This window comes from Ictalurus punctatus, chromosome 1 (genome assembly GCF_001660625.3).
Source record: "Ictalurus punctatus breed USDA103 chromosome 1, Coco_2.0, whole genome shotgun sequence".
Lineage (NCBI taxonomy): Eukaryota > Metazoa > Chordata > Actinopteri > Siluriformes > Ictaluridae > Ictalurus > Ictalurus punctatus.
In genome coordinates this window covers 8,088,700-8,231,775 of record NC_030416.2, presented here as the reverse complement: position 1 = coordinate 8,231,775, position 143,076 = coordinate 8,088,700, and the positions used below count along the sequence as shown (strand labels likewise).

Below are 143,076 nucleotides of genomic sequence, written 5' to 3'. Positions count from 1 at the left end.
GAATGCTTCAAGTGGTTTCTCCAAATTCAACTGAAAATGCAACTTATAATGATTTCTCCAGTTTCAAAATGATTCAACGCCTTCATGGCACGCATTTTTAGTACTTAGTAGAGCACCCTTTTGCTGTTATGACCTGCTGCAAACGAGATGCACAGCTACTGGCAGCGTTCCTGAGGAATCTTAGCCCATTCCTCATGAGCAATGGCCTCCAGGGTGTCCGAAAAGTCTGGAACTAATGAAAGTACCAAGAAGCACTATGTCTACTTTTTCCTCCAATGTTAATGCCATTTTTCACCTGTAATGAGAAATACGTCAGAATCAGAATCGGGCTTTAATGGCCAAGTATACTTACACATTCAAGGAATTTATCTTTTGTTTCACAGTAGCTCACAGTATGTAAAAGTGACAGTGAACACTACACACTAGTACAATAACACTCATTCCTACCTGATTTTAACTACACACACATTCATACCTGTAAACCCTGCACATGCATATGGTGGTGAGAATTCGTTAAGGTGCTAATTGCAGCATCTAAAAATAAGTAAATAAATAATGAATACAAAATCATGTATATATTTAGTTTAAATCCCATTGGTTCCTGACTCTTCAGACACCCTGTATATTAAAATATCTATTGTTTATGCTATGAAATTCAAATACTGTAGAATTGATCAAAGTAAGTAGTTGAAATACAATAGCAACTCTCATTCATTTGAGACCGTGCTTAGTCATTTTTAACCCATCAAGCTGTTCTATAAAATACCGACTTCTTGGGCAAGAGTAGCACGAGGTTTTCCGATAGTACAGGAAAGATTCAAACGTATGCAATATAGCTAGAGAACCAGATAAGGTCAGAGAACTCAATACCTGGAGGTTAATAAGCATGATTTAACCAGGTAGATCACGCTTCCAATGTTTGTCACAGTAGCCTATCATCCATTGTCTGTAGGTGGTGCCATTAGACAGACCGAGCATACATTAGTCAAAATAATTTTCTGTTTTGTTTTATTTTTTAGTGCCACTCTCCAAGGTTATTATAGTTTTGCATTTTTTTATATTAGTTTTTATTTTTATTTTGTTTTGACTTTGTTTTCAAATTCAGTTTAGTTTTAATTAGTCTTTAAAGCGGGTTTGCTCGTTTAGTTTCGTTTCTATTTTTTGAAAATGCTTAGTTTTAGTTTAGTTTTTATTCGTTTTAGCCTTTTGTCATATGGGTTATTTGTCAAGGCCAGAAAAAGTATTGTGTAATAAAAACTCAACAAAAACATCATACAATTTTAGGAAATATGGATTCAACAATAACACCAGTACATAAAATGTACATATGGGCACAAATATGTAAACAGTTTACACAAGACGCCGCCGTAAGTGCAAAATGTGTAAGTGACGTGTGCCAGGAAAAAACCTAAATAGGCAATAGACTAAAGAAGACATACATGAACAGCATGTATTCAACTCATTCGTGAGCCATACATGACATTACTTAAGAGCCAGGAGTGTCAGAGAGCTCAATCTGAGAAAAGAACATGAAACAAATAATAATAATAAAAAACAAAACAATAAACTCTAGAGGGTCAACTCATTTAGACCATCTCAACATGAACTAGTCTACTCAATGAATTGGACTGCCCAGCATTAGATGGATGTGCTGCAGCACTATGGCAAATCATAGCAGTTGCGGATGATAAAAACAAGCCGACACCCATGAAAAATGCTGTTAATCCTCTCTTGCTCCAACCATCTACACATATTGTCAGCTTCCTCGCATCCTTAATGATCTCTTTTAATTCCTGCTTTACCGTATCCATCTTAGCCCCAATAAGGCTGTTGACTCTTGCAGCTCCAGGTGTTTTGAACTTTGGTTCGAGTAAAGTGGTGAACTTTTTGAAGGCAATCGACTCACACAGTTGTGTAGACATCCCAGTATCAATAAACATATGAACCAGCGCTTCTTCCTGCTTGTGATGTTCCTGTGTATTTATTAACCAGCAGCTATCGGTTCTCCGGTGAAAGCCCTGCTGTAGTGTTCTCTGCCCTGCGGTTGTCTCCATCACGCTGCCTAGCCCTGTACCGGGGTTAGCTTCTGTTTCGGGGGAGGGGGGCGTGGCGTTCTCCTTTACCTTATTAAGCTAAGCTAGGTTAGCCTCCTTGTGCGCGCTTTTCAAATGTACTTTCAAATTCGTGGGATTTTTCCCTTTAATAAATTGTCCACATATTTCACCACCTTCCACTGCAAGGCACTTGCTTTTATCTGACACACAGTCATATTCAGAGTAATCCCAAATAGGACTCTGCCGCTTTCTTCTGACTTTCGGTACCGCCATGATGCCAGGTGAGGCGCATGGACTGTGCTGTGTTCAATTTGAAATGGAATGTCGTAATTTCCGGGTTCCCAGTCGGAAAAGTCAACTCTGAAAGATATTTGCTTTATGAAACACATTGACAAAGACGGAAACTAAGGACAATTACTCTATTATTGTATTTTATTTTAGTTCTTAGTTTTTAGTTTTTTAGTTTTTAGCTAGTTATCGTGTTTTTTTTGTAATGCCTCATTTTTATTTCGATTTCAGTTAACGACCGTTTTTTTTTCACACTTAGTTTTCGTTATTTCGTTCGTTTTCATTTATGATTATAACCGTGACACTCTCACAGCTCCCAGATTAAGATCCTCAGGTTAAGGCGAGACACGGCAGGCAAAACAGCCATTTTTGTTCATACTACTGTATATTAGATTAAACAAGCGCATATTTAATGAGATTCTTATTTGTATGTCAACGTTTTTTTTCAGCAATGCAAAAAATAGTTGTAATAATGTTTATCATTTATTGGTAAAGCTTCATGATATTATCTTCTCAGTAAAAATGTTCACCTATTCACCCTCTGTCTCTCACCGTAAGGACCCGTGGTTAAGAAATATTTCATTTGTGCAGTGTTTCTCCATGCATCTTTTTTTTATTTTTTATTTTTTTGTGAACGTTAAGCCCCAGCAGCAGTTCTTGTCTCTGGTGTAGAACCAATTCACTTATTCTTTTCCACTAATTTATTGGAAGAATTACAATAACTATGTCTTACTATAGAACATTTTGCTTATTAATTCCTGACATGTGCATGTGTTCAGCTTCAGGCCGGAAATAGATGAGCTGAGTCTCAATAAAGACAAGGTGGACCTTGGACCCCGTCACGAGAGAAAGACCCTGTTTGCGGGCAAAACCTTTGTCTTCCTCAACACCAAACAGGCAAGATATGCATGTGCATCTGTAAGCTTATTTGCTTAGCTAATTAAAAAAAATAAATAAATAAATAAATAAATATATATATATATATATATATATATATATATATATATATATATATATATATATATATATATATATTAAGATTAATAAATGATACATGAGAAAAGACAATAGGTATTAATTATTGCAGTATAACGTTAATAACAGCACTATAGTAGAAATATTGGGTGTAAACTATTAACAGTTGCAAATTTGTTACAAATTAAAAAAAAAAATCCGTATCCTTTCTTGAACTGAGCACGCTTTTTTGCCATTTCATTTATATTCAAATTTACATGGCTATTGGCGTTCATAAAAAAATATATATATCAGGCTTTGAAATGTGTGTCCTCTCATGTTTATCCTGATGGCAGTGTTTTCCATTTGTCAGTGAGTCAGTGGGGAAAGTGCTTGTGAGCACTGTATTTACTGAGCACTGAGCACAGAGTAGCAAGGAGGAATAATGCTGATTATGTGGAAAGGATGTAATGACATGTAGGAAAGGATGTAAATACCCTCAATCAATTACCCCCTCACATGCTTACAGCCTAATAGATGAAGGTTTGCACTAATCATAGAGTGGATGTTCATGTTTGCGGTATTCCTGTAAGTCAAATGAGTTGTCTTTCCTTCCAGTGACTAACTCAGCAGCGTAAATTTATTTTCCAATCAACGTCAAGTCTGTGGTCGTGTACTTATGGAATCAATGGCCAGTTAAATTTTATGAATCACTCCATTTTGGTCTGTTTAATGGGGATATTTAAGTCTGATTTGTTTTAACAGGCTTGAGGGTAATACTGAAGGTGACTGTAGTGTCAGTCCTGCCCTTTACTGAAAGAGAACATTCACATAATCTGCATGAGCATGTCTTTAAAACACACCACTTTATCTTACTGAAATAATGAATGTACCCTATTAAGTGCTCCCCCCGCTAAAATTTGGCCCTTAGTCTCGGTCTTTCTGCCAGTTATAAGTCCTTGAAAAGGATTATTGTCATGAAAAGTAAATGATTACACAGAGAACATCTCTAATGCAGGAAATGGATAGGTGTAGTCTTGCTCATCCTCAGAAATATTTGTGAGATGCATGATATCTGACATAAAGTGTTAGACATCAAGCTCTTACACAACATTCTTGAATGTGACTGGTCAGAAGGTGGTGATTCATTTTCTATAACAGCACGGCTCTTTCTATAGTAACGGCTAACACAGAGACTTGTATGGAAGACGCTCCACATAAAAGGAGTAAACAAAACATGTAATTGTTGATACAGTAATGTTTTCCATAAGGAGACATTTATTTAGCATTTTTGGAAGAAGTCTCCAGTGACAGAGCTTTGTAATATACTATAAATGGATGAATAAAAATGCATATTGTTCTTTTAAGAGGAACGAAACATATTAGAAAATAATCAACCTTGGGGAAGTAGCAGTCACTCCACGTTGTGTCTTGTCATATCGTCATTTGTTATGTACCTGCACACCTTGTTGTGTTTTATTCTTTACTTAAATATTCACTCCACACTGTTTTGGACTGGCACCGATGCATCGTTGAACATTTACTGAAACCACTTGTAGAAGATTCTAGAACAGTGGTCACTCTTCCTTCCTAACCTTCCTGCAGGTTTCATCTCCAACCAAAATCTAAGACCAAGAACTTCTTAAGGCAGTGATTAGATGGTCAGGTGGGCACCATTATGGTTGGAGCTAAAGTCTTCAGGAAGGTAGATCTTCAGGAACAGGGTTGGTGACCACTGCTCTAGAAGCTTCTGTTCAGTTTTCGGTTGAGCAACCGCTGCCGGTTCAGCTGCATCTATCTGTTATTGTGAATGTGTATATCAGCCATAATTGTTTTGGGTTAATAGACAATGTTCATACAACAGTGATACATAATTCTTCTTTTTATTTAAAGTGGTTTTCCCTCCCCCCAGATGAAACGCTTAAGTCAGGCCATCGGTTTTGGAGGTGGAAGGAGCCAGCTTTTGGAGGAGGGCTCTCTGCCTGCATCACTCCTAGAGTCCAGAGGAACTTGTGTTGTTGACGTGACAACGGGATCCTCCCAACCACTCATACCTCCTACCACCAAGAAGTGGGCAGAGTCTGTCGGCTTGATTCTACATAGGTAGCTTGGGGTGACTTTTTTTGTGGAACTTTTTATGGAATTTAAGTTATTATTTATGAAATTATTGCAGTATTGCATGAAAGCATGCGAACCATGTCCGACAGGGTTTTTAGACTGATGGTTGTAGAACCCTGTGTGTATCATGCAGAGGAATTTTAGCAGAGCTCCAGGCTCACATTTATGTGCACCACACTTTTTCAGTGCACTTTGAAAATCTCAACAAAAAAAAAAGAAACCCACAGAAAAGAGGACATCACTACAGATTTTGCCCCGTTCAAGTTCACGCTTCATGGCGTGTGTGTCTGTATGTGTCTATTGCATGCTCCTATACCACTCTCTCTTTCTGGTTAGGGCAGTTGCTGAAAGCACAGAGAACCACACATAAATAGACTGGTGTTAATAAGACACAGGTGAAAATCATCACGTTTAATTTTGGTTCAACCCACCTCCTTTCCTTCTGTAGCTGATGCTTGACCATGCCCCGCTGCCACAGTGGTACTCTGACCTAGTAAACTAGCATGAGAATGCGTTTTTTGATAGACACTTCAACACACTTCTATAAGTCGCTCTGGATAAGAGCATCGGCCAAATGCCATAAATGTAGATGTACAAATTATGTTTACCTTTACCTGAACCGATCTTAACCTTAACCTGAACTGATCTTAACCTTTACCTGGCCTGATGTCTACCTTGACCTGACCTTATGTTTACAGTTTTACGTTTTACGGTGAACAATAGAGTTTGGCTGTGTCCCAATCCGCATACTTGCCTACTATAGGCCTGTAGTGGGGAAAATACACGTATCTTGGCTACTATATAGACAGTATGTATGCGGTTTGGGACGCAGCCCACGGCTTCAAGCAGTTGTCTATTTGCACGTACAGCATGACAAATAATTAACTGCACTTAAAGCATTCGTAAAAAAAAAAATGAAGTAAAAACACCCAAAACCGTATACGGTACCATAACAAAGACGAACTGTATGTTGATGCGTGAAATTCTGGATGGACGGCGTGGCGCGGTGATGTAATGACGCGGGCTGTTAATTTAATTATGTTCTAAAACATGTAAAACGGGTACATGGAAGGAGTATTCTAAAAGCGACTCATGTAAACACCTTAATCACAATATTATCTTAATCAGAGTAAGGTCAATAATTAGATTACTGCTGTCCATGTAAACGTAGTCAGTGTTTACTTCGAGTATGACCTTAATCAGATTAAGGTAATTACAAATTGCTGTTTACATGGTAGTTTCTTATCTTAATCACAGTATTGTCTTAATCGGGTTAATAGTGGATTATTGTTGTCCATGTAAACGCACTGAATGAAATGCAATTAGCATTCAACCAGTAGTGCAAATAGCAAATAAGTTAAATTAAGTAAATAAGGTTATGGTGCAATAACTTAAGACAACAGTGTACAGGTAAAGGTAAACAGTATGATGCATACCAGTAATGCAAATGGAAATTAAGTTAAATGAAATAAATAAGAATTATGGTGCAATAAGTTGAGATAAACAGTATACAGGTAGAGTTAAACAGCATGATGCATGCAATACGATACAGTAGATACATACAGTGGATTACAATAAATGTGGATGTCAAATAGTAATATGTGCAAATAATAGTCTGATATAAATAATTGTAGTAATGTTGGGTAAGTTACTCTAATAAAGTAGTCATTTAAAATTATAATCTGATTACATTACTGATTACTGCATGTAAAAAGTAATCAGATTACTAATTACTTTACTTTCATGTTACTTTAAAAACCTATCAAACCTACAAAAACTACAAAGTGAAACTCATAGTTCTTTCAGTAATTTTAGCGCACATCAGTGTATGACGTGATCAGAAAAAGTTGGATTTATAATAAAACTTGCCTTGAGTGTTGTCACTGTTTGTAGAACTACTAGCTTGATAAAATATAAAACTTTTCTAACCAAGCTAGTTTGGTGTCGCTAGCCAAGGGGAGGCACAACTAAGCGATCATTGTATGGGTTTAGCTGCTACAGTGCCATGCAAAGTACTTTATCTTTCCTTATGCTCTGCTCATATCATGTTCACATAAACTGGAATTCATATAGACATTTACACGCCTTGTTTTCCTGCTCAGCATCAGAGGATGTTGGTGTTTCAGTTTCAATCTCTTTACTGGTTTAAAAAAAAATAAAAAATCGGCGTATATCCATGTACCCTCACACTGACTGTGTGAGCTAGCGTTTGGCAGAATTGAGAGACTGCCAGCCAATAAGACATGAGTGTTTGCATGTATTTTCCTGTAAACCCTGTCTGATTGGTCTCGCCTCCGTTCACTGAAGATATAAAATTTCAACCCTGCCGTCTTCTTTTACTGACGTTCAGTTACGTAGTGACAAACAGCTCCAAGTGGAGAATTATTTGGGGCTAAAGAAAAAATCTTTGGGGCAAAACGTGATTTATTTTAAAATCAAATGGCATAAATTTAAAATGTAGTTACATTTCTGTAATTAGATTACGGTAACGTGTTACACTCAATTCTGTTAATGACAGATAATTGCAGTAAAGTGCAAGTACTTGCAAAATAATTGCAGATAATAGCAATAATGTACAATACAGTATAGTCTGGTGTGTATTGCTAAGGTTTAGTTATCAGGTGGAGGCTGGCTGGAGTTCAGCATTAGTACAGCTGAAGGGGAAAAGCTGTCCATGAGACTTTTTATGCGACAGCGCAGACTTCGGATGGGAGGTGTCCTTTATGTTATATATATATATATATATATATATATATATATATATATATATATATATATATATATATAAATCCTCTCCCTCTCTGCAGGCAATTCTTTTGATCTTGGGCAACTGTGTCTCAGTGATGTCTTGTAGTGCCTTCTGGTCACACACTGTTCAGTTGCTAATGTGATGCAGTCTGTAAAAAGGCTTTCAATGGTACAACGATAGAAGTTCGCCGTGATCTGAGGAGCAAGGTGATCCTTCTTCAGTCTCCTCAGAAAGTTTTCAGTTTCCAGGAAAGGTCAGCAGAGATGTACACACCCAGAAACTTGAAACTAGAAACTGCTCTAGTTCCATTAATAAAGATAGGGTGGTATTTGTGACTTCTCAAGGATTTTCATAGTACACAATCAGATCTTTGGTTTTCTGAGTGTTGAGGTCAAGGTTGTTATTGGCACACCATGTTACCAGATGCTGAATCTCTTCCCAGTTGGCTGTCTCGTCATCATCTCTGAGCAGGCTTACCAACGTAGTGCCATCTGCGAGCTTACAGTAAACATTATTCCAGTGAGACAGCCGGTTCGCTGTGTCCTTTGTGACCGTCATATTTGTCCAAGTTATGTAACTGCAGAAAACCCCTGTGCTTTTACTGCCTTCTGAATGGCAGGCTTTACTTTGGGTGTGTGCTGCACAAATATTCAACCTAACTATGCAGGTTTTTTCCTGAGTGGAATAATATTCTGAAGAGATAATAGTAGCAATATGGTGCTTGCTGAATACCGTATAACCAATTACCTGAGCTTTTCCAGCACGGACTTGACAGAATACAATACTGAATGTCTTATTAATAGCAATTAATACTACTACTATCATCTTAAATAGAAAGAATGTCATCAATCTTGTAAATATCTCATATTCTGCATGGCAGATTTGCACTGCTGAATATGTATTGTGTCAATATTATTCATATCAGCTTTGTGTAGGTGTCTTACACAGTGCTGATGTTTGATGTCAGTGAGTACTGTGGTGTTCTTTTGCCAGAGCAATTCTGCAACCCATCTAAATCAGCAAATCTATTCCCTCTCTTTCAATCTCTCTTGCTGGCACAGAAATGGTTTACGGTTCATTGCTGAGTCAGAGATTGGATTGGCTGCCATTTATGTAAATAATCAGACATACTGCAATCCCTGCACCTCTTTGGATTCAGGTACGCCGTGCACACACATACACACACACACACACAGATTATGATTACATGAGGATATTATGATGCTGTTTTAGTATGGACAACTGGCCATGATGAACCAACATGAGCACATTTAATGCTAACCTTATTTTTGGTCTTTTAGTATCTGTTAAAATGGGGCCAGCAATTCTTGAAGCAACGCTTTCCCAGAATGCAGCAGTGGATGAGACTGTACTTCATGGAGCCTCCGTAAACATCACTGCCTATGTGGTTAATACAGAGCCATCTCAGAATGTCGGCAGGTATGATATTTCACTTAACATTCTGTATAACCTCTGAACATTTTGAATAATTTCAGATCTACACTATATTAATAACAGAGCTGCTACATGTATGAAGCATGTATTAAACAATGTTTGTTTCTTTCCTACTGTTTTTTCATGCCAGTTCAATTTGAATTGTATAATGCTTTTAACAATATAGTATTGTTATAAACAGCTTTACAGGTTTAAAAAGCCAAGTTGTTGGATGAGAGTAAACATGAGTCTTAGGGAGCATAGGACAGACGTTATAATATAATGTATATTTTATATATAAGTTGCATAGTCACTACAGCAGTTATTTAGAGTGAAACTCTCTAGGGCAGGGTTGTCCAATCTTATATGCAAAGAGCCGGTGTGGGCGAGGTTTACATTTCAGTCAAGCAGGAGCCACACCTGATTTTACCTGTTTAATCAGTCGATCTTGGCTTTCGATAGACGATTGGTTGAAATCTGATCGTTTGGAATGAAAACCTGCACACACACTGGCACTTTCCGAATAAGATTGGACACCCCTCCTATTGGGTATCCATGTGACATTATTGACCACAACAGGAAGGTGAATCATAAGTTCGAAGAACTCCAAGACAAAAGCAAAGGAAGCTCAGCAGCAGAAGTACATCATTATTATTATATGAACTAGCTTTATGTAGACATTTTAAAAATTTAATCTGTCTGGGTTCAAATCTCTGTTTGAGTACACGTGGTTCTTTTATTTTCAGACAACTGAGCTCAAATACTGAGTGTATAAGATATCTGAAGTAGTTAAACTTTTACTTCTGTAGGAAGGACGTGTGCAGTGCCACAGCTGTGGGTGAGACCCCAGAAAAACGTGCTGCAAATCTACTGCGTCCAACAACATCTGAGAAGCCACCAAAGGCCACAGAGCCATCAGCTGCCTGCTCTGAGCCTGTGTCATCACTCAGCAGAGTACAAGAAGAAAAGAAGGCAAAATCAGAGAGCCAGAAAAGTGATGAGTGTGCTAAATTCACAGGCTATTTGAGCAACGGTGCCAAACTAAAAAAATCCCCTCAGAAACAAACGTCACTCACTTCCTTCTTCAAACCTTCCAACAAAAAGAGGCAAGGCGCTAATATCACAGCAAACTACTCTCAGCCTCATGTTCTAGAAATGTGTTTATATGTCATGTCTTTTTAATGGTTTAATTTAACGAATAAGACTATTTATGATGTTCTTCTGCAGGCTGCGTGAGGGAAGTACCGAGTCCGAACTTTCAGAGGCCAAACTCTCCAGACAAGAGGATGAGGGAAGCAAGGAGACGAAGAATTCTAATCCAGCTCCTTCGCTGCAAAAATCTGCCACCAGATTAGGCTCGCAAACAGCCCACAACCAGCATGGCACAACCACACGCTACGGTTTCAGTGCCAGTCTCGGTTTGGGTTCGGGTCTTGCTACAGAGTCCAGATCAGGTGGAGCGCGACCAAATCTGAGCCTGAATTTAGATTCAAATTACAGTTCTAAGAAGAGGAAAGAGCCAGAACAGGACCCTGTAGCATCTGCTGATTTAGACGTTTCTCTGGAGGAGCTTGAGTCCATCATGTCTGAGGACATGGATGAACCTGTGCAGCCCACAGCTAATAAAAAGCAGCGTTTGGATCAAGGGGAAAGAAGCACAGCCGTTGCAGGGGATGTTTGTAACGCTACATTCAGCAAGCAGCAGAGAGTAGAGAAAAAGCAAAGCATAGTCAGTACAAGCCGGAACTCGGAACAGGACAGGCAGAGTTCAGCCACTCGGGACCCGGAGAGAAAGTCACAAATCGCATCCAATAAAACGCAGGATGTGGAACAGGAACAGCACAGTTTAACACACGGAAATGATAGATGTAAAACTTTAGATGCCAAAGAAGAGGAAGTTTCTTTTCTTTTGGTGAGCGGAGCCTTCTGTTTACTATTATTACTATTTTTGTTTGACTTTTATTGAAATTTTATGTCTGTTTTAGTTTTATTACCAGGACAAAGCTCGTTTGACTATTTTAATCATTGTTCCTGTATTGTCCTATACTGTCTCTTAGAAAGGTTCATTTTAGCAGAGGTGCCAACGTCTTCCACTTAGCTGTAGCATTTATGACATTTGATCCCTTGTTAAGGCAATACAGGTGACATTCGCACTAAGGCAATACAGGTGTCATTCGCACTAAGGCAATACAGGTGACATTCACACTAAGGCAATACAGGTGACATTCGCACTAAGGCAATACAGGTGACAGTAGGCGAAAAGCAGTACGCCAGAGGAGTAGTATGTCCGAATTCTTAGTAGGTGAGAAACAGTAGGCGAGAAATTCCCAGATGGCGTACTGCTTCTGGCGAGATTTTGCAGTGTGTAACCGATGGACACTACGCGAGTCAAAATTCCCATAATGCAACGGGACTGGTGCGGACGAGCTCAGAAACAAAAATGGCGGTAGACAGAACGTCGGCTCTTTTTAAGTATTAAACCCTGGTTAAACAGGACTTGTTTAACAACACCCGAATAGATTGATGACTTATTGAAGGTTTAAGCAAGAAAACAGTTGTCACAGCATTTGAAACCTTTTTTGTGATCTCCATCATGCCTTAGCTGGGCAAGCTAACGGCAACGAATTTACCTCAGCCTGTTAACACCGCCCACATTAAATTACTAATTCAGTTAACTTTCCTGATGTGTAGTTTGCTGTTAGTTCGGTTGCTTTAATCTCGGGTGCTCCCTTTAAGATTTTTGTATTTATGGTGACTTCAAAGGACACATGACAATGCCAACATGGCAGATGTAGTATGTTCGGGATTGCAGTCATAGTACACAATACATACTGATTAGTACGTACTGTTTCAACGGCTGTGCAGTAGGGACTGCATCGAATGGAGCATGTACTGTCACAGTACACAATTTCGGACGCAGCATTTCGGCTATCTCGGGTAAACCAGTGGTCAGAAAAATATTCAGTTAGCAGAAAAGGCATTTCACCGAAGGGGAAAGGATGGGAGACATAAGAAGCATTTGCTTTTCACCTTAGTTGAACTAGATAAACTTTGAACTCGTGAATTTATGCACCACAGTCTTATGAACCAATAGAAAAGAAGAAGGCGGGACTGTGGTTTCTTTAGAGGGTAAAAACAACAACAGAGAAGCCACTAATTATTACATAGCAGCCACCCCACACTTGCCTCGCTGTTTTCTTACTGTTGCTTGACACAAACCTTTGACTATTTAAATTAAGTGAAATAAGCTTGGGATATTTGTGGTATAATTCTGTTTTTTTCCCCTCTCTTTTCTTTAAGCTTACTAGGATTATCGTTGTTAAGATTTTGTATGGATTTTATTGTTGTATGTCTTTTAATTTATAGGAAAATAAAGGCCACCATGGTTTCACCAAACACAGTGAGGAGGTTGCAGTGAAGGATGAACTGATGGTAGTTTTATTTTCTTTTAAATACACAAAGACAGTCATTTATATACTTAACCAGAGAAAAGGGACATTAAGGTGATTGCAATAAATTATCATTGCTGTGTTTAAAATCATGCACTAATGCCGCAGTGGGTTTTATAGGACTCAAGCTCAGGCTCTGGTCCTGGGAGAGATCCTGAGATTCCTAGGAAGCTTTTGCAAGTCCAATTCAAATCCCTGACTGTGAGTGCCCCCAGCAAGACTAGGACCGAGCCACTACAGAGCCACAATCCCAGTGGAAAGAATTTCAAATGCTTCCATAAGGTCAGTTGTAGAACAACAGGTCAGGTTGCGTTGATAAATACATGCTTCTGTCTATTTAAGGCTCATTGTGTTATACCATTTGTTTTAGGTCCCGGTCCCTGGGCTTCAGGGGTTACCCAAAATCATCGGTGGCTCTGATCTGGTGGCGCATAACCGCAGCAAAACCTCAGAATTTGAGGAGTGGCTGAGGGATGCAGCTGAGGTAGGAGAGAGCTCTGGCTGGCTTAAAAATGAGCAAATGGAAAAATAAATAAGAGGAGGAAATAATATCCAGAGCTACGTGTATAAATAGTTCAGTTGAATAAAAAGATTAATGAGATCCATATAACTTTTTTTCAGCAAGAGAAACAGCAAGAACGAGAGGAGACTCTGGGTGATGATCTGTTCAGGTATGACATGTCTCCCTTTTGATTGTTATCATGGTTGCTGTGGTACTAGAATTGAGGAGACTGTGCTATATTTATTTAGACTTTTTTTTTCTTGCATGCATGATGCAGTATGAAAACAAAACAACGAAAAAAAAATTCATACACATAGGCTCAGCAGTATGCTGTCAAGAAAAAGGCTCAGCACTGCCTCTCTCTTGTTTGGGCTTTTCAGCACCTAACTGAAAGACACACAGCACATAAATAGTGCTGCTTGAAAGTTTGTGAACCTTAGAATTTTCTATACATCTGCACATATGTGTGTGTGTGTGTGTGTGTGTGTGTGTGTGTGTGTGTGTATATATATATATATATATATACACTTTCTCTTGGGATTCAGTTCACAGACAGATGTCCTGACATTTTCCTTTAGAATTCGCTAGAATATTTCAGAATTAATTGTTCTATCATTGATAGCAGTTATCCTGGCCCAGATGCAGCAAAACAGGCCCAAACCATGACACTACCACCAGCATGTTTCACAGATGGGATAAGGTTCTTATGCTGGAATGCAGTTTTTCCTTTCTCCAAACATAACGCTTCTCATTTGATCCAAAAATTCTATTTTGGTCTCATTCATCCACAAAACATTTTTCCAGTAGCCTTCTGGCTTGTCCATGTGATTGTTAGCAAACTGCAGAAGTGCAGCAATGTTCTTTTTGGAGATGAGTGGCTTGCAACCCTTCCTTGCAACTGTTCCTTGCAACCCTGCCATGCACACCATTGTTGTTCATTGTTCTCCTGATGGTGGACTCATGAACATCATGAACATTAGCCAATGTGAGAGAGGCCTTTAGTTGCTTAGAAGCTTACCCTGGGTTCCTTTGTGACCTCATGGACTATTACACATCTTGTTCTTGGATATATAGAAAATTCTACAGGGTTCACAAACTTTCAGGCACCACTGTAAAGTATTGGTAAACACCCACAGGCATACACTGATTCGTTAAATTACCCATTGCTTACCGAAGGCTTCTCTCCATTCACAAGCAGTGCTTTTGCCATGCCCCCACTGCCACAGTGGCATACAGGATTATCTTGTTTTGGAAGCAAGCATTATGCAACACACATACACAGATAGGCATGCATACCAGCCTGAGCATACTTACATAACACACTTAATTCACTCACTGCCCTTTGACCCTGCCAAATCAAGGTGGATTTGCCCAGTGGCACTAAGCTGTCATAGCATGCCGAGGTCCAAAGCCTGCTTTTGTGACAGTAAAGCCAGGCTCAGACAGTAAGTTGCTATAGTGCTCTGAAACAACGAGACAGTGAAAAGCAAAAGTTCATCTGTCTATTTAGTGCTTGTCTGTTATGGTCAACACTCACACACACCAGCTTTGTCAATAGTAACTTTATATAACACGTTTTCTAATACACCCTTATGCATTTCTTGTTCATTTTAAATGCATTTGAGTGCTTTTATGTAAGGACTAAAATACTGTTATAGGAAAGTAATTAGTGATGCACCGAAAGGAAAATTCAGGACACGCTTGACTGAATGCCAAAACCGAAAAAAAAATTTAAAAACCCATTTTAAAATAGATTTTTATAGGCTATAATTGTCTTAATATTTGACTTTAAAAAAAAAAATACGGTGGTTCTCAACCCGGGGGATGCGGAGAGGTCAGAAGTGGGGTGCAAATTGTTTTCAAGAAGAAAAACTCAGACAGGGCATCAATTGTGTACTCGGGGTATTTTATTGCTTTTCAAATAGAATGTACATAAATGAAAAACCCCACATTCCCTCTCCCTCTGTATTTTCTTTTTACTGGGGAGAGGTGGAGCTTAGCCTGCCTTTTATTTACCCGTCAGTGCAGACCAGTGTTGCCAACTTAGCGACTTTTCAGACCCCTTTAGCAACTTTTTTTTTTTTTTGCAAAAAAAGCGTGAGGTCTTGCTTTCCCGCTGCTCTCACACCTCCCACTGCATCTGCTCTGTTCAGTGAGAGGCTGAGAGCCAAAGCAGCACATCTCTCGTTTTTTCTCTCTCACTCTCTCTTAAGATTAATAAGACAAACACAACTTGTCCTGTTGCTGGAGAAACTAGAAAGTGCAAGGTACTCATCCTGAAGACCATTACAAAATGTTTTTAGTCCATGTATTATTAGGCTTAATATATGTTGAGTGTCGCACACATCCCTGTGGAAGATGTTGCTGTAGCAACGATAAAATACGAGACATCACATAAACCTGTGATTTCCAGTACAGACAGTACTACTGTCGGAGCTGCTGTTATAGGTAAATAATCAACATATACCCTACTTTACTGTAGTGTAGTATATGTTTAAAAAAAAAAGCTCAAAGGAAGCACAACTAAAATGAGGAAAGAAAGTGTGAATAGATGTAACATGAATGAAAGACTGTATGAAGCACAACATTTAATAAAATCAAAGCCAGTGCTTTGCATAAACAGCAGTATGGTTAATATGTGTAGCCTACACTAAACAGTAGGATGGGAGGATAGGATTTGTGAGAATTTTAATTTTTTTTTATTTTATTTTTTTTAAATACTGGTAATAGACACGACCTGACATTGTTTAAGATCTTTTAGGCATAAACAAAAGTTTGCTTTTGTTTTTATGAACAGTGAACAGTGTTCATAAATTGTGTGAATTGTACTTTTTAAGGGAGAGATTATTATACTGTTTATGATATTAAAAATATACACATAAGGTCTCATGAGAGAGAGAGAGAGAGAGAGAGAGAGATAGTTAAACAAGCCAAGAGAAGGGAAAGGCTGATGGTTGTTTCCTAGAGACAGAATGCAGCTGAAGTGGAAGTCTTGTTAAAGTGGTGCCATTTCTCCTGAACACACACACGCACACACCAGGCTTGCCTTCAGCCACCTATAACTGTTTGAACTCTGAATCATAATGCTTAGCCAATTGAGCATAGAGAGGGAACATCACATTAGGAGAGATACAAAAGTACAGTCAACGTGGCTGTCCAGTCTCTTCTTTCTCTTGTACTGCTGCTTCATTTTTCTCTCTGATCCCACCTTGTGCAAGGAGTTTGATGGCCCAGATGTATTTAATTAAAAGGTAGCTAGGCTTAATTGGTTAATTAATGTCACAGTAAAGCTTAAATGTTTCATTAATGTCACAGTAAAGCTTAAATGTTTCATTAATGTCACAGTAAAGCTTAAATGTTTACAGATTAATCATTGAGCTTGGTTTTAGCTGAAAGGATTTCTTTTCTTTTCTTTTTGTTATAGGTACAATCCAAGGACTACTAAAAGAAGATGAAGATTGCTCATTTTCAGCTTTACTGATTTGAATGTTCCCACAAGCAGATCCCACAGTTTTAAAATGTTTTGGTGGTTTACAATTACAATATTTTGAGCAATTTATTAAACTACCATTTTGCACGTATATTTAGACCATCATGAAAGACATGGTGTGTGATGTTTCTACACAACTCGCATTTGGTTATTTTTCATAAGCCTTCATGTTTCACTTACAGCCAGCTTTTTCCTCAGCGCTCACCGTTATCCATAACAAGTAGCACCTATTAAAAATCAGGTATGGCCCAAGTCCAAAAATTGTAATATGAGAAATGGCCAGTTTTTGCAGATACTTCCTTGAACACTACAAATACAGCATGTGGAATCCATGCTGTCGAATACCTGCCCAACTAAATGAATGTTTTGCATTTGTATTGTGGATTATATTAGCATTTTTGTGAAATATGTCCATTAACAAAAAAAAACATGAAGGCTTCCTGAAATGCAGTAACTAAACAACACCTTAACATATTGCCACACAACCAGCTATCCATGTTGTCAAATGATTAAGTTGACGCTTATAATTAATAATTCCCTGAATTTAAATCTAACAAACAACAAAGTATTTGAAAAGATTTATTTGTTACTAATAAAGTAATGTTTACAAAACATGTATCAAAACTTTTTTTTATTGTACAAGTTTGAGCAGTCACACAAATGTAATTCAGAATTCATTCAAGTTTGGAACACATTTGATTTCCTTATTTTGATTTTGGCAACTTGACTGTATTTACATATTCTTCAGGCGACTATGCTACATACCTTACTTGTTGTAAGGCATGGGAAGATTAATGTAGTCAGCAGGGCTCATCAGTCTTATATAAAAGGACAGGTGTGCTATCAAATATGAGTCATCAAGAGACCAAAATCAAATGATTAAATAGCTGGAATCAGATGACGTTCCTGCTTGGCTGGAACCAGCCCTTTGGTGATAGGCACACAACCTGGCATAGAGTATAGGACAAAAGTTGGTTAAAAAATCTGTAAGATCAAATATAATTTTATATTATTATATACAGTGGGGAAAATAAGTATTGAACGCGTCAACATTTGTTTCAGTAAATATATTTCCTATGAGGCAATTCACATGAAATTTTCACCAGACATCAGTATTAACTCAAGAAATCTGGAAATATAAAGAATTCATTGAAAAACATTGAAGTCCAAGTTATGTGTAATGAAGTGGAATGACACAGGAAAAAGGTATTGAACACGCTAACTGAAATTTATTTAATACTTAGTGGACAGAAATATTGCGAGGAGCTCCTGTTCGTGGCCGGTTGATCACGGAGTGATGTTGCTTCCACTTGTGGATAATGTCCCCAATGGTGCTTACTGGAGGATTCAGAAGTTTTTAAATACGTTTGTATCCGATTCCATCAATATGCTTTGCAACAATAAGGTTGTGAAGGTCTTGGAAGCGCGCTTTGCTTTTACCCATCCTGAGATGTTTCTTGTGTGACACCTTGGTAACGAAAAGCCTTTTTATAGACCATCAGTTTACTAACCCAGCTGATATTAATTTGCACAGATAGGAGGTATAATTACTTACAGATTTCAGCTGGTTCCTTGCCTTATCTTGCCTTATCTTGCCTTGGAGAACTGCTTTTTCTTAGCATGTTCAATACTTTTTTCCTGTGTCATTCCACTTTATTACACATAACTTTATTTATGGACTTCAATGCAGTGAATTCTTTATATTTCCAGATTTCTTGACTTAATACTGATGTCTGGTGAAAATTTCATGTGAATAACCTCACTCAAAAAAGTAATCCACAACAGTTTACTAATTACTACTTTAAAATTGTAATTTGATTACATTACTGCATGTAAAAAGTAATCATATTACTAATTATTTTTCAAGTTAATCAAAACCTATCAAACCTACAAAAATACACTAAAAATGGAAACTCAGTAATTTTAGTCTGCCAATGTACGATCAGAAAAAGTAGGATTTATCATAAAAACTTGCCTCATGTTGTCACTGTTTGTAGGACAACCATACCGATAAAATATAAAACTTTTCTAACTAGGCTAGTGTGGTGTTGCTAGCCAAGGGGAGGCACAAGTAAGCTATCATTGTATGGGTTTAGCTGCTACAGTGTCATGCAGAGTACATTATCTTTGCTTATGATCTGCTCATATCATGTTCACAAAAACAGGAATTCATATAGACATTTACACGCCTTGTTTTCCTGCTCAGCATCAGAGGATGTTAGTGTTTCAGTTTAAACCCCTTTACTGGTTAAAAAAAAAAAAAAAAAAAAAAAAAATATATATATATATATATATATATATATATATATATATATATATATATATATATATATATATATATATATATATATATTTTACCTCACATTGACTTTGTGAGTTAGTGTTTGGCAGAATTGAGAGCGATTTTATTTTAAAAATGCAATTTACTTAATATTTTTTTCTTAACAATAAATTTGTAACGCAAGTATCATAATTCTATTGACATCAGTAACTGTAATCAAATTACATACATTTAAAATGTAATGCATTACATTACTGTGTTATCAGAAAAAGTCATTAGAATACAGTAATATGTTACTTTGTAACACGTTATACCCAACTCTGATTATTCCATAATTCACAGGTTTGTTAAATTCTAAATTCCCTCTCTCATAGAAAGTTTGAACAATTCTGATCATTGTTTTTGTTTGTGCACCTGCTTGTGATATTTTTGAATGGACTTAATTGGTTCTGTTTCCCAAAATACTGTATAAACAAATGAGTCATTTAAAACACAGCAACACTAACCAGTGTAAAGCAGTTAAAAATGATGAGTGAATGAATGCTGTAAACATGTAGTGCAGCTTGTTAATGGCCTTTCTTTGTCCCATGAGCTTCATATCTGACTGCCTGCTCATGATTGCATGAGACTAAAAACCATTTGTGTTTTGTTGCAGTTAGGGGATCTTTAACTGTGAATGGTGTCTTAAAGCATGTAATAACAAGTAAACAAAACATAATTTATAGTATGTGCAACATCATGACAACCTGTAACATTAGCCTGAGTAACTTAAAAATTTGGCACATTATTCCAAATACCTGTGTTACCCTTTTTGTTAGACAGCTGTCATGGGTCCTTTTTTTATATTCTCCTATAGCTTACAGTCATATGCATAATTTACTTACTTTAAAAATGTTAAGAAAGCTGTATAATTAAAATATATGTACTCACTCCAGTAACTATTAAAAATAATTTGGCACTTCCTTTATACAAATTATTCCATAGACTTCAGACAAATCCCCCTCCTCCTCTACTATCATCCTCATCAGCAATCAGTTTCCCTTTCTTCTCCATCTGCTTCAGTCTCTTGGCCAGGCAGCTTGCAATGCCCAGAGCACCCCCCTTCAGGAAACGCACAAAATTGTCTCCAACCAGGGGACCCATGGCAAAAAGGCCTGGCTCAGCACTGCATTCAAATGTGTATGGGTTTATATCCACTGGGTTGTGCCTACAGGAGATGGGCTTGCTGGGGTCCAAACCCAGGTACCGACCATGCTCCTTCAAAAAGGACAGACTAGGATAGGTTCCAATAAGAACCAGCACCATTGACACTTTGAAGGCTCTCAGAATGCCATTCGATCCCTTTAATATGCAGTGCATGTCAGGCTGAAAAGAATGCACGCAGTGCTCAGGGAAGCTGGTATAGTCTTGGTGCAGTTTTGTGGAAGCATTATGAACTGCAGGGTTGGCACCAGGGGTGGCAATGGGGCTTGCCAGGTAGGTCTGAGAACACATCATGTGATAGACTTTATGATACTCAGGGTATATCGTTTTCGGTAGTTGTTTGAAGATTAGACTGGGATCATCAGTTTGCTTACGGAATGTATGCAGCACAGGAATGCTGTTGTTGTAGGCACACAGCACAGCATCAGCTGCAGTAAGGCCTGCTCCAACCACCAGGACTGGGTCAGAAGCAGGGCCCAGGTTCTCATGGTGGTTGATAGCTATGCCAAGATCACGCACGCTGTGGAACACGTAAGGAAAATCTTCCCCTTCCACACCTAAGCGAGCTGGCAAGTCAGATGCCCCAGTTGCTAAGACAACGTTCTCAGCAAAAAGGCTAAAAGGAATATGGGTGTCACCCTGAAGCTGCTGGTAACCCCTGACCTCCCATAGTCCCTGTGAAAACCCCTGAGGAATCCTGCTGTCTCTAATGTCCTCCATGTCCTTCTTTTTCCTGCTATCCTCCTCTCCTGTTTTACCTCTTTCATTCTCTGTTGCATTTTTAAAACCCTTCAATTCCTTGTCCCTTCCACTGTTACTGTTTTCTGTTCTGTTTTGACTACAGGGGTCAAACCGATTTTCTATTCTGTTCCTCTGACCGTTTTTGGTGTCATTTTCAATCCTATCTTCTTTTTCAAAGCTAACATGACCACGGTGGAGTTTTTGAATCGAGGTGACATAGGCGTTGTCTACAAAGTTCTTCTGGAGGCCCATGATCTTTACATAATTCTTATAGTAGGAGGAGAGCTCGTCTGGAGTGGCCCGGTCATTGGTCACATTCCTACAGGAAAGACCAAAGCTTGCATCAAGAATCACCACAACAATTGGTACTAGTATACAGTACATTTTGTCAGATAAGGTTCACACAGTAATAAAAGGCTAAATGCAGGTTCCATACCAAAAACACACAATGATTAATGAACTTATTATTAATATTATTTAGTATTAGGGATAAAATCCTTAAGGGTACATTTCCAAATGCTGCAGGGAGTGACATAAGATGACATAAGTGTAACAGCACATCATGGTTGGACACTCAGGTTGCACACTCAAATACAGTACACATTTTAAAAAATAATAATAATTTAAGGTATTTAATTAGTACCTCCTTTTTTCAGGGGTAATGTCCCTGTAGTTGACCCCTGGCAGCTCCATCCAAATACCCAGACTAATGGTGAGAATAGATCCTTCCATTGCCTAGGAGACAAATAAGGACAAGAAAATCAAAAAGGGAGAAAAGCTCTACATCTTGCTAAGTGCTTTCATTATCAGATACTACAGCCTATCCTAGCTCTTGATGGGACAATGTTTTCCATGCTTTTCAAAGACTACAACCAACCTGATTCAAAACCCAGGCACTGCGTACTGGCCTGGTATGCCCAGCAATATGTAATAAATAATTTTTGCTATGGATTAGAACAACAACAAAAACACAGTAAACCTTTTAAATCTAAGTTCACGCAACAATCATAGTGTTAGATTCCCTACTTTGCATTCCCTAGTATATGTTAGATAATTCCTGCCTATATGAAGTATTTTTATACCAACTTAAATACAGTGCCCTCCACTAATATTGGCAACCTTGGATAAAATATGAACAAAGAAGGCTGTGAAAAACTGTCTTTACTGTTTAACCTTTTGATCTTTTGTTCAAAAGATTTTCACAAAAATACACTGCTCTCATTGATATCAAACAATTGCAAACACAACACGTTTATAAAAAAATGTCTGGCAAATATTGGCAACTCTATGAATATATATAGACCAAGGAATATATCTGTGATGTGCGGAAAAAAGGATGTTGAGCTTCACAAAATGGGAAGTGGCTATAAGAATATAGCAAAAGTATTGAAAATGCCCATTTCCACCTTCAGGGCAATAATGAAGAAGTTCCAGTCAACTGGAAATGTTATCAATCAACCTGGAAGAGGACGTGTGTCTATATTGTCTCAACACACTGTGAAGGTTAAGAGATGGTTTGGGTGGCCAAATAATCTCCAAGAATCACAGCTGGAGAATTGCAGAAGTTACTTGTGTCTTAGGGTCAGAAATTCTCCAAAACTACAATCCGAAGTCACCTACATCACCACAAGTTGTATGGAAGGGTTTCAAGAAAAAAGCCTCTACTCTCATCCAAAAACAAACTCAAGCATCTTCAGTTTGCCAGACACTACTGGAACTTCAAATAGAATCTGGTTCTATGGTCAGATGAAACCAAAATAGAGCTTTTTGGCAATAAATACCAGAGCTGGTTTTGGCGCACACAGAGAGGTAGCCATATGGAAAAGTACCTCATGCCCATGGTTAAATATGGTGGTGGCTTTTTAAAGTTTTTCTGCCACAGGACCTGGACATTTTGTTAGGATACATGGCATCATGGACTCTATCAAATATCAAAAGATATTAAATGAAAACCTGACTGCCTCTGCCAGAAAACTTCAAATGGGTTGTGGCTGGATGTTCCAGCAGGACAGTGATCCAAAACATACATCAAAATCAACATAAAAATGGTTTACTGACCACAAAATCAAGGTCCTGTCATGACCATCCCAGTCCCCTGACTTAATAAAGACCCATAGAAAACCTGTGGGGTGAACTGGAGGAGAGTCCACCAGCATGGACCTAAAATGTGAAGGATCTGGAGAGATTCTGTATGGAGGAATGGTCTCAGACAGCACTGTTATCTTGGCAAAGGGAGGTAGCACAAAGTATTGACTAAAAGGGTGCCAATAATTGTTGCACACCTATACTTATTTTTTTTCATAAACCTGTGTTTTGTTTGCAATTGTTTGATATCCATGAGAACATTTTTGTGATTTTTTTAAACAAAAGATTAAAAGGTTAAACAATAAATAAATTTTTTCATAGCCTTCTTTGCTCATATTTACCAAGGTGCCAATATTAGTGGAGGGCACTATATGTATACATGTACATTCAGTGGCCAAGAGCAATGAATCTCTTGGAACTCAAGCTGAACTCACTATATTCCCAGACAAGGCTAAGCCACTTAGCCTTATCAAGCAGTTCTTGTTGAGCAACGCAGCCAGGATTGAGTCCCAAGTCTCATGTGTACTCCAGGCTACATCTTTGCAACAAAAGCAGGCTTATTTCAATGGATAAGGTTGTTTTTTTTGTTTTTTTAACAAATATGCATGGAAGTGTGTGCATTTACATGAGCACACATTACATGTGTGTAATGATATGCAATGTGGCAGAAATATAAAATATATTCATAATCAGAAAATAACTCCAGAAAAAACTCATAGTTCATAAAGCTTACACACAAAGCTTTGGCATGTATGAATGCTGTTTTTAAGGTTGATTTTAACAAGGTTTATGTTCAGTAAGTTAAAACTATTTTGTCAGTATTGGAACAGCAAGGCCAATTATTTTGTTTTTGGTATACACTGAAGACGTTGGGGTTTGAGATAAAAAGAGAAATATGAGATGTGTCTAGATGTGTTAAATAACTTAGAACATGGCAGCTTTGGTGGCAGACCTCCCGATTTTTAGATGAGCAAAATAGTCTTAAAGTAATTAACACCTTAATATTTGGTTGCATATCTGTTGCTTGCAATAATGGCATCAAGGCAAGGCACTTATAATTCTAAAGCACATTTAAAACAGCCACTTCTGACCAAAGTGCTGTACAATCTAACAAAAATTAGAAAATAAAATACGTAAACTGACGAGAAAAAAACATTTGGATCATGTGCAGATCCTTTCCATAACTTTTGTGTCTCATCTCTGTCACGTATTCCTCGTAATGAAGGTAGGACGGATGTAAATGCAGGTAAGAGTTTAATGAGAGATAGACAGGCAGACAAATCTAAAACACGAGACAATAACGAGGTCAAGAAACAGCCAAAGGGTCAGGTGATTGGCAAACAGGCATAAACAGGACAAGGCTAGAATCGAGAACGAGAATAAGATCACGAACCATGAAACAAAACGAGGAACAGGGTAATATCGCTTGGTACAGTGGTAACACTAATACTTCACAAAGACATTGTAGAAAACAGTCTCTTTATACTGTGGAGTGAGTGTGTGAAATTGTATGAGATTGAATGAGTGTTCTGGGCACTGCAGTCCATGGTGGCCATGTTTGTAGTCCGCAGTGCAGGATGGGAAATGTAGCCACTGGTTTGCTGTGATATGACAATCTCTGTATTTCTTTGCGAATTCCAATCAGACTTTACCATTCTTACTGCTGATGAGTGGTTTGCATCTTGTAGTATGGCCTATTCTATATTTCTTTTCTCTAAGTCTTGTTAAAACGGTAGATTTTACCTTCACCCCGCCCTACGGAGGTTCTTGGTGGTCACTCACTGCTGTTTTTGGGTTTTTCTTCATAGTTGTCACAATTTTTGTGTCATTAACTGCTGTAGTTTTCTTTGGATGACCTGTTTGTTGACTGGTTGTTAGTACACCACTGTACACCTTCTGTCTTTTTCAGGACATTCCAAATTGTTGTATTAGCTATGCCCAATGCTTATGCAATGACTCTGATAGACTTTCCCTCTATACTTTTCCCTAATAATTTCCCTCTACTACTATTATATTATAGCACAAACAAAAGAATTGGCCTTGCATTCCCATATGTTTGAGATACTGTATGTATCTGTACAGTCAAGTCCATACATATTCGGACATCATTATTTTAGCTGTCTTCAACAGTATATTTGGAGTTGAAATTAAGTAATAAACATGAGCTCAAAGTGCAGACTTTCAATTTTGTTTAAAGACAAATGCATTATTTTGGAGTTGTTTGATGAGTAATAGGGTGTTGCATTTGGCAATTTTCCAGTAGGCTGATGAACAGCTAGAAATGACAGTCTAGCCTCATGAATGTGCATAAACTTTCCGACATTCACCTGAGCTCTTATCGGAACTATAGCACAGTAAACTTCATCTGACATCTTTCAAACATTGTACCCAATATTAAATGTTGACAATTAGCGAATCCATTGTTCAGCTGTAAACTGTTTGAACAGAACCTCAGCTGAGATTTCTTTGCAATTTTTTAAGAATTAGGCTCATTTTAATGCCTAAACTAGCTTCTGGAGATGTGATACAGGCCACCTCTTCTGATGAGCAACCTTTTAAAAAGCCTTGTGAAAGATTCTGCCCATTCTGAGGTGGATCAGGTCCAGTCAGAGATGTTGAAAATGTGCAAGGCACCATTTACAAAATGGTGATAACTCACCTGACACTTAGTCTCTGTTAAATGACAGATCAGAGCATACCATCTTGCTCTACGAGGCAGCTCAGCAGCTTGGGCTTGAAGGTATTCCTGAAGATCTAACTTTGTGTACAAGTCTGAGAAGATGTGCTGCATGTTATCCCTACTGCCACAGTGTTATTCTCAGTTTCACATGCTAACCAACCTAATAAGATCTTCAACATCCATAGAGCATTCACTCCAAGAGCTTGGACTTGGTTCACACACTTACCCAGTTGCAGCCCTCAAGAATTTGTGTCATAATATCAAGAGCCTGTCTCTACAGCCCTATCAACTGTGCACAACTGTCTACACAGCATTTTCTCTACTGAAGAGGCATATAACCTATGCAACCTTCTCAGTGAGGATAGAATTGATCTTCATCAGTGAGCTAGCAACTGCCCAAACCTTATTAGTCATCTACTGCAAGAGTCCATTGGAAAGTGCCGATCTCTGGTTTAACCAAGACACTGCCCAGAAGAATGCACTCTTTGATTGATATGGCACTGCCAGTCTGATACGCTTGGTTACAAGTGTACAGTGAAAAACTGCTCATTGGATATGACCATCCACATCTAATATCTCCAACTGATCCAGTTCATTTGGGCCCCCTGGAGGACCAGATGCAATCAATACTCAGCTGGGTTGGTCATGTCAAGGCCCCTCCAAGCATCTGAAGCACAGTTTTACATCTCATCAATGTCTCCTGACATCAGGCATACCCCCCGCCTCTGAGCGATTCAGTCAGGAACAGAAACTTTGGTAGCTAGACACTTTGCATTACAGAAGCAAAAACTAACTCGCTTCAGACAGACAGGATTCAGAGGCTATTCAAATACTGGAGTATAAGACAGCTGGGGTTGATGAAGACAGAGTCTTATGGTATGCCACTCCAATGTTGTGGAAAAGGGACCTACTCCATTGGTTACCCCATTGGTTACCCCACTGGTTACTACCTACCCCAAAAAAGCACTATTAAGCTATCTGTGCACCAGGAGCCAGGCTACATGAGGAAAATTCCTCCAGAGGAATTACCTGGCAGACCAGAACAGAATTGCTACTCTTTCTCTTATAGGGAGAACTATAAGGGCACTATATTGAACAATTATCTGTTACGTGGACTTGTGATGGGTGCCATGCTGCTCTGAGTCCTCTGTTTCTGGGAACATCCCTTTGCAATAAGCAGTGATATCAAAGGTAAGTTCCATCAGCTTATTCTCCTGTCACATGATTAGCCTCTCCTGAGATTCCTATGGAGTCCTCCCATTTGGAACAACCTCACGCCCCAGCTGTGCCATGTTTGCCATGCAGAAACATGTGATAGACCACACTGAGCCTGGATAAGATATGTGCACATCAGTGGAATGGTGTTTCTATGTAGACAACTATTTACAAAGCCTTTACTCTGGTGAAGAGGCAAAGCATCTGGTGGATAAGCTATGCAACCTTCTCACTGAGGATTAGTGTGACCAGATGCAAACAGACCAATTGTGGGACATAACACAAGTAGTAAGTCTGTGTAGGACAATGTTGGACATATTTCCGACACCGAAAGGCCTACCATTTTGATGTCTATCTAAATTAATAAGACATGTTCACTCGGCCCATTTTTTATTTATGTCTTTGGTATCAAACAATGCAATAAAGACAAACATTACTGCATAAAAAAAATTAATAAAAAAAAGGATTTCTATGGCTTGACCTCACTTGTGTCCAGTTTGAGTGAAAGGTGACAACCCTTTGATGACAGGCTTTAATACTTTCTTCAGAGCCATTAGATGAATGCTAGATTTGGTCAACGCACCCTGGTTTATAACTTACTGAGATATTATAGTAGAAACATGAGAAAAAAATAACTAAAACCTTAGTGTAACACTTTCCTAGATTCAGGAAGGGAATGAGGAAGCTGGAGGCAGGCTTGGAACAACTCAAATGTTAATCAAATATGTTCTTTATCTTTTGCTTTTCAAGTGGTTTTATTTTATAGACACACATGCACACACACTCTGTTGGTTGGCTCTCTTTGTCTTTCGAGGCAGCCGTCTCTCTCGTTTTTATTCTCGCCTTGGCTTACTGCAACACAGAACGATCATTACTATAATTCCCCGCAGGTGTGCAATACTTACCACTCACCATCTCTGGCTCCGCCCTCCATTAACAAACAGGCGCTCTAGCATGCCCACGTTTCCACACTTAGACTGTTCAAAATTGAGTTAACGCTTTATTTCCAAGCAAAATGCAGACATCATCTCAAGTTGTGGGATGTGGGACAAATGACTAAAATGCTGTCCAGCTCATGCATGTCAGAGGCCATTTCTGGAAATGTGAGCATCTAAGCCAGAATGCCAAACACCCAATTGTGCTGGACCCGGCACATCAAATCACCCAATTTCTCATTAAACACTATGACAACCAGCTTCATCACTCTGACCCAGAGAGGGTATTTCCAGAGAACAGAAAGCACTTCTGGATCCTAGAGACTTAGAGAGGCAGAGGGTCAATCCTGCCCCTTGTAGCTGGAGGCTCTTTTGCCCACCTTGTATTCTACAAGTATAGACTGCTTTGGCCCCTTCCTGATCAGAGTAAGCATGTGAAATGAGAAACATTGGGGTATAAGTGCCTTACCCACAAAATGGTCCATATTGACCTCATTTCAAGTATGGATTCAGACGCTTTCCTGATGCCACTTTGCTGGGTTGGTTCTATGTTATTATGGAACTAATTTCAAGGGTGCTGACACCAAACTGCAGCAGCCCACCACAGTCGAATTTGTCACGCCCCATTTTCATAATGAACCGAAAATATTTTCACACTTCTCAAAATAACATAAAAGATCTCTTTTTTGTGCCATTGCTTCGGCAAAGCATCTCTCACTCTCTATTCAATAGGTTTCTCCCCATTTGGAGAAATATTGGATTGATTCCCATGTTTGCTTCACATTACTTTAGACAGAATCATAATTTCTATACATTTTCCAATACATTATAAGATCTGATGAACATTAAATGTCATATAACCCTCAAAATCCATATCAGATCACAACTGGAAGTTAGTTTTTGAGTTTGAGAGTCTTGAACAAAAAAAAACAGTATTAATCTCAAATTTTCATGCATAGCTTGATGCAAGGCAGTATAACTGAAGTTGAAATGTGTGCCAAACATTTAAACCCATTGATAAACTGCATGTTCTTCTTAACTAAAGAAGTATAGTGCTCCAAATGTGTGCTCCAAATGCATTTTTTATTTTCATTCATTTGGCTAATTTGCAGTTACCTTAATTTTCAAGTCAAATCGGCCCTTCTTAACAGGCTTTAAGGAGAACACCTGGCTGCCTGCCTGAGGGTCTCCATCAATTGGCCGAGACCAGAGGAATTCAAATACAAAAGGGCATTAGAACTGTTTTTCTCAAAGCCCAGGAAAATTAAATGTCCAAATTCAGGGTGCAGTTTGCCATTAGGAACATAAGGAGAGTTGATCAATACCATGTCCTCATCCAATACATTTTTTAACTTTTATACAGTATCTCACAAAAGTAAGTACACCCCTCACATTTTTGTAAATATTTGATTATATCTTATCATGTGACAACACTGAAGAAATGACACTTTGCTACAATGTAAAGTAGTGAGTGTACAGCTTGTGTAACAGTGTAAATTTGCTGTCCCCTCAAAATAACTCAACAAACAGCCATTAATGTCTAAACTGCTGGCAACAAAAGTGAGTACACCCCTAAGTGAAAATGTACAAATTAGGCCCAATTAGCCATTTTCCCTCCCCGGTGTCATGTGACTTGTTAATGTTACAAGGTCTCAGTTGTGAATGGGGAGCAGGTGTGTTAAATTTGGTGTCATCACTCTCACACTCCCTCATATTGGTCACTGGAAGTTCAACATGGCACCTCATGGCAAAGAACTCTCTGAGGATCTGAAAAAAAGAATTGTTGCTCTACATAAAGATGGCCTAGGCTATAAGAAGATTGCCAAGACCCTGACACTGAGCTGCAGCACAGTGGCCAAGACCATACAGCGGTTTAACAGGACAGGTTCCACTCAGAACAGGCCTCGCCATGGTTGGCCAAAGAAGTTAAGTGCACGTGCTCAGCGTCATATCCTGAGGTTGTGTTTGGGAAATAGACGTATGAGTGCTGCCAACATTGCTGCAGAGGTTGAAGGGGTGGGGGGTCAGCCTGTCAGTGCTCAGACCATATGCCGCACACTGCATCAAATTGGTCTGCATGGCTGTCGTCCCAGAAGGAAGCCTCTTCTAAAGATGGTGCACAAGAAAGCCCGCAAACAGTTTGCTGAAGACAAGCAGACTAAGGACATGTATTGCTGGAACCATGTCCTGTGGTCTGATGAGACCAAGATAAACTTAGTTGGTTCAGATGGTGTCAAGTGTTTGTGGCAGCAACCAGGTGAGGAGTACAAAGACAAGTGTGTCTTGCCTACAGTCAAGCATGGTGGTGGGAGTGTCATGGTCTGGGGCTGCATGAGTGCTGCCGGCACTGGGGAGCTACAGTTCATTGAGGGAACCATGAATGGCAACATGTACTGTGACATACTGAAGCAGAACACGATCCCCTCCCTTCGGAGACTGGGCCGCAGGGCAATATTCCAGCATGATAACGACCCCAAACACACCTCCAAGACGACCACTGCCTTGCTAAAGGACTGGCCAAGCATGTCTCCAGACCTAAACCCTATTGAGCATCTGTGGGGCATCCTCAAACGGAAGGTGGAGGAGCACAAGGTCTCTAACATCCACCAGCTCCGTGATGTCGTCATGGAGGAGTGGAAGAGGACTCCAGTGGCAACCTGTGAAGCTCTGGTGAACTCCATGCCCAAGAGGGTTAAGGCAGTGCTGGAAAATAATAGTGGCCACACAAAATATTGACACTTTGGGCCCAATTTGGACATTTTCACTTAGGGGTGTACTCACTTTTGTTGCCAGCGGTTTAGACATTAATGCCTGTGTGTTGAGTTATTTTGAGGGGTCAGCAAATTTATACTGTTATACAAGCTGTACACTCACTACTTTACATTGTAGCAAAGTGTCATTTCTTCAGTGTTGTCACATGATAAGATATAATCAAATATTTACACAAATGTGAGGGGTGTACTCACTTTTGTGAGATACTGTATATTATATATATATATATATATATATATATATATATATATATATATATATATATATAATATTATATATATATATATATATATAATATAATATAATATTATATATATATATATATATATAATATAATATAATATTATATATATATATATATATATATATATATATATATATATATATATATATATATATATATATATATATATAGTCAATTTTGTGTTTTTACCATTTGTGAACCACGTTAGACGCTGTCTTGTCTATCATGCTTTGAGGCTGTGACTTTTTTGCCGTATCATCACCATTCATATCTATAGAACCAAAGTTATTGTGATTAAATTATTACTAGAGCACAAAATTGTTTACAACATCACAAAGTTCTTCATAGTTCTAGCCTCTTAATTTTGCTCTCAACTTTTATCTTAAAATGTACAATATTTTCTCATGGGGAGCATGCCCCTAGACCCCCAGAGGTCTCACAAAATCCTGCAGGAAACACTGAGTTTCGACCCAGACCTAGTCACTCCAAACATCCTCCTGATGGGGCTGTCTGATGCCTCTCTACTGCAAGAAGTATATCTAGAGTCAGAGCTAATGAGTTCAAAGAGATGGCGGCACAGCCAAGTCCTGGCCAAGCAGTTCTGTGCCAACTTAATCAATTATTAACACAAACACACTCCCAGATACCCTGAATGATTTCTACACACGGTTCGTAGCACAGACCAACATACCAGTGAGGAAAACCACCCCACCTCCCACCAAGTACTTTGTCTGTCTGCAGTAGATGTCAGGAAAACTGTCAGGAGTCAACCCATGGAAAGCTGCAGGCCCCGACAACATACCTGGCCGGGTGCTCAGGGAATGTGCTGAACAGCTTGCAGATATCCTCATAGACATCTTCAACATTTCCCTGAGCCAAGCAGTTGTTTCAGAGTGCTTTAAGACGACCACCATCATCCCTGTGCCGAAGAAATCATCTGTGTCCTGCCTGAATGACTACCGACCTGTTGCACTCACACCTATCATCATGAAGTGCTTTGAGTGGTTAGCCTTGAAACACATAAAGAGCAGTCTTCACACCACACTGGACCCGTTTCAGTACGCATACCATCCCAGCCACTCAACAGAGGATACCATATCTGCTACCATCCATCTGTCTCTGACCCATCTGGACAAAAAGGACAATTACGTAAGGATGCTGTTCATAGACTTCAGTTCATCATTCAACACAATCATCCGACAACAACTGACAACAAAGCTGAGCCTAAACACCTCCCTGTGCAACTGAATCCTGGACTTTCTGACCAGGAGACCACAGTCTGTCATTGGTAACTCCAACTACAGCACCCCCAGGGCTGTGTGCTCAGTCCACCCATGTTTACCCTGCTGACTCTTGACTGTGCTGCAAAGTTCAATTCTAATCACATCATCAAGATTGCTGATGACACTACAGTCATGGGCCAGCTTATGATGAGTCAGCTTACACCCTCCAATGCCATGGGCGATGCCATCATCAATCAGTTATAGTTAGGGGAGATGACAGGACAATGGAATATTGCATATGGTCTCAGAAGCCTAATGGGCAGTCATAGACCTCTGCTACCCCTTTAGTAGCAAGGGTCACTGCTGTTTACGTGTCTGGAAGGAGCCCAAGAGCATGACTTGGGCTTGCACAAGTCCTACTGAACTTATGTGGTCATTGAAATGACTTTACAAGCTGTCATTTGAGGGTTTTATATGGCGTATCCATTTGACTCTGCTGGATTCTAGTTTCTGAAACCTGTGTCATTCTCTTTAAGCCTTCTTTAGCTACAGGCCCAAAGAGCAAAGCTAACACATTGGTAGGTTTCACTGGATTGATTTACACATCCTGGCCTGAGTCTCTCTGCCAAGAGGAAGGTTTCATTAAGCTTAATCACAGAGGGGTCAACAACTGCAGATTGGAGCACTCATTCCAATGCAAGCAACAGAATGGCAAATGAATTTTGTATGCACAATCTGCTTGTAATAAACTGCCTAGCCAAAAAAAAAAAAGTCACACACTCTAAAATTTCCTTGCACCACCTTTACTGTAGCTTTGATTATAGTCTGCATTCATCATGGCATTGTTTCGACAACCTTGTGCAATGTGACAACATTTATTTCCATAGAGTTGCATTCATTTTTGGCCGAGATCTTTTCCTCATTTTTGGCCGAGGGTGGGAGAGTCAAACCACTCTGTAAAGTCTTTCACACCCCAAAGACTTTCAATGGGGTTAAGGTCAGGACTCTGTGGTGGCCAATTCATGTGAGAAAATGATTCCTCAAGCTCCCTGAACCACTGTTTTACAATTTGAGCCCTATGAATCTTGCCATTGTCATCCTGGAATATGCCTGTGCCATCAGGAAAGAAAAAAATCCCTTGATGGGGTAACCTGGTCATTCAGTACATTTGGGTACTCAGATGACTTCCTTTTATTGCCGCATAATGTTGCAGAGCCTGGATCTAAGCAATTGAAACAACCCCGGATCATAACACTGCCTCCAGAGGCTTGTATAGAAGTCACTATGCATGATGGGTGCATTGCTTCATGTGCTTCCCTTCTTACCCTGATGTACCCATTGCTTTGATATTGGGTAAATCTGGACCCATCAGACCACATAACATTTTCCATTGCTCCACAATACAATCTTTACGCTCCCTAGCAAATTTAAGTAGCTTTTATCTGATTAGCCTCACACTGATTAGGCCACACAGCTGTTTAGTCCCAATCCTGTAAGTTCTTGTCGCATTGTGCATGAGGAAATGCTCTTACTTTCACTATTAAACATAGCCATGAGTTGCACTGTCGATTTTTTACGATGTGACCTCACCAAGTGTTTTAAAGATCTCCAATCACGATTATTCAAGATTTTGAACATTCATTTTTCCGACCACATTTCTTCCTCAAAGTAGACACTCTCCTTCCAGGTTTTAATAATGCAGTGGATGGTTCTTAACCCAGTTCCAGGGATTTCAGCAATCTCTTTAGTTGTTTTCTTTGCTTGATGCAGGCCAATAATTTGCCCCTTCTGAAATACAGTAACATCTTTTCCCCGACCATGCGATAAGTTTTCCTGCATGGTTGTTTACAAAGTGAGAAGTTGCACACTACATCAGTTATGGTTAAAAGAATTGTTGCCAGCTGAAACATATTACTCACTGCAAAAATGATCCAATCATAGGTTCTTAAGTATTTGCTTATAATTAAATCCAAACAGTGACCTTTTTGTTTTTGTTTTTTTTTGGCCAGGCAGTGTAACGTATATCATGTTAGCTAAAGTGCACACCCTGAAGTTCAGTTGTGGTATAGCAGACAGTACAAAACTTCCTGTAATGCTCTCAATATTGTCTTTAGACTGTGGCAAAGTGAAATCCTTTGTGACAGGTACAGGCCTTCATATTATGACACCACTTATTTTATTATACCAACGTAACATTTTTTTTCCTCCCCAAAACAGCAGTTTCATACTGAAAATAGAGCCTATTCATTAAGTTAATAATAACTTATAGCGTAAAGCATTACACCAAAGAACAAATTATAAAATAAGACACATTGAAGATTAATAAATCCCAACCAAAGCAATAAACTTATATTTACTCATTGTGATAAATGACCCAGTTATCAAAATGAATTAGAAAAAAGAAACATTATTTTGAAAATTCTTTGGATATTCTAATGGTTTATTTCAGCTAGAACAGTTGTTTTTAAATTTTATTTATTTATTTATTTATTTATTTTCATTTTGACATATCAATTAGGAAATGTAAGGCTCAACTAAAATCTGAGCAACATTGTTGGAACTCTATGAATTTTGGATAGTAACAATTCTTTTTTTTTTTCTTCTTTTTTTACATTGTTGAGGCAGTGGAACCATTGCTTGTTTGGTCAACTGGAAAAAAGTCACTCACATGCCAGGCTCCTCCTGGTTTGCCCTTGCCTAGTACCAGATGGGGGATGTGGTGCTGCTTCTCCAGCTTCCACTGCAGTACTGAAGGAATCTCGAAGCCCAAGTCAGCATTTGGGTGAAGTAATGTATCGAATAGTACTGCCACTGGGTTGCCTGAACGACCCTCTAAACCCTCACACAGATATTCCAGATCCTACACACACACACACAGTTAGTCATGTATGTTTATTTCATTTCATGTTAAGCTTGCATACCTGATGGGAATTATTAAACCGGTGCTAAATTTGATTTCAAAGACGATGAAACTATGAAATAATGTGAAAATTTTTCAGTTATAAGCAATCTGTTAAAACAGGAACACTTTCAAATAGAATAACTCATAAAATTACAATATTTTATTGTAACATTTTGCTAATTGCATTTCTTTCTTAATAAAAAAAAAAGAGGAAGAAAATGGTTTCTCTGGTTTGCATCTTGTATGTTTGTTTTAAAACTTACCATACCAGTTAAGCATATTTTAATATTTCTGGACCAGAAAATGATGTTTTGTGATATCTTTTGTTATCTACACCAATATCTGACTTACCTGCTCTATAATAGGCAGATGCTTAGCCTTTTGTAGTTTTTGGTAAAGTATGGGATTAGGATGCTCGGCTGCTGGATCTAAGTAAGGGGCATAGCCGCTCAGTAGATATGATAAACAGATACCCGAAGGGCCGTTTCCTGAGGGGAAAAAACATTATGCTAGCTTCCAAAATTCCAAAACTGCTGTACCTAGGATAAGACAGTTTTTTGTATATGTTCTTTACTCACCGATGATTATGACTGGAACAGTTGGAGGGCAGTCTCTGAGTAGAGAGCTTTCATCCAGAAGAGGCATTGCTACAGCCTGAGCTGGCACTGTGTGAATAAGACATCAGTTACATGAAGTCCAAAAGTATTTGGACACTGACACAATTTTTAATTTTATTTTGCATAATTATACCACCCTAATGGATTTGAGATTAAGATGTGATAGAAATGTAGACTTTTATTCAACAAAAATGTAATAAATTTAACAAAAGTATTGCATCAACTGTTTAGGAATTATAGCCATTTTTACAGATTCCCTACATTTTCACAGGCTCAACTGTAACTGCAAATCCTTTGCAGTCAATGACTGCTTGAAATCTGGAACCCATGGACATCACCAAATGCTGAGTTTCCTCCCTTGAGGTGCTTTGCCAGGCCTTTACTGCAGCTGCCTTCAGTTGCTGCTTGTTTGTGGGTCTTTCTGCCTTCAGTTTTGTCTTCAGTAAGTGAAAAGCATACTCAATCGGACATTTTAGAACATTTAATTTAAGAGGTCATCAGACTTTTAAAAACATTTAATCTCTTTGCCTTAAGAAGCTCTTGGGTTGCTTTTGCGGTATGTTCTGGGTCATTATCCATCTGTACTGTGAAGTGCTGTCCTATCGGTTTTGCAGCATTTGAATGAATCTGAGCAGAAAGTATAGCTCTATACACTTCAGAATTCCTCCTGCTACTTCTATTAGCAGTCACATCATCAATAAACACCAGTGACTCAGTTCCACTGGCAGCCATGCCCATGCCATAACACTCCCTCCACATGTTTGACAAATAATGTGGTATGCTTTGGAATATGAGCCCTTCCTTTCCTTCTCCATACTCTTCTCCTCCCGTCATTCTGTTAATCTTGCATCAATACTGTTTTTTTTTTTTAAAGAAGTATTTTTTAGCAAAGTCTAATCTGGCCTTTCTGTTCTTAAGTGTTAAGTGTTATGCATCTTGAGGCATCTGTATTTACATTCATGAAGGCATCTCTTGATTGTAGACTTAGACAATGACACGCCTACCTCCTCCAGAGTGTTCTTGACTGGCTAGGCGTTGTGAAGGGATTTTTCTTCAACAAGGAAAAGATTCTGCGATCATTAACTTTAGTTGTCTTCCATGATCTTACAGGCCTTTTGGTGTTGCTGAGCTCGCCAGTGCATTCCTTCTTTTTAAGAACGTACCAAATTGTTGATTTGGCCACTCCTAAAGTTTCTGCAATATCTCTGATAGGTCTGTTTGTTTTTTTCAGCCTAATGATGGCTTCCTTCACTTCCACTGACACCTCTTTGGACCGCATATAGCGAGTTCCCATAAACAGCTACCAAATACATATTCAATGCTTGGAATGAACTCCAGACCATTTATCTCCTTAATTTGTCATAAAATAGCAATGAAACAGCTGGTCATGAACCTGCTTTTCAGTCAATTGTCCAATTACTTTTGAGCCTGTGAAAATGTAAAAAATGACAATTCCTAAACGATTAATGCAATATTTTTGCTAAATCCCTTGAATTAAAGCTGAAGGTCTACACTTCAGTCACATCTTGATTGCTTCATTTCACTCTATTATGTTACTGGCCAGTACATAGCAAAAAATTTGTTCTAAATATCGTCAACTATAATATTAGTGGGATTGCCTTTACAGCTATATTTATTGCTTTTTAGAACTTACGCTAAAAATAATTATTAAAATATGATGGCACAGTGATTTGATTAAATCTGATACAATCCCCCAAAATAATCATAATCACCTCAAATAATTGTGATAATTATATAATTATAAATTGTGACAGTCCTAAGAAGGCCTCCTAGGGCTGTCTATAATAAAGTGAACTGTTTAACCCAGAACACTCATTTAGTAAAATAAATATACCTAGATCTTAAAGTGTCTATTGTGCCTTTAGAAGAGTACAATTGTGTTAAGTGGTGGAATGAAGCAGCTGTTTTTTAAACATCCCTCAACTTTGCAGATTACATTTATCTGAAGGATTCAACATGGCACATTCTGAAGAACTGTAATATTGTGTAAATAATGACTGGGAAAAAATTAAGCCTTGAATACAGACTCACGATTAGACATGACCGTCTCAGTAAAAAATTAAACTTTAGATTGCTAAGATGAGATATATTAAGGAGTATCTCTTAGAATTAGTATCAACAATAATTAAGTACATAAAACAGATGGCTCACCCTGGCTCTGACCTACCATACAACAGCCTCTTTAATACACAAGTGAACATTTGGGCCAGTTACTACAGCACACACACACACACACACACACACACACACACACACACACACACACATACGTAAGGCAATTTCTAGGACTAAGCATGTACCAATACAATATACATGATATTATTATTATTATTATTATTGTTGTTGTTGTTGTTATTGTTGTATCTCTATCATTGGGCAGCGTTTTAACTGAAGCCCACAACTGGCATCATCTTTGAGAGTTCCTTCAGGGTTATATTTGAACATGACCTTTGCCAAGGTTGCAAGTAATGCTGGCCTAATTAAGGTACTTTAGAAAATAGTTTTTTTCTGGCATTTTTTTTTTTTTTTTGAAGAGTCCATTATATTAATATTATGCAAGTTGAATATCGCTGTATAAACAGTTATCAGTGTGTCTAGATATGGACCTGCTCCTTGCTAAAATACTACATCAGGAGTAAAGCATTTATGCTTAGCCATTTCATGACAAAGCTAATCTTACATAGTTTTAACAGAGCTAGACAACCCCATTATCCGAGCATGCTCAATGTCTCACTTGTTGGCCCATGGTCACACCTCTGGTCATCCTCTACCCTCACCTGCCTATGTTTATGTTCTTGATTACTTTAAAAATATGCTTGCCATGCTGACATTTGTGGTCAATCTATTTTTCTTTGATCAATTGCTTCCTCATTGCAAACCTAGGGCTTGAGATTCCAGGCATGATGGTCATGTCACAAGTGTGTGGGTGTGTTTGCTGTGGCGGTGTGTGTGTGTTATGGTTTGGATTGAGAGGAGTGAGAGCATTGGCAAGTTTGGGAACTCGTATTTCCAGCCCACTGCCCCATTTTAACAGTCTCTTGACCACATTCACAGTGGCGTCTCACATGGGCACATCAGCACTGTGTTTTTCATATTACAGTATGGGTTACCAACAGCAATATTCCTCCTCAGAGTGTGCTGTAACATGTTAATGGAAGTGCTGTAAAAATAATAATGTACATTTGATGTATATTGAGTAATTTCATTTTCTAATCAAATACATTATGATTCAAGAATAAGTGGCTAAACAACTAAAATCCTTTATAATCTATCATAATGTATCCACAAAATATTTGACACAGTATATGATCAAGTATGTGACAGAGTAACCTATTAAGCAATGATTTTTGTTAGAGTTCCATAACAGAGAATATCACAGGAACCTCCAAATCTCAGACTACTTATTTATAATTATGCAATTATGGGTTCGGAATTATACTGCACCTGAGAGGAAAGAAAAAACACTCACCTGGTCCGGAGTAATCGCACTTCTTGTGCGACACCAATTTGACACCGAATTGATGGCTTTTCATTTATGTCTTCAGATCTCCGTCAGCCCTTTCCGCCTGTTCTACGGGTTCGGGAAGTCTCAGTGAACATTCATTTGGTGTCAGAAGTGTGAGTACTCCAGATCAGGGTAAGTGTTTATCATTCTTCCCTGAGGCGGTGTATTCCCGAACCCGTAGAACAGGCTGAAAGGGCTGACAGAGATCTGAAGACATAAATGAAAATCCAACAATTTTTATACTCTTTTTCACCAAAACTGCGCTTGATGTACAGTTTTGAGTGATATACAGTGGTGCTTGAAAGTTTGTGAACCCTTTAAAATGTTATATATATATGATCCAAAACATCATCAGATTTTCACACAAGTCCTAAAAGTAGACCAAGAGATCCCAATTAATCAAATGAGACAAAAATATTATACTTGGTCACTTATTTATTCCGCATGTTTGTGGAAGTGTATCATGGCATGAACAAAGGAGATTTCTGAGGACAGAAAAAGAGTTGCTGGTGCTCATCAGGCTGGAAAAGTTTACACAACCATCTCTAACAGAGTCTGGACTCCACCAATCCACAGTCAGACAGATTGTGTACAATTGGAGGAAATTCAAAATCATTGTTACTCTCCCCAGGATTGATCAAGCAACAAAGATCACTCCAAGAGCAAGATGTGTAATAGTCTTCGAGGTCATAAAGGAGCCAGGGTAACATTTAAGCAACTAAAGGACTCTCACATTGGCTAATGTTAATGTTCATGAGTACACCATCAGGAGAACACTGAACAACAATGGTGTGCATGGCAGGGTTGCAAAGAAAAAGGCTCTGCTCTCCAAAAAGAACATGGCTGCCCTTCTGCAGTTTGCTAAAGCGCACATGGACAAGCCAGAAGGCTACTGGAAAAGTGTTTTGTGGATTGATGAGACCAAAATAGAATTTTTGTTTTAAATGAGAAGTTTGGAGAAAGGAAAAGATTGCATTCCAGCACAAGAACCGTATCCCAACTGTGAAACATGCTGGTTGTAGTCTCATGGTTTGGGCCTGTTTTGCTGCATCTGCGCCAGGACGATTGGCCACCATTGATTTAACAATTAATTCTGAATCATACCAGAAAATTCTAAAGTAAAATGTCAGGACATCTGTCCATGATCTGTATCTTAAGAGAAAGCAGGTCATGAAGCAAGACAATGATCCTAAGCACACAAGTCGTTCTACCAAATAATGTTTACAGAAGAATAAAGTTAATGTTTATGAATGGTCAAGTCAAAGTCCTGACCTTAATCCAATAGAAATGTTGTGGAAGAACCTGAAGCAAGCAGTTCATGTGAGAAACCCACCAACATCCCAGAGTTGAAGCTGTTCCGTACCGAGCAACGGGCTAAAATTCCTCCAAGCCGATGTGCAGGACTGATCAACAGTTATGGGAAACGTTTAGTTGCAGTTATTGCTGCACAAGGGGGTCACACCAGATACTGAAAACAAAGGTTCACATACTTTGCCACTCACAGAAATGTAATACTGTATCATTTTCTGCAATAAATAAATGACCAAGTTTAATATTTTTGTCTCATACCTTTAATTTGGTTCTCATTCTCTACTTTTAGGACTTGTGTGAAAACCTTATCATGTTTTAGATCATATTTATGCAGAAATATAGAAAATGAATTGTTCACAAACTTTCAAGCACCACCGTATAACTATTAGTGTTTGTGGTGAAGAACAGAGAGTTTGCTTACCTGATATAGTCTCAGACTCAGATTTAGACACTACCTTTATGTATATTTGCATGCGCATTCAACATGCCAAATACTTCAGCTTCCTGCAGTTCCTTTTCAAACAGAATCGTGTATTTAAAAATGAATAAATGAAAATGCAACAATGTGTGTCATTTTACGAGTGCCCACGTGAATAATAGACACGTGATATAATTTTTTTTAAAACTCCTTGAGAAGCTCAACCTACAAGCCAATGAAAGGTTTGCACATCATAGCACACAGCATCCATAATAACATCATTATCTATGATATTATGATATCTATGATATCACCACTTCAAAAAGTCAGTCTTGCTGAAATGTTTGATAGTGTCCCTCTATCACTTTTCAGTCACTGTAGTAACTCACTTAATTGTAACTGGTGCAAAACACTAAGTAAGTCAGGATGTTATCAGCCATCAGCCCAGGAGCCCTGGAGAATAAATGCTGCCCTATATTGAAGAACAGAGCAGCCCATATGTTGAGCTCGTTGCGTCGTCTCACGCGCCTTGCAATCAATTTAGGACACGTCCGCGGTTATGTGAATTATCCCACCAAAGGAACATGTGCAGTCTTTCACGTTGATCATTTCTTGCTTACCTCCACGCGAATAAAGGCTTCCGATGCGAACAGTCTCGAGCGCGGTGGGCAGCGTAAACAGTGCGCGACGCCGGTGGGAGGATACGAACCGTGCGCGAGAGCAGCATTAATCACACGGATGCACGCGATTCCCGGCTTCGCTGCCTGGGTTTTGTCACGAGATGCAAAGCAGTTCGGGTCAGAGATGAGCGGTTCGTCGTCTTCACACACTCACACACACACACCCACATGCATACAAGCTCAGCATCACGCACGGCGATGAACGAGATGCGGCGTGGCTTTCTCGCACGAGAGAGCTCTGATGCGCGCGTTTACCTAGGCAGCGTCCCAAATCAAGAACTAGTGCACTAAGATGAGTGGCAAAAGAGCTGCTGAGAGATACTGTATGGAACATCAGAGGTGACGTAGTAGTACAGGACGCGGTTTGGGACGCAGCCACAAATTTTTCAGTTTTTCAATTAATGCTGAGTTGTTAATTTCTGTACGCAGTTACACAAGTGATGTTTTGTGCAATTAGTGACCTGTGCGCATGTTTGGTGGGGGAATACTGTTATTTCGAGAACACGCGTGAAAATCTACAGTGCTTTATTACCGCCTAGCGTGATTAATTATCAACTAAAGCAGGACTATTCGGTTAGTTAAGAGTGGGGGCCAGATTACATAAACAATTACCAGGTAATTGACCAAAGATGATCAATGAATTAAGACTCTTTAAATTACGTTTTTACAGTTGCAATCAAAATGATTCAACCCCCACAAATCAGGTTTATTGTCAAAGTTTACAGACTATCAGCTGTTTGCAGTGAACAAATCAAACAAAAGCAATTGAAATAGTTCAACACAACGAATGCTTCGAGTGGTTTCTACAAATTCAACTGAAAATGCAACTTATAATGACTTCTCCAGTTTCAGAATTATTCAACCCCTTCATGGCACGCATTTTTATCTTAGCCCATTCCTCATGAGCAATGGCCTCCAGTTAAGTAATATTCTCGGGTTTGCGTGCTGCAACCGCCTTCTTCAAATCCCACCAGAGATGTTCTATGGGGTTCAAGTCAGGTGACTGTGATGGCCCTGTAGGATCTTCCAGGACTTCTTTTGCAACCAAGCCTTGGTGGAATTTGAGGTATGCTTGGGATCATTGTCCTGTTGGAAGGCACAATTATGCCCAAGCTTCAGCTTCCTCACAGACGGCATGATGCTTTCTCCTAGGATTTCTGATACTTCAATGAATCCATCTTGCCTTCACTACAGGTTTCCACTACCAGAGAATGCAAAGCAGCCCCAGAGCATCACCGAGCCTCCACCATGCTTGACTGTGGACAGAGTGTTCTTTCTTTATTCTTCTTCCTCCAGACATACCGCTGATCCATTGTGCTGAAAAGTTCCAGTTTTGTTTCATCACTCCAGAGAACAGAATCCTAAAACTTCTGTGGCTTATATATATGATTTTGAGCCGACTTTTCTTGTGCTTTTGGGTCAGTAGTGGTGTACGTCTTGGAGTTCTGGCATGGAAACTTTCTGCGTTTAGTACATGCTATGCTATGCTCACTGAAACCTCAGAGCATGTTACCACCAAGTTTTGCTGCAGGTCTTTTGCAGTCACTCGAGGGTTGTTCACAATCTGCCTTCTCAGAAATCTGGTTGCAGCCATTGATAGTGTCCTTTTTCTGCCCAGTCAAGGTATTTCATGGATTTTCTGCCCCTAGGCAGTTCAGGTATTTCATGTGTTCCAGCTCAAGCACACCTGGTGCAACTAATGAAGCCCTTGATTAGTTGCCTCAAGTGTGATTGCGGCAACACCTGTTTTACATATTTGTGCTGTTGTGAGGGATTCTATTCAGGGGGTTGAATAATTTTTTAAATGGAGAAATTATTATAGGTTGCATTTTCACTTGAATTTGGGGAAACCACTTGAAGCATTCATTGTGTTGAACTATTTCAATTGCTTTTGTTTGATTTGTTCACTACAAGCAGCTGATAGTCTGTAAACTTTGACAATAAACCTGATTTGCAATGGGGGTTGAATAATTTTGATTGCAACTGTAGGTGCAAAGAAGTTCAAGTAGTCATGAGACCAATTATATGACACACAAGACATACATGAGACGAGAGCACTGTATCAGCAGCTTTATGAGTGCATATGGCCGGTGTGTCAGTGCACATAAAGCTGTTTCCATATTCAAATAGCAGCGTGCGCAATAGTTTCACTATTTTACATATTAGACAATGTGTGCATACACATGCAGCACTGTTACCTAGATATTTATTTATTTATTTACTGAATATTTTCACCATTTTACATATTAGACCACGTCTGAATACGCATGGTTTACATAGTGAGGAAAATTATTCAGTGATTTAAATGATTAACATTCTCAATGAAGTCAGGCTTGTGATGACAATTATTATTATCTGAGAAAGAATCACCATATTAGATGCAAATCCTCTGCTTCTGTGACAAATACGTTAGCTAGTGAAGCTGGAAATGTTGGGCAAAGTTGAAGGCTTTGGATTGCACATCAAGGTGCATAACTTGAATATTATAGACTTAAAGCTGCTGAAAATAAAAAGACCCTGATGTTTATACTGTAGAAGAGAGGTCACCAACCCTGTTCCTGGAAATATACCTCCCTGAAGACTAGCTCCAGCAATAATCGTGCCTACCTCACCATCTATTCATTGCCTTAAGAAGTTCTTGATCAACTAAAAGAGGTGTGTTAGATTTTGGTTGGAGATGAAAGTAGGAAGGTAGATGCAAGGAAGAGGGTTGGTTACTACTACTGAAGATCTTTCCAACATAGCACTGCTTGACTCTATAATATATGATACAGTTATAGAAGAGTAATGATTTCTAATCTTTCCATCTGGTGTCACCCATATGAGAGTCTGCTTCCTCTCAAGGTTTCTGCCTCATGTCATCTCAGGGAGTTTTTCCTTTCCACTGTCACCTCTGGCTTGCTCATTAGGAATCAATCTAAATCTTTGCTGCTTTAATGACAATATTATTAAAATAGCTATATAAATAAAACTGAATTGAATTAAATAGCCTTTTCTTTAAAACAACAACAACAAGAACAACAACTTGGAGGTGGGTGCCTCGGGCACCATACTTACCCCTGGCATGCATGTGAAAGTTTCTGTGAGTCGATTACCGCACCGCGTGCCTTAACAATCCGGCTTTGTTTGTTTGTTTAATTGGTTTCTCACAATTCTTCTTCGGATTATATATTTTATATATAGTAATGCTGCAGCAGTAATGCAGTTCTTACCAGTAACTTGAAACCCTTATTTCAGAAAATCCCAACATAACAATCATAATAACAGTAGTGCATTCACCTGACTAATACACAGTAGACTATTTAGGCTACTCTTCACCAAAGTGGGCGTGTCCAGGTCGGCTACTGTGTTTACTCATGATTGGACTGCTTATTTCTTCTGAAAACTATGTATATATTGGAACATCGATTTGTTGATTTGCAGGTGATTGCTATTATTGTTTTTGGAGATGCTGAGGCACAGCAGGTGCCTCACATGCCTGCAGGTCTGTAAAGCTGACTAATGCACTGTAAATGCTCATGACCTGTATAATTTGCTTCATCAGTGCTAAGGTCTGGCAGTTTCATATTACCATTATCCATGATTACTTACATCCTAATCGCTGTTCACAATGGTAGCAGAGTGAAAGTGGAAATTTCTCATGATTTCTCATGATTTCTAAGGGATATGTTGAAAATATACAATCTCCAGACCTTTTTTTTTTTGTACACAAGTAGTCTAAATAATAATACATTTATTTACCAAGTTTTTAATTACATAAAACAGAGACATTGGACATCAGAATGAATGTTGACGGTCTCCTCCAGAGACACCTGACCTTCTCCTACCCAGTCCATGCGCGCGCGACATCACACAGTCCACGTAGCGCTCCCAGAATGCCTGCGCGAGCTTCATGAATAGCTCCTGGTGCCGGGGCTGCGGGGACGCGTGCAGGCGCGTCATTACGTCCCAGAGCGCCGCCACGACGTCGACCGCGCGCATCTTCCGCGCCTCAGTTAGCGCGAGCGACGCCGCGTCCCAGCACTCAGTATTGATCTCGGCTAGGCCGCCCGGAAGCGCGCTCCCGGATTCAACCGGCGACACAGCGCTCAGCATCGCCCTCGGAGCGGAGACAAAGCAACAAGAGGCTGTGGCGAGCGCGAGCGCACACACACACCTGATGCTTAATCCCGTTATTCGGTCCAGCGTCGAAGTCTTCATAGCTTTGGTTTAAAAAGTGACAGTGTGGACACGATGAGGTTAATTTGAAAGCGGAGACAAACAAACAAACAAACAAACAAACAAACAAACAATCAAAAAACACCACAAAAACTAATTAATAGTTTTCTTTCTGTCCACTGTTCTGCAGGATCTTCTCTGTCCCCTTTTTTTTTGTTGTTGTTAAGAAATATTATAAAACATAGAAACATACCTGTAGTGTAATAATCTTAATCTAGAACTTCTATCAAAGCAGTGAGAGAATCAAATGATAGTAGCCTACCTATATTCCGGTTAATCTGTAAGAGCAATTCACCACAGTGAACGGTTCTTCTGTTTAGCAAATTATTCTAAATCGTTGTCTGGTATAGTTTTATAGCTATTAATCCCCAGTTTACCCGCTTAAGCACAACAGAAGCGATAATAAATTGGCTTTATAAACGAGTTGCCACACTTCTGAAGGAGGTTCAAGCGCCACGCGCCCACGATTCAAACGTCATTGGAGTGACTGGCGCGCGCAATTGAGTGTAATTTGCTGGAGAGCTAATGGCCGAGGGGTGCAAATTAAGCTGAGTAGCTGAGCAGAAAGGCGTTTGGTCCATCAAAATTGCCCGCATGCACATCAGCTTTTATTTTCTGTCTTTAGAAGTGACAGTTATGAATGTTTTAAGTCACTGGCACTTTATTTTTGTAACTGGTATGGGGTTGTAAACTGTGGGGCGCTGTCCTCTAGTGGGGCAGGAAGGATTGCAAGGGAGCGCGAGTGAAGGGTAAAATGGAAAATGGCATAGAATCTAGAATGGCATTTTCCATTTTAGCCTTCAAACGCTGATGTGCATGCGGGTTTTCAAAGTGGGGGCCGCGACCCCCTTGGGGGCCACCAGGGGGCGCCCGGGGGGCCTCAACAATTTGATGTGTCCATCCCTCCCACTAGTATGTTTTCTCTTTCTCACGCTCACACACACACACACACACACACACACACACACACACACACACACACACAATCAATTCCTAATGTAATGTAATGTAAAGATGTAAGATGTAATTATTAATAATAAAAAGGGGGATATATTCAGAAGTCTGTATTTTTAACGTGTTTTAAAGACATCTTGAAAAAGGGGGTCCTTGGTCAAATGTTAATGCCATTTGGGGGGGCCTTGCCCGGGAAAAGTTTGGGAACCCCTGGCATAGATGACACCCTTTACACATTTTGAACTGGACTTCCGCATTTAACCTCTTTAACCTCATTGTACTCTTTAAGTCTTGAAGCTGAACTCTTCTTCTTCTTTTTCTTTTTTTCTTCTTTATTCATGATAATAAAAACAGCACGAGCCAATCGACACATGAATCTGGAACCGGAAGTTCACAAACAAACAAACTAACAAACCAAGAAACAAACAAACCAACCAACAACAACTGTGTGGAAAGTGTGGTAAAAAATACATAATTGGTAAGGTGTGAGATTCACTTAATTTGCAAAAGTAACATGTAAATAACTGCTTTTGACTATAATATTGCATTTCATCTGCGATATTAGACATTACATTAAATAAACAAGAAAACGTCGTATACCCTGTGCATGCCAAATACACACTCCTCAACAAAATCCACCTCTGCCAACAGTTTAAAATCCCCTCCCGAAGCGGGGACCCAACAGACTTGGCAACATGTTACAAGAGGCTGAACATGATGTAATTGACTCTATTTTCAGCCAATGAGAAGATCTCTAGGGCCAATCACAATAAACCCGGACTTTTCCACTTCCGGGTTGTAGAATCCCACTCCTTCACCGTACACATGGCTGCATGCGTAAATAAGTCAGCGGATCGGTTGTGTGTTATTACTTAGGATTTTGCCATATCCATTAGATATATTGTTAATTTGTTAAAACGGACAGTCGAGTAGTTCCTGTAGAAACATCAACATGGTTTGGATTAGCAGAGTGTGTTTCCGGAAGGTTAGTAGCTAAGTTCAGTCCCTCCCCAAAACATTTAAACGTGCACTACAGAGGACATTACAGACGTTCCGTATTGGTTGTAATGTAGGGATGGCGAGACGGAGCCTCATGGAGCTTTCTAGCAATTTATGTTTACAAAAAATATGGTTAATGGTAAGAGGCTTCAAGTGCCCACTGAAGACCACTAATGATATCAAAACACTGGACTGTGTAGCCTACCATGTGAAGATGTTTGCTCTGCGTGTGCAACCTTTAGACTAGTAAAAGCTAAAAAGTCATATACATCTGATCTAAACCATGTAAAATAAAACAACTCTTGAAAGTGTATTTCACTTATCATAGCCTAGAGAGGAGTTTCTTTCAATAATAGTGGACAGGGGTGTTTTTTTTTGTGTGAATAAAGCTATTAGTTGCACTTAAGTTATGTTGCTTTTGTAAGTAGTTGATATAACCATGTCTGTAAGATCCAAATGATTAGTGTGCTTTAAAAGGCCTGTGCATGGGGCTTTGAGATGCAGTGGTCTTGTATAGAGTATGGGTCAAAGTAGTCCATAATATGGCCAAATGACATCATCGATTACATCATTACAGGAAAACAATAAAAATGTTTAGACAAAAAGCTTCACTTGAAAATGCTCTACCTTATAGACATGCAATGTATTGGTGCAGTGTATGTTTAATAGAGAGTAGTTCGTTAATCTAAAGTAACTGCTTTATCCTGGTCAGGCTTAGGACATACACACCTTTGCACACTCGTTTATATCTATGCACAATCTAGGTTAGTGAAGTGGAATGTGTGTGGGAAGTGGGAGGAAACCCATGTGGACATGGGGAGAACAGGCAAAACTTAACACGGACAGTAACCTGAGCTCACGATTGAACCAAGTACCCTGGATATGTGAGGCAGAATCTCTACCCCTCAACGCCTCATTTTTGACTTGCACTATATGGTGAAAGGTTTGTGGACACCTGACTTGACTATCACAGGGGCCACAAAGTTGGAAGCACACAGTTGTATAGGATGTCTTTCTATGTGGAACTAAGGGGCTAAACATGTTTCATCATAATAATGATCATGTTAACAAAAGCACGTGCCATGAAGACATGATTTGCCAAAGTTAGTGTGGAAGAACTTGGTCTGCACAGAGCCCTGACTTCAACCCCACTGAAAACCTTTGGGATGAACTGGAACACTGACTGTATCTCAGGGCCTTTCACCTAGCATCAGTATCAGACCTTACTGATGCTCTTGAGGCTGAATTTGCAAATCCCCACAGCTATACTCCAAAATCTAGTGGGAAGCCTTCCCAGAAGAGTGGAGGAGGGACTAAATCTGGAATGGGATGATCAGAAAGCACTCATGAATATTATGTCCAGGTGTCATGTGACACAAGTGCCTAGTGACTTTTTGGACAAACCTTAGAAACTTTCCAAATGTCACCAGTACTGTCCTGCAAGCGCGAGTTCTTGCTTTCCCACTGCACTCACACCTCTGTCTGTGCCTACTCTGTTCAGTGAGGGGCTGAGAGCCGGAGCAGCACATCCATTGATCGCACGGTAGCTGATATAGACGTGAATGAAAAAAGAAGCAAGCGTAGGTGTCCCGCTGATCGATTTAACAAATGTCATGGATAACGAGACGCGTCCTTCGTCCCAATTCACATAATTCATAAGCGAATGTTTTTAACGCAAGACGAATGACATGCAACATGTTTTACATGTAATATATTACACATTAGTACAGCCTAGTTCTCTTGTTCAAAGTAGTTATAGTGTTCAGAAACATTTTTGTTAATTCATGTTCCATACCTGTCCGTTATATAGTTTTATTAAAGTCATAAAATTTTTTTTTTTTTTTTTTTTTTTTTAAATCATAAAAGTTATGAAAAGTAATTAAAAAAGTACAAAATGTTGGGGCATGCTACATGATAGGGGTGGCTTGGGGGCCTTTAGTTACAAAATGGGCCGTAGTATGTCTGATTTATCCATTATCCATTCATCCATTAGTCGTCACATTTTCGAAGAGATAGCGTGCCAATGCAAACATTTACTGAAGAATATATTTTTAATTAGATCCCATTGAACCACAATGTAATGGCTTATTAGGACATTAAATCCTGTTTCTTTTTGAAATGACTAGCCTGTTTATTATTTCATCTTGTATCATATTTAAGGTGTACCATGACATTTGCAATATACATTCCTTGGAATTCCTGTTGTCATGTCCCCTTATACTGGTTTACCTTCAAAGACCTAAATAATAATCAGTTACATTAGCATTAAAGCCAGCAATCGACTTGGTCATCATTTGTTTAAGTGGTTGTCCTTCTTAGGAGCTTACAATGATGCTTGTATTTGTCTCTAATGCTCATTGGTTTCAGGTCGGGTGCCCTCAATTCCAGTCCTGGAGGGCCAACGTCCACCAGAGTTTTGATGGTTTTTATGCTTAGCGACACCTAGTTTACCTCATCTATTAATTAGTAGACTTTGTAGTTGTGTTGGAGCACAGAAGTCCCCAAACCATGCTGGAATCTGCCTACTGGGACTAAAAAACATTCATTTTAAACAATTAATCAAATGAAGTGCTACAGCAAATAACATGACATTGTTTGTTTCTTACTCTGATGACAGTACGGGAACTTTGTGGATAACCTGCGGCTGTATGTAAGGGGTGGGAGCGGTGGCATGGGCTTACCCCGAATGGGTGGACAAGGTGGAAATGGAGGAGACGTTTGGGTGGTGGCTAAAAAAGACCTTACCCTGAAACGTATCAAAGACAAATATCCACATAAGCGCTTCGTTGCTGGTGTGGGCCACAACAGCAGGTGTGTATGTCAAGTCACATGTACCCCATATTAAACTGTGACGCACTTTTTGGTGTACCATTGGTCTATGACTTTGTTTGTTTTTTGTAATACCTTACATCATGTTAGGGATTTGTCAGTTCATGAGCACAAAGGTAAACAGGTTTATTGATTATGTAAGTCTGGCATAGAATGTACTGGTACATGTTATCTGATTAAACACACAGCACAAAAAATACTGATTTTTTTTTTTTTTAGGTTTATCTATGCCTGTTTCTGTTGAGTGTTTACTGTTAATTTGACTGTGATCCCTAGAATTACATTGTACATGCAAACATTTGGTCAAGTGGTGTGATGTAATTTGGCCTAGCTGGATTTAATTTCTGGGCAGCTTTGCTTAATTTGGCCATATGAAGGGAATAAAAAGTATGTGTGATTACTCTTGATTAAATATATCACTAAATTTAAGTTATAGTCGAACAGATTATTATTTAATCTTAATTATTATTTATTTATTTCATTCCTTAAAGTAACAGTGTGTTGTGCCAGTAATGTGCATCTTTGTCCTGTTTTTCAGTATCCGTGCACTGAAAGGAGCAAAAGGGGGGGATGTGGAAATCTCTGCTCCCGTTGGAATCTGTGTGACCGCAGATGATGGGAGAGCTTTAGGTAACATCATTAGTGCATTAACATCATGATAAAAATATCCTACATTCCTGTGACTTTACCATTTCATGCTCTAGGTTTAGTGTCCTGTATCTGCATTACCTTATGTGCACAATATAAAAAATAAATATTTTTGTGTCCTGTCCAGTCACTCAATGTAACTCTTAACAGGTGATGTGCTGTTTTCCCCATTGCCGAAGTTCATCATGCAAAAAGTAGGATGTGCTGGATCAAGTGCTATTTTACATGCTGAAGAGTAATGAGGCTAGAAGCCATGTTGTTGAAATAAGACAAATTTTGCCGTGATGAACTGTTCATGCAGTTGGCGATATCCTAGACTCCTATTAGAGTTCAATTCATATTTTTGCATCTTCTCATGTATATATGACTGTATTATTCTTTTCTTATGTTAATTTTATGTTACGTTATATTACACTTGACCGCCCCCCTCTCTTTAAAGACAAAAAATGAAGGCTCAATTTTTGGTAACCACATCATCTTAATTTTATTATTAGCAAAGTCGAACTGATGAAGCCGCTCAAGCAAATGTTGACCCATTTTAAGTATTAACCATCAGTTGCCCAGGCATACTACTGCGAGACTTACAATGTCACCTAGAAGATTTACAAGCCTTCACAGCATACCAAAAGCTGTTCATGAGATGCCAAATGAGTTTTTTAGAGCAAGGGTACTCGTTTGAAAATGAGGATTGAAAAAAATTTTTTTTTGTCATCCTCCTGCTTTTAAATTTGAGACCTTTGGTCTTGCTTCTTTCTACAGGAGAGTTGAACCATGAAGGAGAAAGGGTTATAGTAGCCAGAGGTGGTCACGGCGGAACTCTTCAGTCTGGGTTTCTACCCAGTAAAGGACAGACCCGGCACATCTGTCTGGATCTCCGGCTCATTGCAGATCTGGGTCTTGTGGGGTGAGTGGAACTACATATCACATAAATATCATATTACCAATCAGCAGTGTAGCTTATGTTCTGACTTTCAAAAATGAAAAAATGGCTCTTTGATGAAAAAAGGTTCCCGACCCCTGTTCTAATGAGTAATATTTAAGGACCATTATATTTATATTGGTATACTCAGTAAGAAATCAAGTTTATATTCATTTTAAAATTGTATGTATGTGTTTTTCGTGGGTTATTTGTCCAGTAAATCTAGAGTAATAAAATCAGTCGATCTGCTAAAAATGTTATTTTGTAATAAACCTATATTTATTTATTTATTTATTTTTAAAGGTTTCCTAACGCGGGTAAATCCTCTTTACTGACATCCCTGTCACACGCCACACCTCAGGTTGCCAGCTACCCATGTGAGTATTGACCACCAGATGAATAGTTATTTTTGGGAGCAAGTTTTCTGAAAAAGCCATTAGGAGGAAAACCAGTAATGCTACTACTGATTTATTTCTGTTGTTTATGTGGCAAGTAGTGTGCTTTAATGCTAATAGATAGTTTTTCCTTATGGCTTCTGAATTGTAGGTTGTGACTAGAATGCGTGAATGTTTGTGTGGCTCATTCACTGATGCAACAAATGGTCATGTGAAGGAGGGACATGCACATGGTGAAAAATAGTACTTGAAACTATCTGGGCTTAAATAAAACTGATATCAATCATTAAGTCATTTAGTCAAGCCAATCATTAATGTGATGACTGACAAATATTTACATTAAAGTGTCATGAAACACTGACCTATGTTTAGGCGTTCTTATCGCACATCATAAAAGACAATCTTAGCACCTGTTAATTTTAATTGTAGGAGAAAACTGGTTAGGTTTGAGCTTTTTTCAGATATTTTCGTCTTCCTGGTTTAAAATCTCGTCCTGTCACACGTCACCTGGCAATGCACTATAGTACTTTGATGACGTGTTGGGGTTTCATAATTATACATGAGCCTGCGTGTTCTTATCCTATGAGAAGATGCTGTCTCTCAATATTATTCATGACAGCACATGGTGCTTTCCTACAGATGTAGTAGATGAGAGAGGTGTTCAAATGGGTTGCAAGTGTTTGTTTCAGTGGTGTAACAGTTCGAGTGTGTTGTACTCAATCCCGAGGACTTTTCTATCCCTTCAAATAACCTTCGCCTTTTTAATCGTGAAAAGCTTGAGCCTATTAGCTAACTACCATTCCGACACTCCTCCCATCCACGCTGCCTCTGGTTTTGTTTTGTTTTCCTCCATAGTCACGCCAAGGGCTAATGGTTTAAATAGACAGGGCAGAGGACCTTCACTGCTATCTATTGTGTCTCCACTTAGCCCTGGGGATTCAGGAGGAGAGAAGTCCTCTGCCTTATCTGCACACTTTGTCACTATCCATCTTTTTTTGAGTGTTCAGAAGGCTTGCCCCCTCTTCCTTTCCTGCCTTCCCCTGCCAGGCCCCTTCCCCCTCCCTTCTTCACACAGCCATCCACGTCCATTGAAACTGCATTTTTCAAAAACATTGAGAGGTAGACTTGAGCTGAAAGAGGGAGGTTTCATGACCCATTAATGCAGTAATTGAAGATTACTGCTGTTTTACTCTCAATAATTCCTAACTTTTCAGACACACTGTAGAGGCTTAGTCATCATTCGTGACTTTGGTTTTAATTTGGCAATTTACTGATTAAAATAACTAGCATGTTTTAAACTTGAAGGTAACAGAGTGTAATGTCACACATTTAGTTTTTTTTTCAGGTCATGCAGATATGTTTCTACTGTCTTTATATGTTATATCATGTATCATTATCAAAATTATTGTTTTAATTAGTTTCTCTTGCCTTTGTTTTCAGTTAGCATATTAACGCTTTCACGTTTATGTTTTCTTACAGTCACAACTCTGAGACCTGAGATTGGCAAAGTGATGTATGAGGACCATAAGCAGGTAAACAGCTTCTTTAGTACATAATATCCGGAAAATGAAAAAAAAGAGTTTTTAAAAAAAATTTTTAGCGTTTGCCAAAAAATGAAAAGAAAACAAGAGGCTTCATCGTTTACCCATTTTATTTCAAACGATCATCAACAACGTGCTGATCGTTTGTTGATGATCATTTCAAATAAATTGGGTCTGAACAGCTCTAATTGGTGCATTTTAATTATATTGCACAGTCATCTTAATACTATGGTGTGATTTTCTTCACATTCTCTTGGTTACACTTATAAACTATATAAATAATTATGATTACATGCCTATAGACACATGTAAAGAGGCCACCATACTGTAAAACTGTTACCATTGACCATGATATTTTAATGGTCTGAGACAAATTTAGCTTGGTGTCTTAATTAACACTGTTATCAGTTTGCTAGCATAATGAATATTTTTTAAGATCCTATGTGCAGTATGGTGTCCCACAAGGCTCTGTTTTAGGTCCTCTATTATTCTCCCTATTGATCCTCTTGCACATGCAGTTTACACCCATAAAATTAGCTTTCAATTCTGCACGGGTGATACCATCACCTTACTTGGTCCTTTAGCATGTCTGAACTTCTGTGTGAGCAACCTTGTTGTTGTGGATTGTTATAGGTGTCAGTGGCAGATTTGCCCGGCTTGATCGAAGGTGCTCACGTGAACCGAGGCATGGGACACAAGTTCCTAAAACATGTGGAAAGAACCAAACAGCTCATGTTTGTGGTGTGTGGTAATATTTAAAAAAGGCTTGTTGACATCAGTGACATCATTGTTGAGTTATAGTGAGCCCATATACCAATGTAAATCTTTTGTCTCTGATTTCTTAGGTTGATGTGTGTGGGTTTCAGCTGGCCAGTAAAACACCATTTCGATCTGCATTTGAAGCAGTGCAGCTGCTCACTAAGGTATTTCCTAGTGATGATAATAATAATTATTAATAATAATAATAAAAGCTTTTTCCTTGCGAGAGTGCGATGTTACATTCAGAAAATAAGGGCGTTATTATTTTTAAAATGTATACACATTAATAGTGAAAATAGCTCTTTGTTCTTTGATCCACAGTTAATATTTTTTAACTTTATCTTCTACGGAATTATATTTATTTACAAATTTGAAGCCATGTATTTCACTAGCCATCTGGTCTTTTACCTAAGTGTGTAGAAATCTTAAGTCTACACTTAAGTACATGCGTTCCCATTTATATTCTTTTTTTTGTTGTTGCATATTTTACATCATTATGGTTATCAAACTTCAGATATCATTCACCAAAGGTTTTAATCACTGTCCCCTGTGAGCATGTGAATTTCATCTGCTAACTTCAGCCTGGATTTTGACTTCCATGTCAGGAACTGGAGTTGTATAAAGAAGAGCTGCTGTCCAAGCCCGCCATCCTGGTGGTTAATAAGATGGACCTGCCTGAGGCTGAGGAGAAGCTCAGAGAGCTGGAGACCCAACTCAAGGATCAGGAGGGTAAGAATGCCATTACACCTTCACCCAAGTGATTCAGAATTGTGAAAACAGGATGTAGGTTCTCCATTCTTTGGTGGTGCTTAGGTTAGGTGTTTAAGAACCATAGCTATACTCCTATGGTATAGCTTGGCCTGCTATTGAAGTGAACACAACTGGTTTTAGATTTAATTACTGAGTCAGATACCGCTGAGAATATGACTCTGGTCATTGATTTGTAAGACAATAAAATGGCACACTGTTTTCTCAGAGATCATTGAGACATAGAGAGCCTTTAAAACTTTTAAACTGTTAAGTTAAAATAGTGCGGTTTTCTTACCTCTCTGCTCTCTTGTACATCATTCAGAGTTCAGTCACCTCCTGCCTGAGGACATGACACCCAAGAGCTTCCTCAATTTTAAACACACCGTTCCTGTTTCTGCCCTGACTGGCCTCGGCCTGCCCCATCTTAAGGCAGTCATCCGTGAGTCGCTTCAAGAGCAAGAAGCCATAGAATCAGAGAGACACCGTATAGAGAAGCTTCAGGAGCTGAGACGGGAGATTCCTGTTGTTTCCAAGCCCACTTGGGGCCAGCCTCGCTCAGAGCCCATAAACTGGAACTGAATTTATGAGATGGAACATAATGGTTATTATTGCCACCACATTGTCACCAGTTCACTGGAACTATAATCCCCCAAGTTTGTTCAGCAGTGCTGCACTGGGATGAAATGATCTTGTGTCCACCTTCTGGAGTCTCTTCTCAGAGCTGCTGGCTTTGTGAGATATATTTAATGGTTGGAATGATGAGAGGAAAAAATATTTATGGCTTTAATATTTTTTTACTGTTATGCCTTGATATAACATAAGTATTGTAAATAAAACATTACTTATTTGTTTCACACTTGAATGTATTTTCTGTGGTGCAGAAATTGTGGTGCAGCTTGTCTTTTTTTGCCTGTTCTAAAGACCTTTTGGTTTTTCCAGACAGCTATCTACTTACTCCACAGTGAAACTGATATCGAAACTTCTTGACAGATATTTGGTAGTTATGCACTAACATTTCTCATGCTTTTTAGGATATTGATCCAAAACCATTGTCCTACTACTCATTAAAATTTAAATACTACATTTTAGTATCTTCTCTGCACTCAATACACTGGTTTGAAAACTCAGTAATAAGCTAATGAACTGAATTTGATTTGGTGTACACATGAAAATTGTAAAAACTGTTTTTTTTTTTTTTTTACAGGTTTACTGTAGAGCAATCCAAGGAAACACTTCTATTAACAGTGAAGTGTACTTTTTAGGTGTTATAGGTTGTAATATAAATGTCAACATATTGCTTGCTTGCAAACAATTTTCCTAAGTGACACCTATGCACACGTATGCAGTTTCCCCTTTGGACCTTTCCACATTTTATATTGTAAAAGCTTGGACCTGAAATGGACTTAAGTGGGACAATACACTCACTGGGCACTGTATTAGGAACAATTATGCATATTGATAGTTATCTGATCAGTTAATTATGTGGCAACAGCACAATAGAAACGTCCCTTTTTCAGGAGACTGTATTTCAAAGATAATTTTGTAAAATCCAAATAAGGTTTACAAATCTTCATTGGAAAGGGTTTAAAAAATGTTGTCCATGCTTGTTCAGTGAATCATAAACAATTATTGCGTATGCCACTGTGGAAAAGTCCTTATGACACGAATAGTTTACAGGCAGTAGGCAATTAAAGTCACAGTTACAATAACTTAGGACACTAAAGAGGCCTTTCTACTGACTCAGAAAAACACCAGAAGAAAGATGCCTAGGGTGCCAGTCATCTGCATGAACATGCCATAGGCCTGCTGCAGGGAGGCATGAGGACTGCAGGTATGGCCAGAGCAATAAACTGCAATGTCTGTAATGTAAGATGCCTAAGACGGTGCTACAGGGAGACAGGAAGGACAGCTGATCGTCCTGAGATTGGCAAACAGCGTGTAACCATGTCTCCCCCCAGATGTGATCAAGAACTTGCAAATGCCTTGGTGGAAAAGTGGAGTAACATCTCACAGCAAGAACTGACAAATCCGGTGTAGTCCATGAGGATGAGATGCACTGTAGTACTTAACGCAGCTGGTGAACACACCACATACTGACTGTTACTTCTAATATTGACCCTTTGTCCCTTTGTTCAGGGACACATTATTCCATTTCTCTTCATCAAATGTCTGTGAAACTTGTTCAGTTTATGTCTTGGTTATTGAATGTTAGTTTAATACAAATATTCACAAGAATTTGAGAGAATGTGAGAGTTTCTTTTTTTGATATATATATATAATTTTATACTAATGAATTATAGTTTGTTAATCTGTTTATTATCTGTTAGATAAATGCTGATAAATTAAAACTTTCAAATGAGCTGTTGATGTGTTATTAGTCTAATTTTTTTTTTTTTTTTTTTTTGTACAAAATGTAACATAGCCCATTACCTAAAATGTGATTGACACTTGAAATAAAGAGAATATATTCACCTGTAGTACTGGATTCCCACAGTAAGATGGGGCTACTAGATCTAATCACTCAACCCGACAGCTTTCTGCTGTTAGGTTTCAAAACAGTTCTTAATATTTAAAAGCATATAAAAGAGATTTAGGTTGGGATTCATTGCCATGATGATTCAAATCTCAGAACTGAAAGAAAGACACAGAAGCAAGCAACTCCCCTTCCATGATGTTCACAGCTTTATTAATCCATGGGCAGTTTTCTGAAGAGGGATTAAGTCTAGTCGAAGAATAAAGTGCCCCTTTAAACTAGGCTAACTCTAAATCACTTCCTAAATATCATATAGTCCTAAATAAAACATCATAGATTTAGCATAATCTAGATCTAATTTCCAAATCAAAGATTAATGTTATTCTAGAATTAAATGAGAGTTTAAATAAAACCTTGAAAGAGGTAGGTTTAACTTCATCACATGAGTTGCAACTCATGATTTCTTATAATAATCTCTGTGTGCTCAGTTTGGAGGTCTTGATGAGATTTTGCCTGGTGACAGTGGATATGGCTAGAACTATGTGTTAACACCATATGTACAACCAGCAACCCTTGAATAATAGCACTACAGGCAGCCTTATATTTGTACTATTGGTCTAGTAGAGCACATATATTTTGTGTTTGGAAGAATTACTATCAGTGCCTACACTGCATTTTGGCTCATGAGTAGTACTAATATATCCAGTGCTAATGATCTCTTCATCTGAACTATTTAGACTGCTGAACTGCTTCATCATCATGAGTTTTCCAAAGATTGCTGGCTCTCTATCCTGTTTGCATATCATCTAAGTCATCAATTACTTTATTTGCAGACCCCATGGTGGACTTAAAATTTCCCTTTTGGACAGTTTTTCTTGAACTCTTTCATGTCCTTACACAGTACCGGATTTGAGTAATATACATGTTCAAGTACATTCATAAAAAGAGAAATAATGATTACAAAAGTCTTATAAAATAATACTTTTAGATGTATGCATCATTATTAATTTCATTACAGAGATATTTATGTATACCGCTTATGAAAGGCTGACCGTGTTCTTTAGATTTCAGTAGTTTTAGTAGATACATCTTTTAGATCTTTTATTGGTGCATTTATGTACGATCACGTTATTCCACTATGAAGTCCATAAGAAACACAATTTTATGTCACTGTACAAAGGTGATAGTCTGTACTTTAACCTTATATCCAATGCTTTGTTTTAAATTCAACCAAAGTTCCAAATCCAAAACACCAAATATATGCCACTTACATGGTTTATTGTATGGGTGTTAGGGAGAGGATAAATAAACAATTCTCAGAAGTCTTTGCTTATGGAATTGTCACAATTCTACCACAGCAAGAAGACAACTCAGCTCCAGCAAGAGTTAGCAGATAAAAAGTCATCTGTCTGCATGTGTCCACCATTCTTTATTCTTTTGCCAGATAAACACACAAGTTGTCTGGGAAGAGACATGAATATTAAGACCAACATTAACTGCTGTTTTGCTCATAAACATTATCAGTGTCAGCTTTGTATCACCACCAGCAATGAGACACTACACACTTCGAAAAATATTGTTCTTCAAGGCTTCTTTTGATAATTAAGGGTTCCTATATCCTCCTAAAAGAGTCTACCTGGAGTCCTTTCTGATAGAGAAACACTCTATTGTAGAGATCTAGGCAGAACCTTTGGCCTGAAGGACTGGGTACAGAGGAAACGTTAAGGGTTCTAAATTTTCAAAGAGTACACATGTTGTCCTCTATGTTATTAGCAATTACCTCAACCAAATGTATCTTCATCTTGTTAATTACCTTAACATTGTTAGAATCTTTAAAAAAAAAAAAAAAAAAAAAACATGAACAGAAAGGCAGTACTAGTTTCCCATATGTAGTAATTAAATATTCATTAGACTAACTTTGTGGAGAGGAGTAAAAAAAAACATATTAAAGCTACTGATACTTAATACAAATGTGTTTTCATTTTTTAAAAAACAACTTAACAAGGTTTAATATCTGTTTCAAGTAATTACAAGAATAAAAGATAGAATAAAGATTGAAAAAAACATTTGCAGTTTCTTTATCATGGTTCGCAGGTGTGATAAGATATTTATTGTCTGTTTTTTTTACATGGTGTATATCGAGACTTCCTGTTTGTCTCAATGTGATTCAGACTTCAGAGAAACTCTCACATGCACATCGTGAGTTGTCAGTGGACTCTGAACCTCCACGTTGGCTTTGTGATTAATGTTGGGTGGGGATGAATGAAGTTTCCAGTAATGATCAGACACATGTAGACTGATAGACTATCAATCTATGGGACAGAAAGTCCATCCAATTAAAAATATTGGCAGCAAATTTTTTTTATAATGACTTACAGATACCATGAAAGCTTTGTTCTCACTATATAAGCATGAGGAAAAGTATTTTGTTAAAGTAAAGTGTGTAAAAAGCATATCATAAGCATAGTCCAATGAAGGCCTAACTGGTGGGTCACAGGGGACAGGATCTGCATTATGTAACATAACTATATGACCCAAAACATTCCAATAGTATGACAATATATTATTTTTAGTATTTAAAATATAATATTTTGAACATTGAGTGGTTTGACACACACAGAAAAAAAGTCTCTCACACACCCAAGAAACTTAATGTCTGATGTGCCTGGTGCATTCCCTGTAGAGTATAACAGAGTTGTGACCTATAGCATGGGTTTGAACTTCTTAACATATGTTTGTGCCGTCCATCGAATTTCTCTCTGCACTCTCCTGAAGGGCTATTACATGTCTGCTGGAAGAAAGTGAAATAATGATTTAACGGATACACGTTTCTCACTGGTGCAAACAATCCCTATATATTTGAGTAGAATTACACACTGGGACTAAATGATTGACATAAAACATGTGATTGACTCAACTCTATCTGTTACTGTCTCCATACTTATATTAGGAAATATTACATGCATACTGTTATCTGTTAGCTAGCATCTGTCTTCAGCAAAAAATACAATAGACGATAAGACTGGTTTACAATTTAATTTCAGCAAGTAGCATATTCTGCCATGTTCTATTATTGTTCCCATAACTGTTGTAGCTACTGTAACTAGATGCGTAGTGGGGCTATTGGTGCTGGTTGTGGCTTTATCATCAAGGAATGAACACAAACTAAGCTTCTGGGGCAAAAGTTTAGATTTTCAAACAGCACTATTAACTATGGAAGCCCAAAGGCCTTCTTTACTCCACTACTATTTTACTGTCCTACTCTAATACAAATTTCCATTTGATAGCAAACGTTTACTCAAGAAACATTTTGTCTAAGAATTCAGATATCCCATTATGTTTGCTCCTACCAGGATACCGTGAATTACTCAAGCAAGCAAGGTTAATATAATCACTGGAAAATAAATTCAGATGCATTATAAAGGTGAAGTTTGCTCTCAGATTTGACAGGTTTCATGCATAAGCTCCGTCTCAGGTTGTAGGTCCAAAATACAATGTCATATGATGTCTACCTAATAATAGCACCAATGAAAATGAAAAAAAGAGGAGTGGCATTGACAACTAGACACTTTCTGTTGGACTTTGGGTTGTAATATCCAATATTCGCCTGCCTATATAACAACAACCCTATCTACACTCACAAGCATACTGGACTAAGGAACATTCAGCAGGGAATATTCACAAAGAGGTGAGCTGCAGAACATTGATTAAAAAAGCTAAATGTTTATTGCATATAAGTTGAAATGCATCTAATTTCTTTGTGTTTGTAGCTAAAGACAACAAAGATGAAGGTTTTCCTGGTGCTTGCCATTGTGGCATTTGCAGGTAAAGGTTTTATGATTTTTATGAAATGTCTGTCTCTATTTATTGATAATAATAATTGTCAGTGGCATTTTTACTAGATGTTCTCAAAAAGCTCGGAATAAGCTGAATTTAAAAAAAGCCCCAAAGGTTACACAGAAGCAGTCATTATACTGGTGCAAATTATCTATATGTATTTATGTGCCCCCAGGTTGCCAAGCCAACTTGTTCTATGCTGATGAGCCCAAACCACAGCTGGAGCAACTGACTGATGCTTTCTGGGACTATGTTGCCAAGGCAACACACACTGCCGAGGACACCTTGAAAAAGATTAGAGAGTCTCAACTGGGCCAGGAAGTCAAGTAAGTTAACAGAATTGTTTTTACTGTCTTGATTGTGTGTCAAGTCAACTTTTCTTATATATCCACGTTTCTTCTTCTTACTCTATAGCACTAGACTTACAGAAGGTGCTAATGTGGCCAGTGAGTATGCTGTCACTCTCCAGAAACAAGTGAGCCCTCTAGCCCAGGACATCATAACCAAATTTACCAAGGAGGCTGAAGTTCTGAAGGAGCGTCTCGAGCAGGACCTGGCCACTGTGAAGGACAAACTGGAGCCCTATGCTGATGATCTGAAGACCCAAATTCAACAGAGAGTGGAGGAGCTGAGAGTAGCTGTGGCTCCTTATGCTGAGTCCTTTGACTCTGAAGCTCTGAAAACCACCGTGCTGCAGAAGACCGAGGAGCTCAGGGGGAGTCTGGAGGAGAAAGTGAAGGAGCTGCAGTCCCAGCTGGAACCCTACACTGATGAACTCAGACAGAAAGTAGATCAGCACCTGCAGGAATTCCAGAAGACCGTGGCCCCTCTGACTGAAGATCTTCAGGCCAAGGTTGCTGAGAGAGCCACTTTGGTTCAGCAGGGTCTGGCTCCCTATGCTGAGGACCTGAGAGAGAAACTGGACCCTTATGCCCAGAACCTGAAGGACCAGCTCACCTCTCTTTATGAGTCCTTTACCAAGACTAACTAAATACACCATTTTTCACTTATTGGACTGTGTTTTCACTAATGAAAACTACCACACTGAAATATTAAACATCAAATGTTCAGTTCTATATTATGGCATCTGACAACTGTCTTTTCAAACAATTTTTCCCATGACACAAAATATGTCGAACAGCACACTGTGCCAACCAACTAAATAAAGCAGTGAATTCCTACTTGCACAAACATTAACATTGAAATATAATCGTTTTGTATTGATCCAGTGCTGCTAAGGATGTTCTTTGTAGATTTCTTTGTTATACATCACTTCCACTACTTGTATTTATACTATAATAAAATGATGGCAAACTAGCATGTGTAAAGCAGTTGATTCTTTACATACATAACATAATTATTTTCAACAGAACTAAATGGCTTTTTATTTATTTGTTAAAAAACTCAAAGAGTTTTGTAAAAATGTAGCCACAATAAAAACTTAATGCCTGTGCACTTTTAAAGTAGAAAACAATGCCAGAGCTCACAGCAGTGTGGATTTTATGATACTTCACTTGTATAACCGTAGGGATATGTATGTAGGGTTATCCGAAACAAGAATAAAATTAAATATGTAATATTAGCTTCCTGACAAGGCGCATAAACTTGTATGGATATGGAAGCAATAATATATAGGAAAAAATCTTGCCTGAAATTTAATCATGTTTGAAATGATTAACTGAATTGTTTCTTATCCTACTTGAAATGTCTTTCAGTGAAAAAGAAGGGCAGTAGGATAGCTATTTTATGTTCTAAGTTTATTTCCAGTTTTTATACTGAACCTGTGAGTAAAAACACCAAGTGGAACCAACAAAAAGTCACTCACACATCCCAGAAAAACCACTTTGTGATATGATACATTCAGTGTAGACTGTAACAGGGTTGTGGCCTATGCAATTGGTATAAACTTCATCTGTTTGCACCAAGCATGTGACACTAGACATTTCTCTCTGCATTCTCCTTCTGGGGAATTATATCCGTTCTGGACCAATGTGAAATAATTCATAATAAGGCTACACATTTCTCATTGATTTACCTAAACAATCTCCATATATTTTTGTACGATTACATACTAAAATCTGAAATGTAATCATTGGAAAATGGATCCAGATACCATAAACATCTTGGACATAATGGTATTTATTGCCATATTATTAAGGGTTCATGTAAGGGCTCTGTACCATTCTGTAGTAGGTCCAAAATATTGCCTAATAAAGCCACTGAAAGCAAACAAAGAGGAGCAGAACTGACTGACATCTAGACACTTACTGTTGGACTTTGGGTTTTGCTACCCACTATTTAACAGCCTTGGCTACACTCAGAATCATACTGAACAGAGAAAACAGCAGGATCAGCAAGGAATAACTACAAAGAGGTGAGCTGGAGAACACTGATTAAAAAAAGCTAAATATCGGTTGTATAAAAGTTAAAATACATTCTTTGTGGCTTTATAGCTAAAGACAGCAAAGATGAAGGTTTTCCTGATGCTTGCCATTGTGGCATTTACAGGTAAATGTTTTATGGTTTTTATGAAATGCATATCTCCATTCACTGATTTTTAGTGACATTTATTTGCTAGATGATGTCAGTGCTAATGGTTGAAACAAACTGTTTAAAAAATAGGCTCAAAGTTACACGGAGACAATCATTATACTAGTGCAAAGAATCTATATGTATTTATGTGCCCTCAGGTTGCCAAGCCAAACAACCAACTGATGCTTTCTGGGACTATATTAGATATTATCAACTGAGAGATGTAGTCAAGTAAGTTAAAAGAACTGTGTTTACTTTGCTGTCTTACTGTTATGGTTTAAGTCCTTTTTTGTTATATAGGCATGCTTCTCCTTCCTTACTCCAGAGTGTTGAATTATTATAATTTTTTTTTTTTTTTACATACGGTACATACATTTAAAAAAAAAAAATTGTAATTCTTAATATTATGTTTCTTGCTGATATATATATATATATATATATATATATATATATATATATATATATATATATATATATATATATATATATATATACATGTGTGTGTGTGTGTGTATCACTTACAAAATCTTTCTTCTTCTTCTTCTTCTTCTTCTTCTTCTTCTTCTTCTTCTTCTAATATGGCCAGTGAGTATGCTGACACTCTCCAGAAACAAGTGAGCCCTCTGACCCAAGACCTCATGACCAAAATTACCAAGGAGGTGGATGTTCTGAAGGATCATCTTCAGAAGGATCTGACCACTGTGAGAGACAAACTGGAGCCCTATGCTGAGGATTTGAAGACCCAAATTCAGCAGAGAGTGGAGGAGCTGAGAGTAATTTTGGGTTCCTATGCTGAGACCTTTGACTCTGAAGCTCTGAAAACTAACTTGCTGCAGAAAACTGAGGAGTTGAGGGGAAATCTGGAGGAGACAGTGAAGGAGCTGCAGTCCCAGCTGGTGCCCTACACTGATGAACTCAGACAGAAATTAGATCTGCACGTGCAGGATTTCCAGAAGACCGTGACCCCTCTGACTGAGGATCTCCAGCGGTGTCTGGCACCCCATGCTGAGGACCTGAGAAAGAAACTGGAACCGTACGCCCAAAACCTGAAGGACCATTTCACCTCTCTTTATGAATCCTTCACCAAGACCGACTAAATACTCGAAACACCACTTTTCACTCACTGGAATGCTTTTCACCCCCACAAAAACCTTAAATATTAAACATCAAATGCTCAGTTCTTTAGTGCCTATCATAAGAATACACCTCAAACAGTGGACTGTACCAACTTGCTAAAAGTGCAGAGAATTTCTCCCACTTTATTTATACTACAATAAAATTACTGGCAAACTGACATGTGTAAAGCAATTGATTTTTAACGTAGAGCATATTTTCTCTTAATATTTCTCATAATTTCTCTTAAAAAATACTAGCAACTTTCAACAACAACAACAACAAAAAAATCTTTAAAAATGTCAAGTCAAACTTATTGTTCCACAGATATTTTTTACTTTTTCAATCCCATTAGTCACATCTTTGTTGAATACATTTTCTATGGTAGATGAAATATAAAACTAATTAATGATGATGCAGGTCTAATGTGTAAAGTACAACTTTTTATTTCCTTGTTAAAGAACTTAAATGGGTTAGGTAAAAAAAAAAAAGATTATGTTTGTAATTATTGCTGGTATAATTAATGTCTCTGCAAAAGAAGGATAGTGTCATTACATAAGTCAACACAATCTACATTTGTTTTAGAGTTTCGTTGTACAACTGTACAACTTACAACCATAAGACCTGCCCAATATCTTAGAAAAATATTTGAACACAAAAAATAATTATGGTAAATGATTTTATGATACTGTGGCAGGTTGGCAATGCACCTGAAAAGATTTTTGATCAGGCAGTCACAGTGAGAGCTAACAGGTTTAGGGTAGCTGAAAGAAATGGTTGTTGACTGGTGTTTCTCTTTTATCTGGAACACAGTAACTGTGACAGCTACACTGATGTACACAATAAAGTCATTTTATTCTCATAACATTTGTGTAATATTAAGCAATCAATACTTAGGCTGTGCCCCAAATGCTGCATAATACCATGCAAAATACACCCCCCTTCCCACAACCTTGTGTTTCTGACCCTAAGTTTGAAAATCTATGTGATATATATATATATATATATATATATATATATATATATATATATATATATATATATATATATATATATGTACTGACATACAGTACTGACATTGTATTATTAAGGTTAATGTCATATTACTTGAAATTGAAACTGTTACATATTATGTGTTGGTTGTTTTTAAGTTTGCCTTTGTGCCACCATCTACATGTACCACAGTGCAAACCCAAGCTTCTATCACTAATCCAGCCTTGACCTCAGTCTGTCTTTGCTCCTGCTTTTAGTTCAGTCTCAGTTTCTGCTCCTGTATTTTATTAATTAATTAATTAATTTATTTATTTATTTATTTTGATCTGTTCATGATCATGTCAGTCTCCTTGATTCAAGACCCTGATTCTGTATCAATCTCAGAGGGGTTCTGTGCCATGATTGTTTCTCAGTGACGGCCTCTGCCACAATCCTTCATTTTTTTAATCAGTCCCACACTATATTTACATTTACATTTATTCATTTAGCAGACGCTTTTATCCAAAGGGACTTACAAATGAGGAAATACAAGCAAAGCGATATATCAAGTGGAGAACAATACAAGTAGTGCTACCATACAAGATTTATAATTGAGTTCTAGAATTCTCCTTCCCCTGTGCTGGTCTCTATATCTGTTCCTGACCAGTTCCTGTCTTTAATCTCTGGTCATGTCTCTGTTTCTGGCCCCACTCTAGCCAACCTACTCTGTCAGTGATTTGATTCTGAAACCATATCTCTGCCCCTGGCTCTGTCTTTCCTTCTGCTCCTTGTGTTACCAGAGCTTGACACTGCATTCTGTGCAATAAATCAGGAATGACTACAATCAAATCTACACAGTTTTATTCTGTATAAACGTTTCCTTACTGAAACTGGATAGACAGCAGTAAATATTTTACTTCTGATCTCCCACAAATAGACAGAAATCTGTGTAATATGATGCTGCTGAACATCTTTGTACTGCAGATCAGTAATACAAGACTAATTGCACAGTTTACTATCTGTATATAAGTTTTACAATTATTGTATTTATGATTTTATGAATGGCATGTTGTGGTGTTTTATATTAAATGTGCAGTCTATGTGACCACACAAGACTAACTATATATATAACTATAAAACCTTAGCAATGTACAAGGATTATTTCTATTCTGTTGCCATTCCTGGACTAAGTTTTGAGTCACACATTGATAATGTCACTAAGACTATGTCTTGAATAGATAATTGTGTGTGTGTGTGTGTGTGTGTGTGTGTGTGTGTGTGTGTATATATATATATATATATATATATATATATATATATATATATATATATATATATATATATATATATATATATATAGATACAGTGCATCCGGAAAGTATTCACAGCGCTTCACTTTTTCCACATTTTGTTATGTTACAGCCTTATTCCAAAATGGATTAAATTCATTATTTTCCTCAAAATACTTCAAACAATACCCCATAATGACAACGTAAAAGAAGTTTCTTTGAAATCTTTGCAAATTTATTAAAAATAAAAAAACAAAAAAGCACATGTACATAAGTATTCACAGCCTTTGCCATGACATTCAAAATTGAGCTCAAGTGCATCCTGTTTCCACTGATCATCCTTGAGATGTTTCTACAACTTGATTGGAGTCCACCTGTGGTATATTCAGTTGATTGGACATGATTTGGAAAGGCACACACCTGTCTATATACTTATATATACATATAGACTTCATATAAAAAAGTAACGATGAATGTAGCCCTTTATCAGAAGATTTTTTAGAAGAATCTGCTGCCATCCACCAGGATGATGAAGATGAGACATGGGTGGACCTTCCAGTGGAGGCCTCATGGAGAAATTTGCTCCCCCCTCTGGCTTCATGGAAAATGTCACTCCCCCTTTGGGCTCTGCCTTGATCTTCAGTCCCCCTGCTGGCTGCGTGGTGCCAGTTGCTCTGTGCTCAAACTCGGCCGGGGATACCGCGCCATCCCTCTGCGGTGCGGTAGAGACCGTCCCGCATCTGTACCACAGAGAAGACGTCAAGCATCCTCATTCTGGCCCGGTGAGGGATGACACTCATATGGACTTTGTAATGCTTAGGGACATCTGGTCTGGGTGTCCAGCACCCCTCCCGAACTTATTACATGCTTCGACAGCTGCACTGGGGGTGGTTCTATCATGAATTTGCCAGAACGAACTTAAAACTATGATTCCCCTCAGCCACTGCACCGAGTCTCATGTCTCGTTTCACCTGATTCACGTTTTTGGCCCCTTAGCACTTCTGTATATATAGTCATGTTCTGCACTGCACTGGTTGTCTTGCATAGGTTGGTTTGTCTATCTTTGTCATGTTGTACTCTCTCTCTTGTTTCATGTTTATTGTGTCCTTATCCTTGTATCTTGCCACAAGTTCTCGAGTTGTTGTTTTGTTTCGTACTTTATTAAACTTTCAACTTTCTACTTTGTTTCATCCGCCTCTATCTACTTACCCTGACGATAATGAACATGTATTACGTTAATAAGATAAGAAGCAATTGGCCTAGCAAAATGTGATAAACCCAATTAAAACTTTGTACAACTTGTTAGTCATTTGCTAGTCAGTGATCAAAGTTCAAGAATACAGCAGCCTTATCTAAATAATAGTTTAGTTTAATAACGAACCTCCACTGTTACCATGAGACCTAAAGATCCCCCAAATTCCCCCAAAGTCATAGCCATTTAATAATAATAATAATAATAATAATAATAATAATAATAATAATAATAAACAATTGACATAGTAAGCATCAGGTTGCAGTATTCATGTTACTTCTGCTTTTATTCAACAAGACAGTCAGACTATCAGTGTCTTACCTGAACTTTAAGCTCTGTGGTGACTGAAGGTCCACTGAGGACATTGTGATGTGGAGTAGTGTTGACAGCAATGCACTGCCTTCTGGACTTTGGGTTTCCAATTCAACATGCCTCTACAGTGTATATATACTGACTACTAAGACAGACTCACACACACAGCTGCCACCTGACAGAACAAGCAGGTAAAGCAAAAAAGCTTGATTAGAATCACTGATTGTGTACACATACTTTAATATATTCACTGTCAATTTTTATTTATTTGTTCATAATCCTCAGACTGAATCAAGAACCATGAAGGTGCTTGTGGTACTTGTGCTGGCTCTTGTCACAGGTATAACTTTCTGTTATCTTCATGTTTAACATGTAAAAGCAATATAAAATGTGCAATATACTGTATAACACCATCACACAAAGAAATATTCTTCCTTAAATCAATTGAAATTGTTTGGTTCTTTCTCCAGGTTGCCAAGCCAACTTGTTCTATGCTGATGAGCCCAAACCACAGTTGGAACAACTGACTGATGCTTTCTGGGACTATGTTTCCAAGGCAACACACACTGCTGAGGACACACTGAAAACAATTAGAGAATCTCAACTGGGCCAGGAAGTCAAGTAAGTTAACAGAACTGTGTTTACTGTCTTGATTGTGTCTCAAGTTTTCTTATGTATGAATATTTCTCCTTTTTACTATATAGCACTAGACTTACAGAAGGAGCTAATGTGGCCAGTGAGTATGCTGTCACTCTCCAGAAACAAGTGAGCCCTCTAGCCCAGGACATCATAACCAAATTTACCAAGGAGGCTGAAGTTCTGAAGGAGCGTCTCGAGCAAGATCTGACCACTGTGAAGGACAAACTGGAGCCCTATGCTGATGGTCTGAAGACCCAAATTCAGCAGAAAGTGGAGGAGCTGAGAGTAGCTGTGGCTCCTTATGCTGAGTCCTTTGACTCTGAAGCACTGAAAACCACCGTGCTGCAGAAGACTGAGGAGCTCAGGGGGAGTCTGGAGGAGAAAGTGAAGGAGCTGCAGTCCCAGCTGGAACCCTACACTGATGAACTCAGACAGAAAGTAGATCAGCACCTGCAGGAATTCCAGAAGACCGTGGCCCCTCTGACTGAAGATCTTCAGGCCAAGGTTGCTGAGAGAGCCACTTTGGTTCAGCAGGGTCTGGCTCCCTATGCTGAGGACCTGAGGGAGAAACTGGACCCCTATGCCCAGAACCTGAAGGACCAGCTCACCTCTCTTTATGAGTCCTTCACCAAGACCAACTAAATACTCCAAACACTTCATTTCACTCACTGGATTGTGTTTGTACTAATTTGACAACTGACAACTGTCTTAACATGTTAAACTATTTTGCATATCATGCAAACACTAACATCTCAAACAATAGACTGTGTCAACTTGCTAAAAAGGAATGAAATGCTGTTTAATATAGTACTGTTAAGGAGTTATGTGTTCTTAGTAGATGTCATACTTGTTTGTGATACATCACTTTCATTCCTAATAGTTGTACTACGATAAAACACCTGGCAAACTGGCATGAATAAAGAAATTGATTATTAATATACAGCTTACCGTCTCTCATTTGCTATGTTGAAAAAACCTAGATAGTTCTAACCAAAAATGGCCTCTCAATATTTTAAACTGTATGTACCAACAGGTACTTTTTAATTGTCACATTTCTATTAGTCACATCTTTGTAATATACTATCTATCTATCTATCTATCTATCTATCTATCTATCTATCTATCTATCTATCTATCTATCTATCTATCTATCTATCTATCTATCTATCTATCTAATAACCAGGCTTGCGGAGTATAGGTAACAGCGTTATGTAATCAGGATACAAAAAATTGATCATTCTGGATCACTTGGAGGTGGATGCAAGTGCAGGTGGGTTTTTTTTTTATTAAAGAAAACAGAAACAAAACAAACAAAGTGATAATCTGTGGATCATCCGTAGATCAAAGAAAAACAAGAATGAGAGATAGAACAATGTAGTACAATACATACATGAGATTAAGCACAACTGAGGTGAAAACTCAAATGAATGCTTGACAAAGAGACACACAGAAACCAGAATTTAAATAGGGGGCCTAATTAGGTGTAGTGGCATTTGGCACATTCTTTTTAAATAAATATTGCTATCACACACCCATTATCTATGCCATTTCGGTTACTCCCTCTGCATTATATCCTCAGAGTATTCCACATCCACATCTCCTGAGTCATTAATGAACTAATCCAAATCATTTTCTAGGTGAATGTATGAGTTGTCAGCAGACATGACTCAGCATATTTAATGATTAGGATGCTGCAAAACTCCTGTGGTGATGTTTAGGTTGATCTATTCAAGTATGAGGACTGGGCATATGCGGATACAAATAGTTGATAAGGTTTAACTGAGTTATACACATACACTCACTGGGCACTTTAATACAAACACCGATAGCCCTGTTCACACCAATCATGTGGCAGCAGCACAATACATAAAATCATTCAGATATCAAGAACTTAATCAATGTTCACATCAAACATCAGAATGAGGAAAAGAAAATGTTACATCAGTGATCAGATAACTTTCAGGGAATTTATGATCTCCTGGGATTTTCCTGCACAACAGTCCACAGAGTTAACAGAGAATAGTATAAAAACAAGCAAATAAACAAACAAAAAAAAACAGGGTCTAATCTTTTCAGCCAAAAACATAATTTTGAGTCTACCGTGGGCACAGGATTACTGAAACTGGACAGTTGAAGATTGGAAAAATGTGGTCAACACCTTGAACTTAAAATATACAGTTGCAATCGGAATTATTCAACACCCATTGCAAATCAGGTTTATTGTCAAAATTTACAGACTTTCAGCTGTTTGCAATGATCAAATCAAACAAAAGCAATTGAAATAGTTCAACACAACAAATGTTTCAAGTGGTTTCCTCAAATTCAACTGAAAATGCAACTTATAATGATTTCTCCATTTTCAAAATTATTCAGCCCCTTCATGGCAAGCATTTATAGAACTTAGAAGAACACCACTTTGTGGTTATGACCTGCTGCAAATGAGATGCATAGCTTCTGGCAGCAGTCCTTAGGAATCTTAGTCCATTCCTCATGAGTAATGGCCTCCAGTTCAGTAATATTTTTGGGTTTGCGTGCTGCAACCACCTTCTTCTAATCCCACCAGAAATTTTCTATGGGGTTTAAGTCAGGTGACTGTGATGGCCCTGTAGAATCTTCCAGGACGTCTTCTGTAACCAAGCCTTGGTGGAATTGGAGGTATGCTTGGGATCGTTGTCCTTTATTAATGTCTAATGATGCCCCAAGCTTCAGCTTCCTCACAGACAGCATGGCGTTTTCTCCTAGGATTTCTGGTACTTCATTGAGTCCATCTTGCCTTCCACATGCTGCAGGTTTCCAGTGCCAGAGGATACAAAGCAGCCCCAGAGCATCACTGAGCCTCCACCATGCTTGACTGTGGACAGAGTGTTCTTTCTTCATTCTTTTTCCTCCAGACATACCGCTGACCCATCATGCGTAAAAGTTCTAGTTTTGTTTCATCACTCCACAGAAGAGAATCCCCAAACTTCTGTGGCTTATTTATGTGATTTGATGACTGTTCTTGTGATTATGTGTCAGTAGTGGTGTACGTCTTGGAGCTCTGGCATGGAAACCTTCTGCTTTTACTACGTGCCATGCTGTGCTCATTGAAACCTCAGTGTCTGTTGCCACCAAGCATTTGTCACAACTTGTCTTCTCAGAGATCCGGTTGCAGCCATTGATAGTGTTCTTTTTCTGCTCCATCCAAGTATTTCATATATTTTCTACCCCTAGACAGTTCAGGTATTTCATGTGTTCCAGTTCAAGCACACCTGGTGCAACTAATAAAGCTCTTGCTTAGTTGCATCAGGTGTGCTTGAGACAACACCTGTTTTACATATTTGTGCTGTTGTTAGGGATTCTATTCAGGGGGTTGAATAATTTTGAAAATGGAGAAATTATTATAAGTTGCATTTTCAGTTGGATTTGGGGAAACCACTTGAAGCATTGGTTGTGTTGAACTATTTCAATTGCTTTTGTTTGATTTGTTCAGTTCAAACAGATGAAAGTCTGTCAATTTTGACAATAAACCTGATTTGCAATGGGGGTTGAATAATTTTGATTGCAACTGTATATGTATGTATGGAGCACACATGACCATAAATATAATACACAAACTATTACAGCACTAGTTTACAAGCAGAAAAACAAAACTAATCAAAGTCTAGAACAACTTGGTAAGTTCAAAGTTCAAGACTCCTTCGTAGAAGTACTTTAACAGAATCATCAGTGTTAACACAAGCTTTAAGAATAGTCATTGTGGCTATTCTTAAGTTGTTTAAAATAAAATAAATAGTTAAATGTTGTTGCAAAAATCTTTTCATTACTAAAGGTCACCCATTTATATATATATATATATATATATATATATATATATATATATATATATATATATATATATATATATATATATATATATATATATATATATATTTGTTTTGTTAATTCAAGGAAGTTGAAGCTTACTGATTGAACTTTTACCCATGCAGATCTGCATGTTATCTGTGCTTTTATTACAGCATGGGTGTCAGATGTTTATTGTTGCCTTGCCTGAACTTCAAGATCTGTGGTAATTGATGGCCCATTTAGGAGGTTATGATGTGGAGTAGTATTGACAGCAATGCATTACCTCCTGGACTTTGGGTTACAAAACACACAACTCATGCCCCTCTACAGTATATATACTGACTTCTAAAACAGACTTGCACACGCACAGCTGGTGGCTGACAGAACAGGTTAGAAAAAGCTTGTACTGTTTGTATTGATTGTTATATTTGTTAGTTCTTGTTAATATCTACATATTTATTCAGTTTATTCCATGCATTAATACGTTTGTATATTTCTTTACAGACTCAAAGCAATAATTATGAAGGTCTTTTTGGTACTGGTTCTTGCTGTACTCACAGGTATCATCATTTTCTATCCTTGTAATTTTATGTAGCCTCAAGGCTGTGTAATGTTTATATCCACATTGACAGTACATAACCCTACATTCTCAAAGATAGATAGTACTCATTGTACAAATAATATTGCTTGGTTCTTTCACCAGGTTGCCAGGCCAACTTGTTGTACGGTGATGAGCCCAAACCACAACTGGAGAAACTGACTGATGCTTTCTGGGAATATGTTGCCAAGGCAACACACACTGCTGAGGACACACTGAAAACGATTAGAGAGTCTCAACTGGGCCAGGAAGTCAAGTAAGTTAACAGAATTTACTGTCCTGATTGTGTCTCAAGTCATCTTTCGTTATGTATGAACGTTTCTCCTTATTTTTCTCTATAGCACTAGACTTACAGCAGGTGCTAATGTGGCCATTGAGTATGCTGTCACTCTCCAGAAACAAGTGAACCCTCTAGCCCAGGACATCATAACCAAATTTACCAAGGAGGCTGAAGTTCTGAAGGAGCGTCTCAAGCAGGATCTGACCACCGTGAGAGACAAATTGGAGCCCTATGCTGATGATCTGAAGACCCAAATTCAGCAGAGAGTGGAGGAGCTGAGAGTAGCTGTGGCTCCTTATGCTGAGTCCTTTGACTCTGATGCTCTGAAAACCACCGTGCTGCAGAAGACCGAGGAGCTCAGGGGGAGTCTGGAGGAGAAAGTGAAGGAGCTGCAGTCCCAGCTGGAGCCCTACACTGATGAACTCAGACAGAAAGTAGATCAGCACCTGCAGGAATTCCAGAAGACCGTGGCCCCTCTGACTGAAGATCTTCAGGCCAAGGTTGCTGAGAGAGCCACTTTGGTTCAGCAGGGTCTGGCTCCCTATGCTGAGGACCTGAGAGAGAAACTGGACCCTTATGCCCAGAACCTGAAGGACCAGCTCACCTCTCTTTATGAGTCCTTCACCAAGACCAACTAAATACTCTAAACACTACTTTTCCACCACTGGATTAATTTTACACTCATGAAAACTGGTAAAACTACCATTCTGTATTTTGATATAAATTCCATCATTTTGCAAAAATACAAAAACAAACTGTTAAACTTGCTAAAGGACCAGTTAATTTCTCCTGTGCCAGGAACATTAATATCAAAATGTATCTATGTATTAATGGCATGTTTCTAAGGAGCTGTTTGTCCTTTGTGAACATTTTTTGTATCATATCTAAAGCAATAATATATTTCCATTTCTTGCATATATCCTATATTAAAACATCTGCCAAATTGAATGTGTAAAATATTTGTATAAATATTATGTTATGTTCTTTGAATGTTGCAAAAAAGAAAACCAAATGGTTTTTACAGATGTAAATCAATCTAGTAACAGTACTGTTTTGACAGATTCTAGCTAATCTAATGATCTAGGGCTACTACTCGTCAGTTCTGTGGTGTTTAAATGAACTATGTTATGTTAAATATTTAAAAGTAAACAGTTAGTAGTGCATTTACAAACAAGAAATAATAAAAGATGTCCAGAATCTTGTGGAGCTGGATGTAAATGACAAATTCTTTAAAAAAACAAAAACAAAAAACAACAACCAAAAACAAAACAATAAAACACCATCACAACAAACATTTCTTTGCCAATTGTGACAATTGTCATAAAAATTCATTGCAGTTTATTTATTGTGAAGTCTTTATTATTGTTTTAATAAACATGTTTTAGATGAATTAAAATCAATTTCTGAATACATCTCTGGAATATTGCAGCACATTGTTCAGTGAAGTTTACTGATGATCCTCTTATGAGATGGTAGAATGAACGTTTCACGAGTAGTAGGCTATTGTTATGGTATGAAATAAGTGGAAAGATCCCATATATACCATAGCAAGCTTTCCACATAGCAGCTTGATACTATGGTTGAAACTACAGGTGACCTGCCCTTCAAAGCTGGTTATAGCCTGCTCTCATCTCTTCTGCAATGAGTGTAGGCTTAACATTACAATGTTTTTCAAGTTATGTGCTACAGAACTCCATGGCACCTACTATAACTGGGGGTGCTTACAGGCACAGCTGACAGGATCTAAACTAGCCGTGGCAGCCACGCTAAAATAGCTGGAGCCCAAGTGAGATAGTACTTTTTAACACAGTATTTTCAAACATAATTCATTATTCACCAAAGCAAGCATTAAAGGAGGACTACTCTCAAATTTTGTGTCATTTTAGCTAATATAATGGATAACAAGCAAGCAGTTATGGACCACATGCCTGCCATTGATGCCTATATTGCATTGTTGGTTGTTTCACCAGATGAAGCACTACCCTAGATGGGCACTGCCCAAGTGCTGAATAGAATGATGATGTTCTAGTGATAACTGGCAAGTCTTTAAAAAACAAAACAAAACTTCAGTCTACACACATTGACTGCTCTGCGGTAGAGCTGGTCAACAAAATGCTCTTAGCAGTAGGAAATTCAGTAGAACGGTTCTCTGCCAACCTGGTTTTTGCGTGACAAATGTGGTTAGCACAGTCTGTTCTGCCATGTGTACCCAAGCAACCTTGCAAATCTACCCTGTGTTCCAAGATTGTTCTTTAGAGCTGACATCAAAGAAGAGTATATGATTAAAAATCATGAAGCGAGCACAACCAAATCGATTGTTCATGCAACACTTTAGGTCACTTAAACCTGGATCTTTTTTGCAATCTCCACATAGAACTGCCTGCCTTAGAAAGCTGTACAGGCAGGTAGAGTCACTTCTTACCTTTACAAGTGGTTTATCAGCCTATGGCTGGACTCCAAATGCTACAACAGATGCTTGCACTTGTCTCAGTGAGGGAGGTACATACTCAGCTAATACAGGCTGGGGAGCAGAGGTAGGTAGAAATGTGCTACTTTGTTTCATTTACTTGAGCAACTTTTTGAAAAAAAAAATTACTTTTAAGATTAGGTTTAACTGATCATACTCTTACTCAAGTTCATTTTTAATCACGGAAATGTATTCACCTCCTCAGTGTGAACCCTCGCAAAGCTGGTGGACCAGATGGCATCCCAAGCCTCATACTCAAGGAATGTGCCCCTCCACCCCAAAAAACACACACACACACACACACACACACACACACACACACACACACACACACACACACACACACACACACACACACACACACACACATACATCTTCCCCTCACACCCCAGCTCCCCAAGGACTGTGATCATAATCCCCCACTGCATTATCGTCACTTTAATATAATTACAAACAATTGGATGACTACCTCACGCAACAATTGCAATATTATCATTACATTACTGTGTACAATAACTGTGTATCGCATTGCCATGTGATGTGCTAAAAATGACAATATAGCTGACTTTGACTTTGTACTTTTACTTAGCTACATTCAATGGCATCCCTCCGTTACTGCTAAATGTTTATGAATATACAGTGGGTGAAATAAGTATTGAACACATCAACATTTTTTTCAGTAAATATATTTCCAATGAGGCTATTCACTTGAAATTTTTACCAGACTTTGGTATTAACTCACCAAATCCGGAAATATAAAGAAATCCAAACAATAAAGTCCATAAATGAAGTTATGTGTAATAAAGCGGAATGAGGTGATTGACTGGGCCATTCTAACACCTTGATTTTTTTTCTCTGAAATCAAGTGAGAGTTTCCTTTGCTTATGGTTTGTATCATTGTCCTGCTGGACAGTCCACCCACGTCTCATCTTCAACATCCTAGTGGATGGCAGCAGATTCTTTTCAGGAATCTCTTGTTAAAGGGCTCCATTCATAGTTCTTTCAATTATATCAAGTCTGCCAGTACCATGCGATGAAAAACAGCCCACACCATGATGCTTCCACCTCCAAACTTCACTGTTGGTATAGTGTTTTAACGGTGATGTGCAGTGCCATTTCTTCTTCAAACATGGTGTGTAGTATGAGAGCCAAAGAGTAAAATTTTGCTCTCGTCTGACCAGACTACACTCTCCCAGTATTTCACAGAATTGTCCAACTGAGTTGTAGCTTTTTTCCTGTGTCATTCCAGTTTATTACACATAACTTTATTATGGAGTTTAATGTTGTGAATTCTTTATATTTCTAAATTTTTGAGTAATTAGTGATGTCTGGTGAAAATTTCATGGGGATAGCCTCATTGGAAATATATTTACTGAAAAAAATCATGTATAATGAGGTCTCGCGATATGCTGCAGTGGTCTGAAGGCGGATGCAACAAGCACTCAATTTTTTTTAACAGCTCAGTCCTGCAGTATAATGAAGCCCTAAGCGGCCATGCAACATTAATTTTTTCTTTCTTCTTTTCTCATAATCTCGACATAACAAAAGTTGTTTTTTTGGGGGGTGTGAGATTTTGGGTTGAGAATGACGGTTTCTTTGTTATTGTACCCATCAAATAACTGGGATATGCTGCTTCATCTTGAACCCAGGTTTGATATCATATAAATAGTGTTGTGGATAAAAAAGGACATGAAATAAACATGAGGGAGACTTAGTATGAGTAAAAATGTAATTTTATTCGTAATTCACAGGACGGGTGGGTGCGTAGTTTGGAGGAGAGTAAGAGGGGGAAGAAAATGGGGTGCGTCCTGGGGACATGGGGAAATCAGCGAGGGTGAAGTGAACGGACCACTGAGAGTCGGGCGGACTGGTAGGTGAGAAGAGGGACGAATGGTCGGGGCCCGGATCAGAGAAGACAACATCATCCTCGGACTGGAAGCTGGAGGGGGGTTCTGGTTCTGACTGTGTAGAGGCGTCAACACGCACGTTCGTGGGGCAGATTCTGTACCGAAGAAGAGGGGGGAACCCCGGAACTCTATTCCTAGGGGGGGTGCTGCGAAGATAGTTAAGTAGCACCATGGTATCAGCCGTGAGATGCACAAGCTGGTAATGAGTGTCCAGATCCAGATCCAGATCCAGGTCCAGTAACGGAGAGAGAAGGGACTGACGACGGGCACCGGCACCTAGACATACAGAAGCGGTTTTAGTCAGAGGTGGATAAATTGGTAAAACACTTTAAAGATCTTTATGGGTTGTTAGTCAAAAAGTCGAAAGAAGTGTACGAGCTGAGGAGTGCTAAAAACACACACACACACACACACACACGCTCGTACAGTCAAGGGCGGGCAAGTAGACACAACATACACACACACTCTCTCTTTCTCATACACACACATGAATAACTTTAATAATATCTTATAGTAATAGAGAAACTCTATAAAAACCAGAAAAGTAGGATATGCAGGACAGTAGAACTGTAATGATATTAAGAAGTTGGAAGTACAGTAAACCGCTTTTCAAGTAGTATAAATATATATAAAATAAGAAATATAGTGCAAATATGAAAATAAAAACTAGAAATACAGGAAAATATAACTTACTCATGATTCAGATGGTGAAGATTCTCGTCTCGCAAGGAAGGCCTTAATTTTAAGAGAACCATGAGGAGAGCCAGTTATAAGGGTGGCTGGGTCAAACTGCCCCCCCTCGAGATAATGATAAGACCAAGATCCCTCTAGGTTGTTTAGTCTCGTCCACGTTCTACTCTCTGGGTAAATGAAAATGCTGGTTTCTGATGCCCTAAGGTAACTGAAAATGATGGTTTCTGATGCCCTAAGGGAACTGAAAATTCTGGTTTTCTGATCCTCTGAGTAACTAGAAACTCTGGGTTTTTATTTTCTGGGTTATTAGAAATGCCTGGGTTCTGATTTTATGTGTAAATTAAAACCCCCGGTTTCAATTCTATGTGTAAGTGAAATAGCCCTTTTCTGGAACATAAGAGTAAGGTAAATGAGCTCTTTTTTAACCCTATTGGTAGTGAGATCATAGTCTTCTTGAAACATATGGGTTATTTAGTGTGTAAATACAGTATAAATACTGGAGCTTAAGCTCAGGGTATTGGGATCACTTCTAAGAATTCTCATCGGTGTGGATCTTGTGTGGTGGAATGGAACAATAAAGCTGGACCCTTGCTTCTTCTCACTCACGGCTGGTGTATTTTTTTCTATCTCCAACTGGGCTCAGAGGTAGATGTGAGTATTGGCTTCTAAGTTGAATTTTAAATGTTTTTGGGTAATAGGCTAAATTTGAGCCAACAATAGAAAGGACAGACTTTCAAGGAGAGATGTGACTTGTCTGAGATTCAGGATTTTACCTTCATTTTAATCAGATCCGAAGTAACTAGTAACTTGCAACTCGAGTAGTCTTCTCATTGGATACTTTAGTACTCTTCTCAAGTAATTATTAACATTATTACGTTTACTCTTACATGAGTAATTATTTGTATAAGTAGTTTACTTATACTTGAGTGAAATTTTTGGATAATCTACCCACCTCTGCTATGGAGCAGCAGGGTGCCACAGGAGAGCGGTGGTGTGTGGCCCCCTGGTGTAAAGTCAGAACAAATCAACCAGCTAGATTTGAGTCAAGTTCTTTTTGCTGATTTGAATTGTCCTGTGTTGGTTTGATCAGATAGTGTAACGATCAGCTACAGTAACCATCAGGGTATCACAAGGCTGAGCAGCTTCTTCCTCCATACACCGAATGTCCTGAGCATACGTATACAGTTATCCTCTTTGAGGACAACTCATCTGAAGGGGTTGTCGAACAGTGGTTGCTGGGACAGAATGAACAAGCCCATGACTGGCTTTACCATCAACTATAAGCTTTTCCTCCAGAAATTGCCCATTTTTGCCTTTGCAGGGATACATCAGGGTTTTAAGATTCCCCTTATGCCATGATTACTCTGCAATAAACCCCTGGAATTAATGCTGAAAGTCTACACTTCAATGACATATTTATTGCTTAATTTCAACTCCATTGTGGTGGTGTACGGAGGTAAAAGTACAAAAAGTCCATACTTATGGACCTAGGTCTGTGAGCTGTCATGTATAAGTAGTTTAAATGAACTGCCATTGTTATCATAATGTGTAGAGCCAAAAACAGCACTTGATTTAAGTGTAATGAATAATGGTTTATGTTGAATAAGGTTACATAAAACATTAACGACTGAAGACAATTTTTCATTACTTATTGCCATTGATTTATTTTAAATAAAAAAGCAGTAAATATTATTAAATTAAAGAAAGCCATAACTTAACCACTGAACCTTTATCCATGTCTGCATGCTATCTATCCTTTTATTAGGCCATGACAGTCAGACATCTATCAGAGTGTTAAGTGAACTTTAGGCTCTGTGATAACTGATGGTCCATTTAGACGGTTATGATGTGTAACGTTGACAGCAGTGCACAACCTCCTGGACTTTGGGTTTTCAATACAACACACACCTCTTTACAGTATATATACTGACTACTACAACAACCTCACACACACAGCTGGCAACTGTCAGAGATAAAGGTGAGAAAAAGCATGTATTTTTCATTACAATACAATTTTACAATACAATCAATGTAATAAACAATATAAAAAAATGTACATTTACATTTAAATGAGTAAATGTAGATGTAAATGTACATTTTTGATATTGTTTGTTACATTGATTGTATTGTTACTGTCTACATATTTATGCAATTCATCACATGTGTTATAAATAAATACATATCATACAATTTTTTTACAGACTCAAAACAAGAACCATGAAGGTGTTTGCGGTACTGTTTCTGGCTGTGTTCACAGGTATTTTAATCTCTTGTATTTAATGCTGCCTACTATTTATATAGATATATATTGGTAGTACATAATCCTACAAATACTGTATGGAATGTACAGAACGTATAGTACGGGTAATCTTTAAACCAACTGAAATTGTTTGGTTCTTTCACCAGGTTGCCAGGCCAACTTGTTCTCTTCTGATGAGCCCAAACCACAGCTGGAGCAGCTGACTGATGCTTTCTGGGAATATGTTGCCAAGGCAACACACACCGCTGAGGACACACTGAAAACAATTAGAGAGTCTCAACTGGGCCAGGAAGTCAAGTAAGTTAGCAGAATTTACTGTCTTCATTGTGTCTCAAGTCATCTTTCCTTATGTATGAATGTTTCTCCTTATTTTTCTCTATAGCACTAGACTTACAGCAGGTGCTAATGTGGCCAGTGATTATGCTGTCACTCTCCAGAAACAAGTGAGCCCTCTAGCCCAGGACATCATAACCAAAATCACCAAGGAAGCTGAAGTTCTGAAGGAGCGCCTTGAGCAGGACCTGACCACTGTGAAGGACAAACTGGAGCCCTATGCTGATGATCTGAAGACCCAAATTCAGCAGAGAGTGGAGGAACTGAGAGTAGCTGTGGCTCCTTATGCTGAGTCCTTTGACTCTGAAGCTCTGAAAACCACCGTGCTGCAGAAGACCGAGGAGCTCAGGGGGAGTCTGGAGGAGAAAGTGAAGGAGCTGCAGTCCCAGCTGGAGCCCTACACTGATGAACTCAGACAGAAAGTAGATCAGCACCTGCAGGAATTCCAGAAGACCGTGGCCCCTCTGACTGAAGATCTTCAGGCCAAGGTTGCTGAGAGAGCCACTTTGGTTCAGCAGGGTCTGGCTCCCTATGCTGAGGACCTGAGGGAGAAACTGGACCCCTATGCCCAGAACCTGAAGGACCAGCTCACCTCTCTTTATGAGTCCTTCACCAAGACCAACTAAATACTCTAAACACTACTTTTCCACCACTGGATTAATTTTACACTCATGAAAACTGGTAAAACTACCATTCTGTATTTTGATATAAATTCCATCATTTTGCAAAAATACAAAAACAAACTGTTAAACTTGCTAAAGGACCAGTTAATTTCTCCTGTGCCAGGAACATTAATATCAAAATGTATCTATGTATTAATGGCATGCTTCTATGGAGCTGTTTGTCCTTTGTGAACATTTTTTGTATCATATCTAAAGCAATAATATATTTCCATTTCTTGCATATATCCTATATTAAAACATCTGCCAAATTGAGTGTGTAAAATATTTGTATAAATATTATGTTATGTTCTTTGAATGTTGCAAAAAAGAAAACCAAATGGTTTTTACAGATGTAAATCAATCTAGTAACAGTACTGTTTTGACAGATTCTAGCTAATCTAATGAACTAGGGCTACTACTAGTCAGTTCTGTGGTGTTCAAATGAAGTATGTTATATTAAATATTTAAAAGTAAACAGTTAGTAGTGCATTTACAAACAAGAAATAATAAAAGATGTCCAGAAATCTTGTGGAGCTGGATGTAAATGACAAATTCTTTAAAAAAAACAACAACTAAAAACAAAACAATAAAACACCATCACAACAAACATTTCTTTGCCAATTGTGACAATTGTCATAAAAATTCATTGCAGTTTATTTATTGTGAAGTGTTTATTATTGTTTTAATAAACATGTTTTAGATTAATTAAAATCTATTTCTGAGTACATCTCTGGAATATTGCAGCACATTGTTCAGTGAAGTTTACTGATGATCCTCTTATGAGATGGTAGAATGAACGTTTCACGAGTAGTAGGCTATTGTTATGGTATGAAATAAGTGGAAAGATCCCATATATACCATAGCAAGCTTTCCACATAGCAGCTTGATACTATGGTTGAAACTACAGGTGACCTGCCCTTCAAAGCTGGTTATAGCCTGCTCTCATCTCTTCTGCAATGAGTGTAGGCTTAACATTACAATGTTTTTCAAGTTATGTGCTACAGAACTCCATGGCACCTACTATAACTGGGGGTGCTTACAGGCACAGCTGACAGGATCTAAACTAGCCGTGGCAGCCACGCTAAAATAGCTGGAGCCCAAGTGAGATAGTACTTTTTAACACAGTATTTTCAAACATAATTCATTATTCACCAAAGCAAGCATTAAAGGAGGACTACTCTCAAATTTTGTGTCATTTTAGCTAATATAATGGATAACAAGCAAGCAGTTATGGACCACATGCCTGCCATTGATGCCTATATTGCATTGTTGGTTGTTTCACCAGATGAAGCACTACCCTAGATGGGCACTGCCCAAGTGCTGAATAGAATGAAGATGTTCTAGTGATAACTGGCAAGTCTTTAAAAAACAAAACAAAACTTCAATCTACACACATTGACTGCTCTGCGGTAGAGCTGGTCAACAAAATGCTCTTAGCAGTAGGAAATTCAGTAGAACGGTTCTCTGCCAACCTGGTTTATGCAGGACAAATGTGGTTAGCATAGTCTGCTCTGCCATATGTGCACAAGCAACCTTGCAAATCTACCCTGTGTTCCAAGATTGTTCTTTAGAGCTGACACCAAAGAAGAGTATATGATTAAAAATCATGAAGCGAGCACAACCAAATCGATTGTTTATGCAACACTTTAGGTCACTGAAACCTGGGTCTTTTTTGCAATCTCCACATAGAACTGCCTGCCTTAGAAAGCTGTACAGGCAGGTAGAGTCACTTCTTACCTTTACAAGTGGTTTATCAGCCTATGGCTGGACTCCAAATGCTACAACAGATGCTTGCACTTGTCTCAGTGAGGGAGGCACATACTCAGCTAATACAGGCTGGGGAGCAGAGGTAGGTAGAAATGTGCTACTTTGTTTCATTTACTTGAGCAACTTTTTGAAAAAAAAAGCAAACTTTTAAAAGTAGGTTTAACTGATCATACTCTTAATCAAGTTCATTTTTAATCATGGAAATGTATTCACCTCCTCGGTGTGAACCCTCGAAAAGCCGGTGGACCAGATGGCATCCCAAGCTTCATACTCAAGGAATGTGCCCCCCGCCCCCCAAACACACACACACACACACACACACACACACACACACACACACACACACACACACACACACACACACACACATACATCTTCCCCTCACACCCCAGCTCCCCAAGGACTGTGATCATAATCCCCCACTGCATTATCGTCACTTTAATATAATTACAAACAATTGGATGACTACCTCACGCAACAATTGCAATATTATCATTACATTACTGTGTACAATAACTGTGTATCGCATTGCCATGTGATGTGCTAAAAATGACAATATAGCTGACTTTGACTTTGTACTTTTACTTAGCTACATTCAATGGCATCCCTCCGTTACTGCTAAATGTTTATGAATATACAGTGGGTGAAATAAGTATTGAACACATCAACATTTTTTTCAGTAAATATATTTCCAATGAGGCTATTCACTTGAAATTTTTACCAGACTTTGGTATTAACTCACCAAATCCGGAAATATAAAGAAATCCAAACAATAAAGTCCATAAATGAAGTTATGTGTAATAAAGCGGAATGAGGTGATTGACTGGGCCATTCTAACACCTTGATTTTTTTTCTCTGAAATCAAGTGAGAGTTTCCTTTGCTTATGGTTTGTATCATTGTCCTGCTGGACAGTCCACCCACGTCTCATCTTCAACATCCTAGTGGATGGCAGCAGATTCTTTTCAGGAATCTCTTGTTAAAGGGCTCCATTCATAGTTCTTTCAATTATATCAAGTCGGCCAGTACCATGCGATGAAAAACAGCCCACACCATGATGCTTCCACCTCCAAACTTCACTGTTGGTATAGTGTTTTAAGGGTGATGTGCAGTGCCATTTCTTCTTCAAACATGGTGTGTAGTATGAGAGCCAAAGAGTAAAATTTTGCTCTCGTCTGACCAGACTACACTCTCCCAGTATTTCACAGAATTGTCCAAATGAGTTGTAGCTTTTTTCCTGTGTCATTCCAGTTTATTACACATAACTTTATTATGGAGTTTAGTGTTGTGAATTCTTGATATTTTTGGATTTTTTTGAGTAAATACTGATGTCTGGTGAAAATTTCATGTGGATAGCCTCATTGGAAATATATTTACTGAAAAAAATGTTGACGCATTCAATACTTATTTCCCCCACTGTATGTAGTTTTAATAATTAGTCTATATCATGTATAATGAGGTCACAAGTCTCACGATATGCTGCAGTGGTCTGAAGGCGGATGCAATAAGCACTCATTTTTTTTAACAGCTCAGTCCTGCAGTATAATGAAGCCCTGAGTGGCCATGCAACATTAATTTTTTCTTTCTTGTTTTCTCATAATCTCGACATAACAAAAGTTGTTTTTTTGGGGGGTGTGAGATTTTGGGTTGAGAATGATGGTTTCTTTGTAATTGTACCCATCAAATGACTGGGATATGCTGCTTCATCTTGAACCCAGGTTTGATATCATATAAATAGAAAGGACAGACTTTCAAGGAGAGATGTGACTTGTCTGAGATTCAGGATTTTACCTTCATTTTAATCAGATCTGAAGTAACTAGTAACTTGCTACTCCAGTAGTCTTCTCATTGTATACTTTAGTACTCTTCTCAAGTAATTATTAACATTATTACGTTTACTTTTGCTTGAGTAATTATTTTTATAAGTAGTTTTACTTATACTTGAGTACAATTTTTGGATAATCTACCCACCTCTGCTATGGAGCAGCAGGGTGCCACAGGAGAGCGGTGGTGTGTGGCCCCCTGGTGTAAAGTCAGAAAAAATCAACCAGCTAGATTTGAGTCAAGTTCTTTTTGCTGGTTTGAATTGTCCTCTGTTGGATTGATCAGATAGTGTAACGATCAGCTACAGTAACCATCAGGGTGTCACATGGCTGAGCAGCTCCCTCCTCCTTACACCGAATGTCCTGAGCATACGTATACAGTTATCCTCTTTGAGGACAACTCATCTGCTGGGGCTGTCAAGTAGTGGTTGCTGGGACAGAATGCACAAGCCCATGACTGGCTTTACCATGAACTATAAGCTTTTCCTCGAGAAATTTTCCATTTTTGCCTTTGCAGGGATACATCAGTTTTTTAAGATTCCCCTGATGCCATGATGACTCTGCATTAAACTCCTTGAATTAAAGCTGAAAGTCTACATTTCAATAACATATTTATTGCTTAATTTCAACTCCACTGTGGTGGTGTACGGAGGTAAAAGTACAAAAAGGGTTAGTAAATCTTTATTGCAGTGATGTAGACTTAGTGGAGGATTTGCATTACCCAATTTTCAATTCTATTAGTGGGCTGCGCACAAACTTTGCTACTGGGTTAAATCTCCTGGATCTTCGTTGTGTAAATTGGAACTATCTTCTTGTAGGGAATCCTCTTTACCTGCTTTACTTTATTCCTCTCTACCTACAAAACTCTCCCTATATACTGATAATCAAATTGTCCTCAACACACTTAAGACTTGGTATCAATTTAGACGGCGCTTTAAATTTGTAGGTGCATACTCTTTGGGTCCTTTAGACAACAGCCACCAATTTCATCCATCGTGTTTGGACTCTACATTTTCAGTGTGGTATGACAAGGGCATTAAACACGTTAGAAATCTGTATGCCGATGTTGTCTTTGATAGCTTTGCCAATCTGTTATCTACGTATGACCTCCCTGTGACACATCTCTTTCGTTATTTTCAAATTCTTAATTTCATTTCTAGATGTTTTCCTAATTTCCCCTCTGCACCTCCTGAACAGGCTTGGGAAAGCTTGTTTTCAAACAATCCACATCAGAGAGGAATGATTTCAAGGCTCTATGATTTTATTCTGACACTAGGTAGTGAGGCGAGCACCAAAAAAAAGAATGCGTGGTAAACGGAGTTAAGAGTACAGATAAGTGAGGAGTGTCGGGAACATGCAATAGGGAGGATACAGTCTACCACTTCCTGTGCTCATCTTGGACTTATCCAGTTCAAAGTTTTCTGTTTTTGTTTTCGGTGTTTGTACTTTTTAATTTTGTTTTCCTTTGTTAGCATAAAAAGAAAAAAAACTGGGAATGATGTATGCTATGTGTCAGTCGGTTTGTTTTTCTTCTCAATAAAACTTTATTGAAAAAAAAAGTACAAAAAGTCCATACTTATGGACCTAAGTCTGTGAGCTGTCACGTATAAATAGTTTAACTGAATCACTATTGTTATCATAATGTGTGAAGCCAAAAACAGCACTTGATTTAAGTGTAATGAATAATGGCTTATGTTGAATAAGGTTACATAAAACATTAACGACTGAAGAAAATTTTTCATTACTTATAGCCATTGATTTATTTTAAATAAAAAAGCAGTAAATATTATTGTTAAATTAAAGGAAGCCTTAATTTAATTACTGAACCTTTACCCATGTCTGCATGCTATCTATCCTTTTATTAGGCCATGACAGTCAGACATCTATTAGAGTGTTAAGTGAACTTTAGGCTCTGTGATAACTGATGGTCCATTTAGACGGTTTTGATGTGTAGCGTTGACAGCAGTGCACTACCTCCTGGACTTTGGGTTTTCAATACAACACACAACTCTTTAGTGTATATATACTGACTACTACGACAACCTCACACACACAGCTGGCATCTGACAGAGCATAGAGATAAAGGTAAGAAAAAGCTTGTATTTTTGATATTGTTTGTTACATTGATTGTATTGTTACTGTCTACATATTTATGCAATTCATCACATGTGTTATAAATAAATACATACCATACAATTTTTTCACAGACTCAAAACAAGAACCATGAAGGTGTTTGCGGTACTGTTTCTGGCTGTGTTCACAGGTATTTTAATCTCTTGTATTTAATGCTGCCTACTATTTATATAGATATATATTGGTAGTACATAATCCTACAAATACTGTATGGAATGTACAGAACGTATAGTACGGGTAATCTTTAAACCAACTGAAATTGTTTGGTTCTTTCACCAGGTTGCCAGGCCAACTTGTTCTCTTCTGATGAGCCCAAACCACAGCTGGAGCAGCTGACTGATGCTTTCTGGGAATATGTTGCCAAGGCAACACACACCGCTGAGGACACACTGAAAACAATTAGAGAGTCTCAACTGGGCCAGGAAGTCAAGTAAGTTAGCAGAATTTACTGTCTTCATTGTGTCTCAAGTCATCTTTCCTTATGTATGAATGTTTCTCCTTATTTTTCTCTATAGCACTAGACTTACAGAAGGTGCTAATGTGGCCAGTGAGTATGCTGTCACTCTCCAGAAACAAGTGAGCCCTCTAGCCCAGGACATCATAACCAAAATCACCAAGGAAGCTGAAGTTCTGAAGGAGCGCCTTGAGCAGGACCTGACCACTGTGAAGGACAAACTGGAGCCCTATGCTGATGATCTGAAGACCCAAATTCAGCAGAGAGTGGAGGAACTGAGAGTAGCTGTGGCTCCTTATGCCGAGTCCTTTGACTCTGAAGCTCTGAAAACCACCGTGCTGCAGAAGACCGAGGAGCTCAGGGGGAGTCTGGAGGAGAAAGTGAAGGAGCTGCAGTCCCAGCTGGAGCCCTACACTGATGAACTCAGACAGAAAGTAGATCAGCACCTGCAGGAATTCCAGAAGACCGTGGCCCCTCTGACTGAAGATCTTCAGGCCAAGGTTGCTGAGAGAGCCACTTTGGTTCAGCAGGGTCTGGCTCCCTATGCTGAGGACCTGAGGGAGAAACTGGACCCCTATGCCCAGAACCTGAAGGACCAGCTCACCTCTCTTTATGAGTCCTTCACCAAGACCAACTAAATACTCTAAACACTACTTTTCCACCACTGGATTAATTTTACACTCATGAAAACTGGTAAAACTACCATTCTGTATTTTGATATAAATCCCATCATTTTGCAAAAATACAAAAACAAACTGTTAAACTTGCTAAAGGACCAGTTAATTTCTCCTGTGCCAGGAACATTAATATCAAAATGTATCTATGTATTAATGGCATGCTTCTAAGGAGCTGTTTGTCCTTTGTAAACAGTTTTTGTATCATATCTAAAGCAATAATATATTTCCATTTCTTGCATATATCCTATATTAAAACATCTGCCAAATTGAATGTGTAAAATATTTGTATAAATATTATGTTATGTTCTTTGAATTTTGCAAAAAAGAAAACCAAATGGTTTTTACAGATGTAAATCAATCTAGTAACAGTACTGTTTTGACAGATTCTAGCTAATCTAATGATCTAGGGCTACTACTCGTCAGTTCTGTGGTGTTCAAATGAACTATGTTTTGTTAAATATTTAAAAGTAAACAGTTAGTAGTGCATTTACAAACAAGAAATAATAAAAGATGTCCAGAAATCTTGAGGAGCTGGATGTAAATGACAAATTCTTTTTTAAAAAAACAAAAAACAACAACCAAAAACAAAACAATAAAACACCACCACAACAAACATTTATTTGCCAATTGTGACAATTGTCATAAAAATTCATTGCAGTTAATTTAATGTGAAGTGTTTATTATTGTTTTAATAAACATGTTTTAGATTAATTAAAATCTATTTCTGAGTACATCTCTGGAATATTGCAGCACATTGTTCAGTGAAGTTTACTGATGATCCTCTTATGAGATGGTAGAATGAACGTTTCACGAGTAGTAGGTTATTGTTATGGTATGAAATAAGTGGAAAGATCCCATATATACCATAGCAAGCTTTCCACATAGCAGCTTGATACTATGGTTGAAACTACAGGTGACCTGCCCTTCAAAGCTGGTTATGGCCTGCTCTCATCTCTTCTGCAATGAGTGTAGGCTTAACATTACAATGTTTTTCAAGTTATGTGCTACAAAACTCCATGGCACCTACTATAACTGGGGGTGCTTACAGGCACAGCTGACAGGATCTAAACTAGCCGTGGCAGCCACTCTTAAATAGCAGGAGCCCAAGTGAGATAGTGCTACACAACCCACAGCAAAGAATGTGCTTTTTAACACAGCATTGTCAAACATAATTCATTATTCACCAAAGCAAGCATTAAAGGAGGACTACTCTCAAATTTTGTGTCATTTTAGCTAATATAATGGATAACAAACAAGCAGTTATGGACCACATGCCTGCCATTGATGCCTATATTGCATTGTTGGTTGTTTCACCAGATGAAGCACTACCCTAGATGGGCACTGCCCAAGTGCTGAATAGAATGATGATGTTCTAGTGATAACTGGCAAGTCTTTAAAAAACAAAACAAAACTTCAGTCTACACACATTGACTGCTCTGTGGTGGAGCTAGTCAACAAAATGCTCTTAGCAGTAGGAAATTCAGTAGAACGGTTCTCTGCCAACCTGGTTTTTGCGTGACAAATGTGGTTAGCACAGTCTGTTCTCCCATGTGTACCCAAGCAACCTTGCAAATCTACCCTTTGTTCCAAGATTGTTCTTTAGAGCTGACATCAAAGAAGAGTATATGATTAAAAATCATGAAGCGAGCACAACCAAATCGATTGTTTATGCAACACTTTAGGTCACTTAAACTTGGATCTTTTTTGCAATCTCCACATAGAACTGCCTGCCTTAGAAAGCTGTACAGGCAGGTAGAGTCACTTCTTACCTTTACAAGTGGTTTATCAGCCTATGGCTGGACTCCAAATGCTACAACAGATGCTTGCACTTGTCTCAGTGAGGGAGGTACATACTCAGCTAATACAGGCTGGGGAGCAGAGGTAGGTAGAAATGTACTACTTTGTTTCATTTACTTGAGCAACTTTTTGAAAAAAAATTTACTTTTAATAGTAGGTTTAACTGATCATACTCTTACTCAAGTTAATTTTTAATCACGGAAATGTATTCACCTCCTCAGTGTGAACCCTCGCAAAGCTGGTGGACCAGATGGCATCCCAAGCCTCATACTCAAGGAATGTGCCCCCCCCCCCACCCCAAAACACACACACACACACACACACACACACACACACACACACACACACACACACACACACACACACACACATACATCTTCCCCCCACACCCCAGCCCCCCAAGGACTGTGATCATAACCCCCCACTGCATTATTGTCACTTTAATATAATACATTACAAACAATAGTATGACTCTACCTCACACAACAAGTGCAATATTATCATTACATTACTGTGTGCAATAACTGTGTATCGCATTGCCATGTGATGTGCTAAAAATGACAATATAGCTGACTTTGACTTTATACTTTTATTTCGTTACATTCGATGGCATCCCTCCATTACTGCTAAATGTTTATGAATATACAGTGGGTGAAATAAGTATTGTACGTGTCAACATTTTTTTCAGTAAATATATTTCCAATGAGGATATTCACTTGAAATTTTTACCAGACTTTGGTATTAACTCACCAAATCCGGAAATATAAAGAAATCCAAACATTAAAGTCCATAAATGAAGTTATGTGTAATAAAGCGGAATGAGGTGATTGACTGGGCCATTCTAACACCTTGATTTTTTTTCTCTGAAATCAAGTGAGAGTTTCCTTTGCTTATGGTTTGTATCATTGTCCTGCTGGAAGGTCCACCCACGTCTCATCTTCAATATCCTAGTGGATGGCGGCAGATTCTTTTCAGGAATCTCTTATTAAAGGGCTCCATTCATCATTCTTTCAGTTATATGAAGTCTTCCAGTACGATGTGATGAAAAACAGCCCCACACCATGATGTGTCCACCTCCAAACTTCACTGTTGGTATTGTGTTTTAAGGGTGATGTGCAGTGCCATTTCTTCTCCAAACCTGGAGTGTAGTATGACAGCCAAAGAGTAAAATTTTGCTCTCGTCTGACCAGACTACACTCTCCCAGTATTTCACAGAATTGTCCAACTGAGTTGTAGCTTTTTTCCTGTGTCATTCCAGTTTATTACACATAACTTTATAATGGAGTTTAATGTTGTGAATTCTTTATATTTCCGGATTTTTTGAGTAATTAGTGATGTCTGGTGAAAATTTCATGTGGATAGCCTCATTGGAAACATATTTACTGAAAAAAATCATGTATAATGTGATCTCGCGATATGCTGCAGTGGTCTGAAGGTGGATGCAACAAGTACTCAATTTTTTTTAACAGCTCAGTGCTGCAGTATAATGAAGCCCTAAGCGGCCATGCAACATTAATTTTTTCTTTCTTCTTTTCTCATAATCTCGACATAACAAAAGTTGTTTTTTTGGGGGGTGTGAGATTTTGGGTTGAGAATGACGGTTTCTTTGTTATTGTACCCATCAAATGACTGGGATATGCTGCTTCATCTTGAACCCAGGTTTGATATCATATAAATAGAAAGGACAGACTTTTAAAGGAGAGATGTGACTTGTCTGAGATTCAGGATTTTACCTTCATTTTAATCAGATCCGAAGTAACTAGTAACTTGCAACTCGAGTAGTCTTCTCATTGGATACTTTAGTACTCTTCTCAAGTAATTATTAACATTATTACGTTTACTCTTACATGAGTAATTATTTGTATAAGTAGTTTTACTTATACTTGAGTGAAATTTTTGGATAATCTACCCACCTCTGCTATGGAGCAGCAGGGTGCCACAGGAGAGCGGTGGTGTGTGGCCCCCTGGTGTAAAGTCAGAACAAATCAACCAGATAGATTTGAATGAGGTTCTTTTTGCTGATTTGAATTGTCCTGTGTTGGTTTGATCAGACAGAGTAACGATCAGCTACAGTAACCATCAGGGTATCACAAGGCTGAGCAGCTTCTTCCTCCATACATCGAATGTCCTGAGCATACGTATACAGTTATCCTTTTTGAGGACAACTCATCTGAAGGGGTTGTCGAACAGTGGTTGCTGGGACAGAATGAACAAGCCCATGACTGGCTTTACCATGAACTATAAGCTTTTCCTCCAGAAATTGTCCATTTTTGCCTTTGCAGGGATACATCAGGGTTTTAAGATTCCCCTGATGCCATGATTACGCTGCAATAAACCCCTGGAATTAATGCTGAAAGTCTACACTTCAATGACATATTTATTGCTTAATTTCAACTCCATTGTGGTGGTGTACGGAGGTAAAAGTACAAAAAGTCCATACTTATGGACCTAGGTCTGTGAGCTGTCATGTATAAGTAGTTTAAATGAACTGCCATTGTTATCATAATGTGTAGAGCCAAAACAGCACTTGATTTAAGTGTAATGAATAATGGTTTATGTTGAATAAGGTTACATAAAACATTAACGACTGAAGACAATTTTTCATTACTTATAGCCATTGATTTATTTTAAATAAAAAAGCAGTAAATATTATTAAATTAAAGGAAGCCATAACTTAACCACTGAACCTTTATCCATGTCTGCATGCTATCTATCCTTTTATTAGGCCATGACAGTCAGACATCTATCAAAGTGTTAAGTGAACTTTAGGCTCTGTGATAACTGATGGTCCATTTAGACGGTTATGATGTGTAACGTTGACAGCAGTGCACAACCTCCTGGACTTTGGGTTTTCAATACAACACACACCTCTTTACAGTATATATACTGACTACTACAACAACCTCACACACATAGCTGGCAACTGTCAGAGATAAAGGTGAGATAAAGCATGTATTTTTCATTACAATACAATTTTACAATACAATCAATGTAATAAACAATATAAAAAAAATTACATTTACATTTAAATGAATAAATGTAAATGTAAATGTACATTTTTGACATTGTTTGTTACATTGATTGTATTGTTACTGTCTACATATTTATGCAATTCATCACATGTGTTATAAATAAATACATACCATACAATTTTTTTACAGACTCAAAACAAGAACCATGAAGGTGTTTGCGGTACTGTTTCTGGCTGTGTTCACAGGTATTTTAATCTCTTGTATTTAATGGTGCCTACTATATATATATATATATATATATATATATATATATATATATATATATATATATATATATATATATATATTGGTAGTACATAATCCTACAAATACTGTATGGAATGTACAGAACGTATAGTACCGGAAATCTTTAACCCAACTGAAATTGTTTGGTTCTTTCACCAGGTTGCCAGGCCAACTTGTTTTCTGCTGATGAGCCCAAACCACAGCTGGAGCAGCTGACTCATGCTTTCTGGGAATATGTTGCCAAGGCAACACACACCGCTGAGGACACACTGAAAACAATTAGAGAGTCTCAACTGGGCCAGGAAGTCAAGTAAGTTAACAGAATTTACTGTCTTTATTGTGTCTCAAGTCATCTTTCCTTATGTATGAATGTTTCTCCTTATTTTTCTCTATAGCACTAGACTTACAGCAGGTGCTAATGTGGCCAGTGAGTATGCTGTCACTCTCCAGAAACAAGTGAGCCCTCTAGCCCAGGACATCATAAACATAATCACCAAGGAAGCTGAAGTTCTGAAGGAGCGCCTTGAGCAGGACCTGACCACTGTGAAGGACAAACTGGAGCCCTATGCTGATGATCTGAAGACCCAAATTCAGCAGAGAGTGGAGGAACTGAGAGTAGCTGTGGCTCCTTATGCCGAGTCCTTTGACTCTGAAGCTCTGAAAACCACCGTGCTGCAGAAGACCGAGGAGCTCAGGGGGAGTCTGGAGGAGAAAGTGAAGGAGCTGCAGTCCCAGCTGGAGCCCTACACTGATGAACTCAGACAGAAAGTAGATCAGCACCTGCAGGAATTCCAGAAAACCGTGGCCCCTCTGACTGAAGATCTTCAGGCCAAGGTTGCTGAGAGAGCCACTTTGGTTCAGCAGGGTCTGGCTCCCTATGCTGAGGACCTGAGGGAGAAACTGGACCCCTATGCCCAGAACCTGAAGGACCAGCTCACTTCTCTTTATGAGTCCTTCACCAAGACCAACTAAATACTCTAAACACTACTTTTTCACCACTGGATTAAATTTACACTCATGAAAACTGGTAAAACTACCATTCTGTATTTTGATATAAATCCCATCATTTTGCAAAAATACAAAAACAAACTGTTAAACTTGCTAAAGGACCAGTTAATTTCTCCTGTGCCAGGAACATTAATATCAAAATGTATCTATGTATTAATGGCATGCTTCTAAGGAGCTGTTTGTCCTTTGTGAACATTTTTTGTATCATATCTAAAGCAATAATATATTTCCATTTCTTGCATATATCCTATATTAAAACATCTGCCAAATTGAATGTGTAAAATATTTGTATAAATATTATGTTATGTTCTTTGAATGTTGCAAAAAAGAAAACCAAATGGTTTTTACAGATGTAAATCAATCTAGTAACAGTACTGTTTTGACAGATTCTAACTAATCTAATGATCTAGGGCTACTACTCGTCAGTTCTGTGGTGTTCAAATGAACTATGTTTTGTTAAATATTTAAAAGTAAACAGTTAGTAGTGCATTTACAAACAAGAAATAATAAAAGATGTCCAGAAATCTTGAGGAGCTGGATGTAAATGACAAATTCTTTTTAAAAAAAACAAAAAACAACAACCAAAAACAAAACAATAAAACACCACCACAACAAACATTTCTTTGCCAATTGTGACAATTGTCATAAAAATTCATTGCAGTTTATTTATTGTGAAGTCTTTATTATTGTTTTAAAAAACATGTTTTAGATGAATTAAAATCTATTTCTGAGTACATCTCTGGAATATTGCAACACATTGTTCAGTGAAGTTTACTGATGATCCTCTTATGAGATGGTAGAATGAACGTTTCACGAGTAGTAGGCTATTGTTATAGTATGAAATAAGTGGGAAGATCCCATATATACCATAGCAAGCTTTCCACATAGCAGCTTGATACTGTGGTTGAAACTACAGGTGACCTGCCCTTCAAAGCTGGTTATAGCCTGCTCTCATCTCTTCTGCAATGAGTGTAGGCTTAACATTACAATGTTTTTCAAGTTATGTGCTACAGAACTCCATGGCACCTACTATAACTGGGGGTGCTTACAGGCACAGCTGACAGGATCTAAACTAGTCGTGGCAGCCACTCTTAAATAGCAGGAGCCCAAGTGAGATAGTGCTACACAACCCACAGCAAAGAATGTGCTTTTTAACACAGCATTTTCAAACATAATTCATTATTCACCAAAGCAAGCATTAAAGGAGGACTACTCTCAAATTTTGTGTCATTTAAGCTAATATAATGGATAACAAACAAGCAGTTATGGACCACATGCCTGCCATTGATGCCTATATTGCATTGTTGGTTGTTTCACCAGTTGAAGCACTACCCTAGATGGGCACTGCCCAAGTGCTGAATAGAATGATGATGTTCTAGTGATAACTGGCAAGTCATGAAGTAAAAATCATGAAGCGAGCACAACCAAATCGATTGTTTATGCAACACTTTAGGTCACTTAAACCTGGATCTTTTTTGCAATCTCCACATAGAACCGCCTGTCTTAGAAAGCTGTACAGGCAGGTAGAGTCACTTCTTACCTTTACAAGTGCTTTATCAGCCTATGGCTGGACTCCAAATGCTACAACAGATGCTTGCACTTGTCTCAGTGAGGGAGGTACATACTCAGCTAATACAGGCTGGGGAGCAGAGGTAGGTAGAAATATACTACTTTGTTTCATTTACTTGAGCAACTTTTTGAAAAAAAAAATTACTTTTAAGAGTAGGTTTAACTGATCATGCTCTTACTCAAGTTAATTTTTAATCACGGAAATGTATTCACCTCCTCAGTGTGAACCCTCGCAAAGCTGGTGGACCAGATGGCATCCCAAGCCTCATACTCAAGGAATGTGCCCCCCCACCCCAAAACACACACACACACATACACACACACACATACAACTTCCCCCCACACCCCAGCCCCCCAAGGACTGTGATCATAACCCCCCACTGCATTATCGTCACTTTAATATAATACATTACAAACAATAGTATGACTCTACCTCACGCAACAAGTGCAATATTATCATTACATTACTGTGTGCAATAACTGTGTATCGCATTGACATGTGATGTGCTAAAAATGACAATATAGCTGACTTTGACTTTATACTTTTATTTCGTTACATTCGATGGCATCCCTCCATTACTGCTAAATGTTTATGAATATACAGTGGGTGAAATAAGTATTGAACGTGTCAACATTTTTTTTCAGTAAATATATTTCCAATGAGGCTATTCACTTGAAGTTTTTACCAGACTTTGGTATTAACTCACCAAATCCGGAAATATAAAGAAATCCAAACATTAAAGTCCATAAATGAAGTTATGTGTAATAAAGCGGAATGAGGTGATTGACTGGGCCATTCAAAGAGTGTTGTATGACAGCCAAAGAGTAAAATTTTGCTCTCGTCTGACCAGACTACACTCTCCCAGTATTTCACAGAATTGTCCAACTGAGTTGTAGCTTTTTTCCTGTGTCATTCCAGTTTATTACACATAACTTTATAATGGAGTTTAATGTTGTGAATTCTTTATATTTCCGGATTTTTTGAGTAATTAGTGACGTCTGGTGAAAATTTCATGTGGATAGCCTCATTGGAAATATATTTACTGAAAAAAATCATGTATAATGAGGTCTCGCGATATGCTGCAGTGGTTCTGGAGGCGGATGCAACAAGCACTCAATTTTTTTTAACAGCTCAGTCCTGCAGTATAATGAAGCCCTAAGCGGCCATGCAACATTAATTTTTTCTTTCTTCTTTTCTCATAATCTCGACATAACAAAAGTTGTTCTTTGGGGGGGTGTGAGATTTTGGGTTGAGAATGATGGTTTCTTTGTAATTGTACCCATCAAATGACTGGGATATGCTGCTTCATCTTGAACCCAGGTTTGATATCATATAAATAGAAAGGACAGACTTTCAAGGAGAGATGTGACTTGTCTGAGATTCAGGATTTTACCTTCATTTTAATCAGATCCGAAGTAACTAGTAACTTGCAACTCGAGTAGTCTTCTCATTGGATACTTTAGTACTCTTCTCAAGTAATTATTAACATTATTACGTTTACTCTTACATGAGTAATTATTTGTATAAGTAGTTTTACTTATACTTGAGTGAAATTTTTGGATGATCTACCCACTTCTGCTATGGAGCAGCAGGGTGCCACAGGAGAGCGGTGGTGTGTGGCCCCCTGGTGTAAAGTCAGAACAAATCAACCAGCTAGATTTGAATCAAGTTCTTTTTGCTGATTTGAATTGTCCTGTGTTGGTTTGATAAGATAGAGTAACGATCAGCTACAGTAACCATCAGGGTATCACAAGGCTGAGCAGCTTCTTCCTCCATACACCGAATGTCCTGAGCATACGTATACAGTTATCCTCTTTGAGGACAACTCATCTGAAGGGGTTGTTGAACAGTGGTTGCTGGGACAGAATGAACAAGCCCATGACTGGCTTTACCATGAACTATAAGCTTTTCCTCCAGAAATTGTCCATTTTTGCCTTTGCAGGGATACATCAGGGTTTTAAGATTCCCCTTATGCCATGATTACTCTGCAATAAACCCCTGGAATTAATGCTGAAAGTCTACACTTCAATGACATATTTATTGCTTAATTTCAACTCCATTGTGGTGGTGTACGGAGGTAAAAGTACAAAAAGTCCATACTTATGGACCTAGGTCTGTGAGCTGTCATGTATAAGTAGTTTAAATGAACTGCCATTGTTATCATAATGTGTAGAGCCAAAAACAGCACTTGATTTAAGTGTAATGAATAATGGTTTATGTTGAATAAGGTTACATAAAACATTAACGACTGAAGACAATTTTTCATTACTTATTGCCATTGATTTATTTTAAATAAAAAAGCAGTAAATATTATTAAATTAAAGGAAGCCATAACTTAACCACTGAACCTTTATCCATGTCTGCATGCTATCTATCCTTTTATTAGGCCATGACAGTCAGACATCTATCAGAGTGTTAAGTGAACTTTAGGCTCTGTGATAACTGATGGTCCATTTAGACGGTTATGATATGTAACGTTGACAGCAGTGCACAACCTCCTGGACTTTGGGTTTTCAATACAACACACACCTCTTTACAGTATATATACTGACTACTACAACAACTTCACACACACAGCTGGCAACTGTCAGAGATAAAGGTGAGAAAAAGCATGTATTTTTCATTACAATACAATTTTACAATACAATCAATGTAATAAACAATATAAAAAAATGTACATTTACATTTAAATGAGTAAATGTAGATGTAAATGTACATTTTTGATATTGTTTGTTACATTGATTGTATTGTTACCGTCTACATATTTATGCAATTCATCACATGTGCTATAAATAAATACATATCATACAATTTTTTTACAGACTCAAAACAAGAACCATGAAGGTGTTTGCGGTACTGTTTCTGGCTGTGTTCACAGGTATTTTAATCTCTTGTATTTAATGCTGCCTACTATTTATATAGATATATATTGGTAGTACATAATCCTACAAATACAAGAATGTATAGTACCGGTAATCTTTAAACCAACTGAAATTGTTTGGTTCTTTCACCAGGTTGCCAGGCCAACTTGTTCTCTGCTGATGAGCCCAAACCACAGCTGGAGCAGCTGACTGATGCTTTCTGGGAATATGTTGCCAAGGCAACACACACTGCTGAGGACACACTGAAAACAATTAGAGAGTCTCAACTGGGCCAGGAAGTCAAGTAAGTTAACAGAATTTACTGTCTTCATTGTGTCTCAAGTCATTTTTCGTTATGTATAAATGTTGCTCCTTATTTTTCTCTAAAGCACTAGACTTACAGAAGGTGCTAATGTGGCCAGTGAGTATGCTGTCACTCTCCAGAAACAAGTGAGCCCTCTAGCCCAGGACATCATAACCAAAATCACCAAGGAGGCTGAAGTTCTGAAGAAGCGCCTTGAGCAGGACCTGACCACTGTGAAGGACAAACTGGAGCCCTATGCTGATGATCTGAAGACCCAAATTCAGCAGAGAGTGGAGAAACTGAGAGTAGCTGTGGCTCCTTATGCCGAGTCCTTTGACTCTGAAGCTCTGAAAACCACCGTGCTGCAGAAGACCGAGGAGCTCAGGGGGAGTCTTGAGGAGAAAGTGAAGGAACTGCAGTCCCAGCTGGAGCCCTACACTGATGAACTCAGACAGAAAGTAGAACAGCACCTGCAGGAATTCCAGAAGACCGTGGCACCTCTGACTGAAGATCTTCAGGCCAAGGTTGCTGAGAGAGCCACTTTGGTTCAGCAGGGTCTGGCTCCCTATGCTGAGGACCTAAGAGAGAAACTGGACCCCTATGCCCAGAACCTGAAGGACCAGCTCACCTCTCTTTATGAGTCCTTCACCAAGACCAACTAACACAAAAATAACTTCCCACTCCAAATGACTAATACATATGACAAATGCCTTCTTTGCACAAGACAATTCCAATATTCGTATTATGTTATTATAATTGCCTAATTAAACGTGTTTATTTCCCACAGAAACTATATATTATGTTATTATGTTATGTCTGGTACAATGTTTCTAATATCTTATAATGTCCTGTATAAAATAAAGAATAATTTGAAAACATATGTTTTTATCAAAGTGATTTACTTTATTAGTCATGACACTTACACACAATATTAATTCCACTAGCGATTTTTTCCCTTAAAATTGAATAATAAATAATTGACATTATTATATCTGTGAATGAAACCCTCATTTGGACAACCAAAAGTATAAGTATTATGTAAAAGGTATCAAAACTATTTAAACTTCTTAAATAGTTTTTTCCTCAGCTTCCGGATAATGTGCCCTGTTCTATGCTGATGTATGAAGAAATTAACTAAAAAGATCCAGAGTGTCATAAAACACTCTGGGCCAGACTGGGTCACTGCCTCAAGAGAGGGTGGCCACCAGTGACAAAAATGAAAACTATGGAAAAATATTTTAACATTTATGGTACACTATTAAAAAGTGGTAAACTGCAAACGTTACTTTAAGACGCTTTTGATCCAACCCTTACATGTAATTTTACTGGTGTAACCTAATGTATTAAGGGTTGATTCACTATTGTTTAATATTTTATACTTGAATAAATTCAATTAATTACCACATGAAGCACACTTTTAGGTTAACTTTTTTTTTTTTTTTTCCATTTCCCCCGTGTAGATTCATAAAGTTACATTTCTGTGAAGACAGTGTTTTTTTTCCCTTCCCTTGCCTTTTCAAATAACACATCAGTAATATTCATCATTGAACCCAACAGCCATTTTCAGACGATGATTTAATTCTTTAGGACCTATTCAATATAATTAAATGATGTAAAACATTTAAAGAGATATTTTACTCAAATAAAAATACTTTCATCATCCTCATGTAGATACACTTGTTTTGTCTCAGACGTATAGGCTGCAACAAACCACAAAGGCGTAATATTATAATACTGACAAACACTGACACAATAAATTCGAACAACTTTAAAAACCCAGAAGGCACACTTAAGTTGACCATTTTCGTGGTTTGGCCATAACATCATACAGTATTTCATTCACAATTTCTTTCAGATTTCAAGTATAAGTTAGATTTGAGAGATACACAGAATTAAAATTTTAGCACTGTAACAGTTCAAATGCTACTTTCATGTCTCTTGTATCACACCACGGACTTGCATCTTGCGTCTCAATTATCGATTGTAGTGAAAATGACCTCACAAGACAGTATTAAGATTACTGTAATATCGTTGTTCGTCTTGTTGCTAGGCTGATTGTTTTGTACATTTTAATGGACTCCTTTTCTTCTTAGTGGAAGCTTTATGACAATATACTAGTAAGATTATGAAATAATTTAAACTAATAATATTTCATGTCCATGTATGTATTTATTTAATGAGTAAAGATATAATAAGCTGAACAATATACAGTCAGCAGGTCATTATCACAAAATAATTCAGATTGATACAAGACACCCTGAATCACCCTGTCTGGTTTTATTATGTGATAGTGACCATATTAAACCACACACAGAGGCTACCTACCTGTACTTTTGTTTGCATGATAACGTAATATCCACTTGATGACATTATACACTCCATTCAATATCCATGACCATTGCCAGGTTTGAGTGATGAAAGTCTTTGAACCATTAATTTCCCCAGAAACAAAACAAGGCAATCGCAAGACTGCTTGTGGGGGGCGGTATTTTAAACATTAAACTGAAAACATGTGTGGAAGAAATTGCAAGAATCATAAAAAAAATAAGTGTCATTAAACAGCTGGTGTATGCTTTAAAAAAAAAAAAGAACCTGTAAAGGCTGGCAAGTTGATTTATTCCAATAGAAATATAGAATGACCACTAGATAGTGCCATGGAGTGAGCTGAAAACAGAGCTAAGGAGATGCAACATAGGACTATTATATAATACTGTGCACTTTCACTCTGAGAAACAGGCAATAAATCAATAAAATGTATGAGGAAAAATAAATAAAATTCATTACACATGATGGGCTTTTTTGAGCTCAAATATATGTGCATGACAAATAATGTTAGTACAATGTTTTTTAAAATAAACTTTTAAAAAGTAGCGCAATTGATTATTCCCATGTTTATTATATAGTGAAGCCTTAAACTGCAGAGAACAACAGCACTGAGTATCCTCCTATAAAAACCTGACAAGGTTGGAGAGACTTATAGAGATTTCCCTTTCAAAGGGAACTCAAGGTTGTGTGAGCTCCATGCTGTGGGAAGCGCCCTCGCACGTGACTGGCATCTGAAGCTTGTGTAACATCGTGCCTATTTATAGGCCTGCTGTGATCAGGTGACATGGCAATTAAATGGGTCGCATGATATAAAAATGGCACCAGTGAACCACGCCATTAGCCTTATAGTCTTCAGTGAGACTGCATGGCGATCGTTTGGGTAACGCTTACAAAAAGACTCTTCATTTCCTCTCTATCTTTTCATAAAAAATCTCTTTACTTTTCTGTCCCTTTAAAAAAAGAGAGAGGAAAGTATGAGTGAGAGAGAATTCAGGAAGTGTGTTATGCCTTGCTCCTGTTTCATCAAGGGTGGGGGTGGGGGGGGGGGCACTTTCTGTGTGAAGTGTCTAGGGGTGGTGCACACCAGGACAGCCCTCAAGAGGTCTGGCTGTGCGCATTGTGAATGCCTTACAATCAGGCAGCTCCACTCGGGATTTCATATGGATCTGTCTTACGGGTCCAGCTCTCCGCTGGATTTTGGAGCTCACGTCACGACTCCTCCTTCCGCTATGGAAAGCCAAAAAAAAAAATTCCTCTCTGACTCTGAGGAACCAGAAGGGTGTGCCAAAAACAGTTAGCAACTCTCAAGCATATAAACAGTTGATTGAAGTGATTACTAAGGCTGGATGAGCTCCTTTCTCCCCAGTGAAAATAAATGTCCCTCACACTACAGAAAACTCCTCTTTTTTCCAGACGTGCATGATAAAATATCATGGTTCTTGGGAAAAACTACATAAACCATATTTATAACCCCGCGATTACTGATTATTCGGCCATCATGAGGAATGGGAAATATGGCTATTTATCAATGCCGAAGATGAAGGAGACACTTGCAAGCTATCTCTCTCCATCGATGACAGGTAATTTAGGGGGGCTGGCTTTGCAATCCAAGCCATGTAAGGCCACCTTGGCGTTGGTGGGGAAGGCCTATAAGATAGTGGATCTTGCTTGTGGGTCACTGCATACAATGCCAGTGTTGCAGGCCTACCAAGCAGACTTGATGAGTGAGCTCGACATACGGTGGCATTCAGCCAGTTCCTCCCCCGATGTGCCGAGTTCACCTGGGCACCTACGAGTGGAGCCCAGGTCAGCTCTAGTGTGAGGGAGGCACAGAATGCGAGTGTGGTGGCCCATCTCCCCCCACGGAGAGCCAGGCGAACTGTGTGGCCACAGTCACAGCCTGATAATAGGCCTGATCTGAGAATATTCATAAAGGCAAAGCAGACAAAGAAGGAGCAGTCCTGAGGGGTCACAGAGGGACGTATAAGGGGACATGAGGTTGTTAGGGTAGTTAGCCCCCAGTACTATTGTAGGGCCTCCCATAGCCAAGGCTGTCCCAAGTTTTCAGTGTTCTCTGGTCAGCGAGCTGTCACAGGGCAATGAAAATCTGATGCTTTCCCTCCAATAGAATGTGGAAAAGTTGACATCACTAAAAAACCATCTGGCAGCATGGAAACTACTGCCAAATGTGTCTCCATGGGGTCTGTCTACCATAGAAAAGGGTTACCAGGGCCAGTTCAGAGCTTGACACCCCTGGTTCAGAGGTGTGCTCACCACAGTAGTCAGCACATAGCAGAGCCTGACGTTAGCACAGGAAGTAGGAACCCTCCTTCCTGAGCAGGGAGGGAGGGAGTTTTTACAGCCATTATTTCCTGGTCTGCAAAAAATATGGAATTATGCAACCAATTTTAGATCTCTGTCATCTGAACTGTACTCTTCGGACATAAAGGTTCAAGATGCTGACACTCAAACTTATCATTCCACAGACTCAGATTGAGGACAGGTTTGTGAGGATAGATCTAAAAGACTCATATTTCTACATAGAAATATTGCCCAGTTACAGGAAGTTCCTGAGGTTTGCATTTGGAGGCAACACAAACCAATATCAGGTTCTTCCCTTTGGGCTAGCTTTATCCCATTGCACCTTCACAAAGTGCATGGATGCCGTTCTGTGATTCCAGGGCACCTCTGCACTAAACTACCTGGACGATTGGTTAATTCTAGCATGATCCAAGGAATTGGTGATTGAACATCAAGATGTTGTTCTTGCCCACATGAAGAGCTTGGGGCTCAGGTTGAACCTCAAGAAAATAATGCTTTCTCCAGTGCAGCGGAGAACTTTTCTAGAGGTTATAAGGATTCTAATACATTGAGGGCATTTCTATCCCCAACATGCGTAGGGTCAATCCTATCAACATTAAGCAAGATAAAACTAGATCATTCCAACCATCATAACGTTGGACATATTGCACAGGAGACCATTTCAGTGGTGGCTGAAAAGTTGGGGTTTCGACTGAGCATGTAACCTCTGAGAGTAATCATGCGGCAATGCCTAGCTTCTCTGAGAATTTGGAGATGTCCCCAGTTTCTAGCTTCGGGTCACATTCTAGGGCCATCTCCTTATCGCCTGACGGTAATGACAGACACCTCCCTCACAAGCTGGGGTGTGGTCTTAAATGGCTGTTCAGCTCACGGTCTCTGGAGCAGCCCTCATCTGGAGTGGCATATACACCGTGGCGGCTGTGGCTCAGGTGGTAGACTGGGTTGTCCACTAATTGTAGGGTTGGCGGTTCGATTCCCGGCCCACATGGCTACACATACCGAAGTGTTCTTGGGAAGGACACTGAACCCCAAGTTGCTCTCGATGGCAAGTAAGAGTCTTGCATGGCAGCTCTGCTACCATTGGTGTGTGGGTGAATGAAACACAGTATAAAGTGCTTTGGATAAAAGTGCTATATAAGTGCAGACCATTTACACCGCCTAGAACTGAAATTCTGTCTTCCTCAATTTAGAGGTTGCTAGTTTTAACAGACAACACAGTGGTGGTCTCGTATATCAACCACTACTGAGGATTATGTTTGCACCCCCTGTTGATGCAGGCACAAGAAATTATTTTCTGGGCAGAGGGAAAGTTTTTGTCAGTGTGCGCAATGTACATTCTAGGCAACTGGAATGTGGAGGCAGACATCTTCTTGAGGCAGGGGCTGAGGCCAAGGGACTGTAGGCTCCATCCACAAGTGGAGTCCATATGGTGGAGGTTCAGCCAAGCAGAAGTGGATGTGTTCGCCTCCGAGGAGACAACACACTGCCAGCTGTGGTTCGCCCTCACTCCTCCCACACCATTGGTGCTGGGCGCCATGGTGCACACATGGCCGAGGTCACATCTGTGTATTTTTCCTGTGATTACTCTGCTTCCACAAGTTCTAGCAAGAATTTGCAAGACTGTCTATGTCTGCTGCTAGTACCACCTTATTGGCCAGTTCGAATATGGTTCTCTGAGATAATATCCCTGCTGGACGGCACTCCTTGGGAGATTCCCATCCACAGGGATCTAATGTTTCAAGCCAGAGGTCTGATTTATCACCCTCGGCCAGAACTATGGAAACTGTGGGGCCACAATTTTTGTCTTGTAGTATAAGGTACATCAGCAAGACCCAGTGAACTGCACCATAGCTACAGTTCTGGAGTTCTTACGAGGACGTTTCTCAGCAGGGTTGGCTCCTTCTACAATCAGGGTCTATGTGGCCACCATTTCGGTCAGCCACCACACCCCTATTGATGGAGCCTCTGTGGAGCAACATCCTCTAACTACCTTCCTAGGACCTTTCTGTCATCCTGGAAGGTCTGTCAGGTGCCCCATTTGAGACGTTAGAGTCAGCCTCAGAGAAGCTTCTGACTCTAAAGGAAGCTCTTCTGCTGGCAGTGGCATCTCTCAAGTGAATAGGAGATTGCTCTCTCTGTTGCCTGTTCCTGCCTTGACTTTGCCCCTGGATTAGCCAAGGCCTTCCTATATCCTAAGCTGGATTATATTCCTAATGTGCCTACATTTGCTGTCCAGCCAGTAGTGTCGCTGGCTTTCTGCCCTCATCCGTTCCTCACACCGGAAGAAGAAAAACTGCACCTCCAGTAAGGGCTCTCTGTACTCATGTTCACCACTCCGGCCAGTGGCGTAAGTCAGAGCACCTGCTGGTCTGCTTTGGTGGCGACAGTAGAGATGATGCTTTGTCAAAGCAGAGCATCTCCTAATTGGATAAATTAATACATTTAAATTAATAAATGTAAATGGATAGTGCAAGCAATCTCTATCGCTAATGAGGCGCGTGGTCTCGCTACTCCTCTGGGCATAAGGGCTCATTCCACTAGGGGTGTCGCCTCCTCAAAGGCTTTGTCCAAAAGGGGTACCCTTACAGGATGTGTGTACTGCAGTGAGGTGGGCTACGGCACACACATTCATTCGATATTACAGCTTGGATATACATTCCACCCTGGGCTCTAATGTTTTGCAGTGACCCTCAGTCTCTGATCTTTTTTTACAGGTCATACCCTCAGCATTGAGTTCCCTTTGAAAGGGAACGTCTGGGTTATGCATGTAACCCTGTTCCTGGAGAAGGGAACGATATGTTGCGTAGCTTGGTCGTACTGGGGCATGCCTGTGAATTGCGTCTTTGCTTCAGATAATAGAGGTTGAAGGCACGGTTCACAGGTGTGGTTTTTATATCATGTGACGGGCTAAATTGCCACGTCACCTGATCATGGCAGGCCTATAAATTGGCATGATGTTACACAACCTTCAGATGCTGGTCACACATGAGGGTGCTTCCTTCCTACAGTGTGGAGCTCACGCAACATCTCGTTCCCTTCTCAGGGAAAAGGGTTACATACGTAACTCAGACGATCTTCTACCCATCCACCTCCACATGCAGAACATTTCAAGCTCCTTTATATTCTTAACTTGCGCATGTGGAATCCCCTGTGTAGTTCAGACTTCATGGTTTTATTGGACATCCAGAGACTGAAATGGCCTGTATGTTGTCTTTCATGCATCTTTCAGTAACCTCCTCAATGTGTTTGTGAGCAGAATGCTCATAGATCCTATTTTTGGCAAATTTTGAACTGTTCCGTATGTTTAATTCTATTTTAACTTAATTCAATTTTAATATCCATTGTTTGTGCAGATCAGTAGCCGGTTGTCTCTTTTGTCTTTGGCTTTCCAAATACTGGTGGATTACAAAAGTATATTACTTTATATTTACACCCCAGAGAAACATGGGCATGGTCAACGACAATGATATATATATATATATATATATATATATATATATATATATATATATATATATATATATATATATATATAGTAACTAAAATTCGGTGGTAAAACCCAGATTTAGTCATTAGACAAAATGCACAATTAAACCATTGCCAAATTCTGCATGTCAGGAATTGTCCCCACAGATCTGTTTTCTGTCCTTGCCTTTCCCCTTTTCTATGCCAAGAGCTCCCCCCACACAAAGCAGCTCTACATGTCCAGTCATAATCCTAATCATAATGTCTGTTAATCAGGCAAAACAACCATGAGCACATGTCCCAACACATGAGGGAAAATACAAGATCACTGGTTTGTAAAAGGAATAAAACACGTCACACCTCTGGACACCAGGGTCATGTTAAGTTCATATCGTCTGTGTAAACCATAAGCACTGTTTTCTCACCATTACTGATAAAGCTCTTCAGATGAGAGGTAAAATGCCTATATAATTGAAATACTGAAAGTCCTGAAAGTTCAGGTTATCAGCAAATTGTATCTTTGCAATGGCAAGATGAGAAACCATAACAAAAACATTATTTAATACACACTTCAATTTAGACATGCATATACCATTATCTCTATATAGGTAATGGTATATTGTGGAGGCATACCTCCACATTATTATTATATATAGGCATACCTCCACATTATTATTTATTTCAGTCAGCAAATGTGCATTTTCTTTATTTCTTCATTCACTCGTAATAACCTTATTAATACTTCGGCTTGCAATACAAAACTCACTTGAAAGGGGATCAGTGTAAGTTTCCAGAGTTATCTCATTTTGTTGTTTTAAGTGGTAAAGTTGCTTTTCTTCATTCAATATGAATCATTGTAACTTTGCTGTTTGCTCTTTTGTCATGATTAGTATGGGCCTGAAGAGCACAAGCCATAAGAATGTCCCCGATATCTCTGAGATCTCTTTGCCTTCTGGAAAGTAATTCTAAGCTGCTGCCTGGAAGATGACTACTAAGATTCAGATGTCTGCTCTTGCTGACACAAAACAGCTGAGAGCCCTTTGACCTGATTTGCTAAGCTGATGTGAAAACAGTGAATAATGCAAAATGAAACAAAGCAGAAAGCACCCACATCTGTCGCAACTAAGCTCTGAATCATAGCCAGCCAAATAAGAGCACAACACAACAGAAAATGGGGTTACAAGAGTTCATACCAGCACCTGTATGTTTTACACTGTTATGGTTTACACTTTATTGTTGCACATAGTTTATTTTGCAAGAATTAGCACCTTCTCTCACTGTATATATCACAAATAAACATACTGTTGGGATCCTTATGGTACCAAATCCTAAACAAATACAACTGTTGTAAAACAAACAAACAGTACAAGAATTGCATATAAAAGATTATAGAACTGTACAGCTTTTTATAATAGAAAATTTGTTCCTGTGTTCCAGTTATGCTACATCTCAAACCTTTATGTGTAAGTAATCTAATTCTCAGCATACAGATTATAATAACCACGCTGATACATCGATCTAAATCTAAAGGACAAAAGTTACAGGCATTTACTACTGCAATTCACCTTTGCTAGTTCAAACCTGTTATGATGACCTAATCTGTCAGCTACAATGAGTATTTGTTGACTGCATAAACCAAGGCATCTATATGTTTTAAGGGTGAAGCCCTTTGCTGTTTGACTGGTCAAAGATTAATAAACGAAAAATGAGTGATCACACAACATACACGGTACTTGCCCTTCTCATGTAATTAACCGGATTAAATAAACCCCCAGTAGATATCTGTTCCCAGCTGGAGTTATATAAATATTGTAAGTGTAAGATTAAAAAACTGCAGATATTCAGATAGTAATGGTCATTCAGATTGTTGCATAATGAGTAAAAATTTACTGTGAGTATGCTACTAGCCAAGGACAGATACAAATTTGTAGAATATGAGAAATGTCTCACTGTCATCTGTAACAAGCCACCCTTGGGGCCAATTGCCAAGCTTTTGGACCAGGTCCCATATTTGACAAACAAAAGTTATTTATGCAAAACTCTGTTCCTGGATATCACTGTTTAATGGTAGAAAACCTGCAACACATATTAAACTATAGCAATATACATTACATGACCTTGTGTGAATGAACAGCCAAGTATTAGTGGTTGTCAGCTGCCAGTGGACCACATGCACGCATTGCACCTAAGCGCAAGCCTTGAGTAGCTGTTAAATACCAATGTTAGTGTTGTGCTTGCAGCTCAATGTAAGTAATTAACAGGGAATTAATGTCTATTAATAAACAGCACAGCAAAGCATGCAACCAAACATAAATGCAAATATGTATGCCATCCCAGGCTAACTGGTAAAAACCAATTTCAGTTGTACAAAAAAAAGAAGAAAAAAAACAAACCACAAAACGATATATTTTGGTAATTTTTTTATTGAACATTTGGTGGTTTCCTTAAAAAAAAAAACATTTGTACTGTAATCATATCTTCATTTGAATTTTATTTCATGCTTCGTGGTGGTTCCAGGAGCAGTGAGAATCACCCAGATACCATCTTGTGCCTGCACTAGCCACCTACACTTGCTGAAGTAACTTGTACTTTCAGGCTTTGTTCATAGCATTTCTGCAACAAGGCTATCTGTCTGTCTGTGACAACTAGAAACGGTCCATTCTGAGCCACCTGCAGTATTATAATCATAGTGAGGGATTCACAACACTTTTGTCTTGCATGTGTGGGGTATAACACACTGAAGAAGCTTATGATCAGTTGAAAAAAATGCAGGCATGCTTTCCACAAAGTGTATAGGTTCAAACTCACTGTATCACTGACATTTGAGCCTGGGGAATTTGACCCTTTGATCACTTTAGCTTCTCTAAACTGCAACAGAAATATTTGAATCACATTTTTATCATATATGCAAGTATCCCCTAATGGTCAGTGGTGTCAGGACACTGCTATACTTAGATGACTGGCTCCTATGAGTCCCCACCAAGGAGTAGGTAATTCAGATATGTATAGTCTCTTTGCTCCATTATGGTACATGCATGAAATGGATTTCATACACTTTCACTATGAAATCAGAACAGAGCTCCATAACACTATTGTTGGCCATAGAAATCATCTGTAGGAGACTTCACTGAGAATGCTAGCCACCCTGTCACCCCCAAGTATGGCAGACATTATTATGATTGCCATGCAACACAATATTCTGTGAATGATACAGTAACAGTAATTTCCTGAGGCTTGCTAGAGTTATGAACTTTTCAGAACTGGGTTATCCACCTATGACTGGACTCCAAATACCACAAACTGACACATGTCCTTGTCTCAATTATAGAAGCCCACGCTTTAGCTAGCTGGAGTCTCAAAGCTTTTCTAGTGCCACAAGGACACAGAGACCATGTGGACCCCTGGAATGAGATCAGAATACATCAATCAGCCACAATTGAGGCCAGTCCATCTGGCCTTCAAATACTTTTGACCAGTTCTGAAACATTGCCAATTGTTGGTTCACTCCGACAATGTTGTGACAGACAGCTACATCAACTATTTGGATGACACAAGGCTGAGCAGCTCTCTCTCCTTGCAAGTTTAGTTTCACTGAGGGAAACATATCTGCCAAGGCTGTACAATCATGGCACAGTTGGATAGCATGCAGACGAATTAGCATCTATTATACATCTTTTTTCCTGTACCAGTGATTTGTCACACATCGTGTCAACTTCAGGAGGCCACAGAATTCTGCTCTTAGACCTGAGATGCCCAGCAAGATGTTGGATTCTGCTACTATTTGTGAGGTCAACTTGGCAGTTTCCTCCCTGACCAGCTCTGTGTCCCAAATGGATTGAGAGATTTGGCAGTCTCAGCAAAAGTTGCCTGTGGCTGTTGATTTGATGCTTGGATATGTAGAACCAACTGAGGACTGCAATAAAGCAGCACAGGAAATGCTCCTGAATGCAAGAGTCTCTAGTGCTTCCTACGAGCTGGATTCATTGGCCTATTCCCAAAATACTAACTTTTGTCCATGGACTGCTAGACAGCAGTAAGTCCATAATTATGCTTAAGGTGAATTTGGCTGCCACAGCACCTTTCATGGCATCACTCTGGGGTCTCATAAATTTATGACAACCATTCTGAAATGGCTGAGGTGCTTCCATGCATCACATTACCCTAAGAGCCTGGTGTGGGATCTCCTCTTTGTGTTGGAATCCCTTAATGCCCCTCCTTATCATCCTTTGCAAGATGCTGATCTGAATGGGGCTGTTTGAAAGCTGCCTTTTGCCAGTAATTACAATAAGCAAAAACAGTGATAAACTTTCCTTGAGTGTCTTGGTGGGCAGAGGGCATACACTGTGGTTTATTCAGTGATTCATGACTAAGATCATATCACCGAATTTTGTGAATAAGTCAATTCATTGACTCCAGTTCAATCCCTGGTACACACCATATGGTGCTATTTAGACAAAACAACGACCATTTGATGAAACAACTGTTCACCTGTCATGGAAGAAACGCACAAGGCTCCCTTGTCTATGCAGTTGCTGGTCTACTGGGTGGTGGATATCCTCAACATGGCTTAAAGACAGGCTTCATACTCAGCCTGTATACCATGATGTGCCACTCTACAAGGGAAAGCACTGTTGCTAGCTGAGCATCACTGTGCATGTTCTCCAGGTGCTACAACCTCAAAATTGCTTGTATAACAGCAAAATTTGTTGCCAATACTGTGTCATACAGTACTGTGCAAAAGTTTTAGGCACATGCAAAGAAATGCTGTAGAACAAAGATGCCTTCTAAATAATTCAATTAAATGTTTCCACATTTAAAAAGAATTACTATAAAGAGCAGTAATCAGTAGTAAATAAAACAAAGCCAATATGTTTTGTGACAAATTTAAAAAAAAATAAAATAAAGTTATGTTTTTACAAAAAACATCTAGAATGCGTTGAAATTTCTTGGGGATCTAGAGGACATGCTATGAATGACCCTTTTTTGTGCTGATTTTGTGCGGATATATCAAATATTTTAAAAGATATTTCAACATATGACAATTTTCAAAATGGTGCATAGACAGTTTGTCCGATGCTGGCAAAATTGGTATCCCTGCATTCAGCATAACCCACTGAATCAGTGGACAATGAGCTCACAATTTACTGACAAAATATTAAAAAATTATAAGCAAAAAGATTCATTTTTCAAATCTCATGACCTGTAGGTAGCACTGTTCTCAAATTCGGCTTGGACCCTCAGATAATGCTGCTGATGAAGTTTACCAAGTTTTGCTATGATTTATTAAAGTATGGCCGAGATACACCCTCTGAATCAGTTTTGGTTCTACATTGTTAAATTTGTGATAGCATAACTTTTGAACTTCAATGAACTTCAAAATTGTGGCTCTGTCCACTGATCTTCTGAGCCATTTCTGGTAAGAATTGGACAAAATTTGAATGAGGAGTAGCAAAAAATACTGAATACTGTACATTTCAATATGGTGACTACTGTAATGGGTGGAGTCTTAATGTAAAATATGGATTGTGATCAGCATGTGGAGACTAATCTGATGAACTAAATTTCTTTTCTCTAGGGAAAAGTGTTCATCAATTATAACCATTTGAAAAGGGAAATTTTGAACTAGTATTGGCGCTACAGAGTTGGTCATAGAGTGCCCATAATTAGTACAGATACTATTCATGGTCATATCTATGAGTGGGCCAAATTTCATCATTTTACCTACTTACAGTTCATAGGGCTGCCACAGACTCCCAATGGGGAAGAAGCAGAATACTAAGAAAATAACAGATACAGTTGGTGCCTACGCACTTACGGTGCTTGGCCCCTAAAAATAGTACTCCCCTGTTCAATTTGTGCAGTTTTATAAGGAAATTAGCTGGTAAGTTTTGTTGAGCATCTTGCAGAACCAGCCACACAGTCGCATTTGCGTCTTATTTTTGCAGAAAAGCCCAGCAGCCTTCATTGTGTTTTTTGTCTGAAAAGTGGTCTCTTACATAATATGCTACTTTCTTTATTGACATACAAACATTTTTCTGTAGCATTTAATTTTGTGCTAGAAAACTAATGTTTGGAATTTAAAATGTTTTTGTACTGACTTGATAATGTAAAGCCATAAAGTAAAAAGAAATCTATAACAAAGTTTGTAATAAAAAAAAATAGGGTGCCTAAAATTTTTGCACAGAATTGTATGTTGCTCCTTGACTTTATTGAAAGGTCTTATGACATGCAAACAAGATGATATTCAGGCAATTCTAATATGGGGTTCATAGAACCACCATGGAAAATATGAAAGATATTTGTATTTTACTTCTGATATACTAGCATGTGTAAGTATATTTAGACCTTTACACAAATTAATATTTATGTGATATTTGTGTGCAGTATTGTGGTTGAAACTTGAGCTATATAAATAAAAGGGACCTACCCTGTCTCATGAAATAAACCAGTGAACAAAGGTTCAAATCAATTATAAAAAAATTATTTGCAATTAATTGTGTCCTGTGATGGGCTGGCATCCCATGCAGGGTGTTCCCTGCCTTGAGCCCCGAGTTTACTACGATAGGCTTCAGGGTCACCCGTGACCCTGTGTAGGATAAGTGGCATGGAAAATGGATGGATGGATGGATTTAAAATGAGAAAGAGTGATAAAATATAGTTGCGTGATGGTGACTTCTGGCAATCCCATAGCCTTCCTTACCCAGATAATGTGTCTTGGACAAAGCACCACCTTAAAATGTATAGTTCCATCCATTTTCTGTACCACTTATCCTACTTGATCACGGGGAACCTGGAGCTTATCCCAGGGATCATCGGGCACAGGGCAGGGTACACCCTGGACGCAGGGCACAATCACATTCACACACCCATTCATACACTACGCCATACATACACATGCCAAATAGCCTACCATGCATGTCTTTGGACAGGGGGAGGAAACCGGAGTACCCGGAGGAAACCCGCACAGCACAGGGAGACCATGCAAACAGAGAACAGTGGCAGGAATCGTACCCCCAACCCTTGAGGTGTGAGGTGAACGTGCTAACCACTAAGCCAACATGCACCCTAAATATACAAGTATAGAACCAATGCACGGATAGTATATAAAATAATATGTTTTTTCCTATGAAACATGTTCTTATATTACATAGGAGCCAAAGTATACTCTTGTTGTCTAAAGTTATTATAATAGTTTGTCCTAAAGCAACTGAATACCAGGAGGTGAACACATCTCTAAATAAGTTAGAATTTAACCTTATAATTACATTTGTTGGCTGGTGAACTGACCTACTCTAAACACATTTTTTGGTGAAAATAACATTGATATGTTTTCCCAGATGGAAAGCCACTGCATGTTAGTCTATAACCAGAGATGCCATGTGATGTGTTAAACTCCTCTGACCAGCCTTTACACACTATAATGACTAATAAATTGTAATATCCCTATTTGTATTTTTAACTGCAACTTTCTTCACATTTCAATAAACCACATGCTTCTGTAATGGGAAGTTTCAAAACAGTGAGAAGGGCAACATCCTTCAACCTCAACTCAACATGACATCAACTTGGTCTTGAAAAAAAAAAGTTTTTTTTTTTTTTTTTTTTTTTGCTGACACTCTTCATTAAAACATTGTGCACAGATAATCATGTTTGCAATTTCCTAGTTCTTTGTGCATGTAAGCAGAAGATAAAGTAATTCAGTGCAACTTGTTTAAACATGTTTTAATGCACTCAGCTTTAGTTACCACTCTTATATAAGGTATAAACCCAGACCTTTAATAGGTGTGCTTTATAGTGATGTTTTGATATTGTGAAACAACTTAGGCCATGTAGTCAGGGAGCAAAAAAAGGTACAGAAAAAGGTACTTTGTAACCAGCATTCTTTTTAAAATCCTATTAAAATTATGAACTCAAAAGAAGAATTCTCGCACACATGTACACAATTTTTGGAGCTCTGAAAGTTATACTCAAGCCATTTTTTTTTGATGGTATCTTTAAATGTAATTGTTAAAATCCCTTTTTTTTGTGTGAATCTGTTAAACATTTTGATGCAGGTAGTACACTCCTTGAAATAATTTAATCAGTTTGTCCCTCTGGGAGAAACATTTACATGGTGTGATAAAAAAAAAAATAGTTGTAAGATGTTATCTAATTTCACTTAAGCTTGCAAACAAATGTTTTATTCTTTGAGAAATAATGAGAAAGGGATAGGCTGCAGTTGGAGAAAGAGACAAGCTGGGGCAAGATGCTTACATTGTATGATTTGTAGAACACTTTATCAATCTCCCAGATATATATACAAGTTCACAAGTAGTATATAAAGGACACAAAAGAATACTAAAGACTTGCATCAGAATACTTCAGGCTGTTTTAACCAAGCCAACACCCAGTTTCCATCCAGAATCGAGTTGTCCTATTTGTTGCACTGCCATCATGCATGATATACAGTGGAATGAATGTGAACCTTATGAGTTACAGACAGGGATTATATGTTTGCAGGATCATATTAAGTGCAAATAGTGGCCTTGTACATGTGGAAGAGCCCTGTGAACGTTGTGGACCAAGAACACAATCCTAATCTCATTTGCCTGCAAAGCACAATGACCTCAGAACAGCTCACTACTCAAAGGTTAACTTATCAGCTGCATTTACAGTCATGAACCTAGATCAAAAATCCCTTCCCTTCCATGTGACTAATTAAATATGTTGTACTTTGATTGTGTTATAAGTAGGCCTAGCAAAAAAAAAAAGGAAATCCTTTCTTTCAAATACAATACAGCATAAAGTTGTAGCATTAGAAAACACTCTACTGATAAAAAATAACAAACAACAACAACTCTAGTTCATTTAAAAAAATCATTCTAATTCTAATTGTAAGTTTGTTTACAGACTGGAAACTTCATGGATTTGTCATTGATAACTGATGGCCCTCAAATTGTTTTAACTGAACAGAAACCATCCAGAACCATCTTCATGCTTGTAGGCAGAACAAAAGAATGTGATGTTGGCATTTGATATTGTTAATCTAGCATTCAACTGTAAAGTAGGCTACACAAGAAAGCTTTATTTTGCATGTGAATAGAGCAATTGGGCGATAAATGTGTTAATGATTTGGATCATTGTGGCAGCAATCTGGATGGAGCCGAAATATCAGAAGACGCAGACTAATAGACTCTTTGCTCTCCAACAGTTAAGAAGACCAGACAATTTGACTGATTAAAAAAAAAAAAAAAGTATGTAAGTTACAAAAAGATTTAAAGTTCAGAGATTGATGTCGGATGAGCTGTTGAGGAAATTTAGACAAGAAAGTGCTTCAGACTTTTAGGATTAATCAGTAATTGAGTGATATATATATATATATATATATATATATATATATATATATATATATATATATATATATATATATAATCTATATATATATATATATATATATATATATATATATATATATATATATATATATATATATATATATATATATAAAGATTTAGCAAATGTTTAATATGTTGCATTGAGCACTCTAGGGCAATCCAAGAAAAAAGAAATCTCGACATGCTCAGAGAGATTCTGAAAAAAAAAATTGCGCAACATGTTTTCACTGGTGTGCGTGATGCTGACTGTAGACCCGAACAAAGGGAAGAGAAAGTCTCGTGATCAGCGCTATTGTGAAGGCAGCTCGGAGAGTATAAAAAGCGCGCGCACCTATACCGCTCATAACACGGAGCAAAGCGGACTTCTTAGGTGGGTATGAAAAAGACAGGGGCAGCAATACTAAAATAACGGGAAATATTTTTTAATAATGGCATGACTACTTTTCTTTGCATTTATTATGCAGCAGCTCATAGGCTCTTTTCTACACCATCACCTATTAATCACTTGCAGTGCTTTAGATCACTTTTAGAAAAGAAATGAAAATGGATGTGTATGTGATAATACTGCAAACTATGTACTAATGTTCAGTTTATTTTGCATTCTGCAAGCCTAAAAAGTAGATTAATGTTTTGACTGAAATCATCGTAATTGCATATTTTAATCAAATAATATATATATATATATATATATATATATATATATATATATATATATATATATATATATATATATATATATATATATATAAATTGATATTTTGAATAACTACAACATTTCCTCCCACAGGAAACTTACTGACTGTCACTCTATCTCTAGGTGTTCTTGTCTGTCTATCAACATGAGGGCTGTTGCATTTGTACTTGTTGCGGCAATTATTGCTGGTAAGTAGAAAATCCCTAATTTATTTATCCTTGGCTTTTCTATGCATGCAACACAAGTATGCACACTAGTTAAACTGTAAAGCAGTTATAGTAAAAAAATGTTGTGCACCTTACTCACAGTCTTGTCATTTTTGTCATTGATTTACATGTTTACATATTTAACAAAACTTGATGGGTTTAATCAGATGTGTTAGAATTGGGCCAAAATGTGCGAGGAGTCACATGCACTGGAACTGACAAATGCTTCTGTTCCACCAGATTGCATTCACTATAGCCATGTTTAATCAAGTAGCTCAATCGTATTTTTTTCTGAATCTCCTTCATCTTTTAGGCTGCCACGCTCGCGCTGTGCCCCAGGCTGACGAGCCTCTGGTCAAATGGGAAGAGACAGTGGATCGATTCTGGCAGTTCATCTCAGAGCTTAACACTCATACTGATAGTGTGGTTGAGAACTTGAAGACTGACCAACTCAGCAGGGAACTTGAGTAAGTTGACACAAAGAACCATGAATGTGTACAAGAATCTTGTACGACTCTGTTCATTTAAGTTGCATCTCATTATGAGAGTTCTGCATATCCTAGATTGTAAAAGCATCATATAATGTCAACAGCAAGTTAAATCAGGAGCCCCTAAAGCTTTTCTGCAATGTTCCCCACAACTATTCCATTGTCTCTGATCTTCTGTATCATGGTCCCCCTCCTCCTCTCAACTTTAGTACTCTGATCACTAACACCATGGCTGAGCTGAACGTGTACAGGGCAGACATCGAGACCAAACTGGGACCCCATGCTAAGGACACCTCAGACCAGCTGAAGCAGGATCTGGATCTGCTGACCAACAAGCTGCAGACTGACATGCTTAATGCCAAGGAGCGCTCCACCCAGTACCTTCAGGAGCTGAAGACCATGTTGAAGCAGAATGCAGATGATGTAAAGAACCGTGTCAACAACTACATTCGTAAACTCAAGAAGCGCCTGGGCACAGACACCGACTTGATCCGCAAGTGAGTGTGAATCAAGAGCTTTAAGTAGTTATTAAGGTAGCACATAGAATTGCAATTTCAGTAAATGGTATATTTATATCTACTGCTTGGTGAACAATCTATGTTTATTGATGTCTTAAATTTCTAGCAAGTCATGGTAACTGGACCTAAGTGATCTTGAAGACACATCAAACCATAAGTTCAGTTGTCTTGATCTAAATGGATAACTGAAAACCTTAACTCCTTTATTGTTGCACCTTTTCCAGCACTGTGGCCACTTACCTGGGTGAGCTGCAGTCTCGTGGTGAGCAGAATGCTGAGACAGTAAAGACCCACTTGGAGCCCTATGCTAAACAGGTGCAAGAGGGCATCGGTCAGAAGTTGGGCACCATAACCGACTTGTTTCAGAGCCAGACCCAGGGAGTGAGCCAGCAGCTGGAGGAACAGGCCAATGTGCTGAAACAGCAGCTGGAGCAGACCGCCGACAGCTTGCGCATTTCCCTTGAGGGCCGGATTGAGGAGCTCACCGGCCTCCTGAATCCTTACACTGAGAAGATCCGTGAACAGCTGCAGACTGTCTTGGAAAAGATCCAAGAGGCCTCAGCTGCCCTCCCTGGCCCATTGTAAAACCAACAATTACAACACATTGTACCAAACACAGGGAGAGAAAGTGGGGGTCATGTTGGTCTAAAGATATTTGTTACTGATGCTTTATAGTCTTCACTGTTTGATAGGGCAACAAGAAAGGGAAAGAACATGAAAAATGGAATACTGTTTATTAATCACCATGTGGGCTTTCTCAGTATTAATCCACTAAATAATACTTCTTAAAGTGCAATAGTATAACAACCTTGGCTAGTCATGTTACTCAGATGTTTTAGATTGCATATAGGCATGCCTTTTGGGATGACAGAAAGTGTACAACCAAACCTCATGAAACATTGTCCACCATTTCAATCATAAAATCTTCAAATAAATGTCTGACGCTGTTTGTGAACCTGTATGCAATAAAAATGGGTAATGGATAAAATTGATCTTGGGTGTTTTCTTCTTATTCCACTTCTTTGCATGTTTACAACTACCTGCCTTTGTGAACAATAATCCATTATGATGAAAATTAACATAACATACAAGCAAACTGGCCTATGTACAGGTCTGTATCATACACTCACAACATGAATGTATTAAATAGGCATACTCAAATGTGAAATAAAGCTTCCAAAGCAGACATCCATCCATTTTCTATACCGCTTATCCTACTGGGTCGTGGGGAACCTGGACTGGAGCCTATTCCTGGGAGCAGGCCAAGGTGCCAATCTATCGCAGGGCACACATTCACACAATGAACATTCCAATCAGTCTGCCATGCATGTCTATGGACTGGGGGAGGAAACTTCCCGGAGCATGGGGAGAACATGCAAACTCCGCACACACAAAGGACAGAACCCCCAACCCTGGAGATGTGAGGCGAACGTGCTAACCACTAAGCCACTGTGCCCCCATTTGACAGACATACTATTTTGATTTTGTATGAACGCGTCACTGAATACAAATGTCAAGAGTTAAAGCAGAGAAATAATTAAGTAATTAATTTAGTTGTTTTTCTACTTTAAGAAAAACACTCTATGGGGAACAAGCTTAAACTTGTAGGTTGACACTGAAAAACATAAAGGTTGGTCTGTACTAGGTCAGAAAATGTTTCCTGTGTGTAATTATACTTCATTTTGCCTCCAATGAGGGACAAGAAATGTAAAAGGATCTCTGCCTCATATTTAGAGATAATGATCATCTTTTTTCTGTTTTATTTATATATATATATATATATATATATATATATATATATTATTCTGAACACCCCCACAACCCTAAGCCTTTCTTTGTCACGCCACCTCTGTGTCTTTCCAGGCTTACATAATCAGACATGTACAGGCAGTAACCTAATTGCTCTTATCCCCTGCACACATATTCTCTTTCTATGAAGTATAGGTGGAAGATTACAGGTCATACTGCTTTGTGTGCACCTTTACCTGAGGTTTTGTAATTAATTAGAAGAATCAATTAGTTACAGGAAATGTGTGACATGCATGTACTGTGATTACAATAGTCATGGTAAATGGTGCACTTATATCACGCTTTTATCCAAAGCTCTTTACACTGTGTCTCATTCACTCATTCACACACACACAATCACGGTAGCAGAGATGCCATGCAAGGCGCTAACTTGCCATCGAGAGCAACTTTGGGTTCAGTGTCTTGCCCAAGGACACTTTGGTATGTGAAGTCATGTGGGCCGGGAATCGAACCGCCAATCTTACGATTAGTGGACAACTCGCTCTACCACCTGAGCCACAGCCGCCCCGATATAGTTACTGTACATTCGTAGTAGCTATTACATTCGTAGTAGCTATTCTGATCTAATGCTATTTTTTACAATCTCAATTGTTTTGTACTTATAAACCAATAAGCCATAACACTATCCCCACCTGCCTAATATTGTGTAGGTCCCCCTTGTGCCACCAAAACAGCTCAGACCCATTGAGGCATGGACTCCACAAGACCTCTGAAGGTGTACTGTGGTATCTGGCACCAAGACGTTAGCAGCAGATCCTATAAGTTGCGAGGTGGGGCCTCCATGGATCGGACTTGTTTGCCCAGTACATCCCACAAATATTTGAATGGACTGAGACTTGGTTAATTTGGAGGCCAAGTCAACACCTTGAATGCTTTATCATGCTCCTCAAAGTATTCCTGAACAATTTTTGCAGTGTGGCAGGGTGTTCAGCAGGCATTATCCTGCTGAAAGAGGCCACTGCCATTAGGGAATACTGTTGGTATTTAGGGGTGTACTTCGTTTGCAACAGTGTTTAGGTAGGTGGTACATATCAAAGTAACATCCACATGAATTCCAGGACCCAAGGTTTCCCAGCAGAACATTGCCCAGAGCATCACAGTGCCCCATAGTGCATCCTGGTGCCATCTCTTTCTTGGGTAAGCGACATAGACACCCCTGGACATCCACATGATGTAAAAGAAAACTTGATTAATCAGACCAGGAAACCTTCTTTCATTGATCTATGGTCCAGTTCTGATGTTCATGTGTCCATTGTATGTGCTTTCAGTGGTGGACAGGGGTCAGCATGGGCACTCTGACCAATTTGCTGCTATGCTGCCCCAAAGCTGCGATGCACAGTGTGTTCTGACACTTTTCAATCATAGCCAGCATTAACTTTCAACAATTTGTGCTAGAGTAGCTCTTCTATGGGATCGGACAAAATGGGCTAACCTTCACTCCCCAAGTGCATCAGTAAGCCTTGGATGCCCATGACCTTGTCGCCAGTTCACCAGTTGTCCTTCCTTGGACTACTTTTGGTAGGTACTAAACACTGTATACTGGGAACACCCCACAAGACCTGCAGTTTTGGAGATGCTCTGAACCAGCGGTCTAGCCATCATAATTTGGCACTTGTCAAAGTTGCTCAGATTCTTATGCCCATTTTCCCTGCTTCCAGCAGATCAACTTTGAGAATGGACTGTTCACTTGCTGTCTAATATATCTCACCCCTGGACAGGTGCCATTGTAATGTAATAATCAGTGTTATTCACATCACTTGTCCGTGGGTTTAATGTTATGGCTGTTTGGTAAATGTACATGTCAATTTGAGCAGCCACAAACACCTCATTGAATTTTACTTTGCTAAATGATACTGATTTTGACTCTGATCAGCATTTCGTTATACCATCCATGAAAACCTGTATCTGCAAAACGTCATAATTCACTCCAAGCAAAGCAGCTTAAAGAAAATTTCCATTGTTACTATGACAAAAGAAGAAATTCTTATTGGCAAGCACTACACAGGAAAGAAGAAAAACATTAATTTTATGTTAATCTCAATTTATGCACCTATTTCAAAGTCCTTTGCACAAATCTCAAAAACATCTCCTTCTACATTTCCTCTTGGACTAGAACATGTAGAAGCTTACCACTGCCGGATGGCTATTACGTTAACATTAGCCACAACCCCTCCCCAGAATCATTTTCTCCCATTCTTGTTGCTGCTGGGGACGTGTTCAGAGCTGTTCACACATTCCAGTGGGCTGCCTGCATGTCTGCCAGGATAAAGGAACATGCTCTCCCATTATTTATGTGAATCAGACTTGCTTTTGTACACCATAATCCTTCCTATCTCATATCTCATGCACATACACACACACACACACACACACACACACACACACACACACACACACACACACACACAACATGTAGTGTGACTTTATGCCAGTAGATGCCTCTCTCTCCTTCAAAATAATTAATTTAATATTAAAAACAACACAACAAACTACTGAAACTACTTATATATAGAAGGATGGTTTCAGATGCTACTATTTATTATAAATAATTTTGGGAAAAATCAATTTGTTAATACAACAATAAGAGGAGAAAAGAAGGTGAGCGTATTAAAGAGAGTTTATTACAGGGATCCAGAGAAAATACTTTCCTAAAATCCCTTTGCTCTAATTAATGCCAGCATCTCTAATAAATAAATAAATAAATAAATAAATAAATAAATAAATAAATAAATAAATAAGATTAAAATGCCTTTTCACTGAGGACCTGCAGGGGTTAGATAATTTGCTGGAGGGATAATGAGGACACTGCAAACATTCTGCAAGCCAGTGCTCTTTATGAAAAACTGTGTGCCTTCGTCTAAACTCCCCAGCTCTCCGGCACACAGGAGTTTGGGAGGAATGAACTACAGTAACCTGACGAAATGTCAGAATCTCCTCGACATTATCCCTCTCCAGAACGACAAAGCAATTCTCACTTCAAGCTGTAGTTATTTTACATCCACTGCTTTAAACAGATATGCTTGCATTTTTAGAAATCTAAAACAGCACTGAGATATTTTTCCTGGCATATGAATGTTTTCTGCATAAAGGGAAGTGCAACGTCTTTTAAAGGGACCTTTCTTTACTTGTTTACCTCCATAAAGTACATTTGGTGCAGGTCCTGACCTGCAATTTTTATGCCCCAAATAACAAAGGATCTGAAATGGCATCACACAATCTCTCTCTCTCTCTCTCTCTCTCTCTCTCTCTCTCTCTCTCTCTCTCTCTCTCTCTCTCTCTCTCTCTCTCTCTCACACACACACACTGAAAAAATTGTGATAAAACACATAAATCTGAAAAACACGGCAACAGCACACAAGCAAAGCAGCTTGGTGTTACATATTCATGAGTAAAACTCATTGTAAAGGTGTCAAACTCCAATCTCTTAATGAATGGCCCAACAATCACTTGCTGATGACCCTGAATGGCTGTACTTTAAGAAGTTCTGAAAGCTCTACATTGTGCAGTTCATTCCCCCTGGCCAACAGCTTTCAATATTCACAATACAGAGGTAACTGCAGTTCACTGCCTCACTGCATGACTCCATCATCAGCAACGTCCTCATGTGCCCAGAGCTTCACTTCCCTTTCCCAGAGTCTAGACTTCACTAAAAAAATCTTTTTTAGCACTTAAAGTAGACTAAACAACAGCCATGATGAAATCAAGGTCTTAATAGACTTGAACATGTCACATAACCATAGAAAACAAGGGCAGAGAGAATTCACTGAACAGGAAAACAGAATAGAGGAAGTGGAGGAGTGGTCAAGAGCTCATAGGCCATGCTCTGTATTCTGTGTTGATTTTTATTCAGCTTTTTTTGCATAGCCAAGTGCAGTAAAGAGATTTTAAAAAAAGACTGGATGTCTACATAGTATAATGTTTTTAAATATAGGGAGCTTATGTGTGTGGGAGTTTGGACAAAAAAAATTACATGAAGTTAAAAATTATGTTTGAATGTTTTTTAAAGAGGGTCCCATAAGTGTCAAGAACCTCATGAAATGAATAATCTAATAGTCTAATGGAGGCATTTAGTACAGTATTTTACTACCAATCATAAAGTAAAAATATCAAATCAAATACCCCAAATATCAAAAGAACGTATCAAATTATCTTCTGATGAAAATAAGAGCACACTGATGAGAACATCTTTCTTAAGAGTGGACTTTTGACCACCATATGCACAACAACACTGCATTAGATAAATAAACTGATGCAATCGTTTAGAAATGCTGTAAGAATGAACACACTGATGACTTCCATGGACACACTGGTTGCTACAATATGTCCAATGTGTGTCCATGGACACTGATGACTACAAAAATACAACATAAACACCATTCTACAGAAACACCACATTGTTGTGTGCATTTTATGTTACATTGTGAAATGCTTTCTGTAGAACTATAGTATATCACCAATACTCACTGATGACTGCATTCAAATGTCTACAATCTTTGGCTACCTTTTACTAAAGCATGGCTGCAATGGATGAATTATTATTTAGTTACTTAAAATTAGTCCAACATTTGAGCTAAATAGTGTGTTGAAATAAATGAACTGAAACTTAGTCACAAGTTTGGTATTTGGATCTAGGTCAGTGAGAATCTATGGGATAATACTAATCAGACCACCACATCTGTATTATGTACATCAGCAAGTAAAATAAAGTGTGCTGCTACAGAGCAAATAAGAGCCTAAATAGGCCTTTGTGATTCTGATTAGTCTTCTGCTGCTCCATTGTGGCACATGAAAATTGCATGGCATAGTTGCTTGAACTCTGGTCTATGTTAGTACATGCAGATAAACATGTAAATATGACATAAATATGTAAGCCTATTTTATTGACTTCAATGTTGTGAATTTATTCTTATTTACAGGTACTGTGAAGCACATCATGGCCACATTTAGACTGGATGGCATTTTAGAAGGTCAGAATAGGCTTGATAGCACAGAACATTTTAGTGCTACATGTTTTAATTTTTCTTTCTTTTTTTTCTATTACAGCAAATAGTTTTGAGGCCTTTTTGATTTTTATAACAAGTGGACTTCACACCATTCCATGCCAACATCATATTGTATTCTATGGGCATGAGATATGGGTCTCAAAGGTTAATGATACTGCATGTCCCAGTTATTAATTTTTATATCTAAGAATACGTGCACACCCCATTATATCCACTGGGCTGAAAAAACAAGCATTGTGGGCTCTTATGTAACTTCACACACTGCACAAAAACAGTCTTCACCCCATGCAGGTGAGAAGTCTGATACATGAAAAAGCAGAGTTGATAGGGCTAAGAGAGAAATCTGCAAACGTTACAAAAGGCCTTGATAGGTCAGAGGTGGTGGCCATCAGTGACGTCAGCACGGCTGAGGGGGTTATATAGAGTCTTGCCTTCTGTCTGCTTAATAGGCTTCTCTCTACAGTACACTACTGGAAGACAACAACACAGGTACAATTATGTTCAGGCTTTAAAAACTATTATTTTATACAGTATATAAAATAGTTTTGCTCAGTGGTCTTGGCTGTTTATCAAATATCAGTACCATAGTGTATCAATAAGGGATTTTAGTTATTTTACTTGTTTGGAACATTACTTTATTGTTCTTTTAACATTGGAACATTATTTTATTCTAGTACTGTTAGTGTTTAACCATGCAATTAAGAATTTGATCAATTGAAAATGTTGTTTAAATAAATAGTTTTTATAAAGTGCTACATTGTGTTATGGCAACATCTAGTGGGCAGGTTATCCTGGCAGTCAAATGTTCTATTATTACAAAATACAATTTCAAGTAGCAGTAGGTCATCATAGTATTTATCGTAGGTAGTATACTATTATTACACACTCTTAAGTTTGCTAATTATTATTACTTGACTAGCAGCATTAATGGCAGCATAGTGAGCATTTAATGTCAATTTTGTGAAATTGTCTCCTAGTATAAGCAAAATTCATGTTTGTCTCATGTCACTTTTACGTCACATTTTAGTCTAACAGATCTTTAATCTTTTTTCAGAAAAAAACGTCAATATGAAGCTGTACCTGGCTGTTGCCACCTTGATGCTTGTGCTGATTGCACACTCTGGTAAGAACCAAAAACATATAAATAACATCTACATTTTGGTCCTTCTAACTCCAGTTCTTGGTGGCTTTTATTAAATTGTTTTTGTAAAGGTTTTATCCTCCTTACACAGAGGCTCAAGAGGAGTCCACAATTGAGCAGCAATTTGCCAATTTCCAGGCAAGATTCAAGGAGTTTGGGGATGACGTGACAGAGAAGACCAAAAACGCCCTGAAGCAGATTGAGAATAGCGAGATTGTCAGCAAGACTAAGTAAGATCAAGTAACACATATGAGCAAGTGGTTGTACATTGACCAGTCATTGCCATCTTTCATGATTTGAACCAACCAGCTTTGTTTAACAGTGACTTTCCCAGTCTTAATGGTAACGTCTGACATATTGACATTTTTCTGCCCTCAGGGACTGGCTTACTGAGCAGTTGGAGAAGGTTAGGCAGAAGTTTGATGAAGTAATCAACAAGCCTGAGTAAACCCTGCAGTCCCTGCCAAAAGTGACATCTGAGTCCACATGCCTTGTTGTGCCTGACAGACACAATCTGCTCAGCGATAATCTGTGCAATAGCTTGTCATTTTCAAAAGCAATACCAATGCTTTCAACTTCTGAAAATGTTCCAATAAATCCTGGAAAATGTCCAAACAATTAAAAAGAACTAATCCAGTTTTTGACTCATGTCTGCATTTATTTAATATTTTGAGAGTTATATGTCATAAGACATATACACTACTGGAATAATACAATTTTATGGCATTTATGATTTCAATATGAAATGGAAATTAAAAAGAAAGAACACAATTAAAACTGATAACTGATAAGCACACATTTAAGTGAGTCAGATGACATGAACATGCACATAAACAAGATTCTGTTCATTGGTCTCTTAGTATGTGTTTACTATAAATCTTTAATAGCAAATTCAAATATTGTTCCATGCCCTTTAATGGTATGGGTTCAGAAAATGACCCCCACCAGGCCACTTGATTTTACCAGGTTAAAGTCACTATTTGATCTCTGTTAATAATCATCAGTCTTGTCCAGTTAAATCAACACTCCTACTCTAAGTTGTTTTTATTTCAGTCAGCTAATGTAAATAGCATATCATCTGTCTTTCTGGTATAAGGGTCACAGTCCCATTAACCACTTCTACTCATTAATCTGTTTGTTAATGTCTGTATCAACTTTCAATACAAATATTTTGGTCTTCTTGCAGCTACAGTGGTTCTTGAAAGTTTGTGAAACCTTTAGAATTTTCTACATTTCTGCATAAATTTGACCTAAAACATCATCAGATTTTCACACAAAGTCCTAAAAGTATACAAATAGAACACAATTCAGCAAATGCGACAGAAATATTATACTTGGTCATTTATTTATTGAGGAAAATTCTGGATGGAGCTCAAATCTTCTCTATTTCCAGACTGCTGGGACTATGGCTGCTCCTAAGGCCATACAGACTTCATATAAATCCATAATGAACTTTTTCACACTATCTGTTGTTACCCAGATGAGGATGGGTTGCCTTCTGAGTCGGGTTCCTCTCAAGGTTTCCTCCTCTTAAAACATCTTAGGGAGTTTTTCCTTGCCACCGTCGCCACTCAGTGGCTTGCTCAGTTGGGATAAATTCACACCTTTAATATCTGTATACCGTGTTGATATTTCTGTAAAGCTGCTTTGAGACAATGTCTATTGTAAAAAGCTATACAAATAAAATTGAATTGAATTGAATTGAAAGTGACCCAATATTACATATCTGTGAGTGACAAAAATATGTGAACCTCTAGGATTAGCAGTTAATTTGAAGGTGAAATTAGAGTCAGGTGTTTTCAACCAATGTCTCATCTTGTTTGTGGAAGTGTATAATGGCACAAACAAAGTAGATTTCTGAGGACCTCAGAAAAAGTGTTGTTGCTGCTCTTCAGGTTGGAAAAGGGTTGACAAAACTATCCCTAAAGAGTTTTCTGGGTTCTCTTTATCTACTTTTAGGACTTCTGATGATGTTTTAGGTCATATGTATACAGAAATATAGAAAATTCTAAAAGATTCACAAACTTTCAATAGATAAAATTTATCTATCTATCTGGGAGCCCCTGTTTATACATTACAGATCACATAGCAGCCTTCTGTCTGACTAGTTCATCCATAGATTTGATCTGATGTCTTTACCATTCACTTAAACCACCTGTTTTTGCAATTAATGTACATTTTTTCCAACCTTATATTTATTTTTGCGAGTTTAGTTATGTGTTTAGGTATGTGTATAATTTCCTTACCACAGCTACATATTCTATCACTGGCACTCTTTTTGTATGTTTTATGTTTGCCTCTTTAATAAAAACCGTCGTTATAAAATACAGTTTCCTATATTTAGTGTGCACTGAATAATAAATAAATAAATAAAATAAAAAATTATATATATATATATTTCAAAATATTTTCAGTATTCATACAGCATGGCATAGTGGTGTAGTAGCATTTCTGTCTTACAGCTCTAGCATCCCCGTTTGATCCTTGATCCTCTTTGTACCCTCATGGGTTTCAGCTGGGTTCTCATTTTTTCCCCACCTCCCAAACTCATGCCAATGGGTATATTGGCTGTGTGAAATTTCCTCCAGATGTGAGTGTGTACAGGATGCCCTACAATGGAGTGGAGTGCCAGTGACAGAATATGCAGCTGTGGTAAGGAAATTATACACATACCTATCCATGGTGTAGATCCAGCTTCATGTCTAGCATTTCCAGGATAGACTCTGGATCCACTGAGACCCTGACAAGGATAACACAGTTACTGAAGATAAATGAATGAGTGAATGAATGAATGAATGAATGAATGAATGAATTGAAATACAACCCCTGGCAGAAATTATGGAATCACCACACGTAGAGGATGTATACCCGATTTTTTTTTCTACTTCGTAGCACATAAACAAATCACAGACATGACAGAAAACAATTTTTTTGAATAGCTGGACATTGTGGCTTTGTGAAAAAAAAAATCACAATTAATACTATGTTGCTCCTCCTCAGGCTTTTATTATAGCCCAAGTGAAGGTATGGACTTCAGTAATGAAAAATAATATTCTCAATCAAGCTGACTCCAACTTTCTCGAATAGCAGTTGACAGAGCAGCTTTGCTGGATGGAGCCTTGTCATGGAATGAACTGTTTGCTGGCCATGTTACTGAGTTCATAAGCCTTTCCTGAAGAAAAGCTTTAGCACTCTTTGCTCTGAGGCAAGATGCATTATAATCCTGAAAACTGACTTCATCATCACCAAACCTATTTTCTGGATGGAATGAGAAAGGTGTCCAAAATTTCAGTGTACACCTTTGCATTGACTGTTCAGGTCTTCCCTGGTCCTTTACCTGACATACAACCCCATATCAAAAATGAGTTTGGAAATTTGATTGCTTTCTTCAGGCAGGCCTCACTATATCTTTCATTAGAACAACACCAGAGAATACTTCCAGCATCATCTCCATGGCCAGTGCAGATTCATGATTAATAACTGAATATTATTTTTATCTAATCATCCACACTCTATGATTGCTCTTTAGCCTACTGTAACCTTGTTCCCTTTCAAAGAGAACTCAACGTTGCATGAGCTCCACACTTTGAGAAATGTAAGGCTGGTGCCAAGATGTCTGAACCTGGAGAGAACGGCTCTCTGAGGAAAGAGGAATCTCATGGGAATTAACACTCAAACTCTCTCCCACCTAATTAGCATCCTCACCTGTGACAGCACATCATGCTGAGTGGACACTGGAAGAGCTACATTGTTTCCTTCCTCCTCTCTCCTCACACCCTTCTCTCTCTGTGTCGAGATCACCTTAAATACACCCAAGGACTATATGCATTACATAACATGTTTTAATGTGAATAAGATGTTGACTATACATGTTTGCTGTCATACAAAAGGTCTCACTGCGTCTGGAAAATATGGTCTCATTCCCTCAACAGCAGCTCAAATAAAAATATTACATGCCATTAAAGGCATACCCTCCCAGGGTCCCTCACTCAAATTACCTCCTATATGTAAATTAAGGTACATCCTTCCACAAATATCAAATTATAATCACAAACAACACCATTTGTTGGACCCTCAGAGCATCTGGGTATTTAGGGGACAGCTGGCGAAAGATTCAAGGAATCTGTAGACAGATCTCCCGCACGACTGCTGTGTGTAGTTTTTCTAAACCAGGTATGCAAATTTTAACTTTCTTATGTTGTATTATTATGTTTTGAATTTGATTGGTAATGTAATGCTGAATGTAATTATTTCTTCTTATTATTAATGTGTTCATACCTGAATAAATTGAATAAATTATTAGACTTGATTATATTCTGACTTAATTATTGTATCTAGTAGATTATGTTAAGTCCTTGTTACCGCAAATCTGTGACCAGCTTAGTACAGGCTAAAATCTTGGTTTAGGTGTAGCATTGGGGCATGCCAACTGAGATTTTAGAGGTCAGGCTAACAACTTGGCTTTAAGGTAAGTGTACTTAATGTGTACAGGCTCGATATGGAATTTCCGTTTAGGACCAAGTCTAAATAGGGTGAAGTCTAAACCTCTGGTTATTGTAATATTTTTCTAGTTACGTGTACATAGGAAACTATGGCATGATTATATAAAGCTAATTTTAACTCAGATATTATTGGTCTATCTCTGTAAATTTTAGTGGTCATGACCTCTAACTAGAAATAACGTTACTATAATTAAGTGTTATTATCTAAGTAGACTAAACAAGAGTACTTTTTAGAAATGGGCAAGCATGGGTGGCCATCTAAATAGTATTAGTCAATTATCTCTGGCTAATGACCAAGACTGCAGAGTTTGTGACCGTGATATCCATGTACACAGCCGGCGCAAGACTCTGAGCAACATAGAATCCGAATGAACGAGCACAATTTAAAGTATAGAATAAACTAGAATTAATCAAATGTAAAAGATCAAACGTATTTACAGATCAGTGATCTACAAATAACTAAGAAGCAAATACAACATTGAGGTTTTTACAATTGGAGTCAGATTTAATTTAAGAGAGAGTCAAGCAGAATTGGAATGATCAATTTGATAATCTAAATGTATTCACATCAATTCGAAAAGACGGAAACATGCAGGAAACCTTCTACCATGTCATTGGATACCGTCATTGGACCACTGAGTGGACCATTACAGGATGCGCGCTGAAGCTTGTGTAACATCATGCCAATTAACAGGAGTGCCCTGATCAGGTGACATGGCAAATAAATGTGATATCAATGCCATCAGCCTTATTCTCTTAAGCGAGACTGCATGATGGTTGTTTGTTTAACGCTCACAAAAATACTCTTCATTTCCTCTCTATCTTTTCAAAAAAAAGAAAGATTTTTTTTTACTTTTCTGTCCCTTTAAAAAAAGAGAGAGAAAAGTATGATTGCGAGAGAATTCAGGAAGTGTGTTACGCCTTGCACCCATTTCATCACGGACGGAGGACGGACACACTTTCTGTGTGAAGTGTCTAGGGGTGTCTTAAGCAGCCCTTACGATGTCTGAGTGTGTGCATTGTGAAAGCCTCACAATCAGGCAGCTCTGCTTGCGGCTAGCTCTCTTCGTAGCTGAAGTCCTGGGGATCTCGAATGGATCTGGAAGAGGAATCGGAGATGAGCGCTTCTCTATCTCTTGCTCTGTTTTCCAGGTCTGGCTCTCTGCCGGATTTTGGAGCTCGCATCGTGACTCCTCCTTCTGCTATGGAAAGCCAAAAATAAAATAAGAAAAAATCCTCTCTGACACTGAGGAGCCAGAAGAGTGTGCCAAAACGGAGAGCAGCTCTCAACCATATAAAGAGCTGTTTGAAGTGATTACTAAGGTTTTTTCTACCCAGTGAAAATAAATCTCCCTCACACTGCAGATAACTCCCTTTTTTCCAGAAATGCATGACAAAATATCACACTTCTGGGGAAAACCAGCTGCATTTATAAGCTCCATGATGTCGGATTATTCGGCCATCGTGGGGAAGGAACGGCTATTTAGCTATGCCGAAGGTGGAGGAGGTGCTTGTGACCTACCTCTCTCCATCGACGGCAGGTAATTTAGAAGGGCCAGCTTTGACATCCAAGCCATGTAAGGCCACCTCAGCGTTGGTGGGCAAGACCTATGTAATAATGGGTCTTGCTTGTGGGTCACTGCATACAGTGGTAGTGTTGCAGGCCTACCAGCAGACCTGCTGAGTGAGCTCTACATACGGTGGCATTCAGCCAGTTCCTTCCCCATTGTGTCAAGTTCACCCGGGCATCCACGAGTGAAACGGCCCGCCTCCCCCCGCAGAGAGCCAGGGGAACCGGGAGGCCACAGTTGCATCCTGCTAATAGGCCTGGCCTGAAAATGATCATAAAGATAAAGCAGACAAAGAAGGAGCAGTCCTGAGGGGCCACAGAGGGATGTATCAGGGGACATGAGGTTGTTAGGGCAGTTAGCCCCAGTACTACTGTGACCGTGGATTTAGATTTACCACGAGGAACACATTTAAAGGGTTCTTTATATTTACATTTATTCAGTAATTGATCTGATAAGTGATTTGACTACAGTGTTGCTAACAAGTTTTACATCTGACAATACGGCAGTGGGGCTAATTTTATAAAAGAAAAAGAAAACAAATGAATATATTCTTCACCTTGCCCACTTACATTGTTTGAAACAAATAAAAACGAAATAACACTCACAAAATTATGAGCTCCTGCACCGCACAATACCTTCAATTCCCAAGAGTTGAAACTCCCAACATTTTAGATGAACACTGTATAAAACAACAGAAAGTACCAAATCACATAAGAACACAATTTAAATTGAAGTATATAACATCGTGAACTAGCAAAGGAAAATAAATAGCCTTGCACCACATGGCATTGCATCATACCACTGCGGACATTACACGCGATATAACTCTCTTAATATGATACTTTGTTGATATAAACTGAGAAAACATACATCCAGAAGTGGTATTTAACCAAAATATTGTCATGAACTATTACACTTACCACTGGATGGTGTGAAATCTACCGAGCAAACCCAAGAGCGGACTTCTCTCCCGCACTTCTCACAGAGCATTGCGTAGTGTGTGTGCGCATGCCTAGCCTATTCACTTGAACCTACTTACTGACATCTCTAGGACAACTTAGGCAATAATCAGACCATTTACCACTTGGTTACACTACTGTAGGGCCTTGCCTAGCCAAGGCTGTCCCAAGTTTTCAGTGTTCTCTGGTCAACGTGCTGTCATAGGGCAATGAAAATCTGATGGTTTCCCTCCAATGGGAACGTTAATGTCACTAAAAGACCATCTGGCAGCGTGGAAACTACTGCCAAATGTGTCTCCATGGGTTCTGTCTACCGTAGAAAAGGGTTACTGGGTCCAGTTCAGAGCTCGACCCTCCCCGGTTCAGAGGTGTGCTCCCCACAGTAGTCACCACAGGAAATAAGATCCCTCTTAGACAAAGGGGCCATAGAACATGTACCCTGTTTCCTGAGGGAGGGAGGTTTTTACAGCCATTATTTCCTGGTCCGCAAAAAAAAAGATGGATGCAGCCAATTTTATATCTGCGTCATCTGAACTATACTCTTTGGACATACAGATTCAAGATGCCCTCATCTGGAGTGGCATATAAATTGCCTAGAAATGATGGCCGTATTTCTGGCACTTAAATTCTTTCTTTCTCAATTGAGAGGTCACCATGTGTTAGTTGTGACATATATGCTGTGGCGGTCTCATATATCAACCACCAGGGAGGATTATGTTCATGCCTCCTATTCAGGAAGAATTCTTTAGTTTCAGGAGGAAACTAATTCTTCTCTAAGCAGAGGGAAAGTTTTTGTCAATGAGTGCAATGTACATTCTGGACAACTGGAATGTGGGGGCAGACATCTGCTGAGGAAGGGGCTGAGGCCCAGGGATTGGAGGCTCCATCCACAACTGCTGGAATTTAAATGGCGGAGGTTTAACCAAGCAGAAGTGGATGTGTTTGCCTCCGAGGAGAAAACACACTGCCCGCTGCGGTTCACACTCACTCCTCCCACACCATTGGGGCTTGACGCCATGGTGCACACATGGCCGAGGTCACATCTGTATGTTTTTCCCATGATTGCTCTGCTCCCGTAAGTTCCAGTAAGAGTTGACCAAGACTGTCTACATCTGCTGCAAGTAACACCTTATTGGTTAATAATATAATAGACAATATCACTGCTGGACGGCACTCCTTGGGAGATTCCCTTCCACAGTGATCTACTGTCTCAAGCCAGAGGGAGGATTTATCACCCTTGGCCGGAACTATGGAAACTGTGGGTTTGGTCCCTGTGGTGCACCAGCTCATAGATTCTGGACTCGCAACTGAGGTTGTAGAGACCATGTTGAACACTAGAGCACCTTGCACAAGGAAATTGCATGAGCTCATGTGACGACTTTTTGTCTCGTGATGTGAGGAATGTCAGCTAGACTCAGTGAACTGCACAGTAGCTACAGTCCTGGAGTTCTTATGAGGACGTTTCTTAGCAGGGTTGGCTCCTTTTACAATTAGGGCCTACATGGCCACCATTTCGGTCAGCCATGCCCCTATTGTTGGAGACTCTGTGGGGCAACATCCTCTAACTTCTAGGTTTAGGTGTGTTGTCAGATGGCTGAGGCCAATCTGCAGACCACGCTTACCTTCCTGGGACCTTTCTGTGGTTCTAGAAGGTATGTCAGGTGCCCCATTTGAGCCCTTAGAATCAGTCTCTGAGATCCTTCTGACTCTAAAGGTAGCTTTTCTGCTGGCCCTGACATCTCTCAAGCGAATAGGAGACCTACGAGCTCTCTCTGTTGTCCTTCCTGCGTTGACTTTACCCCTGGATTAGCCAAGGCCTTCCTATATCCTAGGCCGGATTATATTCCTAAAGTGCCTACGTCTGCTGCCCAGCCAGTAGTGTTGCAGGCTTTCTGCCTTCCTCTGTTCCTCACACAGGAACAAGAGAAATTGCACCTACTGTGTCCAGTAAGGGCTCTCTGCTGCCAGTGTAAGTCGTAGCAGCTGCTGGTCTGCTTTGGCAGCGACAGCAGAGGTGATGCTGTGTCGAAGTACTGCATCTCTAATTGGATAGTGGAAGCAATCTCTATTGCATATGAGGTGCATCGGTCTCACTATGCCTCTGAGCATACGGACTCATTCCCACTACAGGTGTCGCTTCCTCAAAGGATTTGTCCAAAGTGGTACCCTTACAGGATGTGTGCTGCAGTGGGGTGGTCTATGCCACACACATTCATTCAATATTACAGCCTGGATATACATTCCACCCTGGGCTTGAATGTCTTTCTAACGGAATGTCTGGGTTACCCTTTTCACTGAGATGGCAATGAGACATTGCGTAGCTTTGTCATACTGGGGCACGCCTGTGAATTGCGTCTTTGCTTCAGATAATACAGGTTGATGGTGCGGTTCACAGGTGCCATTTTTATATCACTTTTAATGTCTGTAAGCACTCTCTTTTAACTGCAGACTAATTTGCATTTTTAAACTTGTGCTGGTGTTTGTTTTAGAAATGCAAATTGCAAGGTGATTCCATATTTTTTTCTTCTACTTGATCGAGAAAAAAATATGCCATTGATTAAAATAAATTAATTTCATTTGTTTGAGGTTTTCACGAAGCCAGAATGTTTGGCTATTAAACAAAAATTGTTTTGTGTTATCCATCCATCCATCCATCTTCTACTGCTTACTCCGTTTCAGGGTCACGGGGAACCTGGAGCCTATCCCAGGAAGCATCGGGCACCAGGCAGGGTATACCCTGGACAGGGTTGTTTTGTGTTATATCTATGTTTATTTTTACTTACCAGAAGCAAAAAAGCCTGGTGAACATCCTTCAAGTGTGGTGATTCCATAATTTTTGCCAGGGATTGTAGCAATATGGCTGATTGCTTAGGAATCATAATTTACCTTACACCACAAATTCCACCATAGCAGTGTTAGGCATGTCCTTGTACATCAACTCATGTGGAGATGAAGACACCTCTATCAGTCATACCCAAAAAAATGCATTAATAGATCAATAACTGCAAATTAGTCCTTACAGTGGGGGAAATAAGTATTGAATGCATCAAGATATTTCTCCAATGAGGTTATTCACATGAAATTTTCACCAGACATCAGTATTAACTCAAGAAATCCACAAATATAAAGAATTCACAACATTAAAGTCTATAAATAAAATTATGTGTAATAAAGTGGAATGACACAGGAAAAAAGCATAGAACACGCTAAGAAAAAGCAGTTCTTCAAGGCAAGGGACCAGCTGAAATCTGTAAGTAGTTAGAAAGTAATTATACCTCCTATCTGTGCAAATTAATATCAACTGGGTTAGTAAATTGATGGTCTATAAAAAGGCTTTTCCTGACCAAGGTGTCACACAAGAAACATCTCATGATGGGTAAAAGCAAAGAGCTCTTTTAAGACCTTCATAACCTTATTGTTGTGAAACATATTGATGAAATCGGATACAGATGCATTTCAAAATTTCTGAATCTTCCAGTAAGCACCATTGGGGCCATTATCTGCAAATGGAAGCAACGTCACTCTGTCATCAGCTGGCCATGCACAGGAGCTCCTCGCAAGATTTCTGACCAGGGAGATAGAAGAATAGTAAGAAGAGTAGCCCAAGAGCCAAGGACCACTCAGAAAGAGCTCCAGAAACACTTGGAGGCAGCAGGTAGCATCGTCACAGAGAAAACAAGAGGCAATGCACTCCACTGCCATGGCTTCTGTACAGGCTCACCGCAAGACCCCACAATTACTAAAAAAAAAAAAAAGCATGTCGAAGCTTATTTAAAGTTTGTTACAACTCATTTGGACAAGCCTATGAAATACTGGGAGAGTGTAGTCTGGTCAGACGAGAGCAAAATGTAACTTTTTGGCTGTCATACTACACCCCATGTTTGCAGAAGAAATAGCACTACACATCGCCCTAAAAACACTATACCAACAGTGAAGTTTGGAGGGTTTTACCAGGAGATTCTTGAGAAGAATCTGCTGCCATCCATTAGGATAATGAAGATGAGACATGTGTGTACCTTCCAGCAGGGCAACGATCCAAAGCATACAGCAAAGGAAACTCTCAATTGGTTTCAGAGAAAAAAAAATCAAGGTGTTAGAATGGCCCAGTCAATCACCTGACTTGAATCCAATTGAACAAGATTTAAAGACAATATGTTTAGAAGAATGGGCCAAAATCACACCTGAGTACTGCAGCCGAATAATTTATTCATACAGGAAGCATCTTGAAGCTGTCATTACAAACAAAGGCTTCTCCACTAAGTATTAAATACATTTCATTTAGTGTGTTCCACACTTTATTCCTGTGTCATTCCACATAACTTTATTTATAGACTTTAATGTTGTGAATTCTTTACATTTCTGGATTTCTTCAGTTAATCCTGGTGCCTGATTTCATGTGAGTAGCCTCATTGGAAATATATTTACTGAAAAAAAATGTTGCTGCATTCAATACTTATTTCCCCCACTTATTTCTTCAGTACCAGACAGTCAACAATTGGACAGTCAAATGAGACCATGCAACTAACAGTGAAAATCAATTTGACTAAACAGACTAGGATGCTGCTGTAATCCCTATCATGGTAAACAAGAATTTTTAAACAATCAGTAATCCATTTCACTGAATGTTAATTCAAAGTAGCATGATTACATCACCTTCTAACTGAAGTAACCTGAAAATGTCAAAAAGTATTTCACCATAAAAACACTGATATACACTCTGCCAGATCTGCTTAGTGAACAGTTGATCCAGATATTAGTTAGTCTTCTATCTCAACTTGTTACGGTATTTACGTGTATTTAATTGCTATTTCAATTCACTAACATTTTATAATGCAACATAATGTTAACATGAATTTGTTTAACTGGCATGCTTGTTCTTTAACAGATGTCCAAGTTTGTGCTGCTTGCTGTGGTCATTATACTACAAGGTTTGTGGTTTGTTTACTTCATGAATATTTGTTTAGTTTGCTACTTACAAAAAAAATAAAAAGATATCCATTCTTACACATACCAATCGCTCAGCTCACATTACTCCAATCCTATCTGAACTGCATTGGTACCAGGCTCATTTCGCATTAAATATAAAATAATCCTGCTTACATTTAAATCACTTCATTGTTTGGCACCTTGCTATCTTAGTGAACTGCTTCTCCCCTACAACCCGACCTGCTCTCTCAGGTCCTCTGGGCTCGGACTCCTCTCTGTCTTTAGATCTTGTCTCTCTACTATGGGTGGCAAGTCTTTCAGTGTTGTAGTACCCAAAATCTGGAATTCACTCCCTCTGACTCTTCGCAGCATCACATCCATCTCAGAGTTCAAATCTCAACTTAAAATGTATCTGTTTTCTCAGTGTTATTTGTCCTAATGTGTTGCTATTCATTTTGCTCTCACTGACTGTACTGTCTGTACTGTGTTTTAATTTTTTTGTGTTTGATCGTTCATTGTTTTTCATATTTTGTGTTTGTCCATGATTGTTCATTGTTTATGTATTATTGTATTGCTATTGTAAAGCATCCTTGAGCTCTGGAAAGGTGCTATATAAATTAAGCATATTATATTATTATTATTATTATTATTATTATTATTATTATTATTATTATTATTATTATTAATAATAATAATAATAATAATAATAATAATAATAATAATAACAATAAAACACATTGCATGTATTCAAAAACAGAAATGTATATCTGATATAGCTACAAGAAATCATTAGTAAGTGCGATAAATCATGTGGAGTGCTTGACTCCTCTGTGAGTTTGATCATTGAAATAATTTATAGTAATGTATTTACAGTGTGCTGGACCATGGCGGACATTTCAGCCAATGCAACTATATCCGAAAGACTTCTACAGAGGGCCGAAGGGGCATACACGTATGAGCACTTTCAGAACTGTTGCTTAATCACAGTCCACATACAATACTGAAGTACTGATGAATTTTCCAGAAATAAAAAAACAACATTCCTTAGAGATTGGATGCATATATGCAAATAGTGTGTGCGTGTGTGTGTGTGTGTGTGTGTGTGTGTGTGTGTGTGTGTGTGTGTGTGTGTGTGTGTCGGCAGGAAACTGAAGACGAGGGTTGTGAATGCTGGCAGTATAGCTGTTGAATACGCTCTAATGTACTATGAGGACCAGGTGAAGCCTGTGACTGACCCATACATTGAGTGGGCAAAAGAGACAACAAGCTCTTTTTGGGACAAAATCAAAGAAAAAGTATCCAGCACTGGGTTTGATTAAAGTGACAAAATATCTGCAACACAACAAGAATCAGTAATGCCTTCTGTATGCATGTATTCAGTGGTTCATTCTATACTGTGTGAAGTAGCCACAAACTGCAAGCACATAGCTAAGTAAATTAGTCATGAGACTATCTTGAAATGACATATTTTATTCAAATGAAATATGCATCTGTACATCAGTTTTAAATATGTGCTCTAATGTCACCATCTTTTCAGTATTATGATGGCAAATAAAACATTATCTCAATGGTATATTGCTTACGTGCCATATTTTTCTGCTACTTTTGTAGCTCACTGAGCATAGATTTGTGACCTATTCATTAAATAACCTCCTAACACTATCTGCACTGGTGCATGTGCATATATTCACATGTACTGTGTGTGTATCTTTGTAGGTAGTAATATCATATTTCAGAGGAATGATATTGAGATAAAAAGAGACATAATGAGGGGGAAATGAGAAAAAAATTATCCCCAAATAATTGCAGGATCATGATTGAAGAGACAGGATACAGACACATAATGTTCCAAAGGGGAAAGTTCATGAGGATTGACCCAGAGCCTCACTAGTATGTGGAAATCTTTCCACCTTTGTACAGACATCAGATATTTTTTATCCACTCAGCTCATTATGTACACAAAAAGGGACAAGATTATCGATTCTGGAATATGTACAAGATGTGGAAGAGACAACATGGTGCTGCAATCTGCAATCAAGCAGTTCTAATCTGTAGTTTGTGTGCACATCCAGCATAAGTTTGTGCTGTTTTTAAATGTTTTGCACCTTTTTAAACAATCAAATCAGACCATGCACAAAAAAAAACCTAAGTGGAGTTTTCACAAGTGCTTTGCATGTTCTTGCACGCGTACGATGTAACACTAATAACAAAGACAAAGCAATTTCCATTTAATAATAGTACATTAGTAAAGAAAAACTTACAAGAACAATTCACACAGTACAATAATAATAATAGTTATGCTATTTGCATAAAACATACCATCAGGAAATAAATACTTTACCATGCACTTTGCAAATAATCATGCAAACACTTTCTACAGTTTTCACTAATAATTATGTCACACATAAGTAATAAAGTTCTGGCACTGATGTAACAGTAAATGTTATAACTAACAAAGAAACTGTTTCGTTAACCAAATTTTTAATTAATTTAGTTATTTATTAAAGTTTTTATTGTTCTTTGTATTCATAGTTTAAAATTGTACTAATGTGACCATTTGATATAAATACAAACGTTTAGATTGTCCACATTTTTGGTTGGTGTCAGATTATTTATAACATAATAGTGATGAAAGCTGGTTGTGGAGGGGCACCCTGAGAATTTTTGCCTAAGGCCCCAACAGACTAGAATCGCCCCTGGTTCAGTGCTTAACTGTTTATTAACAGTAAATATTATAACTAGCTGAAGAAGAAACACACAACATCAGTAAGAAACTGTTTCATTGAACCAACTTTCTTTG

The 143,076-nt window shown here is 38.6% G+C and overlaps 13 protein-coding genes and 2 long non-coding RNA genes across 16 annotated transcripts in view; 13 read left to right on the top strand and 2 right to left on the bottom strand.

Annotated features, from left to right (window-relative positions):
* Nucleotides 1–17,650, top strand: part of nbn (nibrin) — a 21,370-nt gene extending 3,720 nt beyond the window's left edge. Inside the window, exons 6-16 of the mRNA XM_017467954.3 lie at nt 3,122–3,239; nt 5,209–5,399; nt 9,225–9,322; nt 9,465–9,603; nt 10,407–10,703; nt 10,825–11,509; nt 12,964–13,029; nt 13,167–13,328; nt 13,417–13,530; nt 13,668–13,717; nt 16,973–17,650. Coding sequence (XP_017323443.1) covers nt 3,122–3,239; nt 5,209–5,399; nt 9,225–9,322; nt 9,465–9,603; nt 10,407–10,703; nt 10,825–11,509; nt 12,964–13,029; nt 13,167–13,328; nt 13,417–13,530; nt 13,668–13,717; nt 16,973–17,003 — 1,951 coding nt within the window. The 3' untranslated portion in view covers nt 17,004–17,650. The remainder of the gene's footprint in view (nt 1–3,121; nt 3,240–5,208; nt 5,400–9,224; nt 9,323–9,464; nt 9,604–10,406; nt 10,704–10,824; nt 11,510–12,963; nt 13,030–13,166; nt 13,329–13,416; nt 13,531–13,667; nt 13,718–16,972) is intronic.
* Nucleotides 17,651–19,429: 1,779 nt separating this feature from the next.
* osgin2 (oxidative stress induced growth inhibitor family member 2) lies at nt 19,430–42,121 on the bottom strand. 2 transcript variants are annotated; one of them, XM_017467913.3, is made up of 6 exons: nt 41,812–42,121; nt 35,898–35,984; nt 35,671–35,807; nt 35,086–35,277; nt 21,907–21,998; nt 19,430–21,582 (listed from the first exon to the last, which is right to left on the bottom strand). In XM_017467913.3, exons 2-6 carry the CDS (start codon nt 35,962–35,964, stop codon nt 20,307–20,309), a joined length of 1,764 nt encoding a protein of 587 aa, XP_017323402.1. In that variant the 5' UTR covers nt 35,965–35,984; nt 41,812–42,121; the 3' UTR covers nt 19,430–20,306. The 2 variants fall into 2 exon arrangements, with proteins under 2 accessions (XP_017323402.1, XP_053536096.1); XM_053680121.1 differs by lacking the exon at nt 41,812–42,121 and adding an exon at nt 39,427–39,596.
* Nucleotides 42,122–47,833: 5,712 nt separating this feature from the next.
* On the top strand, nt 47,834–56,739 carry gtpbp10 (GTP-binding protein 10 (putative)). Its single transcript, XM_017467939.3, has 10 exons — nt 47,834–48,028; nt 50,660–50,853; nt 51,410–51,501; nt 52,279–52,423; nt 52,742–52,815; nt 54,313–54,365; nt 55,008–55,115; nt 55,220–55,297; nt 55,739–55,862; nt 56,206–56,739. Exons 1-10 carry the CDS (start codon nt 47,996–47,998, stop codon nt 56,460–56,462), a joined length of 1,158 nt encoding a protein of 385 aa, XP_017323428.3. The 5' UTR covers nt 47,834–47,995; the 3' UTR covers nt 56,463–56,739.
* Nucleotides 56,740–61,942: 5,203 nt separating this feature from the next.
* On the top strand, nt 61,943–63,510 carry LOC108266725 (apolipoprotein A-I). The gene is made up of 4 exons (XM_017470399.3): nt 61,943–62,044; nt 62,127–62,181; nt 62,369–62,519; nt 62,608–63,510. The coding sequence occupies exons 2-4, from the start codon at nt 62,142–62,144 to the stop codon at nt 63,182–63,184; spliced, it is 768 nt and encodes a 255-aa protein (XP_017325888.1). The 5' UTR covers nt 61,943–62,044; nt 62,127–62,141; the 3' UTR covers nt 63,185–63,510.
* Nucleotides 63,511–64,464: 954 nt separating this feature from the next.
* Nucleotides 64,465–66,019, top strand: LOC128628771 (apolipoprotein A-IV). Its single transcript, XM_053680117.1, has 4 exons — nt 64,465–64,567; nt 64,647–64,701; nt 64,884–64,956; nt 65,312–66,019. The coding sequence occupies exons 2-4, from the start codon at nt 64,662–64,664 to the stop codon at nt 65,820–65,822; spliced, it is 624 nt and encodes a 207-aa protein (XP_053536092.1). The 5' UTR covers nt 64,465–64,567; nt 64,647–64,661; the 3' UTR covers nt 65,823–66,019.
* Nucleotides 66,020–69,754: 3,735 nt separating this feature from the next.
* LOC108266736 (apolipoprotein A-I) lies at nt 69,755–71,240 on the top strand. The gene is made up of 4 exons (XM_017470409.3): nt 69,755–69,854; nt 69,949–70,003; nt 70,134–70,284; nt 70,368–71,240. The coding sequence occupies exons 2-4, from the start codon at nt 69,964–69,966 to the stop codon at nt 70,942–70,944; spliced, it is 768 nt and encodes a 255-aa protein (XP_017325898.1). The 5' UTR covers nt 69,755–69,854; nt 69,949–69,963; the 3' UTR covers nt 70,945–71,240.
* Nucleotides 71,241–74,430: 3,190 nt separating this feature from the next.
* LOC108266743 (apolipoprotein A-I) lies at nt 74,431–75,950 on the top strand. Its single transcript, XM_017470422.3, has 4 exons — nt 74,431–74,513; nt 74,629–74,684; nt 74,828–74,978; nt 75,064–75,950. Exons 2-4 carry the CDS (start codon nt 74,645–74,647, stop codon nt 75,638–75,640), a joined length of 768 nt encoding a protein of 255 aa, XP_017325911.1. The 5' UTR covers nt 74,431–74,513; nt 74,629–74,644; the 3' UTR covers nt 75,641–75,950.
* Nucleotides 75,951–82,001: 6,051 nt separating this feature from the next.
* LOC128628770 (apolipoprotein A-I) lies at nt 82,002–83,893 on the top strand. The gene is made up of 4 exons (XM_053680101.1): nt 82,002–82,047; nt 82,271–82,326; nt 82,476–82,626; nt 82,712–83,893. The coding sequence occupies exons 2-4, from the start codon at nt 82,287–82,289 to the stop codon at nt 83,286–83,288; spliced, it is 768 nt and encodes a 255-aa protein (XP_053536076.1). The 5' UTR covers nt 82,002–82,047; nt 82,271–82,286; the 3' UTR covers nt 83,289–83,893.
* A 5,067-nt stretch (nt 83,894–88,960) lies between these two features.
* Nucleotides 88,961–90,141, top strand: LOC128628701 (apolipoprotein A-I-like). The gene is made up of 4 exons (XM_047154469.2): nt 88,961–88,997; nt 89,120–89,175; nt 89,325–89,475; nt 89,561–90,141. The coding sequence occupies exons 2-4, from the start codon at nt 89,136–89,138 to the stop codon at nt 90,135–90,137; spliced, it is 768 nt and encodes a 255-aa protein (XP_047010425.2). The 5' UTR covers nt 88,961–88,997; nt 89,120–89,135; the 3' UTR covers nt 90,138–90,141.
* Nucleotides 90,142–94,878: 4,737 nt separating this feature from the next.
* LOC108280559 (apolipoprotein A-I) lies at nt 94,879–96,512 on the top strand. The gene is made up of 4 exons (XM_017495698.3): nt 94,879–94,911; nt 95,135–95,190; nt 95,390–95,540; nt 95,626–96,512. The coding sequence occupies exons 2-4, from the start codon at nt 95,151–95,153 to the stop codon at nt 96,200–96,202; spliced, it is 768 nt and encodes a 255-aa protein (XP_017351187.1). The 5' UTR covers nt 94,879–94,911; nt 95,135–95,150; the 3' UTR covers nt 96,203–96,512.
* Nucleotides 96,513–100,319: 3,807 nt separating this feature from the next.
* LOC108257096 (apolipoprotein A-I) lies at nt 100,320–101,853 on the top strand. Its single transcript, XM_017454561.2, has 4 exons — nt 100,320–100,407; nt 100,631–100,686; nt 100,823–100,973; nt 101,059–101,853. Exons 2-4 carry the CDS (start codon nt 100,647–100,649, stop codon nt 101,633–101,635), a joined length of 768 nt encoding a protein of 255 aa, XP_017310050.1. The 5' UTR covers nt 100,320–100,407; nt 100,631–100,646; the 3' UTR covers nt 101,636–101,853.
* A 16,809-nt stretch (nt 101,854–118,662) lies between these two features.
* Nucleotides 118,663–121,357, top strand: apoeb (apolipoprotein Eb). The gene is made up of 5 exons (XM_017467874.1): nt 118,663–118,829; nt 119,277–119,341; nt 119,673–119,826; nt 120,057–120,344; nt 120,590–121,357. Exons 1-5 carry the CDS (start codon nt 118,678–118,680, stop codon nt 120,948–120,950), a joined length of 1,020 nt encoding a protein of 339 aa, XP_017323363.1. The 5' UTR covers nt 118,663–118,677; the 3' UTR covers nt 120,951–121,357.
* A 6,094-nt stretch (nt 121,358–127,451) lies between these two features.
* On the top strand, nt 127,452–128,955 carry apoc1 (apolipoprotein C-I). Its single transcript, XM_017467864.3, has 4 exons — nt 127,452–127,666; nt 128,232–128,300; nt 128,410–128,548; nt 128,697–128,955. Exons 2-4 carry the CDS (start codon nt 128,246–128,248, stop codon nt 128,764–128,766), a joined length of 264 nt encoding a protein of 87 aa, XP_017323353.1. The 5' UTR covers nt 127,452–127,666; nt 128,232–128,245; the 3' UTR covers nt 128,767–128,955.
* Nucleotides 128,866–137,990, bottom strand: LOC108263427 (uncharacterized). Its single transcript, XR_001812162.3, has 3 exons — nt 135,312–137,990; nt 134,997–135,070; nt 128,866–134,022 (listed from the first exon to the last, which is right to left on the bottom strand). It is a non-coding gene; the product is annotated as an uncharacterized LOC108263427 (long non-coding RNA).
* A 2,003-nt stretch (nt 137,991–139,993) lies between these two features.
* Nucleotides 139,994–141,849, top strand: LOC108265484 (uncharacterized). Its single transcript, XR_008396408.1, has 4 exons — nt 139,994–140,133; nt 140,236–140,278; nt 141,150–141,281; nt 141,421–141,849. It is a non-coding gene; the product is annotated as an uncharacterized LOC108265484 (long non-coding RNA).
* The last annotated feature ends 1,227 nt before the right edge of the window (nt 141,850–143,076 follow it).

Coding starts and splice junctions, on each gene's coding strand:
- osgin2 (XM_053680121.1), bottom strand. CDS start 39,490: ATGAAAAGCCATCAATTCGGTGTCAAATTGGTGTCGCACAAGAAGTGC. Junction 35,278..35,670: donor ATCTGCCTATTATAGAGCAG/GTAAGTCAGATA, acceptor GTGTGTGTGTAG/GATCTGGAATATCTGTGTGA. Junction 21,999..35,085: donor AACCAGGAGGAGCCTGGCAT/GTGAGTGACTTT, acceptor TTTGTCTCCTAG/GCAATGGAAGGATCTATTCT.
- gtpbp10 (XM_017467939.3), top strand. CDS start 47,996: ATGGTTTGGATTAGCAGAGTGTGTTTCCGGAAG. Junction 48,029..50,659: donor GCAGAGTGTGTTTCCGGAAG/GTTAGTAGCTAA, acceptor CTCTGATGACAG/TACGGGAACTTTGTGGATAA. Junction 52,816..54,312: donor TCAGGTTGCCAGCTACCCAT/GTGAGTATTGAC, acceptor GTTTTCTTACAG/TCACAACTCTGAGACCTGAG.
- LOC108266725 (XM_017470399.3), top strand. CDS start 62,142: ATGAAGGTTTTCCTGGTGCTTGCCATTGTGGCATTTGCAG. Junction 62,182..62,368: donor TGCCATTGTGGCATTTGCAG/GTAAAGGTTTTA, acceptor ATGTGCCCCCAG/GTTGCCAAGCCAACTTGTTC. Junction 62,520..62,607: donor CAACTGGGCCAGGAAGTCAA/GTAAGTTAACAG, acceptor CTTACTCTATAG/CACTAGACTTACAGAAGGTG.
- LOC128628771 (XM_053680117.1), top strand. CDS start 64,662: ATGAAGGTTTTCCTGATGCTTGCCATTGTGGCATTTACAG. Junction 64,702..64,883: donor TGCCATTGTGGCATTTACAG/GTAAATGTTTTA, acceptor ATGTGCCCTCAG/GTTGCCAAGCCAAACAACCA. Junction 64,957..65,311: donor CAACTGAGAGATGTAGTCAA/GTAAGTTAAAAG, acceptor TAATATGGCCAG/TGAGTATGCTGACACTCTCC.
- LOC108266736 (XM_017470409.3), top strand. CDS start 69,964: ATGAAGGTGCTTGTGGTACTTGTGCTGGCTCTTGTCACAG. Junction 70,004..70,133: donor TGTGCTGGCTCTTGTCACAG/GTATAACTTTCT, acceptor TTCTTTCTCCAG/GTTGCCAAGCCAACTTGTTC. Junction 70,285..70,367: donor CAACTGGGCCAGGAAGTCAA/GTAAGTTAACAG, acceptor TTTACTATATAG/CACTAGACTTACAGAAGGAG.
- LOC108266743 (XM_017470422.3), top strand. CDS start 74,645: ATGAAGGTCTTTTTGGTACTGGTTCTTGCTGTACTCACAG. Junction 74,685..74,827: donor GGTTCTTGCTGTACTCACAG/GTATCATCATTT, acceptor TTCTTTCACCAG/GTTGCCAGGCCAACTTGTTG. Junction 74,979..75,063: donor CAACTGGGCCAGGAAGTCAA/GTAAGTTAACAG, acceptor TTTTCTCTATAG/CACTAGACTTACAGCAGGTG.
- LOC128628770 (XM_053680101.1), top strand. CDS start 82,287: ATGAAGGTGTTTGCGGTACTGTTTCTGGCTGTGTTCACAG. Junction 82,327..82,475: donor GTTTCTGGCTGTGTTCACAG/GTATTTTAATCT, acceptor TTCTTTCACCAG/GTTGCCAGGCCAACTTGTTC. Junction 82,627..82,711: donor CAACTGGGCCAGGAAGTCAA/GTAAGTTAGCAG, acceptor TTTTCTCTATAG/CACTAGACTTACAGCAGGTG.
- LOC128628701 (XM_047154469.2), top strand. CDS start 89,136: ATGAAGGTGTTTGCGGTACTGTTTCTGGCTGTGTTCACAG. Junction 89,176..89,324: donor GTTTCTGGCTGTGTTCACAG/GTATTTTAATCT, acceptor TTCTTTCACCAG/GTTGCCAGGCCAACTTGTTC. Junction 89,476..89,560: donor CAACTGGGCCAGGAAGTCAA/GTAAGTTAGCAG, acceptor TTTTCTCTATAG/CACTAGACTTACAGAAGGTG.
- LOC108280559 (XM_017495698.3), top strand. CDS start 95,151: ATGAAGGTGTTTGCGGTACTGTTTCTGGCTGTGTTCACAG. Junction 95,191..95,389: donor GTTTCTGGCTGTGTTCACAG/GTATTTTAATCT, acceptor TTCTTTCACCAG/GTTGCCAGGCCAACTTGTTT. Junction 95,541..95,625: donor CAACTGGGCCAGGAAGTCAA/GTAAGTTAACAG, acceptor TTTTCTCTATAG/CACTAGACTTACAGCAGGTG.
- LOC108257096 (XM_017454561.2), top strand. CDS start 100,647: ATGAAGGTGTTTGCGGTACTGTTTCTGGCTGTGTTCACAG. Junction 100,687..100,822: donor GTTTCTGGCTGTGTTCACAG/GTATTTTAATCT, acceptor TTCTTTCACCAG/GTTGCCAGGCCAACTTGTTC. Junction 100,974..101,058: donor CAACTGGGCCAGGAAGTCAA/GTAAGTTAACAG, acceptor TTTTCTCTAAAG/CACTAGACTTACAGAAGGTG.
- apoeb (XM_017467874.1), top strand. CDS start 118,678: ATGTTTTCACTGGTGTGCGTGATGCTGACTGTAGACCCGAACAAAGGG. Junction 118,830..119,276: donor GAGCAAAGCGGACTTCTTAG/GTGGGTATGAAA, acceptor CTCTATCTCTAG/GTGTTCTTGTCTGTCTATCA. Junction 119,827..120,056: donor CAACTCAGCAGGGAACTTGA/GTAAGTTGACAC, acceptor TCTCAACTTTAG/TACTCTGATCACTAACACCA.
- apoc1 (XM_017467864.3), top strand. CDS start 128,246: ATGAAGCTGTACCTGGCTGTTGCCACCTTGATGCTTGTGCTGATTGCA. Junction 128,301..128,409: donor TGTGCTGATTGCACACTCTG/GTAAGAACCAAA, acceptor CTCCTTACACAG/AGGCTCAAGAGGAGTCCACA. Junction 128,549..128,696: donor GAGATTGTCAGCAAGACTAA/GTAAGATCAAGT, acceptor TTCTGCCCTCAG/GGACTGGCTTACTGAGCAGT.